The 144,179-nt window shown below is 40.4% G+C and overlaps 4 protein-coding genes, 1 long non-coding RNA gene and 1 pseudogene across 7 annotated transcripts in view; 3 read left to right on the top strand and 3 right to left on the bottom strand.

Moving 5' to 3' along the window:
* The window catches only part of LOC100619984 (zinc finger protein 252-like), a 15,094-nt gene extending 11,372 nt beyond the window's left edge, over positions 1 to 3,722 (bottom strand). For both annotated transcript variants that reach the window (XM_007488611.3, XM_056822797.1), the window contains exons 1-2: positions 3,436 to 3,722; positions 2,668 to 2,835 (exon numbers count right to left, since the gene is read on the bottom strand). In XM_007488611.3, the coding sequence (XP_007488673.1) occupies positions 2,668 to 2,835; positions 3,436 to 3,613 (346 nt within the window). In that variant the 5' untranslated portion in view covers positions 3,614 to 3,722. The remainder of the gene's footprint in view (positions 1 to 2,667; positions 2,836 to 3,435) is intronic.
* A 28,199-nt stretch (positions 3,723 to 31,921) lies between these two features.
* LOC103097345 (NADH dehydrogenase [ubiquinone] 1 beta subcomplex subunit 9-like) lies at positions 31,922 to 39,875 on the top strand (annotated as a pseudogene).
* A 6,858-nt stretch (positions 39,876 to 46,733) lies between these two features.
* On the bottom strand, positions 46,734 to 58,181 carry LOC107651912 (uncharacterized). Its single transcript, XR_008917438.1, has 3 exons — positions 51,491 to 58,181; positions 49,238 to 51,155; positions 46,734 to 48,336 (listed from the first exon to the last, which is right to left on the bottom strand). It is a non-coding gene; the product is annotated as an uncharacterized LOC107651912 (long non-coding RNA).
* A 16,985-nt stretch (positions 58,182 to 75,166) lies between these two features.
* On the top strand, positions 75,167 to 92,493 carry LOC130458072 (zinc finger protein 82 homolog). The gene is made up of 4 exons (XM_056821003.1): positions 75,167 to 75,249; positions 85,308 to 85,360; positions 85,857 to 85,973; positions 91,287 to 92,493. The coding sequence occupies exons 1-4, from the start codon at positions 75,167 to 75,169 to the stop codon at positions 91,544 to 91,546; spliced, it is 513 nt and encodes a 170-aa protein (XP_056676981.1). The 3' UTR covers positions 91,547 to 92,493.
* Positions 91,792 to 93,280, top strand: LOC107652050 (zinc finger protein 135-like). The gene is given in 3 exon segments (XM_056821002.1): positions 91,792 to 91,852; positions 92,614 to 92,936; positions 92,939 to 93,280. Coding segments are annotated over 3 exon segments (726 nt in total).
* A 12,374-nt stretch (positions 93,281 to 105,654) lies between these two features.
* Positions 105,655 to 138,226, bottom strand: COLGALT1 (collagen beta(1-O)galactosyltransferase 1). Of its 2 annotated transcripts, none has more exons than XM_001368802.5 (12): positions 137,233 to 138,226; positions 137,035 to 137,145; positions 136,693 to 136,810; positions 132,919 to 133,053; positions 132,250 to 132,454; positions 131,768 to 131,887; positions 122,788 to 122,864; positions 122,588 to 122,694; positions 121,439 to 121,571; positions 119,908 to 120,035; positions 108,666 to 108,872; positions 105,655 to 107,346 (listed from the first exon to the last, which is right to left on the bottom strand). In XM_001368802.5, the coding sequence occupies exons 1-12, from the start codon at positions 137,493 to 137,495 to the stop codon at positions 107,079 to 107,081; spliced, it is 1,872 nt and encodes a 623-aa protein (XP_001368839.2). In that variant the 5' UTR covers positions 137,496 to 138,226; the 3' UTR covers positions 105,655 to 107,078. The 2 variants fall into 2 exon arrangements, 1 of the variants encoding a protein (XP_001368839.2); XR_008917437.1 differs by lacking the exon at positions 105,655 to 107,346 and adding an exon at positions 117,887 to 118,072 and having other exon boundaries at positions 108,737 to 108,872.
* Positions 138,227 to 144,179: the final 5,953 nt, after the last annotated feature.

Below are 144,179 nucleotides of genomic sequence, written 5' to 3'. Positions count from 1 at the left end.
GCCTTCGGTCATTAAAGATAAGGATGCTTTATGGCGTACATTCAGTCATGCCAGAAATAAAGAAGCTGTAAAAAGCAATCTTCATTAACTTGTTCTGTAAAAAAAAAATCCTACTTTTGCAGAAGAACCATGGGAGGTAAATAAAACTCCTTCACTGGCAATGCATGAAATGTCTTGATTGCAAGAGTTTAGGAGATAGCCACAGGCTGGTAATGTTGGGCTCTGAATTTACTCTCTGCACCTGTTGTCATCCTTGGCCAGGACAGAATATGCCTTCTCATTTATCTTCATACCTGGAGAACCTATGGTACCCCAGAACATCTGGCCTGGGGGTATGTTACTATTTCACTATCTGGAAGGTTCTTGTGTTGAGTACTGGAATGGCCAAACCTGGGTTGTTAAGAAAGTCACCTTGGCAGTTGTGTGAACAATGGATTAGAGAAAAGAAAGAGATGTATCTGTTAGAAAACTTTAGCAAAAGCCTACGCTAAAAGTGTTGAAGACATGATAGGGAAATAGCAGGAAGCTAACCTGTCTCTCAAAGTGGTTGCCAAACTCCTCTCCCAAATTGGCCCCTAAGCCAACTGTATAGACTTCCCAGTTTGGCTCAGGACATCCCTTTTCCATCTTCCACTAATTCATAGTGTTGAAGAATTTATTAACTTAGAAGTAATAGGGAAACAGTAGCCTAGCCTGAAGCTTTGCACAGACTATTCTCCTCAACCCTTCAAGACCTAGAATGGTCTCTCCTCAACTTCACAAACTCTTGGAATCCCCACTTCCTTCAAGGATCAGCTCAGATGCCACCTCCTACAGGAGGTCTTTCTGATCTCCCTACCAATTAGTGCTCTTTACCCTTAAAAGATGATCTCTCACCTGATGGCACTGACAGACTCATAGCACCACTGCCTAAGGACATGTTACTGCTTCCTCCACTTATTCCTCCTCTTCAGAAAGAACCTCATCTCTATTACTTATCTCCAAGTGTCCAGTGGTCCTTTCCCCCTTACTCTTGTATCACCTGATTCTTTTATACACCTTCCTCACACAGGTCACAATTCTCATTTTCTCTTCAGATCCTTTTTTGTTGTTGTTTTCACACTGAAGTTTTTAAGGGAACACTTCATTACCTCTGATAATCTATAGAATGAAGAGGTGTCCTTTAAGCCCCTTTACTAATAGTATATACTCTCTCTTTGCCTTCTGTATGTTACAAACTCTGCCTCTTAAAGGAAGGGATGGAGAATAAAATGCTTACAATGGATGAATTGTTAATTCATTTACAACTACAAAAGTGTCCAAAAAAAGTGATATACTTGTGTCTGACCAGAACCTGAAGACCAGAAGTCAGTGGGATGATAATTTATCTCTGATGAGGTGTAAGTCTTCCAATACTACGTTTGTTACTAGGCCATTCTGGCAGAGAAGGGGTAACATCAAAGAGGTATTCGGGAGCTCTATTAGTCTAACTCTTAACAAGATTGGAACAAGGTTAAAACAAGTAACATCAGGACTATCATGGGACCCTCAATGAAAATAAGGAGAATAAATAGTACTGTCTTTAACTACTTGTGGGTGATCTGATATTAATTACAATTTTAGGAAATTCAGTATTTCTTGTGGGAGTATAGTAACTTAAGTGGAAGGAGATAAATTTCTCTGTGAATTCACTGGGTAACAGGAGATCATTATCTTGCTTAATGCTATAAACATGATTATGGAGACTATTGGTAGGAGGCTGAGAAAAGTAATTCTCTAGAAGCAGCTATATGGCTAAGTGGATAGCCAGGTCTAGAGATGGGAGATCCATGGTTCAAATCTGGCTTCAAATATTTCCTAGTTGTGTGACCATGGGCAAGTCACAACTCTAATTGCCTAGTTCTTACAACTCTTTTGCCTTGAAACCGATATAGATTCTAAGACAGAAGGTAAGGGTGTTTTTTTTTTAAGTGATTTTCTCATTATAATAAGACATAGGGAATCTAAAATTTGATTCAACAAACATTATCTCTTCCCTATAATCCAGAATTCAAGGACAAGTCTCTACCCATCCCCTTCAGCATGGCCCTGGTGAGCTAGTTCTCTTCTGTTTACTCCCACATTCACTGACCTCAAATTCATTCAGAAGATCAAAGAGTGGCCATGCCTAAAGAGAGGTCAGGAACCAATCCCAGTCTCACCACAGAACAGAACTATTTCCATCTTAAACTTTGTGAATTTGTTCTGTGCTGCTAAAATATGTTATTCCTATTGAGTTTCTAAGAATCATACTGTTAAAGCTGGAGGGATGTTAGAGGTCATTTGCTTGAGTCCTACCATTTCAGAGGTGAGGAAACAAGGCTCAGAGATAACTGATTTGGAAAAGGCTAATTCTCATGACTACTAAACCAGTGTTCTTTCAGTGAATCAGGTTTAGTGTCTATTGTGGTGGTTTCCCTCAGTAACAAAAACTCTAATCTATAGACCTCTCCCTTAAGCTGTGGTCAGGAATGAACGATTACTCAAGTTGGATTTCCTTAGGATCCTCCATCCTCTTCTAGGAAAGTGTTAGGGCACAGAATTTCCAGGCTCAAGGAAAAGGCATTGTTTAGAGTGGAAATGAGGGTATGCTATGAGGCATAATGAGAAGAGTACAACCCTTAGGGAGGCTGGAAAGTGTGAGAGTACCTTGATGGGGATCGTGGAGGGGGAGCAGAACCTCATGACATGGAGGTCCAGGTGGGGTCCTTGATGAGTTGTTGACTTGAGGAGTAGGTACAGAAGATAACTCAGGTCCTGTTCCGGGTGCAGCCATCTCTATCTCCTTTGAGAGTTCGTCCTTTCCTTGAGCACAGCCTGGGGCCATCAGGAACACAGAAAGTGGAAATTCAAGCAACCTCAGGACAGGAGCCACTGGAGCTGTGGCCAGGACTCAGGGTGCAACAATGGGGAGGAATAGGAGTAATAATAATAGCTAGAATTTATATTGTACTTTTAGGGTTGTGGAGCGCTTTACAAATATTTCTCATTTGTTCCATTTATCCTAATAACAATCATAGTAATAGCTAAGCACTTTAAAAATATTTCACGATAATTCTGGGAGATAGGAACTGTTATCCCCATTTAATAGGAATAGCAGTCACATTGGAAGTTTTTAAAGGGCTTTACAAAGCGTTTGCTCTGTGAGATGGAAAGTATAGGGTATAAGCCCCATTCTGCAGATGAGAGAACTGAGGTCCAGGAAAGGGCTGACCTGCCCAAGATCTCATATCAGGCCTGGATCATGATTTCAAAACAGGCCTCCTGCCTAGCACTCCGGGGCCCCCCTCTATAGTCCCCTTCTTGACAGTCCCTCCCTCCTCCAGCCTCAGTTTCCTCCACTGAAAAAGGTGACAGAGAGCAAAAGCCCCTCCGACACACACACCCCTCGCCACCCCAGGACCGGGCGGGACTCACCCTCCGCGCCGGGGTCCCCGACTACAGAGGCAAAGTCTGAACCGACCCGCAGCCCCCGAACCGCTTTCCCTCTGGGCGCCAGACCACCCGGACCGGAAGTGCCGCCCGGGCCTCCAGCGCCTAATCCGGGTCTGGGGAGCACCCAGGTCCGCTCTAGGATTCTGGGAGGACTCGCCATCTCGGTGGCGGTCCGGCTGTGACTCTGCGAAGGGTCCGGGGCTGAGGCAGCAGTCCGCCTGAGGACTGCAGGATGGAGGGCCCGTAGCTTCCCTAGGTGAAGAGCCGAGACCGCTAGGGGGCGGGGGCGGGGCAGTCATTCCAAGGTCAGAACGGCCCCGCCCACTGGCTCCGCCTCTAGGTGTGTGTGTGTGTGTGTGTGTGTGTGTGTGTGTGTGTGTGTCTGTCTGTCTGTCTGTCTGTCTCTGTGTGTGTTTCTGCGTCTGTGTGCGTTCCTTGAAGCCAGAGTCTAAATATGTTTGTTCATCAAGTTAGTAAATACTTGTGAGATTGCTAGGAGGCATGTTTGGACAGAATGCTGGACTTGTAGTCAAGACACCGTGAGTTCAAATCCTGCCTAAGACACCTGTTAACCGTGTCACAGACCTAGGCTAGCCTCTTTGCTTTTGTCAACCTTTTCTCTTCCATAAAATTCAAGTAATAATAGTATCTCTCTCACAGGGTTGTTGAGATAATAGCACAGTACCTGGCACATTGTAAGCATTTTTAAAATGCTTATTTATTATTATTATTATGTGAGCATCAAATGTGTTGGGCAAACCTTAAAACTCTACAGAAATATTAAATATGATTGGCAGTGGTATTGGGTATGAATTACTTAAATCAAGAATTTGACAGGTAGAGAGGTGCTATCTTTATTTTTATTGTATTTTTTCCAATTAGATGTAAAAACAGCTTCTAACATTTGTGTTTTAAAACTTTAAGTTTCCAGTTCTCTCCTTCTCTCTCCTGCCCTCTCATTGAGAATGCAACTTGATATAGACAATACATGTGCAGTCATGCAAAACTATTTCCATATTAGACCCCTCCAAAAAAAAAACAAGAGAAATAAAGTTTTAAAAAAGTATGCTTCCATCTACATTTAGACTACATCAGTTCTTGCTCTGTAGGTGAATAGCAGTCTTCATCATACATCCTTCAGAAATGTCTTGAATCATTGTATTGATGAGAATAACTAAATCAGTCACAGTTGATCATTGTACAATATTGCTGTTACTGTGTACAGTATTCTCCTGGTTAAGTCTTCCTAGGTTTCTCTGAAGCCATCCATCATTTCTTTTAGCATAACAGAATTCCATCATAAATTATAATACACAACTTGTTCAGTCATTCCTCAATTGATGGGCATCTCCTCACTTTCCAATTCTTTGCCACCACAAAGAGCTGCTATAAATTTTTTTGTATAGATAGGTCTTTTTTCCCTTTTCTTTGATCTCTTTGGGATATATAGTTCCAATAGTAGTGGTATTGCCAGGGCAAAGGGTATGCACACTTTTAAAGTCTTTTGGGTATTATTCTGAGAAGATTTATTTCTATTATATTGAATTATTTCTATTTCTAGGTCTTGAATTGAGGCTCAGATTTGTCCTTCAAACCTTTTCCCTTATTATTTTGTTTTTAGAAAGTTCAGGGAATGCTTTTTATATCTCCCACCCTAGAATATCTCTCATTGTAGAGCAAATAAAAAGTAAGAATGTTGATTCTTTCTTGCCTGGTAAATAAGAAGCAGCTTAGGCCAAGTATATCTGTAGGCAGCAGGACAATGTTCTTGAGTTTCACAATGTATTGTATTTCACAATGTATTTCACAAAGTATTAAACAAAGTAACTCCTAACTGGACAGAACCTGATTTCTTCTTTTAAACATAAGAATCCTACCAGACTGGAGATTTTCCATTATCACCAGGAGCTGAGGAGAGACAGAGGATATTGGACCATTTCCTCATTACCTGTTTGCCATTTGGAGATGTCTTGTGCTATCTAAGGGAAGGGCTTAATAATGAGCCTCCAAAATTGTATTATAGGATTCACAAGCTTTTTTATAGTAATGACAAACTCTGATTTTCAACATGGCTTGATGTCTGCTGGAATGACCAACCACATACATTTACTTCTCATGTACTCTCAGATGGTTTTGATCTTATCTGAATCTTTGACTTTATAGACTTTGAAGCTGGGTTTTCTCCTACTGAAACTCTGATATGTAAAAAGGTTTAAGCTTAGAGAGATACCTCTCTAGATCATCAGATCTCTGACCTTTCTTTCCTTGGGTAATTTTTTTTTCATGGATCTTTGTTATGGATCTAAAACCCCTTTCTTGGAAAAGGGATTTCTTCAGTTTTTCACCACAAGGACAGACCATTGGGGAACACCCATATTAAGGGACCATGGAATCATAGATTTAGAGTTGAAAGAAGTTATAAAGATAAACTAGGCAGCAGCTGGGTAGCTCAGTGGATTGAGAGTCAGGCCTAGAGATGGGAGGTCCTGGGTTCAAATCTTGCCTCATACACTTCCCAGCTGTGTGACCCTGGGCAAGGCACTTGACCCCCATTGCCTAGCCCTTACCACTCTTCTGCCTTGGAGCCAATACACAGTATTGACTCCAAGATGGAAGGTAAGGGTTTTAAAAAAAAAAAGATAAACTAGTCCAACCACTCTCATTTTACAGATGAAGAAACTAAAACCAAAAGGATTAAGTATCTTGTCCAAGGTTATATACATAAAGTAAGTGGCAGAATCAGGATTTGAACCAAGGTCTTTTATTTTCAATGGGGCAGCTATGCAGCCTGGTAGATAGAGTACTGGATCTGGAGTCAGGAAGATGTGGGTTCAAATCCAGCTTTAGACACTTATTAGAAGTGTAACCCTAAGCTATGTACTGTTAAAGTAGGATTTGGGGTAAGGAAAAAACAAGAGGAAAACATATTAATAAATTCTGATTTATTGATTGGAAAGGAATAAGGGTTTAGGAATATACTTATTCTTATACTTAATTTAAAAGATTAAGACTAACTAAACTATGTTACTAAACTAAAAACGTAACTTCTCAAATATCCCAATCTCATACCAGGAGTCCAAATCAAATAGAGCCAGGATCTTTTGTTTTTAGATGTCCAAGTAAGTCCAGACTGATGCTGCCAGCAGCCAGATCCAGAAAAACTCCTTCCTCCATTGATCACAGGCAAAATCCTCTTCAAGGTCTTCCAGGAGAACAGACTCTGAGAAGACAAACTGTTGGGCATAGAATCTTCACAGAACCCAAGGCTCAGGCTCCCATGGGATCCTTGGTCACATGCTACTGTCACTCATTCCCTAAGATTTGCCTTTCTCAATTTTTGCAACAGTTTTTTTTTAACCCTTACCTTCTGTCTTGGAGTCAATACTTTGTATTGGCTCCAAGGCAGAAGAGTAGTAAGGGCTAGGCAATGGGGGTCAAGTGACTTGCCCAGGGTCACACAGCTGGGAAGTGTCTGAGGCGAGATTTGAACCTAGGACCTCCCGTCTCTAGGCCTGACTCTCAATCCACTAAGCTACCCAGCTGCCCCCTTGCAACAGTTTTTCAAATTGCAAACCTTTTCATCCTTTATCACAGTGATTAACCCAGTTTGTTTCAGTTTCTCATCTGTAAAATAAACTGGAAAAGGAAATTACTTCAGTAGTGTTACTCCCATTAACCCAAGGCTTTTGCTTGATGGAATGGTTTTTATCCTCTTCTTAGAAGAAGAGGCTGGTGTTCAATGGAATGAATGGTGAGGAGAGGCAGGAGGTGGAAAGAGGCTAGAATGTCCCACCCTCTGCATCTGGGGGCAGAGCCAACCTCCCAGCCAGCCAAGCCAGGAACCTGAACATGTCCACAGATAGCCCTTTGTGTGTCATCTTTGGCATGTGTGCCATAGGTTCACCATCACAGCCCTAGATGAATTTGAGGCAACTGTTCCAGACTAATTACACCCCATGGTACTTAAACAACTTCCCCAAGTGACTATTGACTTGCTATTAATAATTTCTGAGGAATCATAGTTAACAAGACAGGTACCTCAAGATGGGAGATAGGCTCATTCTCTAATTTCCAAAAAGATGAATAATATACAAACTACAGCTTGACTTGACATTGTGGTAAAACTCCAGACACAACATTAAAGAGTAGGGAAAATTGTGGTGAGAGGACATGCCATATTCACTAATTTTTAAAAAATTAACATCATTATTAAACTTCATTTGAATTACCAAGTCCAAAGAGTACTGACTCACCAATGTTAGTCTAGAGGGAAGTCTCTTGAGCAGAGCATCACAGTTTTGTCCATGACTCTCTTCATTTCAATATTTTTTTTAGTTGTTTGGATTAACATGCATATATAGCATATCTATAAAATTTTTGGCTGTCATGGAAACAGGAATGACAGCTAATGAATTGGATTATTAGAACTGTGATCCACATGTGATAACCAGTGGAATCATGCGTCGGGCTATGGGAGAGGGAAAGGCGGGGGGGGGGGGGGGAGGAAAAGAAAATGCTCTTTGTTTCCAGTGAATAATGTATGAAAACGACCAAATAAAATAATGTTTAAAAAAAAAAAGAACTGTGATCCAAAAACATCTTGAAAAGAAGGAATGATGGATTGATTTAATAGTGGACATTCATATAAAACTTTAAGGCTTGCAGAATAAAAGCACTTTGTATGTATATGATCTCATTTGAATTGGACAATAGGCATGCTATTTTTTCACCTACATTTTACAAGTATGGAAATTGAGTCACAGAGAATTTAAGTGATTAGCCCAACTATTACACAGTCAATAAGTGCCTGGGGTGGGATTTGCACTCAGATCTTCCTAACTCCTATTTAGAATAAAATTAAATATTAAGTCCAGCACTGGCATTCAGAAAGACAATTTATATAAAGATAGGAAAGGGTAGGTGTCCTTGGGCAACAGTTCATATAAAAAAAATAGCTGGAGGTTTTGATAACCCACAAGCTTAATGTGAATTAAAAGTGAGAGATGGTTAGGCAGCTAGGTGACTCGATGGATTGAGAACTAGACCTAGAGATTGGAGGTCCTGGATTTAAATCTGACATCAGACACTTCCAAGCTGCATGACTCTGGACAAATCACTTAACTCCCATTAGCTAGCCCTTACTGCTCTTCTGCCTTGGAACCAATACACAGTATTGATTCTAATATGAAAGGTAAGAGTTAAAATAAAGAGTGAGATATGGTATACAAAAAAGTTAATGTAACATTAGCATATATTCATAGAAGAATAATGCCTAGAACTGTAACCAGAAAATCAATAAGTAATCTCTTAATCAATTCTTAGAATGTGATTTTTAGAATTGAAAAAAATGTAACTATGATTTATAGTAAGAAATTAGTCCTAGGCAAAAGTCTGTGTATGTGACCAGCTTAAGAATGTAGTCCCAAGATAATACTTGAGTTATAATTTAAAGTGTGTGCATTGTTAGAGTAGTTTTAAGTTTGTTTTTATCATCTTAATCATAAATAAGTTACTATGTTAATCATAAGTGTGACAATCCATTCTACAATGTACTCTAAGCAAGCTAGCTCATATAGGAAGTTCCAAAAAAAATTAAGGCCATCCAAGGGTCATGGAGGTCGGTGGGCCTACCAGGTCCAGAATTGGCCTCAGAGACCCAGCAGGTCTGGAAATAGTATCCAAGACTTCTTGGACACCTTTTGCTGGTGTGGGGATGGGGGGTAGGAGATAGATAAGCAATTATAGATGTATGTGTGTTTTTCAAGATGTGGTCTCAAGTTTTGGACTGAGAATAAACCTACAGACCTCTGACCCTGTGATTTCTCTGACACAGTAAAGTCAGATCTTTACTCAGAAGGGTCTCCTAGTATCTTATTTTTATAGAATTAGGGAGGCCAGAATCCTGCCATGTCTATCCTGGCCAGACTACATCTGAAGTACCTCATTAAGTTATGAGTTCCACATTTTGGGAAACCCATTGGTAAGTAAGATCATAAACATAGGAGCCAACCAGCGTGGTGAGAGGACTTGAAATTTTGCCATATGAAGATTTCTTGAAGGAACTGAGAAGATTTAGTCTCAGGAAGAAAGGACAACAATTGTTTTTTAAAATCTGGAAAGCTGTGATGTGGAAGGAAATAGACTTATTCTGCTTGGGCCCAAACAGATTTTGTGAAATCAATGGCCAAAGTGTGTGTCACTTTGCCCTTACAGATGACCTCTTTATGTGGGGAACTGATATATTAATAAATATTCCTCCAATCAATAAGAAAGGTTCCAAGGGAAATCTGAGGAACAACAAACTTGTTTCATGTCCTTGCCAGGACAACAATGGAAACAACATATACACACATACATGCACACACACACACATATAAAGTATACTCAAAGCAATTTTTTAAATTTTTTTTTCCATTTGAATAAGTTTATTTGGTCAATTTAGAACATTATTCCTTGGTTACAATAATTACCCTCCCTACCCTCCACCCACTCTTCCCACAGCCAACACTCAATTTCATTGGGTACTACTTGTGTCCTTGATCAGAACCTATTTCCATGTTGTTGGTGTTTGCATTAGGATGTTCATTTAGAGTCTACGTCCCCAGCCATATCCCCTCAACCCATGTATTTAAGCAGTTGTTTTTCTTTGGTGTTTTTACTCCCACTGTGTTTCCTCTGGATGTGGATAGTGGTTTTTCTTGTAGGTTCCTCCAAGTTGTTCAGAGTCTTTGCATTGCCACTAATGGAGAAGTTCATTACCTTTGATTGTACCACAGTGTATCAGTCTCTGTGTACAATGTTTTCCTGGTTCTGCTCCTCTCACTCTGCATCACTTCCTGGAGGTTGTTCCAGTCTCCATGGAATTCCTCCACTTTATTATTCCTTTGAGCACAATAGTATTCTATCACTAACATATACCATATATATATTTGTTCAGCCATTCCCCAATTGAAGGGCAGCCCCTCATTTTCCAATTTTTTGCCACCACAAAGAGCGCAGCTATGAATATTTTTGTACAGGTCTTTTTCCTTATTATCTCTTTGGGGTACAAACCCAGCAGTGCTATGGCTGGCTCAAAGGGCAGATAGTCTTTTAGCACCCTTTGGGCATAGTTCCAAATTGCCCTCCAGAATAGTTGGATCAATTCACAACTCCACCAGCAATGAATTAATGTCCCCACTTTGCCACACCCCCTCCAACATTCATTACTTTCCTTTGCTGTCATGTTAGCTAATCTGCTAGGTGTGAGGTGATACCTCAGAGTTGTTTTGATTTGCATTTCTCTGATTATAAGAGATTTAGAGCACTTTTTCATGTGCTCATTAATAGTTTTGATTTCTTTAACTGAAAATTGCCTATTCATGTCCCTTGCCCATTTATCAATTGGAGAATGGCTTGATTTTTTGTACAATTAATGTAGCTCTTTATAAATTTGAGTAATTAGACTTTTGTCAGAAGTTTTTGTTATGAAGATTGTTTCCCAATTTGTTGCTTTCCTTCTAATTTTGGATGCAGTCGTTTTGTTTATACAAAACTTTTTTAATTTGATGTAATCAAAATTATTGATTTTACATTTTGTGATTTTTTTCTAGCTCTTGTTTAGTTTCAAAGCAATTTTTTTAAACCCTTACCTTCCATTTTAGAATCAATATTGTGTATTGGTTCCAAGGCAGAAGAGCAGTAAGGACTAGGAATGAGGGTTAAGTGATTTGCTCAGGGTCACACATTTAGGAAGCCTCTGAGAACAGATTTGAACCTCGGACCTCCTATCTCTAGGCCTAACTCTCAACCCACCAAGCCACCCAGCTATTCCCGCAAAGTAATTTTTAAGGTGAGGTGCTAATAGCTGGTGAGGATCAGGAAGGGCCTCATGTAGAAGATGATCTGAGTCCTTAAGGAAACTAGGAATTTTAAAAGTCAGAGGTCATAAGTGAATGAATTCCTGGCAGGGTAGACAGATTATACAAAGGATAAAAGCACAGAAACAGGAAATAGAGCATTTTGTGTGATGAAAGGACAGTTTGGCAAGACTGAAGAAAACCTAAAGGCATCAGAAATCCTAACTATAATTATATCAAAGTGTCTTTTATTCTCCAGTCTTTGCCTATATCATTCTGAAGGCTTTATTTGTCTTACTTCTGATCCTCATCTATACAATCTCTCCAATCGCTGTCTCCTAACTATGAACTTTGTCTGCCAGACTCTTTCTAGTGACCAGATAAACAGACAACGGGTACTTAAGCATGTGTTTAATGACTGAAGGACTAAAGGAAAAATTCTCACTCACCTGTGATGTTGCCTCTAAAAATTTATTTCTCCTCAGTTGCCTGATCATCTAGGATCCATAGCTCTTCTTTTCACTCAAGCTGGAAAAGTTGCATCTGGTTTAGGTACTAGAAGTCCTGCTCATGGGATAGGAAACTGGACTTGGTGTTTGTACAGGATGTACAGAGCTGTTCTAATTTCAGTTCCATCCCTTTGTTAGGTGGGAGAAAACAATCTCCTTCCCCCTTATATGAAGATTAGATTTTAATGTTACCAGTAGTCTTGAGATAATCATGTAATTCTAAGATAGTTAGCATAGGTCAGGCTTTTGTGAATATTCTGCTATAAATATTAAGGTTTTGGATTAAGAAAATAGCTGCTTTTGCAAGGCTTTAGTGCCCCCCCACCCTTCAATATTGCTATATCAGGCACCCTAAATTGTGAGCCATTATATGTCAGGATGCCTGACCTTGAGTTTCATAACCAGAGATGGAACTGATCATCACCACCCATCCTTATTCAGAGTGAATGGGCCCAAGTAACATCCTTCCCCCCTTGACCACCATCAAGTGACTCTTAGGTAACAGTCAAAAGATCTATCTCAGCAAATTAGGGATATTCTCTATGACCTAACCTACAGACAAATATGGGTTGTTTCCTAGATGAACTGATCAATGAGGGTTGGTATTGGGTAACTATAACCTTTAAAGGCATGATCGATCTTGTGATAATCCTGTGTACTTGTATGGAAAAATAAGAATCTTATTCTAAGGGTATATAAGACAATTCCTTCCAGTGCTCTGGGTCATCTATACTTAGAATAGGGGTCCGGCTTTATTGGAGGACTTGGCACTCTTCCAATAAAACCTAATTACCTGGATTGGAAAATTTGACTTTAGTTATCCAAAATGATTATTCTAAAAGAAAATGTTTACCACATAGGCTAGATATGCTTATAGAGTATCTGGTTGTATAGAAGCTAAACTCATTTCAGGGGAGCAGCCCTTATCTGCTAACTATTATTAGATCAGATAGTATGCAGCCCCTGTCCTAAGACCAAGAATCAGACATTCATTTCCTCAACTTCTGGCCATGCCTTCCTGCTGTTCCAGATTTGGATAGGAACCCCTCCTGCGTGCCAAAGTGTGTGGCTGATATGTTTCCCTCTGGTGTGGCCTGACATCCAATGACTTCAATTTGTATCTTCTACTTTCCCCCTTACCATAAAATTCTAACTTTTTTCATCTGAGTAATAAGCTATCTGCTATGCCCTCTCTGGTTCCCAAGCCTATTTGAAGTTGACATTATTTCTGTCTACAAGAGACAGGTAAGAAAAAAAAGACAATTATCTATGTATGTGAAACTTCCTACCCCCTTTTATAATTATAATAGTATTAGCCTTTATGATTATTTTAATAACATAATCGTTAGTTTTGAGTTAATAGTCAAAGTGACAATTTGCTTTATAAAATTATAGGGATTCGCTAAGAAAGTTACAGTTTAGAGTAATATCAAATCTTGTTTACATATTTTGACCTTAAGCCTATAACCAAAAGTTACTACTAAGCCCACCATACCCGGGGGAGGCCTGCTTTGGGTGCAAGCTCAAAAAGGTCACACAGGAGGAGGGCCACTCTTATTTCTATAAACTGCTGACTCCTAATATTGTCAGTAAAAGTCATCAATAGTGCAAAGGTCTTTAAAAGGTCAGCAATAATAATAGACTTAAGTTACCACCCAAAATGATCTTCTTTTGCATTCACTAGCTTAATCAGCACTTGACTAAGTTACTAATTGAGAACCCTTATGTGAAAGATATGAGCATCTTTTTCTTTTTTTTTGTATCATTGTCACTATGTCATAAGATTTCACTCTATAAAAAGGGCCATCTTCTAAGGCTTGGGGTCTTTGGTTCTGATGGGATCAGGGTTCAGCTTTATTTTGAGGTGGGCCTCCTCTCAATAAACCTATTATTTATCTTGGAGTTCTATATTGGTGTGATAAATTTTCACCACATCTAGAAAAACATGGAAAGATCCAGGGACTTATTTCAAGAGTCTCAAGTCTAAGTTTCCTGCTGAGGGAGAAGGATGCTTTAAGGCTGTTGGTCCTCTGGACACAAATAACATGTTCATGTGTGTTCTTCCCACTGGGAAGGTGGAGAGTTTCTACTTATTATATCTGTGCTGTCTAGAATAGACTTTCTAGTGACCCTTGATCCATTTAGGATCAGAAAGTTGAAATGCCTCAATTTAGAGCAGAATAATATGTTAGATTTTTAAAGCTGAGCATAACCTTAAAAATAAGTAAAAATAATTTCATTTTACAGATCAAGTAAATGCTTATTTGAAATTCTGTAGCTCAGTGGTATCACACTCAAACAGAAATGGGGTCCACTACACCATACCTAAGGATCCTTGTAGGCCACATATTAACTTAGTTTTAAAATGTAATGTTATCTATGTTTTATATCATTTTTATAGTATTAAATATTTCCCAATTACATTTTAATCTAGTTCTAGCCTCACTCAAGAGTGTTGTGGGCTATATGATGTTTGACACCTCTACTGTAGCTAAAGTTCTGTAAACCTTGAAATTTCTTAGACTTGTGAATGTTGGAAATTTCACCATTGGAAAGTTTCATACTTGGAAAAAATTTCCTACTGATAGTAAGAACTCTATTGGAATGTGAACCCCCTTGGCATAGGAGGATCCTTCTCCTCCCTACTTGGGACTGCTTTAGGACAGAAACCTTTTGCTGAACAATGGAAAGGGCTTTGACCTATGCTTAAGCATAGAACAGGAAGTTCTTTGAGTCATGATTGATTTTAGAATTGATACAATAGAGATACTTGGAATGACAGAACCAGGTCTTGGAACTTCCAATCTCCACCCTACTCAGTCTAACAGGATTTAGGAAGGGCTGCAGCATAGATCAAGATTTAATTATTTGAGAATATGACCTACAACAGACATGTGCAACGCCACAGACCTCTGGGTGGTCCTGGGTTAAGCTAGAGCCACCATTGGCACAGGGGAGTCATCGACAGTAATTGGTAGATGTGAGAACTGAGGGGAGGGGACTGAGATGTTTTCCTTAAAGATAGCAGGGTCTGAGGACTGAGGGGGGTCGAGAGGTTTTGCTCTGAGAGGTGGTGCTCTGAGAAGCTTGCTCTGAAGGAGGCTGGAGGTGGAGGCCCCTGAGACTGTTTCTCCATTTTGGTCACGTGAGTGATAGGGACTGATCTCTTTTCTTTGCCTCAGCTATCTAAGGGCTTGGGCCTTTTGGCCCAGCCTAAACAGAGGGGGTATTTAAGCCCTATTCCCTTCTCTCTCTCTCTCTCTCTCTCTCTCTCTCTCTCTCTCTCTCTCTCTCTCTCTCTCTCTCTCTCTCTCTCTCTCTCTCTCTCTCTTTCTGTCTCTCTCTTTCTGTCTCTCTCTATCTCTCTCTCCTTCTGTCTCTATCTCTCTTTCTCTCTCTCTCTCTTTCTCTCTCTCTTTCTCTCTCTCTTTCTCTCTCTCTCTCTCTCTCTCTCTCTCTCTCTCTCTCTCTCTCTCATACCTTTCTTCCTCCTGTTTGTAATTAAAAACTCCATAAAAGGTTGACTGCTGACTTGAGTTTTCATTTAGGAATTACATAGCTGAATTCCTTGGCGACCTTAAATCAGTCTTTTAAAGTGATTTCCTTGTCACAGTTCCCTGGTCTTATGTGCCTTCATTCCATACCTGACACTTTGGGGTTTACCCACATAAGTGCTCTGGACCTAGACTAGAGGTCACTAATTGGCTCCCTCTCAGTCAATAAGGACACCCAATTGCTACCAAGATTCTACTAATACTCATTCCTAAATCTCTAAGAAACTTCCTCTTTCCAAGAAGAGATTGAGAAATTCTCAGAAAGATAGTATTGTACTTTCAGTTTTTATTCAGGAGAAATATAACTCTACTTAACACCTATTTCTTTCCTTTCCTTCCATCCTTTCACTATATAATGACATTCACCTCAATACACAGAGAACTTGATAGTATCTGATCTTGTTCTCAACCTCTATGTGCTATCCATGGTGCTGAAACAAAAAATATCTTGTTATGGCATTCAGTGGTATTTAAGGACTTGGCTTACTCAACCAGAATAGAGCTACTTGGCCTTACTTAAGGGTGCCTCTACAAGAAAGTGATCCTGGAGGATTATGGAAATTCGATTTCTTTAAGTAAGGCCTCTCCTTTTACAGTCAGATCAGATTTTGGGATGATTCCTAATCCTGAGGTGATAATGGTACCCCATATAAGTCTGACTACTCCTCAGATGTCACATACTCTAAAATTATTGACTTGCCATCCCCTACATCAGTCTCTCAGTTCTCTCCCTTTCTCCTAATGTGTCCTATTTTATTTAAACTGTCTATAACATATAACATTGAGGACAGGCCAGGAAAAATCTTTTGTACTTTTAATTACTTGCTCTCTAGCTCTTGTATTCATTCTATTCTTTTTTCTAATAACTAATCCATAGAAAGTATTCAATTGTGGTCTAGAGTTAATGATGGCTGGAGGTAGAAGGGAAAGAGAATAGAAAACAAGTGCCCCAATCAGACATCAAAGTACAGTTGGAGCATCAGTAGAAAGGTAATCAAAGATCAAGTGTAGCCAGTCTATAGCTTAGAAGCCAAGCAGTTCAAGAAACTAGTTCAGGGATTCCAGCAAAGGACAAACCTCACTAGAATGGTTCTGAAACCCTAAAAGTAAATAATATTGCTATGGGCAGAATCATTCCAAGAGTACATGTGTTTGTACACGAAAGTGTTTGTATGGGAGCATATATATATGTATGTATGAGTGACATGTAAGCATGTACTCAGGAGTAAATGGAAACAGGAAGACAAATCAATCACAATATTAAAGGGGAACAATACTGGAAGACTTCAGAACTCTGATCAATGCAGTGACTAACTGTAACTTCTGAGAACTGATGGAGAATCAGGCTTCCTACTTCTTGGCAGAAAGGTGATGAGCTCTAGGTGCGGAATGACACATACATCTGCAGATTTAACCAATATGTTGATCTGTTTCACTTGACTATATTTGTTGTAAGGACGGATTCTATTGGGGGGGAGTTATATTTTGAAATAGCAGTGAATTTTTTTAAAGAACACCAATAAAATATTTTTTAAAAATAAATATTTGCCAGGAGTTCATACTGAAGGGGAATGGAATAGAAAAGGAAGGCTCATTTCCAAGGCATACTCAACAGAGCTCCTCAAACTCATATCCAGCCAAAACTTCCATGGGAAAGAATATGAGCTAAGGGAGGAATGAGAAAAGCCAGAGGGAATAGATAGTTCATAAATGAATAAGGAAACAAGGAATGATGTTATTGGGCCAAGAAGCTCCCAGCCAAAAGAGACCTTGGAAAGATCAATTTACCTGGGACTTGGTTGGGAGAACCTCAGTTACCATTAGTTAGTCTCCTGGGCTTCACTCAGGGGAATAGGTAGGAATTTAGGGACATGGAATTGAGGGAAGAGAAAGGAGTATGGAGGAGATATGATTTTTTGTCATTCTCTTATTGTTTCATCCTGGAATTTCCCAGCCCAACTCCAGAAGCATTAGGGAGACTCAGGAATAGCCTCTGTTAATGGTTATTGCTGCATCAGGCTGATAACAAATTATCATCCTTTCAGGTTAAGAGCATGTGCCAGAGGCATCACAAGAGCAGAAGCAGCAAAATTCAAAAAAGTACACAATTTCAGTAGAGAATAAAAAAATAAAAGTATTTAACTTTATATGGGAATTTGTTTTGTTTGACTACTCATATGTTTTTGTTACAAGGATTTTTTTCTTTTTTTTCAATGGTGGAAGAAAAATAAATACTTGATAATTGAAGAGAAGAAAAAATAAAAAGCTATCTTTAAAAAACAATAAAAAGATTGTGCTAAAAGGAATAATAAAGTGGAGGAGTTCCATGGAGACTGGAACAACCTCCAGGAAGTGATGCAGAGTGAGAGGAGCAGAACCAGGAGAACATTGTACACAGAGACTAATACACTGTGGTATAATCCAACGTAATGGACTTCTCCATTAGTGGCGGTGTAATGTCCCTGAACAACTTGCAGGGATCCAGAAGAAAAAAACACCATTCATAAGCAAAGGATAAACTATGGGAGTGGAAACACCGAGAAAAAGCAACTGCCTGAATACAGAGGTTGAGGGGACATGACAGAGGATAGACTCTAAATGAACACTCTAATGCAAATACTATCAACAAAGCAATGGGTTCAAATCAAGAAAACATCTAATGCCCAGTGGACTTACGCGTCGGCTATGGGGGGTGGAGGGGAGGAAAAGAAAATGATCTATGTCTTTAACGAATAATGCTTGGAAATGATCAAATAAAATATATTTTTAAAAAAAACAATAAAAAGTAACAAAATATTTGGCCTCTGTACTAGCCATATCCAAGTCATTTGGAAAAACCTGCATTCACCTCTTCATTATAAACTTTTGAACACATCTTTAGTACTTTTATGATTAGTTCATACCTGGGACCCTACATAAACACACTCTTTTTTTAAAGTTTATTTATTTATTTAATTAATTTAGAATATTTTCCATGGTTACATGATTAATGTTCTTTCCCTCCCTTCATCCCAACCCCCTCCCATAGCTAACAAGCAATTCCTCTGGGTATTACATGTGCCATTGATCAAGATCTATTTCCATATTATTAATATTTGCACTAGGGTGATCATTTAAAGTCTACATCCCCAATCATATCCCCATCGAACCATGTGATCAAGTAGTTGTTTTTCTTCTGTGTTTCTACTCCCACAGTTCTTCCTCTGAATGTGGATAGCATTTTTTTTCTCATAAATCCCTCAGAATTGTCCTGGATCATTGCATTGCTGCTAGTAGAGAAGTCTATTATATTCAATTGTGCCACAGTGTATCCTCTGTGTACAATGTTCTCCTGGTTCTGCTCCTTTCACTCTGCATCAATTCCTGGAGGTCGTTCCAGTTCACATGGAATTCCTCCAGATCATTATTCCTTTTAGCACAATAGTATTCCACCACCAACTGATACCACCATTTGTTCAGCCATTCCCCAATTGGAGGGCTTCCCCTCGTTTTACAATTATTTGCCACCACAAAGAGCACGGCTATACATATTTTTGTACATGTCTTTTTCCTTATTATCTCTTTGGGGTATAGACCCAGAAGTGGTATGGCTGGATCAAAGAGCAAACAGTCATATAAAGCCCTTTAGGGATAGTTCCAAATTGCCTTCCAGAATGGTTGGATCAATTCACAATTCCACCAGCAGTGCATTAATGCCCCAATTTTGCTACATCCCCTCCAGCATTTATTACTTTTCTTTGCTGTCATATTAGTCAGTCTGGTGTTGGGTGGTACCTCAGAGTTGCCTACATAAACACTCTCTTGATCCTTCTAAAATGGGTACTCATCCCACCCAGGAAGCTCTCTTCAATGATACTAGCTGCTTACATATTTATATAACACTTTATAGTAACAAAATATATGATATAGTAACAAAAACAAAAAACATACATACCTAGAATAAATCCTAAGACCCTTGGAACTGCAATGCCCCACAAATCACCAGCCCTACCCCTGGTGGCCCTCTTCCAGGGAGTAATCCTTGTGGAGAATGAATACCCCCACTATCCATCACCAGCTGCTGAATAATTGCTACAAACAAGCAGATACAGTCAGGAGACCTGTGAAGAGCAATTCCCAGGCCACCAGTCCTGCTCCCTGCAGCCATAGTTCATAGGACTTCTGGAGATTTGACCTATTCAGCACCTCTCTAAGTACTACAGTACTTGTCTTCTCAGCAACCACAAAGCTAGCATTGATATTTAGAAGGATGGGACTCATGACTAGAACATGGGAGGGCTCTTTTTTACAAAAGAAAAAAATAGTTGAAAGTGGTGGTAGAATAACATTTGCATATTAAGAAAACATATTTTATTTATAAATGATACAAAGGAAAGTAAGCAGAATTAGAAAAACATACAATGACAACAATGCTACATTTACAAGAACTACAACAAAAAAAATTGAAACTGAATGATGTAAATGTGTAAGGCCAAGTTTGGTCCCCACGAAATGAGAAGCCATCTCTCTCTTTCTTTGCAGAGTGTAGGATTATGGGTGTGAAATATTGCATATGATGTCAGGCTTTTTCAATGCCCTAGTTCAGGGGTCCCCAAACTTTTTACACAGGGGGGCTAGTTCACTGTCCCTCAGACCGCTGGAGTATAAAAACCTACCCCTACCCCTAACCCTAACCCTAACGGGGCAGCAGTATACACAGTGTGGAATCCCCTCCCCCAGATCGTTGCTCATCATGCTGACATCTTCCATTGTGCAGCTACATAATCCTTTGCGCAGTGCCTCGTTCTAAGGTGCCACACAAAGGATTATGTCACCGGAAGTAGTACTGTACATGAGCAACACAGTGCTTTGCCGTGCCACCACATATATAGTACTCCTCTGACCACCAAAGAAAAAGGTGCCCCTTCCAGAAGTGTGGTGAGGGCCAGATACATGGCCTCAGGGGGCTTCATGTGGCCTGCAGCCCATAGTTTGGGGACCCCTGCTTAGTTTTTTTCTTTTTCTTTTTCTTCTTTATGGCTCTCTGGAAGTGATAGGGAGAAAGAGATATATTGGGGAAAAGGTAAAAATGCATAACCTGTCGAAAGAAATTTATTTTTTTAAAGAATAAACAACAAAATAAATCTATATATTTGTCTGAGCCCAAGGTATGAGAGGGACATAGCAGAGAGTACTTGAATGAGAATTGGTAAAGAGAGACACAGAATCAATGTTTTCATGGAGTATATACCACAGACCACTTGGACAGAAGGAGGAATTAAATGAAGAGTTCAAGGAATCAACAAAAGGAATTGCTATTCTCAAATTTTCAAATGAAGTAGGAGAATGTGAGTGTAGCTAATATATGGGAAGACAGTCAAGTTTATTTTTTTTAAACCCTTAACTTCTATCTTAGAATCAATGCTGTGGATTGGTTCTAAGGGCTAGGCAACGGGGGTTAAGTGACTTGCCCTGGGTCACACAGCTAGGAAGTGTCTGAGGCCAGATTTGAACCTAGGACCTTCTAAATCTAGGCCTGACTCCCAATCCATTAATCCATTACCCAGCTGCCCCTGACAGTCAAGTTTTAAAAACTGAATATAATAAAATTAAATATAACAGAGATAAATGTGAACTATATTTAGATTAAGAGCAAAGTTCAGAATGGGAGAGGAATAACTGGGCAATAGGTTCTTTGAAAAGATCTGTTTGCTCAACATGAATTAACTATGTGATATGGCAGTCAAAAAATGAATATTATTATTATTACAGACTTCTTAAAGAGAGGCATAGTGACAAGAGCATAGGAGGTACCAAACTCCAGTCAGACAACACGATATAGTATTTACTATTGGGAACCAAATTTCAAGAAGGATATAGATAAGCTAGAGCTCACCTAACAACTATAACAAGGATGGTAAGAGGACTAGAAGCCAGGTCATATATATGTTCAGATACATCAACTGGGTATGTTTAGCCTGGATATGACAGCTGTGGGAGACTTGTTCTTTTTTAGGTCTAGGGGCAATGGGTGCAAGCTGCAAAGTGGGAAATTTGGACTATATATCAGGAAAAACTTCCTAACAATTAACTTTGTCTAAAATTAGAATAGTTTGACTCAGAAGGTAATGGATTTCTCCTTCCTGGAAATCTTCAAACAAAGACTGGATGAACACCCTCCAGAAGCCTTGTAGAAGGGATTTTTATTGTGTGCAATTGGATTTGATGACCTTTGAAGGCCCTTTCAACTCTGAAATTCTGTGAAAGAGTTATTGTCATCTTTGTGGGATAGGCCCTGCTCTCATGGAGCTTCCAAATCTAATTAATGGTCCAGTGTGCAAAGGCTGGATAGAGCAAGAACACAGAAAATTATATGTTAGGCAGAGAAGTGCCAAGGGGAGATCCAAAGTGCTATAATAAATTTGAGGAAGTTCAGAACACTTTCACTTGGGGGGTGGGGCGGGAAGGTATCAGGAGAGAAGACTTCATGGAGGCTACATCTGAGTTGGTCCTTGAAAGGAAGCACTTGAAGACAGAATGGGGTTGGGATGGGAAGGGGTTATTCTAGGCATTGAAACCATAGGGAACATGAGAATTGGGACAACAGTGGGTGGGACCAGAATATAAGTCACATATAATGGAACCAATTACTACTACATTTTACAGAATTATAATTTTGGGTTGATGGGGATATGATTGGTGTAAAGGTTAAAATTATGGTTGAGACTGAATGTAATAGTTATATTTGGTTGCCAAGGATTTTATTTATAAAATCCTAGTGAAACACCCAAACCCAGCTGGAAATTTTATGGTGATTTAATTGATATAGTGGAGGAGATTAAGAAGGAGGAAGAAGGAAGGGGCTAGTACTGGGCGGGAAGATTAGGAGATCTAGAAAGTAAGGTTTTGAGTGTGAAGGAGGAAAGAATCAGACGGACCTCCAAAGGGGCTCATCTAAGATGCCTGAACCTGAATCAACTCAAGGGCAAACTCACCACCAACACTACAAGATGTCAAAACACCTAGCACACTCTCAGCCAGAGTCCCCTCTCCAGGGAAAGAGGAGAGAGGAAGTGATGTGCCTTATATAGACAGTTTTATGTCACTTTCCTGAGTCTCATCTGTACCAATGACGGCTTAGCTTGACGTAGGACAGCCCAGGGGTCTGTCCACTTTTTCTGTACATGTCTGTTGAAGGCCATTTCCTCAGATAATTAAATCTTGAGTTTGATTCAGACCTTCCTAATCTTGTTAAACTAAGAAAGGGGGAGAAAATGTGGACTTCCCAAGACCTGATTCTGTTATTCCAAGTATCTCTATTGTTATTGATCAGGAAATAGCTAAATCAAATCTTCTAAAGTACAGTCTAATTAGGATGGAGTAATTTTAAATTTCACATTGGGGATGTAGACTCTGATCACCCTGGTACAAGTATCAATAATATGGAAATAGGTCTTGATCAATGACACATGTAAAACCCAGTGCAATTGTGCCTTGCCTATGGGGGGGAGGGGAGAATATGAATCATGTAACCATTGAAAATTTTTAATTATTAATTAAAAATTTTTAAAAAGAATTATAATTTGAATAGTGTGAATTGTAATACATGGGACCCCTTCAGATTTTTTTTTTGGTACCAATCACAATATAGCTGTGGTACAGTTTGACAGATACACTGGACCATAAATTTGGGAGAAACCTTAGCTTAACTTCTTCATTTTATAGATGCCTTGAGAGTTTGTATGAAGACTGTAGAGATAAATTGAAGTGATTGTAGAAGCCTAAAATGCCAGGATGAACTATATTTTGCAGGCAATGGTAAGCTATTAAAGATTTTTGAGTTGAACAAATGACAATCAATGTAAAGTCTAATTCAGATGTTAATTTATTGATAATTTAAGGGAGGGAAAAAATGAGGCCCAGAATCCACACTGAACCCTTCTCTTTTCTAACCAGGCTACACTCTTTTGGGATTTTTCTGATATCCACCATGCCCCAGGAAGCTCATGGGGATAATCTCATCATCCTTTCTGATTAAAGGCTGGGGCTATGAACAAGAAACTTCCATTTAATGCTGTACTGGGAGTTCCCTGACATTTCACACCCACACCTCCAGTGGACCTCCCCTTCCCTATCCTAGAGATGGGTACCTTTTCCTCCCCCACCTACTCCTCGGCTTCCTTTTGGGTTCTGTCTTTCCTTCAAGGCCCAAACCGTAGGGGGTTTTTTCTCCCATATTTGTATCCCCAGTGGTTGCTACTGCGCCTGGCACATAGTAGGCGCTTAATAAATATTTCTTAATTTTACTGGCATTAGGGACCCTCCCTTCTCCGCAGCCACGCCAGATTAACCTCAACTCCAGGGTTCCTAGGGGCCACAAAGCGAAGATGATGTAAAAAGAGGGAGGGGTCCAGTCAGACTCTCTACAGAAGGATGAAGCAAGAATGCCCTAATCGGCAGAGCCTCTCAGAACTCCCAACTCCAGCCCTAGAAGGTAGCCATTCCAGCTGTGGCACGTTGGAAGTCTTTCTAGGCACCCAGGACCACTTGATGTCTCAGTCATTCCAGACGCCAGGCGATGGGGACAGGAGGGGAGGAGGGAGGAGCCTTTTTTTCCTAACTACCATTCTTTTCTTTTTTTCCCTTTTAAACATTATTTTATTTGGTCATTTTCAAACATTATTCATTGGAAAAAAAGATCATTTTCTTTTCCTCCCCCCTCTATTCCCTCCATAGCTGATGCGTATTTCCACTGGGTATCACATGTGTTCTTGATCTGAACCCATTTCCATGTTGTTGGTATTTTCATTAGGGTGTTCATTTAGAGTCTCTCCTCAATCATATCCCCTCCACCCCTGTAGTCAAACAGTTGCCTTTCCTCGGTGTTTTAACTCCCAGTTTGTCCTCTGCATTTTCTCTCATAGATCCCAGCAGATTGTTCAGGGACATTGCATTGACACAAATGGAGAAGTCCATTACATTGGATTGTACCACAACATATCAGTCTCTGTGTACAATGTTCTCCTGGCTCTGCTCCTTTCGCTCTGCATCACTTCCTGGAGGTTGTTCCAGTCTCCATGGAATTCCTCCACTTTATTATTCCTTTGAGCACAATAGTATTCCATCACCAACATATACCACAATTTGTTCAGCCATTCCCCAATAGAAGGGCATCCCCTCATTTTCCAATCTTTTGCCACCACAAAGAGCGCAGCTATGAATATTCTTGTACAGGTCTTTTTCCTTATTTTCTCTTTGGGGATACAAACCCAGCAGTGTTATGGCTGGATCAAAGGGCAGGCAGTCTTTTAGCGCCCTTTGTGCATAGTTCCAAATTGGCCTCCAGAATGGTTGGATCGATTCACAACTCCACCAGAAATGAGTTAGTGTCCCAACTTTGCCACATCCCCTCCAGCATTCATTACTTTCTTTTCTGTCATGTTAGCTAGTCTGCTGGGTGTGAGGTGATACCTCAGAGTTGTTTTGATTTGCATCTCTCTGATTATAAGAGATTTAGTGTAGCAGTCCACCCCTAGCTATGGGCAAGGGGAACAGTTGGTATATACAGATTGCCTTAGAAGAGAGCATGCTCAGTCTTGAGCATGCTCAGTATTGCACATGGCTGGGAAAGCCTCTGACCCTTGACCCCAGCTTCCCCCAGGTTAGGCGGGAACACAGGTTTCTTTGTGCTCACCTGGTTAAGAGAAACCAAACCTATACCTTGTCATTAACCAATGAGAATCATCCCTATGTACTATGTATATTTGCATATCAAAGATTATATATGGCCCAGCAAGCTCCGCCTCTAGCTCTCTCTCTTTCAGGCTAGCTGATGGCTATCCTGGCAGGAGCTTGGTAAATCTTCTCTATCTCTCTTTCATCTCTCCGACCTGTGTGGTATTAAATGTGGATCTCTGGACTGGTAAAAGCCTTCGGAAGGGTCCTTTGATCAGAGCTTAGCTGTGGTGTGACAAGGAAATCACTTTAAAAGACTGATATATATTAATTTAAGGTCGCCAAGGAATTCAGCTATGTAATTGCTAAATGAAAACTCAAGTCAGCCGTCAACCTTTTATAGAGTTTAATTACAAACAGGAGGAAGAAAGGAATTAGAGATAGAGGGAGAGAGGGAGAGAGAAAGGGGAAAGAAGGGAATAGGGCTTAAATACCCCTTCTGTTTAGGCTAGGCCAAAAGGCCCAACCCCTTAGATAGCTGGGGCAAAGAAAGGAGATCAGTCCCTATTACTCACGTGACCAAAATGGAGAAACAGTCTCAGGGGCCTCCACCTCCAACTTCCTTCAGAGCAAGCTTCTCAGAGCACCTCTCCAACCACTCAGAGCCAAAACTCTCCAACCAACCACCCCAGTCCTCATACCCCTCTATCTTTAAGGAAACCATCCAAGTTCCGTCCCCTCAGTAATCACATCTACCAATCACTGTCCATGTCTTCCCTGTGCCAATGGTGGCTCTAGCTTAACCCAGGACTGCCCAGAGGTCTGTGGCTTGGCACATGTCTGTTGAAGGTCATATTCTCAAATAATTAAATCTTTGATCCTTTGCTACAGCCCTTCCTAAATCCTGTTACCCTGAGTAGGGTAGAGATTGGAATAATTAAATTTTGATCTATGCTGCAGCCCTTCCTAAATCCTGTTAGGACTGAGTGGGGTGGAAATTGTATTTTCCAAGACCTGGTTCTGTCATTCCAAGTATCTCTATTGTATCAATTCTAAAATCAATCATGACTCAAAGAAATTCCTGTTCTGTGCTTAAGCATGGGTCAAAGCCCTTTCCATTGTTCAGCAAAAGGTTTCTGTCCTAAAGTAATCTTAAGTAGGGAGGAGAAGGAACCTCCCATGCCAATGGGGTTCACATTCCAATAGACTATCAGTAAGAAATTTTCCAAGTATGAAATTTCCCAATGGTGAAATTTCCAACATTTATAAGTCTAAGAAATTTTAAGGTTTACAGTGGCTCATGGGAAATTAATAAAGACTCATTCCTGCCACCTCATATCTCTAATTTGATTCCATCATCCCCCTCGTGGTATCTAAAACTTCTATCCTGTCTCTATCTTCCTACCTTAAAGCTTCTCTCCCCTCAGAGGAAGCTTTATTTAGAACACTTTTTCATGTGCTTATTAATAGTTTTGATTTCTTTAACTGAAAACTGCCTATTCATGTCCCTTGCTCATTTATCAAGTGGAGAATGGCTTGATTTTTTGTACAATTGATTTAGCTCTTTGTAGATTTGAGTAATTAAACCTTTATCAGAGGTTTTTGTTATGAAGATTGTTTCCCAATTTGTTGCTTCCCTTCTGATTTTAGTTATATTGGTTTTGTTTATATGAAAACCTTTTAATTTGATGTAGTCAAAATTATTTATTTTACATTTTGTGACTCTTTCGAAGTCTTGCTTGGTTTTAAAATCTTTCCCTTCCCAAAGGTCTGACATGTATACTATTCTGTGTTCACCTAATTTACTTATAGTTTCTTTCTTTATGTTCAAGTCATTCACCCATTCTGAGTTTATCTTGGTGTAGGGTGTGAGGTGTTGATCCAAACCTAATCTCTCCCACACTGTCTTCCAATTTTCCCTGCAGTTTTTATCAAATAGGGGATTTTTGTCCCAAATGCTGGGATCTTTGGGTTTGTCATAGAGTGTCTTGCTGAGGTCACTTACCCCAAGTCTATTCCACTGATCCTCCTTTCTGTCTCTTAGCCAGTACCAAATGTTTTGATGATCACTCCTTTATAATATAGTTTGAGATCTGGGACTGCAAGGCCACCTTCCTTTGTATTTTTTTTCATGATTTCCCTGGATATCCTTGATCCTTTGTTCTTCCAAATGAACTTTTTTCTGGTTTTTTCTAATTCAGTAAAAAAGTTTTTTGGAAGTCCAATGGGTATGGCACTATAAATAGATAGATAAGTTTGGGTAGGATGGTCATTTTTATTATATTAGCTCTTCCTACCCATGAGCAGTTAATGTTTTTCCAATTGCTCAAGTCTAGTTTAAGTTGTGTGGAGAGTGTTTCGTAGTTGTGTTCATATAGTTCCTCTGTTTGTCTCAGCAGATAGAGTCCTAAGTATTTTATATTGTCTAAGGTGATTTTGAATGGAATTTCTCTTTCTAATTCTTGCTGCTGAGATGTGTTGGAGATATATAGAAATGCTGATGACTTATGTGGGGTTTTTCTGTATCCTGCTACTTGCTAAAGTTGTTGATTATTTCCACTAGATTTTTGGTTGATATTCTAGGATTATTTAAGTAGACCATCATGTCATCTGCAAAGAGTGATAGCTTGGTCTCCTTCTTGCCTATTTTGATGCCTTCAATTTCTTTTTCTTCTCTAATTGCTACTGCTAGTGTTTCTAATACAATGTCAAATAATAGAGGTGATAATGGGCATCCTTGTTTCACTCCTGATCTTATTGGGAAGGCTTCTAGTTCATCCCCATTGCAGATGATATTAGCTGATGGTTTTAGATATATACTGTTTATTATTTTTAGGAACGACCCTTCTATTCCTATGCTTTCTAGTGTTTTTAATAGGAATGGGTGTTGTATTTTATCAGAGGCTTTTTCTGTATCTATTGAGAGAATCATGTGATTTTTGTTGGTTTGCTTGTTGATATTGTCAATTATGTGGATGGTTTTCCTAATATTGAACCATCCTTGCATTCTTGGTATAAATCCTACTTGATCATAGTGAATGACTCTCCTGATCACTTGCTGGAGTATTTTTGCTAGTATCCTGTTTAAGATTTTTGCATCTATGTTCATTAGGGAGATTTGTGTGTAGTTTTCTTTCTCCATTTTTGACCTGCCTAGCTTCGGAATCAGTACCATATTTGTGTCATAAAAGGAATTTGGTAGAACCACCTCTTTGCTTATTATGTAAAATAGTTTGTATAGTACTGGGATTAACTGTTCTTTGAATGCTTGATAGAATTCACTTGTGAATCCATCAGGCCCTGGGGATTTTTTCTTAGGGAGTTCTTTGATGGCCTGTTGGATTTCTTTTTCTGGTATGGGATTATTTAAGAATTCTATTTCTTCTTCTGTTTGTCTAGGCAATTTATATTTTTGTAAATATTCATCCATATTGCCTAGATTGGCATATTTATTGCCATACAATTGGGCAAAATAGTTTTTAATGATTGCCTTAATTTCCTCTTCATTGGAGGTAAGGTCCCCTTTTTCATCTATGCTAGTGTTAATTTGCTTTTCTTCTTTCCTTTTTTGAATTAGATTGACCAGTACTTTGTTTATTTTGTTTCTTTTTTTTAAAGTACCAGCTTCTAGTCTTATGTTCAATAGTTCTATCACTTTCAATTTTATTAATTTTTCCCTTAATTTTTAGGATCTCTAATTTGGTTTTCTTCTGGGGGGGGTTAATTTGCTTTCAAGTTTTTTGATTTGCATGTCCAATTCATTGATCTCTGCCCTCACTAATTTGTTAATATATGCACTCAAGGATATGAATTTTCCTCTGAGTACTGCTTTGGCTGCATCCCATAAGGTTTGAAAGGATGTCTCACCATTGTCATTTTCTTCAATGAAGTTATTAATTGTTTCTATTATTTGTTTTTTAACTAACCAATTTTGGAGTATCATATTATTTAATTTCCAAATGATTTTTAATTTGACTCTCCATGTACCCTTACTGGTCATTATTTTTATTACCTTATGATCTGAAAAGTTTGCATTTATTATTTCTGCTTTTCTGCATTTGTATGCCATGTTTTTATGACTTAGTGTATGGTTAATCTTTGTGAATGTGCCATGTGCTACTGAAAAGAAGGTGTATTCCTTTTTGTCCCTATTTATTTTTCTCCATGTATCTATTAACTCTAATTTTTCAAAGATTTCATTCACATCTTTTACCTCTTTCTTATTTATTTTTTTTATTTGATTTATCTAAAAATGATAGTGGTTGGTTCAGGTCTCCCACTAGTATAGTTTTACTATCTATTTCCTCCTTCAATTCCCCTAGTTTCTCCATTAGAAATTTGGGTGCTATACCATTTGGTGCATACATGTTGATTAGTGATATTTCCTCATTGTCTATACTCCCTTTTATCAGGATGTATTTACCTTCCCTATCCCTTTTACTCAGGTCTATTTTTACTTTGACTTTGTCAGATATCATGATTGCAACTCCTGCCTTCTTTCTGTCAGTTGAGGCCCAATAGATCTTACTCCAACCTTTAATTCTGACCTTGTGAGTATCTACCCATCTCATGTGTGTTTCTTGAAGACAACACATGATAGGGTTTTGGATTCTAATCCATTCTGCTATTCATCTACATTTTATGGGTGAATTCATCCCATTCACATTCAAAGTTATGATTGTCACTTGTGAATTCCCCAGCATTTTGATATCCTCCCCTAATTCTGACCTTTCTTCTTTTGTTATAACCTTTTAAATCAATGGTTTACTTTCAATCAGTCCCCCTTGTCCCCTCCCTTACTATGCTTCCCTTTTTGGCCCCTCCCTTTTTGTTCCCTTCTTGTTCTTTTGGGGGGGGTCTGTTAATTTCCCTCCCCCTCTCCCTCCCTCTTCCCCCCCTTAGTTTTCCCTTATCCCTTACCCTGTTGGATAAGATAGAATTCAAGATCCCAGTGGATCTAGAGGCTCTTCCCTCTCAGAGTTGATTTCACTGAGATTAAGGTTTAAGTAACACCAAATTGCATGCTCTTCCTCTCCTTCTTATAAGAGAATTCTTCCCCTCCCTTCCCGTGTATATCTTTGTGTGACAAAGATTAATCTATTTAATTTATTTCTATTTCTTCAAGTATATCTTGGTAACATTGTCAATTCCCCCCCCCCTCCCTTTTTCTTTTTTTTTCTCCAAATCATCTTAATGCCCCAATCTTTCCCTATGAGTGATTCTTCTAATTACTCTATTAATGCATACAATTTTTGAGAGTTACACATAACATTTTCCCCATATATTAATATATATAATTTGATCTAATTGTAGCCCTTATAGACGAGAGTTTGAATAAAAGAAAAAAAAACATTTTTCTCCTTTTCCCTTTCTTTCATATTTACCTTTTCGTGTTTCTCTTGCTCTTTGTGTTTGGATGTCAAACTTTCCACTGAGTTCTGGTCTTTTCTTTACAAATACTTGGAAATCTTCTATTTTGTTGAATTCCCATACTTTCCCCTGGAAGTATATAGTCAGTTTTGATGGATAGGTGATCCTTGGATGAAGACCCAGTTCTCTTGCCTTTCTGAATATCGTGTTCCAGGTCTTTCAGTCCTTCAGTGTGGCAGCTGCCAGGTTTTGTGTAATCCTGATTGGTGCTCTTTGGTTTCTAAATTGTATCTTTTGGGCTTCTTGTAGGACTTTTTCCTTAGCTTGGAAGCTTTTGAATTTGGCAATTACATTCCTGGGAATTGTCTTTTGGGGATTTAGTACAGAGGGTGTTCTATGACCCCTTTCAATTTCTATTCCCCCCCCCCCTTGTTCAAGGGCTTCAGGGCAGTTTTCTTGAAGGATTTCTCATAGTATGGTATCAAGATTTCTGTTTATTTCTGGTTCTTCTGGTAGGCCAATGATTCTCAAATTGTCTCTCCTTCCTCTGTTTTCTGGGTCTGTCACTTTGTCAGTGAGATATTTTATGTTTTTCTTATAATTCATTAGTTTTTTGGCTTTGTTTTATTACTTCTTGCTGTTTTGCAAGATCATTGTCTTCCAGTTGCTTAATTCTGGTTTTTAAAGACTGGATTTCCTTTTCAGTTTAGTCTGCCCTGCTTTTTGTGGCTTCCAGCTTTTTCTCCAATTGGGAGTTCTTGTCTCCCAGACTGCTATTCTCTCTTTGAAGTTTTTCCCATTTTTCTTGCCAGAAGGCTTCTATCTTTTGGATAAGCTCCAATTTGAATTCTTCCAGAGCTTGTGGACAATTTCCATTTTGGGGGGGAAGGTTTTGATTTTGTTTGAATTTCATCCTCTTTTTCCTCTGTAGCCTGGGTTTTCCCTCCATAAAAGTTTTCAAGAGTCACTTTTTTCCTGTTTTTCTTGGAGGGTTGGTTTTGGGTACAATGAGCCATCCCTTTGGTGGTTTTCCCTTTCCTTTTTAGTCAGAAATCTGAGTGAGATGGGCAGGTTTTCTGTGGAGTTACGTGGTGGGGCTTTTGCCTCAGGCAGGCTCTGGAATCTCCACAGCCTCCACAGTTTGCTAGAGCACCTGTGGTCTGTGCTCTCCAGTGCACAAGGATCTCCTGTGTAGCTGCTCTCAGGGGTCGATCCCTGGCAGTCCTAGTCAGATCCCAAGGACCCTGGTATGCCCCCCACTCACTACCAAGACATCCCTTGCTCACTCACTGTCTCTCATGGGCACGCTGGTCCCGACTCTGATTCCGTAGGTGAGATGGGGGAGGGTAGTTCAGATCACGTTTGGGTACGAGCTTTTTCTCCTTCTTATAGTGTGGAAATGCTCAAACCCCACATACCTTCAGTGCTGTGCGCTACTGTAGAGTCCCTCTGTTCTTTCAAATATTATTTTTTATGTTCTTTTGAGGTAGTCTATTTCATTGGGTGCTGGGGAGAGGAAGCAATTCACGTCTAGATTGCGGCCATGTTCACCCAGAAGTCCCCTAACTATCATTCTGAGGGGAAAGTGAGACCTCAAATTCTCCTCGAGGTCCCAAAGTGGAGGGTGAGTGAGGCCTGGGCCCCAGGTGAGTAGTGTAGTGTTGTTCGATGAGAGTCCAGGGGTCCATTTCACCCCTCCCACCAGCCTTCTTTCCACTCTACTGCTGTTGGAAAGACCAGGAGTACTCCCTGAGTGCACAGAAGTGCTGCGATTGTGATGATGTCAGGAACTTGCTCCCCAGTTGGTGGGGGAGGGATAGGGAAGGGGCCAACTCCACTAGTGAAAGTTCACCTCCCGTCCCACTAGTCTGAAGTGGAATCTGGGTTGCGGGTGCCCAGCATATTATGCTGGCTCCCTATATCCCTGAGAATGACAAAAATCAGACACTTCCCTATCAAAATAGAATTCTACTTTTCTTTTCTTTCTTATATTTTGGCAACTTCCTGTAGTCTTGACTGCAAATGGGTAAGTGAAATAGTACTGCATTCTGTCCTACAGACTTGTGGAATAGAAACTACTTTAAATTGGATCTATACAAAGGCCTATTTTGAATTTTTTTCCTTATGTTTTTGATTATTTTTCTCTTCTTCTGATAATTGACTCATACACCCCCATAACTCAACATTGCATCCTGAGCTGAACTGGATGTTTTTTAACACCTACTTCAGGGGGGATTGTATTTTAATTTAAAATCTAAGAATTTTGATTTTTTGTTTGAGATTGTATTTTTACATAAAATCCAAGATTTTGATTTTTGTTTGAGAAAAGATCTTCAAGGAAGAAGCTTGTTAACTCCTGAATCCAAAGAATGAACTGTTGCAGAAAGATGCTGTAAAACCCACACTACATCAAGAAGATCAAGAATGAACTTTGGATATGGTTGATTGAGCTGAAGTTTGATTGAACATTTATTGTAAATGTATACATTTATGCCAAAAGAGACTGCCCCTAATTTGGCTTTCTGGCAATGCGCCTAGAAAAACATTGGTTTTGCTTACTTTCTTTTCTCTTCCTCCCTCACTACTCTAATTTCCTCTTAGAAAATTGAATATTGTATATATCTGTAGTTAGAAGTGCATTTAGGACTACAAGATGATTATGTTGAATGATCAGTGGGGAGACTAGTCTCCCAATGATCATCAGGGGGGATTGTGAATCTTAAAATTTCTCAGACTTGTGAATGTTAAAAATTCTCAGACTCTACCTTAGAACATTTGGTTAAGATTTAAACAATGAAGGAACTTAGATCAGGAATGTGAGATCTCTACTCCACCCCTACTTAAGCCTGCTTTAGGGGAAGAAACTCCTTGCTGAACAATGAAAAATACTTAAACCCATACTTATAGTAAGACAAAAGTTCTTAAGCTGTGCCTATTTTTAGATCTAATACAAAAGGGTGTTAAGTACCTATAAAGGTCAGGCAACTTGTGAATTTATAAGGAGCAAAGAGGTGAGAAACTTGCTCAGAGGTTTTTCAGGTGTAAACTTAATCAAAAGTTCAAGTCTTCTTAGGTGTGAATTAAGAATGGTCTGTCCTTTGGAAAACATCTACTGTGATTGGTAGATGTGAGAACTTAGGGGAGGAGACATAGGAGAAAATTCCCTTTAAAAGGAGAGGAGAAACTGAGAGCAGGGACTCTCGCTGGAGCTCCCTCTGAGGAGACTCTGTCCCTCTGGAATCTCTCCCTCAGGAAAGTCAACTAGGAAAGCTGAACTGTCCAAAGCTGAACTGTGTCTCTCTGAACGCTAGAATCCTTGCTTGGACAAATCTTGTGGTGAGTGGATAAAAGACTGACTGATCTTTCTCTTGGGGCTTGGGCCTGGGTTGGCTGGGGCTGGCCTGGACCGGCCTATCTTTTTCTCGTTGTTTCCTTTTTCTCTCTCTCTCCCTTTCTTTGATTCCTCATTTGTATGAATTGAAGTCTCTATAGAGCCCAGCTGACTTGGGTGTATTTAATGATTGGGAATTTTCCCCTGGCGACCACCTTATATTTGGTTTAAAAACAAGACACTGTTTTGAAACCATATTTTCTGCGGTCTCAATTTAAGGCAACCACTCTATTATCTGCCACAATTTAAGTCTTCCACTATTTTAATCATTACACTTAACACCTTTTTGTAGTAAGATCTAAAAATAGACTTAGCTTAAAGTTCTAGCTTCACTATAAAATAAGAGCTAAGTACCTTCATCGTTCAATCAGAAAATTACAATTTCATACCATAAAGTAAGATCTAAGTAGGATGGAGTAATTTAAAGTTCACACCTCACACTTTTTAAGAATCATCTATATCCCTTATGCCATATTTCTATGATCATAAGAATTATGAGTGAACACCCTGTATCAAAAGTTTTGATTTATCTTTGTTAGAATAGAACTTGTAACCTTGTTGTGAACCATTGTAATGCTTATCACCTATGTTAGTAAGATAATGAGTTGAATTGAAAATAAAAGCTAAAGCTGGAAGCCCAAAAATGAAGAGGCAAAAGGCCTGTTCCAAAACCAATTTTTGGCTTTGTTTTTTCCTTTTGCTCTCTCCCCCATTCCATATTTAGTGTCTGCAACCTCCCCTGCAGGTTAGGAACCTAGATGCCCTTTGTGTTGTGTTGGTTGCAGCATTAGTAGATTGATATTTTATGGCTCTCATCTTGTAGCATGCCAAGCATGTCAGCATCTTGGAAGTATGATTGATGTATGGATATTGTATCCTATATATTCATTTACCAGACACATGATCAGATTACTTAATGGTCATTGTATGGAAAGGGACAGTCCAAAGGACAAGCAAAAAGGACAAGCAAATTCCTGGGCTAGGCATTGCCAGCCACAGTGTCCTGGCTCGGACTACATTCCTTTACAAAACACAGATTCGATTAATCTCCTCCTCTTTGATTTCGTCATTGTCAAGTCAACCAATGTTAAAACCTATATCATGTCATGTATTCATGAATCACTTCCCACTTCACATTCCTAAAATCTCCAATAAAAGCTGGGGTACATGTGCGAGCCTTCTCTTCTCTTACTTCTCTTGCTCTCACAGCTCTTGCTCTTGCCCTTGCTCTTTCTCTTGCTCCTTGCACCTCTTAATCATGCTATGGCCTATTATGTTCCTCATATTTGACTGATTTACACAGCGCAGATGCCCCGCATATCTCCCATTAATCTCTTGGCCACCTGCTCCATGGGGAATATCCTGGAGTTATCAACTCCCCACCTGTTCTCTTGTTTCTCATACTTATAATTTCTCCACTTGTTATCATCCTCTAGAGAGGTAATTATGGAGCTCGCTACTCCCCAAATGTTTTAACTTGTGGTCTCTGAGTCTATATTCCTGCATCTCTCCCTATAACCACATTACCTATTCATCCATATTCCTATAGCCTCCAATCTCCTTCTCAGGTCACCACCCACAGGTTCATTATATAAGAGCTGCTGGCAGTTCCTATACAACTTCCTCAGCAAAGCTAAGAATGGGGGATTGGGGGTGGCTCTTTTATAGTTTTGGGAGTACAGAAAGTAGAAAGGCTAGCATCATAGATGGGAGAAAATATGATTGGATGAAAATTTTGGAATAAGGGCTAGCAACAATCTCTTTCCCTCCTATGACTAAGAAGTATTCATTGTTTGATTTCAGCTGCATCTACAAGGACAGAGATATCAAATCAGACTTCTTTGGATAACAAACCATTCTTCAAAGATAGCTCAGTGATATAAAGATATTAGACCAGATCCCCTGGTGTCCACCTGCTTCCTTCATTTATCTATAAGCTAATTCTATAAGAATTTTAATAGTCATTATTAACAGTGCTGGAGTAATGCCACAGAAAGATTCATTATATTAAGAAAATTATAGCTTTACCTACACTGATTAGAGGAATTTGCTATGAAAAGAAAAAGCAGGAACACAATTATAATAGCATCTGGATTGGCCCTCCAGATGTAAGCCTGAGTGCAGAATTACTCAACCAACACAGGTATAATAGAATAAAGCCTCCTTAGTTGTTGTTGTTTTTTTTTTTATTTCAGAGAAGAGTCAGCCAATTGTATGACAGGATATCACAGCCAGGCTTAGAATTAAATCAGGTGGGAAAATTTCTTGTATGGGAAATTGAGTCAAGAGGATCCTACTTAGCATTTCCAAAGTCATCCCTTTTTCTTCATCTCTTCCCCAGGGAAAGATATCCACTGTTAGTAGTTCACAGATCTCACTCCCATTGAGCTGCTGGAATTTTTTTTAAGCAGCAAAGCATTGATTTAATAGCCTAAACATACCAGCAAATAAAACTTAAAAGGAAAATTCAAAATCCCCAAAGATTTTATCTTAAATAACAAATTTTCATTAATCATAGTTTAGGGCCAGATACAGTTATTATTCTAATGTTGCAATAAGTTAGTTAACAATAAAAATTTATGAGACCTCACCCACATACAAAATTTTACTCAACTTCCTTTTCTTCTTTTATTCTTTATCCTCAAGTTAAAACTCATTCTGGTTTTAAAATCTGTGAAGAGTGAATCAAACATCCTTTGTCTATCAATCAGTAACTTTTAAATTAACCAAAAACTTAAAGTAAGGGAGTTCCCAAGTCATTTTACTAAAGTGGGTGACAACCCCAGAGGTGACTGCCCTCTATCTGGTACTAGGCAAATTTAAAGATTACAATTGGTTCCCATAAAATGGAGGAAGGAACAGGAAGGGATGTGGAAAGGGGACAATAAAAAGTCCAGTCCTGAACTTCCTGTCTAGGGGGGCTTTGGCTTAAATCTTCTGTTTGGAGCTTTGGCTGGTGTGGAAAAGAAATTGTCAAGACTGACAGTTGGTGGGGGAAGGGTCAACTAGGAGTGGCAGTTGAGTCTTGTGACTAGCACTTCCTTCCTGGTGTTGGAGGTGGGAGGAATATTGGCTTCCCAGTCTGGATTCAGATTCTGAAATTGACAAAACTGGTGCAGAGGACAGGAGTGGGAGAAACCCTCCACCAGCCTGTGAGACCTGACCTTAGCTCCAAAGCTGAGGAAGACTCCAACCTTATTTAAGGACATCCCTTACCCCTCTTTCCTGATAACTCTAAAATCCAAACTGGTTATTAAACTTTATCTTTTTTGAATTCGCAGTCAGAGAAGTAGATTATCTTTTCTGGGGCATAGAGGGAGCTGAACATCAGTTCAGTCATTCAACAACAAATAGTTATTTATCAGATTCCTGCTTTTATCGGATCATTGCCTCTAATAGATCTTCTCTGGCCTTTCTTAGATAACATAGATTTTCATTATTAAATAACTCTAAGTCTGTTCCTTCCTCTGGCCATGATGTTAAATTTGGATTGTTTCTAGTTTCATCAATGAATTGTTGTTTTTCCCTTTTTGAAAATAATTCTGAGAGAAGAATTTCAGTGTCCTGGAAATCTGGATCATAAGGCCTAATTGCTCTTTTAAATTCTTTCAAACATCTCATTGATTCTGAAAACCAGGAAAGCATCCATTTTTTCAGACTTTCAAGGCCAGCTGTTGTAAATGGTTTATGTGTTTTAATATGAATTATGCTGCTATCTGGTTGTAGGCTTGTTTGTTCTCTTAGTCACAATATTGGTATTCCACCTTCAGCCCCATCTGTATTTTCTTGCTTAACTACATTGTTATTTTTAGGTTGAGAGAGTGGGACTGTCTCTGTGCATCAACTTTTCCACTTAAATCTCCTTCACGCACAAGTGTTTTTTGTGCACACTCATCTATATCACAGATGAAAGCACACAAAGACAAAGGTCATCCTTGGTTACCGAGAGACTATTACTACTACTACATTGTTATTTTTAGGTATGTCATGTTGTGTGTTAATACTTTTGCCATATTGTTTCTCCTCAGTCAGTTGCTTAATCATTTGCTTTAGTTGCATCATCTCCTCTTTTATGTCTAAAATCATCACAGCCATTTCATTGTCTTTTGACTTAGTTCTTTATAAATTTGAGAAATTAGACCTTTATCAGAGACATTTGTCATAAAATTCCCTCTCCCTCCCAATTTGTTGTTTCCCTTCTAATCTTGGTTAGTTTTGTTTATACAAAAGGCTTTTAATATAATCAAAATTATTAATTTTATATCTTATGATACTCTCTCTCTTGTTCAGTCATAAATTCTTCCCTTCTCCAAAGATATGCTAAGTAAACTATTCTATATTTCACTAATTTAGTTATGGTATCACTCTTTATATTTAAATCATATATCGATTTTGACCTTGTGAGATACTGGTATGACCTATATAGGGGAAGAATATCCAAAGGGATCAACAGTGTTGAAGGAGAGATCAAGAAGTATGAGGACAGAGGAAGAGAGCAATTTTTTTTTCAATTGAAAAATTTTATTTAATTTAGAATATTTTTCCATGGTTACATGATTCAAGTTCTTTCCTTCCCCTTCTCCCACATCCCCACCCCACCCCACCCCCCATAGCTGATGCACAATTTCACTGGGTTTTACATGTGTCATTGATCAAGACCTATTTCCTTATTATTGATATTTGCACTAGGGTGGGTGATCATTTAGAGTCTACAACCCAGTCATATCCCCATTGAATCATGTGACCAAGTAGTTGTTTTTCTTCTGCATTTCTACTCCCACAGTTCTTTCTCTGGATGTGGATAGTGTTCTTTCTCATAAGTCCCTCAGAATTGTCCTGGATCATTGCATTGCTGCTAGTAGAGAAATTCATTACATTCAATTGTACCACAGTGTATCAGTCTCTGTGTACAATGTTTTCCTGGTTCTGCTCCTTTCACTTTGCATTAATTCCTGGAGGTCATTCCAGTTCACATGGAATTCCTCCATTTCATTATTCTTTTTAGCACAATAGTATTCCATCACCATCAGATACCACAATTTGTTCAGCCATTCCCCAATCAAAGGGCATCCCCTCATTTTCCAATTTTTGGCCACCACAAAGAGCGCAGCTATGAATATTCTTGTACAAGTCTTTTTCCTTATTATCTCTTTGGGGGTACAAACCCAGCAGTGCTATAGCTGGATCAAAGGGCAGGCAGTCTTTTATCGCCCTTTGGGCATAGTTCCAAATTGCCCTCCAGAATGGTTGGATCAATTCACAGCTCCACCAGCAATACATTAATGTCCCAATTTTGCCACATCCCCACCAACATTTATTACTTTCCTTTACTGTCATGTTAGCCAATCTGCTAGGTATGAGGTGGTACCTCAGAGTTGTTTTTATTTGCATTTCTGAAAAGAGCAATTTTAGTTGAATAATGAAGTTGGAAGTCAATCACAATGTTTAGAAAAGAATTAAGAGATGAAAAAGCAGCTTGTTAGGATTCTCACAGACTTCTCCACTCAAACAGTTCACTCTTTTCTGCCACCTACTGGGCCAACCAAGGAACTGTGCCCAACACTCTTCTCTGGCCTGCTAGGATGTTTTTCAAGAGATAAATTCACCAGATCGGCAGAAGGTGCGGCGGCTCTACAGGCGGGCGCTTCGCCACCTGGACTGTTAGAAGGGAGCTTCAGAGCTTGTTTGCTGAGAGATCGGTTTGAGAGAGTCATAGGAATGAAAATGATATGATGAAGGCCACCAAAATGCTTTGGGAGGGTGAGAAAGAATTTTGGGCTAACCAACATCCTCAGCCATATATCTTCCCTGATTCCCCTGGAGGCACATCCTTTGAAAGTTATGAATGTTACAAGGTTCCTGAGTGATGCTTAGACAACTGGCACCCCTCTGAGAAGGCAATGGATCCAGATTACTTTGCTAAGAGAGAGAAATGGAAGAAATTGTGCTTGGAAAGTTGGGATCTGAGGTTCAACAATTGAAGGAGGAAACTCCACCTGATGGTCCCAAGACTGAAGCTCTGCCCCCAGCCAGAAAGGAGGGTCATTTGCCACCATTATGGTGGCATACTGTTACCAGGCCCCGAGAAGGCCCCTGAGTAACATTAGCACACACTAAGTGTGTATATTGATACTGAATTATGTAGATACATATAAATGTGCCACAATAAAATCACCAAACCATAGCATTGCCTTTTCCTTGTATGGGAAAAATAATTTCCCATGAGTTTTAGATGTAGTAGATTATAATTTATGATTTGGAGGCCAATTTTTACTACTTTTTAGCAATGAAGATTTGGTGGGAATATATATGAACTTCAGAGAATTATGAAGCTAGGCATGATCTCTAGACTTAAGTTTGCAGAACTGAAAAGTTATATTACTTATAAAAATGAAGCAATGGTATTTATAGATAAAAGGCACACTCTTAAGTTAGGAAGACCTGGGTTCAAACCCTGCCTCTAACATCATTTAAGTGACTGTGACTAAGCAAATAAGTAGAGGAAGTTCCCTGTTCCAATGGAATCACAGACCCAGAACAAAAGAAATAATTAAAAAGTGTTGACCCAATGATAATGGGCATGCTTTGAGTTCTCCTAATTGCAATGTTTTGTGCAGGCTTAGGACCTTTTAGGATGGGTGGTTATTGTCTTTGTAAAGATTATTGGCTGAATTCATCAACCTCCTCGGCAGCCTGAACGCTTATGGACCCTTTCTCAGACATTTAAAATAATTGAAGGAAATGGCAAATTTCAGTTAGAAGTTAATGAAAATAAGGACCTATTTTTTCCCCTTATCTAACTTAAACTCACAGAACCCTCAGAAATCTGTGGACCCCAAGTCAAGAATATGTTCTAAATGTTCAAGCTCAAGATCAGCTTTGTTTGCTAAAAGCAATCTCTGATGAGGCCATAAGGATCATTTGATCAACTGACATCAAAGAATTAAGTTACCATTAAACTCAAAAACATTCAACTAACAAAAAAAAAAAAAAGATAGAGAGAGATAAATTCACCAGAAATTCTCCCAACTCACAGAGGAGGCTCCTTGAACAGTTTTCCTTATTCAGGATCATTCAAAGAGTGAATCGTTAGTCCAACTGTCTTTCCCAAAGCTCCTTTGAAAAATTCTCTTCCCATCAGTCCTCTTTGAGATTCCTTTCTGACTTAAAGAAATCCAACTCACTCAACTCTCTCTAATCCATCTATCAATAAATTTTGTTAATTAACCCTACTTCCTAATTAACTAACAAATATTTTACTATAGGCAGCAACCTCAAATTATGGTGTTGACTTGAAAAACGAGAAACAAACAAACCTTTGAGTGCTGTGAATTTTAGATTTTCTATGCCCTGATTAGTTTTTAAAATCCTAACAAACAGGAATGTCTACATCCCTACTTAAGGATTAAGTGTTGAGGAGGATGGCCTATGATCAACATGTGCTAGCAAGTGACAAATCAGAAACAACTGACAGACCCCCCTGGGCTGTCCTAAGTCAAGCTTAAGCTACCAATGGTACAAGTGAGATGCAGGAAGTGATATAAAAAAGTCTATATGTTTCGCATCTCTTCCTCTCTCCAGTCTCTTTCACAGAGACATGGCTCTGGTTCTTTTGCAGGACATGGCTCTGACTCTCTCACGGAGACATGGATCTCGCTCTGTCTCTCACTTGTGGAAACATTGGTCTCTGTCGGCAACGTGGGGAGTGCTGGGCAGCGTTTGGCATCTTGGGTCTTGGTGTCTTGGCATGAGCGTGCTAGGTGAGTGAGTTTAGGCTGATTCCCTTTTCCTTTACTTTCCAAAACACTGTCCTCTTAGGAAGCCCCTAATCTTCTGAGGAGGCCTCATGGCTGAGTTCTCTGAACTTCCCTTGGCTTAGGCTAGGCCAGAGAAATCTTATACCCCTTTCTATTTCTCTTCTTCTTAATTCCTTCCCTCTATATTAATTAAATCACCATAAAGTTCCCAAACTGACTTGAATATTTTTATTGGGATTTGAATTAATCCCTGGTGACTAGTAGTATAATATATTCAGTCAACAACCCCTAAATTTACCCCTTACAGTCCAGAGATATAAATTTTACTAAGAGGCTTGGTCCTATATGGACTTTTTGATGAATAATGGATAAGCTTAAATCCAGTGATTTAGCACATTCACTGGATATTTCTCTGTGGTAAATTCCATATTTTGAGTAAAATATAAGCTTAGAAGGAAGATGTTAACTTCATTCATTCCACTCAGTTTTTCTCTAAATATTGGTTCTCTTAAGATTTATAAAGAGTTCTGATAAAAAGCTTTCCCATAATGGATGCACATACACAAGTCATCTTATGTACTGAAGGGAGATTTTCTTTATGAGTTTTGCTGTTTTTAGAGTCCATAGCTGATATCTGCTAAGATCACAGCTCTGAGTGAAGGTACATAGATAGAGGCTTTTTGGTCATTTATTTAAGGGTTACTATGTGCAAGGGATGTACTAAGCTCTGGGGATACAAAAGTTTTTAATGACCACTCTCCTTTCATTATTTTGCAGTTCCTCATCTGTGAATGTAATTCATCCTCTCACAATAATGCAAGTTCCTCACATTTTCTGTTTTTGTCTTCCTAGCACCTAGCACAGGACCTCACCAATAATAGATAGGTTTTGTTTTGTTTTTGCAAATCAGGAAGTTTTACTGTATTGATGTGCTCTCTCCTATAACAGAACAAATTTGACCCAATCCCCCTGAGATCCTACATGGAAAATGATGTTCATATAAACAAGTGTCCTGGTCTTTCTGTTAATCATTCTTGCCAAGATGTTCTAGACCAAATTCAAAATACATTTTCTTCCTGTATTCATACCATTTGACTTTCCATATATCACCAACAATAGATGCTTAACAAATACTTATTGAATTCTCTTTGCTTTGAATTCTTTGATTTTGAACCAGGGATGAATGATCACAAAATGCTTTCCTACTAGCATGTAGAAATTTCCTAAGTATGTATTTTATAATGCTGAATAGAGTATGAGCTTGCATGAAAGGTTTTCCCATCGTCATGACATTCATAGGGTTTTTCTCCAGTATGAATTCTATGATGTTGAATCAAATTTGCAAGTGCAACAAAAGCTCTCCCACATTCACTGCATTCATAGGGTTTTTTCCAGTGTGAATTCTCTGGTGTTGTATAAGATTACAATGCTGAGAGAAGACTTTACCACATTCACTACACTCATATGGTTTCTCTCCAGTGTGAATTCTCTGGTGATCAATAAAGTTTGAGACCCAAATGAAAGTTCTCCCACGGTCATTACATTCATAGAGTTTTTCTCCAGTGTGAATTCTCTGGTGTTGAATAAGGGAAGATTGTGTACTGAGGGCTTTCCCACATTCAATACATTTATAAGGTTTTTCTCCAGTGTGAATTCTTTGATATTGAATGAGGTTGGACTGCTGATAGAAGGTGTTACCACATTCACTACATTCATAGGGTTTCTTTCCAGTGTGAATTTTCTGGTGTTGGTTAAGATTAGAACTACAATTGAACATTTTCCCACATTCTTTACATTCATAGGGTTTTTCTTCTGTGTGAATTCTCTGGTGCTGAATAAGGGATGAGCTTACAGAAGAGATTTTCCCACATTCATTACATTCATAAGATTTTTGTTCATTGTGAATACTCTGATGTTCAATTAGATTTGAGTTCTGCCTGAATGTTTTCCCACATATGTTAGATTGACAATATTTCTTCCCTATTCGGACTCTCTGATTAGGTCTCTGTTGAGAACTTTGTTCTTTTTTATAATATCGATGAGGTGTTTCTCCTATAGAAATACTCTGCCGGCTAATATGCTTTGAGTACATACTGATACCTCTCCTAAATTTGCTAAATTTGGGAGGGGGACTTGTCCTGGACTAATATTCCTATGGATCACTGTCATTGGTTTGGCACTTTGTTCTCTGGAAAGCAATTTCTTGAATCTTTTCCCAGTAGCATTCCTCTGAGATCTTATTAAACTGCCTTAGATTTCAAAGGCAATATGAAACTTGGATGGCTAGATAATATTTCCTCTGAGTATTTCCAAAATTGCCCTCTTTGATTCCTCTTCTTTAAGTATTTCTTGTGCTGGAGTCAGTTCCTTTTTCATGTTCCTGGTCTCACAACCTAAAACAAAAACAAAAAAAAATCCATTCATTCTTTTATTTAACAAAAATTCATTAAAAGCCTATGTGTGCCAAAAATTCTAGGGTAGGCAAACATGTATATGCAATACATATTGCCAGCAATGACTTACCTTGACTATTCTTTGAAGGAGACTGGACATCAAAATTATCTTGGGGTATGGGGAGGTAGTACCTTTTGAGATGTAAACAAAACACCGTTTTGGGAACAAAGGACTATCAATTAACAACTATTGTCTTATCTGGGATCTTCCTGGGGAAGAGAAGGGATAGAGACCTAAAAGAAAAAAGGAATAAGTCCTGGGAATAAAAAATAAAGGACACAATGAACCCCAGAATGAAGAATTTTTAAAAGCCAGTGAAAGGAGTCCAAAATGGCAAGATCAACCTAAGTTACTTTTCAAAATCCAAGAACAGCTACTCTGATGGTTAGTTAAGCCTTCAGTTTGTTGTCCATATCTGGATTTATATCTCTCTAGTGATAAGCAGTACAAAAAAAAAAAACAGAAATCAAGAGAAGCTATTTGCTAAACTGGGAAGAGGAGAAAGAAGGAAGATAAAGAGCAAGAATTCTTGTATAGAAGTATGTCTAGGAAGAGGAGTCTAGATATAACACCAAAAGGTGGGAGTGGAGAGGGTAGTAAGGGTGTAGACAGGAAATCAAGAAGATCAAAATCTGTAGCTGATAGGAATAATGGAGCTTCTGGAAACTGACTAAAGTCCAACTATGGGTTAAATGGTAGAGGTTTGACAAAAGTAAGGAGAACAGTTTGATAAAAACACTTAGTTTAATTTGAAAAGCATAGATAGAAAATAGAAAGGAAGAGAGATTATTATTCTAATACCCTATGACTATACCTAAATTCCTATTACTAACTAAAATTTCTAAAACGTTACTTCTGCCTTCTCAGGACAGGTGCTTCTTGCTTGGCCAGACCAGGCCTATCTAACCTACACTATCTAAACTGATTCACTAACTAACTGTCTTTCTAAATATACAGACATTCACCACTCACAAACTCCCTCATTCAGTTTCTATACCCAAATGTCAGTATTTAACTGCCAGTAGCAGAGGCTGAGACAGACCTCCTGATCTCTAGAGATCCAGAGGCAAAAGACCTAACTGCCAACAGATTCCTTCCTTATATCTCCCCTCATCTCTCTGGGAATGGAATGTTCAGCTCTGGCACACAGAGTCCTGTCAGCACTGCTCCACCTAGAAATCCCCCGCTCCTGCCTCTTAAAGAGACAGAAGGAAAGATTAAGATAATCCCCCTTTAATACCTTCAAACCAACAGGGCCTCCATGGATCTTCACAGAAATAAAAAAAATAGGCCCAATACAAGGCACCTATTGTAGAATAAGTGACATGAATAGCACCAATTACAGGAATTTAATAGAGGAAGAGATCATTTCTGTTAGGGGTATCTAGTAAGCTATGTAGGAATGAGAGCTCCTGGACGGTGATTGGAGTACACTTAAGAAGATGTAAGGGAAAAAGACAATGCTGGAAGCCCTCTGAGTAGACAAGAACTGCAATAAACTATCGATGGAGCTATGAATTATTCCAACTATTCTAGAAATTAATTTGGAATTATGTGAGAAAAGTCCCTAAGTAGACCATACCTTCTGACTCAGCAATTACTGGAATGTAGCCTGTGAATAAAGAGAGATTGAAAATGGAAGAGAGAAGCAAGCTCTCAGAAGAGATAGGAGTGGATGGAACCAACCATATAATGAGCTCTGAGAAGGCAGAAACTCCTACTTATTTTTGAACTGCCTGAAAAACCTAATGCCTCAAAGAACCAACATAGGAGCCCAATAAATGTCTATTCAATCAATGAATGAAGAAAAAGTTCTTACTTACTTTAACAGTTGCCTCTCAGAATCTTTCTACTCTCAACTACCTTCATGCCCAGGACCCATGGCTCTTCACACTAGGTTTGGATACTGAAAATCCTGATCAGGAGGAAGGGGATGGGCAGAGTGGTTTTTCTTGGTTACAAAGGACCATCCTAGTTTCTGTTCTAGTTATGTGGACAGGCAAGCAAGTATGAAAAGAGAATATCTAGGGAGGCCTAGGAAGGAAGATCCAGGGAAGAGCTACACACCATGGGATGGGGCCCCAGGGTTATATTCTCCTAGGAATGAGGGGGGCCAGGAAATTTGTGATCTGGGCATAGAAGAGCAATTATCTCATGTAGCCTTTTCCCATTTGTAGAGTAGAACATGTCCACTTTTTGCGATGTTCCAATAGTGACTGAACTTTTCCTATACCTCAACAATAAGGAAGTTGGAGGAGAGGGAATATTCAGGCTCAGAGAAAGCTTGAAGGAGCTACCCATTTTCTTCTCTGCATGAATCTTATGGTCTAGGTAAAGGAAGCAAAAGCATCCAATTTCTAAGCCAAGATGAGATTAGGAATTTCTGATCCTTGAATTTGGAGCCCAAACCCAACGAGTCCCACAAGACTCTATAGTTATTTATAATATAAGAAATCATGAAGGTCAGATCTGAGTCTAAGAAAGATTCCTTGCCCAATGAGATCATGTTCCTATAGGTCTCCAGCATCACATCCCTGTAGAGAGACCTCTGAGCAGGGCCCAGGCAGGCCCACTCCTGTTGGGTGAGGTACACAGGCACATTCTCAAAAGTCACCAATGCCTAAAATGACACTTTCCTTTTGTGGCCACAAGGATTGTCCCAGGGTAGTGTGTGTTTTAAAATTAATATTCAATAACTAAATATCATATTTTATAAAGTTTTATTAATAATAAATAAAATAAAAGAACTTCCTGACTTCAGCCCAGCCACAGGTCCAAGAGAGAGGAAAAGGGAGGAATTACAGCCACTTAAATGCAATCAGGCAAAATGCAGGGATGAAGGAAATGAGAATTTGGGGAAATACTAAGGGACTTCTGGGGGATGAAATCCAAAGGCTCAAAATCTACATTTATACAGTAGGGGACATGATATTATGGAACTTATGGAAAATTATGCATATGTGTGAATACTCTCTATATCAAATGTGTGCTTTTTGGGGGCAGCTGGGTAGCTCAGTGGATTGAGAGCCAAGCCTAGAGACAGGAGGTCCTAGGTTCAAATCTGGCCTCAGCCACTTCCTAGCTGTGTGACCCTGGGCAAGTCACTTGACCCCCATTGCCTAGCCCTTACCACTCTTCTGCCTTGGAGCCAATACACAGTATTGCGTTTAAGGGTTTAAAAAAAAAAAGATAAACTAGTCCAACCACTCTCATTTTACAGATGAAGAAACTAAAACCAAAAGGATTAAGTATCTTGTCCAAGGTGATATAAAAATAAAGTGGCAGAATCAGGATTTGAACCAAAATCTTTTATTTTCAATGGGGCAGCTATGCAGCCTGGTAGATAGAGTACTGGATCTGGAGTCAAGAAGACGTGGGTTCAAATCCAGCTTTAGATGGAAGGTCAGGGTTTTAAAAAAAATGTGTGCTTTTTATTCATGTTTGAAAGCTGGAATCTGTAAACCTAAGTAATACAAGCATGTAGATATGCATGTATGTTGAGCATGAGGGTTGACCATGAATGAAACTCACTTTCTCATAAAGGAACTGAGAGACAAGCTGGACATACTTGGGAGATATAGGAGTATAATAGTACCCCCCTGTAAACCTTAAAATTTCTTAGACTTATGAATGTTGGAAATTTCCCCATTAGGAAATTTCATACTTGAAAAAATTTCCTACTGATAGTAAGAATTCTATTGGAATGTGAAACTCTTTGGCATGGGAGGATCCTTCTCCTCCCTACTTAAGACTACTTTAGGACAGAAACCTTTTGCTAAACAATGGAAAGGGCTTTGACCTATACTTAAGCATAGAACAGGAAGTTCTTTGAGTCATGATTGATTTTAGAATTGATACAATAGAGATACTTGGAATGACAGAACCAGGTCTTGGAACTTACAATCTCCACCCTTCTCAGAGTAACAGGATTTAGGAAGGGCTGCAGCATAGATCAAGATTTGATTATTTGAGAATATGACCTTCAACAGACATGTGCAAAGGGGGGCAGACCTCTGGGCGGTATTGGGTTAAGCTACAGCTACCATTGGCACAGGGGAGACATGGACAATGATTGGTAGATGTGAGAACTGAGGGGAGGGGACTTAGATGGTGTCCTTAAAGATAGCGGGGTCTGAGGTCTCTGAGGAGGTTTTGGCTCTGAGGAGGTGGATGCTCTGAAGGAGGCTGAGAGGAGAGAGGTCCTGGAGGAAAAGCTCCTGGAGAGGTCTTGAAGGAGGCAGTGGAAGGAGAACTCAGGAGGAGTCAGGAGGAGAATTCTCTGGAAACATTTCTTGAAAGGAGGCTCTCTTGAAGGTGGAGCCTGAGGTTGGCATGAGAAGCCTTACCTAGAGAGATCTTGGATGAGTGATAAAACCAACTGACTGATTTATTCATTCTTATTCCTTTCTTACTTTCTCTCTTTTTCTATTGATTAATCAGTATATTATAAATTAAATTTCTCTATAAAACCCAGTTGGCTTGGGCATATTCATAAATTGGGAATATATTCCCTGGAGACCATCTTATATTTATATAAAACCAAGACACAGTATAAAACATATTTCAGCGGTCATAATTAATATATATATCTCCCTTGCTCCCAAACATTTTAATTATCTCAGTTTATGGCTCCCACTCTCTTATCTACAACAATTTAAACCCCAAACTTATTTTAAATCTAACACCCCACAATTAATTGAGATCACTCTGTTCCAAATCCTCTTTTTTTAGGTACAATAACTTAGAGACTATCTCTACAAATACTTTGACCCAGATTTACAAACTGGGCAGGTGGGAAAAGGATAGAGTCCATACAAAATACTTCCATCATCAGCTCCTAATCCAAGCTCCTGGCAAGTGGGGCTCAAATTTATGGGAAGAAGAGACATGTTTAACAAAAGAAAAACAACTGCTTGATCACACGGGTTGATGGGGATATGATTGGGGATGTAGACTCTAAATGATCACCCTAGTGCAAACATAACAATATGGAAATGGGTTTTGATCAAGGATACATGTAAAACCCAGTGGAATTGCAAGTTGGCTAGGGGAGAGGTTGGTGGGAGGGGAGGGAAAGAACATGACTCTTGTAACCAAGGAAAAATATTCTAAATTGACTAAATAAAATAAAAATAAATAAATAAAGGGAATAAAGGAAGGAAAGAAGGAAAAAAGAAGAGATGTGTTTAGTTTAGGGAAGGAACTAAGCTTATGAGGGGGCTGTGGCAACAATTGGGTCTCACGAAGGACAACTCACCTGAGGCCTGGATGATAGGAGCTCAGCTGCCATTTCCTGGTCTTCTGGGCTCCTCTTAGGGGCATAGGCAGACTTTCCCAGAAAATTTCTAGAAGATACCACGTTTACAGACATTGCTGACAATGAAATTGTGAACTCCTGTGCTATCATTTGCATATTTTTAAAAAACGAAGATATTTGACTCAGAGCAATAGGCAACTTTCAAAGCTCTCTTGAAAATGTTTCTCACATGCATATAAAATTTTAGAAGATACAGCCATAGAAATTTATTTGTCCAGAGATCCTATGTGTATCAACATCAAGTGAGGCTAAAAATCTAAATAGAAGAGTAATTCTCTAAAAGCTTCTTTTTGCAGATGCCATTTACACTGACTCTTGGAACACTAAAAATACTCTTCAATGAGATGCAGTCATATAAAAACAATAATCTTAACCATTCAAACTATTAAAAATAAGATGGATGCAAAACATATATTGTCCAGTGGTCAATATATACAGTATATATACATATACACAACACATATATATATAAAACATACAGTTGGATGATTATTAATTACTCCATCAGTAGATATATCTTGTGTAGGTATTTCAAGTAGATGATTCAGGTCCAAGCCTGAATAGGAAGAAGTGTAAAAATTAAATTAGTATCTATAGTAATAAAAATATTATATTTATGAGGTTTATTAAGGATTATTAGAAATCAAGGATACAAAATTAAAACCACATGCCCATGGCTGATTAGCCCATTCAAAATCCCCGTGCTTAGCTTACCACTATACTTGCTACATCATTGCAATAGCAGAGAAGAGAAGAGTCTGTGGGAGGCGTTACTGTCAGTTAGATACAAATTTTTATCTCACCAACATGGAGACTCAGGTGAGATTATAGGGACTTCTGGGAAATACCAAGGACTTCTGGGGATTGAAGTCTAGGGTTCAAAATCTCCATTTTTACATCCCACCTGAGGCCCAAGGAAGATTAGTCTCTCTGATGGGTCTCGTAAACATACCAACTTTGAAATTACAATAATTTGAGAATAAAGGGAAAAGAGAACAAAACCAATAATTGCTAGGTGCATTGACAAAAAGCCAGTTAGGGGGCAGTCCCCTTTGGCATAAGAGTATACATACAAAACAAATGCATTTAAACCCCACACAGTTCAAATCATCACATCCCAAAGTTCATTCTGGATCTTCTGGTGTAGCTTGTGGTCTATGGAGGCACCTTCATGGTGACTTCTCCAAACATTCACTTTCTGGATTCAGAGAGGTTGCATGTTTCTTAACCTAAAATTACTCTCAAAAGGAATTTAAACTTTGCAAATTAAAATAATAATAATATATATACATTCCCCCCTGAAGAGGGTGATTGAAAAACACAGAAATCACTTAGGGATGCATGGCTGAGTTATGAAGTATATGAATCAATTGGCAAGAGAAATCAACATCAAAAAAAATCCAAGTAAAAAATAATTTCTGGATGAAATATAGACTATCAAAATCTTATGTGTAAAAATTCTAAGTAAAGGAAAAATAAATCTATAACAGGTCCTTGAATCAGGGCCCAATTAAAATGATTTAAGCAATGATGCATTTAACCAATCAGTAGCCAGGACTACAGAAAGTTGTCACATTATGAAAGACAGAAAAGGGACTAAATTTTTAGGAGCCAGGTAGGAGCCAAATTTGAGATACTTGGTAGAATGTGGACAAAGGAAGACTTGCCTTTAAGACTTGTTAAACAGCCACAACTTCAAACCCCAAACATGCTCAAGTCCTCTTGACATGGCTCAAAATTTTTCATCAACTCCATTGGGATCGGTTGGTCTCTTTGAACACGTGCTCAATTGGCACTATGCAGTTTAGTTTTATGATTCTGTGGCACTGTGCAATGACTCTTTTTGTCTTCTCTTGTCCTAGAATCAGACAGAATCATTAAGCAAAGTCCCATAATTTTTTAAACAATTAATGGCATCATTTTTATAGTCTCGAGCTTTTGGGGTATGCATTGACATTATAGCAAATGTATTTTAAACATATTACTGCAAAATCAAAAAAAGTTAGAGAAAATCTCAATACTGATGACATGTGCTTCAAATATAAAAAGGAGAGAAAAATAAGAAACTGAAATAGTATATTGCACATGCAAGAAGAATATAATAATAAAAGAGTTTTTAAAAATAAAAAATATAGCTTATAATCATTGACACACTGTGTCAGCTAAGGAAATGTAGAATACAAGGTTTCTCACCAAAAATGAGATCCATTTCCTCTTCAGACCTGGACATGATCCACTGTGAGTACAAGCAAATGATTTTCACAAAGTTACAGTTTCTTATAAAGAACAGTAGTACAACAAGTAATGCACATTCAAAAGGTACCAAAATCCCCAAAATTCACAATAGCCCAGTTAATTACAATAGCAAACAAACCTATTATCATATTTCACATAAGTTGCTGTATGACATTTAAAGAAAATGGGTACTTGTCACAAGTTTTTCAAGTGTAGCAATGTTTCAACCTTGGCAAATACATTTATAAATAATGTAAAACTTATTTGGATCTAGAACATCATCAAGAAATCTAGATTGTTCTGGTGGAAGTAAAATGAGCTGAAGAGTTATAAATGAGAGATGCTCCCTTTTGGGAGACATCCAAGGGTACCATGCCTTGGGATTAACTTCCCAGCTCCTTTGGTATGAGACTGTGATGTCCCATCCATTCACATTTTTATAAATATGGGAGGTGAGGATTATAATTGTATTTCACTTCAGTTACTAAAATGGACCTTACCTCCTGTTAGAGGCAGGCAAAATGATCAAAGTTGTTGAAAAAAATCTAAAAATCATGTCTAACGTCCCCTTAAAATCAATTTGAGATATTTAGCTCATTAAATTTTCCAAAGGTTGTTATGCAATTGTAACCAGTTTTTGATGAAGTCCATCCATCCTCTATGTGACAATTTACAAAGTCAAAATAGAAAAAAAGGCTGTTTTCATATATGGGCTTATTCAATAATATTTGTTCAGTATAGTTATAGGGGAAAAGCAACAGAATATAACAGTAGTTAAAACCCAGTATATTAAAATGATTCAGTGTAACAGAAAAGTATTGAATACATTAACATATGAACTTAAAACCAACAAAATTAAATCTTAAACAAAACAATCAGCAAAATGCAATAAAATACAGAGGTGTTTATAAAACATTGGCGTCTGAAAAGCCTTAAAAATATAACCTCCAGTCTCTTTTAAAGTTCATTTTTTTATCCATTGAGATTCCTTTTGTCAGTACTGTGGAATTCCCCATATTGAGGAAGAACATGGGTTTTAGGAATCTCAAATTGGGCAGGTCCAAATGGCAAAGAGTTGCAGGGAGATGAATTTCTCCCCTGAATCTCAGGTAAAATAAGTAAAAGGATCAGTGCACTCAAAAAATATCCTTTGAAATACACAATGCACTGCTCTCTCATAGAATATGCCATATTAGTAATCAACTTCCTGTTTGGAAAAGTCTCTTCCTTCTCCTCGTTCCCCACCACTGAGGTCCCCTGCCATGTGGAGGCTAATTGTTGCCTAAGGAAAGAACAACCCAGTTTTTACCAGTTGGTTTGTGATCCTGAAGACACAGGGGGAGCTACCAGCAGCCTGGGTCCTGGGGCTGGCCTGGGGCAACCTGGCTCAGAGAAGTAGAGTTGCTGGGTCTGCGGCCAGGGTGGGAGAGTGATCTGGGTCAAGCAGGTCCGGAGCAGATGGCTGGAGGCAGGCATGGATGGATGGAGACAGGAACAGGCAGCAGGAGCAAGCTGAATCAAGACAGCCTTGGCAGAAGAAACGTGGCTTTAAAAAAAATAACTAGGCTATCTTAAAAAAAAATTTGAGAAGTTCTTGTCCGATCTTGTGGTTGCCAAAAACTGTACAAATTAAATTAGTATCTATAGTAATAAAAATATTATATTTATGAGGTTTATTAAGGATTATTAGAAATCAAGGATACAAAATTAAAACCACATGCCCATGGCTGATTAGCCCATTCAAAATCCCCGCGCTTAGCTTACCACTATACTTGCTACATCATTGCAATGGCAGAGAAGAGAAGAGCCCGTGAGAGGCGATACTGCCAGTTCAATACCAATTGTGATCTCACCAACATGGAGACTCAGGTGAAATTATAGGGGCTTCTGGGAAATACCAAGGACTTCTGGGGATTGAAGTCTAGGGTTCAAAATCTCCATTTTTACAGGAGACATCAGCTAGGTTTAATTTAAATCAGTGTTTTCAATGATCCCAAGCTATTCCCTTCTCCAAAAGACCATTTTTGAGCTAGAGTTTCCTAATGTTATATAGCTCTGAATCATAGAACATCTTGATTTCTGAAAAATCAAAATTGGAGTCAACCTTGTAAACCTTAAAATTTCACAGACTTATGAATGTTAAAAATTTTACTCCACATTGAGTAATCCTCCAATTCCCTACTTGAAATAATTCCCTACCAGATAGTGAGAACTCTACTTAAATGTGAAAACTCCTTGCTATGGGAGGATCTCTACCCCATCCCTACTTGGGATTGCTTTAGGGGAGAAAACTCCTTGCTATGGGAGGACCTCTATTCCACCCATACTTAAGAATGCTTTACGGCAGAAAACTCCTTGCTAAACAATGAAAGTACTTGAAAACCATACTTATAAAGGAAAGGGGTTCTTTGAGCCATGCCTATTTTTGGAATTGATACAATGGGATGCAAAGTGCCTATAAAGGTGGGGCAACTTGTAAACTACTTAGACCTAAAAGGTGAAAACTTACTCAGAGGTTTTCTCTTAATGAAATTAGTCGACACAGCAGCATTTTTTTCTGACTTACTAAAGAGATTAATCTACTCAGCTGTGAATTCAAAATGGGTTGTCTTTTGGGAAACATCTACAGTGATTGGTAGATGGAAGAACTTAGGGGAGGTGACATAGGAGATTTTGCCCTTAAAAATAACAGCTCAGAGAAGAGCTAGGAGAATTCTGAAACATTCAGATTGAGGAGAACTCATTCTGAAACATTCAGATTGAGGAGGACTCATTTTGAGGAAGACTGATTCTGAAACATTCAGATGGAGGAGGGAGCTTGTGAAAGCAGCTGATATGATGCTGGCCTGGTGTCACTAGAATCCTTGCTTAGACAGATCTTGTGGTGAGTGTTAAAAAACTGACTGATTTTCTCTCTTAAGACTCAGGTCTAGGCCATATTGGCTTGAGGCCCTTCATACTTATTCCTTTCTTACTCTCTCTCTCTTTCTTTGATTACTCATTGTATTATTAATTAAAATTCTCTATAAAACCCAGTTGACTTGGGCATATTCATAATTGGGAATATATTCCCTGGTGACCACCTTATATTTGATTTAAAATAAGACACTGTAGTGAAACATATTTTCTGCGGTCAAATTTACTCACCCTCTCTCATATCTATCACAATTTATATCTTCCACCATTTTAACTCACTACAGTTTAAGACCTCAACCATTTTAAATCTCACAACCTCCAAAAAGGAATGAAAAGATATGCAGGAGATGTAAGTTGCAATGTCTTAACAACTTTCATATGAGAAATGAGTTGTAAGATTTCAAGAACATGCATCACTGAAAAATATACGCAAGAAAAAAGAAAAAGAATATGGGTAGCTCCTTTACTGTGATAGATAAGACAGCTCAATTGCTTCCCTGGTATACAAAAACTATTTCAAGAACCAAAGAGTCCTCCAGTGCCCTGGGCATATCCCCTAGAGAGAAATTAGGAAAAGACATGGACACGAATCATACCAATTAAAAAAGTATGGGAAGGCTAACTAAAAATCTCTATCAACCTCTCTGGGCTTGTTTCTTCCTCTATAAAATGAAGACACTAGACTAAAGCATCTTCAAGCTCTTTATTCTAATGATTCACCTGGATGTTCCATAAGCAACTCAAACTCAAAACCAAATTCTTCCTCTATTAAACTACTGCATCTGATGTGATTAGTAGCATAGTGGAAGAGCCCTGGGTTTGGAGACAAAGGTCCCAGTTGGCTCATTCAACTGAAATCTCTAGAACTCAGCTTCTGAGGTCCCATCCAGCTCTTTATCCATGTTTGTTGAATGGCCCTCACAAACTACTCTTTTTCTTTTTCCTCCTCCTCATTCTCTTCTCTTCCCATCACTGAGTCACTCTGGATTCCAGGGAGCCTCTCGAACCTATAGCAATGATGGCCTTTGCCCCTTTCCTCAAGTGGTGTCCTGACAACTGGCTCCGCCCCTCAAAGCCCAAAGGTGAGGCGGTTTGTCACGGAAGACACGCGTGCTCTGTCTGCTAGAGCCCGAGTTCACACTCGCAGGCTTTTCAACTGGGACTCAGTGGTTTTCCCTCAGCTCCAAGTACCTAAGTAACTCAGGATGTCTGATGAACAAGGTGGAAATGGAGGATGGTGGGAGAAGGAATGTATCCTGCTCCTCCTTCGGTCTTCCCCGCCCCCGGGGGCCGGCCCGGGACTCACCCCTCCACAATGGGGCAGGCCAAATGTCTACAACGGAGCCAGACCATCCTGGGCGGAAGTTCCGCCCCACGATAACGGGCCCAGACTGGGAAGTGCGGTCCAGACTCTCCTTTCCGCTATACAATATAACAGTGGAGTAAACCGTAGAGATGAGGAGTCCTCCTTGCCTAGAGTGGTCCCTACTGATTGCCTGAACTAGAGCGTTCTCTTTCAGATCAGATTAAAGACATCAAACGGGATAATTTTTTAATGCTTTCTTAAATTTTTTGAAAGATGGAGCAAGGGGAGGCTTCATCTGCTTCCACACTCCGATATTTATCATTCTTTATCAATTAGCCAGTTTTAATTAGCTCTTACTTAGGTCAAGAGTTCTTAAACTCTTTTTGTCGTGGACCTCTGTTAATGAAACTTATGGACCTTTACTCAGAGTAATGTTTTAAACGCATAAAGTAACATATATAGAATAGCAAAGGAAACCAGTTATAATAATTAGCAGTTGTATATATAAAATACATGTAAAGTGCTTTGTAAACCTAAAAGCACTATATAAATGCTAGCTATTATTATTAAACCAATTATAATAAAATAATTATTGAAATTTTTTTTAAACCCTTACCTTCCATCTTAGAATCAATACTGTGTGTTGGTTCCAAGGCAGAAGAGTGGTAAGGGCTAGGCAATAGGGGTCAAGTGACTTGCCCAGGGTCACACAGCTGGGAAGTGTCTAAGGTCACATTTGAACCCAGGACCTCCTGTCTCTAGGCCTGGCTCTCAATCTACTGAGCTACCCAGCTGCCCTCAGTTATTGCAATATTTAAAGAACAAATTCATATACCCCAAATTAATAATCCTGAGTTATGTTTTCCAAGGCAGTATAATAACAGCAATGGTAGCTATCATGTTGTTCTTTGAGATTTGCAAATCATTTTACAAATATTTTATCCTGGGAGGTAGGTGCTATTATTTTCATCCCCTTTTTACAGATGATAAAATTGAGACATAGGCTAAGTGACTTGCCAGAGTCATGAAGCCAGTATCTAGCAGATTAAATTTGAATTCAGATCTTCCTGATTCAAAGTCAAGGGCTCTAAGCACTGCACTACCTAAGTAAGAAAAACTGATTTTTAAAATCTGCAAATTTGTGGCACTCTCCCACCAATATATAGAGATCAGGGTAAAGTAGGCTCAAACTTGGAGCATATGTGGCAAACTCATATCTCAGTTGTGAAAGTCCTTTTGTTGGAGTCAAGATGTTCCCTTTAAGTAGATATGGTTTATCTTTTCTGATGGGCTCCTTTCAGATCCTTGAATTTGCTTCAGAGTCCAGTCTGTCCTCAACTTCCCAATGCAGACACTGCCATCAGCTGTTTTTCAGAGGATGCTAGGAGGCCAATGAGAAGTCCAAGAAGTCAAAAATTTCTTAGAACCTTTGAACTCACAAGGTTCTTCTCTGTCAAAGGAAGGGATGTGGGAGGAAACCTGTATAGAGACTGTGGCTTCTTCCCTCTCTATTCCCCCCCCCCTAACTTCCAATGATTCCATATTAGGTGCTTGGTTAGAAGGGTATCACTACTTAAACTATAATCTTAATTCTAACCCATCCAGAAACAAACCTTCATTTGATCCAACCATTCACACTAGCTATCTCTTCCTTTATCTCTTTTCTCCATTTTGTGACTAAATTCCTTGAGTAAGCTATTTACAATCTATGCCTGCTTCCTCTCTTCCCATTCATTTTCTAAGTCCTCAGTAAGCTGGCTTCTGACTTCATTACTCATTTGAAATTGCACTTTCCAAAGTTAACAATGTTTTCTTAATCAACAAATTTAGTGGCATTTTCTCAGTCTTAATCTTCTTTGTCCTTTCAGTAGTATTTGACATGTGTAATCTCCATCACTTTCTGATTAATCTTTCCTCTCTAGGTTTTCATGATACTGCTCTCTCCACCAGTCTGTCCTACTGCTTCTCAGTCTCTTTTGCTGGTTCTTCATACATGTCACTCTCTCTAATTATATATTGAGTCTTCTTCTCTTTTTTGTAGTATACTATCTGATTTTATGATCTCACCTCCCATCGGTGTACTTATATTCCCTATTCATTGATTCCCAAATCTGTGCATCTCTGCCACTCATACATTTCCAACTGCCTCTTTGATAGTTTAAATTGTATGTTCCATAGGTCTCTCAAACTCAACATGTTCAAAACAGAAGTCATTATTTCCCCCCAAATCCTCTCTACTTCCAAACTTTTCTATCACTGTCAAGGGCACCACCATTCTACCTAGGCCTGCAAACCAAGTATCATCCACCAATCTTTACTCTCACTTCGCATACCCAACCCATCACCAAACCTTGCCATTTGAGGCTACCCACAATCTGGTGTCACAAAGCCTTTTTTTGCCTTATACTTTCCTTTATATAACCTAATCTATAATCAAGCTTTGTTATCTGCTGTCACTCATACACATTCAGGACTCTCCTTAGAGACAATCTAGGCTAACCTCCTCATTTCACAGGTAAGAAGATTGGTTACTGGATCAGACTCTTACATTTAGAGTATCAGCAGACTTTTTATGGTGGCAAAGAAGTGGAAACTAAAAGAATGTCCATCAATGGCTGAACAAATTGTGGTATATGATGGTGATGGAATTTTATTGTGCTATAAGAAATGATGAACAAAGTGATTTCAGAAAGAGCTGAAAGACCTACATGAACTGATGCAGAGTGAAATAAGCATGACCAGGATAACATTGTACACAGTAATAGCAATATTGTGTAATGATCAACCGTGGTGGACTGCACTACTCTCAGTAATACAATGATCCAGGACAGTTCTGAAGGATATATGACAAAGAATGCTATCCACCTCCAGAGAAAGAACTGTTAAAGTAGGAATGCAGATGAAAGCATACAATTTTCCACTTTTTAAATTTGGATATGTTTTGGGGTTTGGACTTTATAAGATTAGTCACTCACAAAAATGAACAATATGGAAATATGTTTTGCATGATAATACATACGTAACCCAGATTGAATTGCTTGCCAGCTCCAGGAATGGGGAGACAATTTGGATCATATAACTTCAGAAAACTTATTTCGTTTGGAAATTTGTTATTACATTTAATTGGTTTAAAAAAAAGTAGAAAAATAGAGTGCCAGCAGTCAAGTTGATATTTATTGATGATCTATAAGTGATGTGATTCTTAGCACTCTCTTCCTCCTTTCCTCTCACTTTGTCACCATTATCTTAGAAGGGATCTGCACAGAATTGAGGGACATTTTGCATTTTTATTAATTCATGTATTGTCATGGCTAAAGAATTCATCACCACACACTTGGTCTCCTGGATTTGAGCCTCTGTACTTAGCAATGCAAGCCCTCAGAAAACAGATTATGTCTCTTGTAACCTATTCAACATGGCAGAACCTGCCAGAGTTTGCTTTCCACTGGCACAGACTAGAAGAACACAGGGTCCCATGGGGCCAGAGAGAAAGGTTAGGCTCTGGAGAGAGAATGATCAAGCAGGCAAGAAAGTTTAGGGGTCAGGATCGGAAAGAGTCGACCAAAGAGATGATGAATCCTTCCATTGGTCTAGAGCGGCACTAAGCAATGCTTCTGCCCGATTGGGCGGGGCCGAGAGGAGAGGCGGGACTTCCTGTGTAGGACGGGCTGCTCTCCACCTCTCCCCGCCCCCTTGCTGCAAGAGCAGAGCAGTGAGTCCCAGTGGAGATGAGGGAGGGGAGAGCGGAAGTGGGGCGAAGTCTGCGGAGGGCCTGGGGAAGGGGAAACAAATCTAAGTGGGAAGTCTTTTTGCGGGTGCTGAAGGCAGATCCTGGACCCCTACTCTGGGTACCTAGGGAGTGTTGGGTGGGGGGAGGGCCGCTCCCGCCAGCCTTCTTGGAGCTGGCCTTGGTCCTGATCGCTGGTACTACTGGAGCCCTGCCCTGAGGGCTGTACCTCTAACTTCCACTGCTGTGCTGGGCCTTGTGGTCCCAGCCACTCCTAGTGGAGTGGAGAGTGAGCCCGGGAGCGAAGGTATCCCGGGGGGAAGGGGGCCTCAAGAAAGCCATCTGGGCCTCAGTTTCTTCATCTGTCAAATGTGAGGAAGGAGGAGACAAATGGACTGGATGTTCTATAACATCCTTTCCAGTTCTAACTCTTATGATCCTATCCTGGCAGCCCCCTGCCTACCTTGGCCCTGGAATGCCTGCCTTTTTTAGGTCTTAATTTCTTCCTTTTTTTTCTGTAGGATCTGGACCTAGATCTGGGTAGAATACAGTCAGAATATATCAAAACAGAGGATAGAAATGCTAAGTCCAGGCCTACTTCCTCTGACTTTTCCTTGTCCAGTGCAAAAAAGAAAAAGAGAGACAGAATATTATAGTTTTGAAAAAGCCCGGGGTGGGGGGTCAGAATGGAGGAATTAATTAACATTACTAATGCTAAATAAAGTCTGAATAGGTTGAGGACTGAAAAAATTTGTCAATCACTGGGACAATTATGAAGAGCTATTTGCTTCTCAGCACTGGTCCTTCCAAACTAAGAAAACCCAGTTCATTTAGTAGGCTTGGCGTATAGGAAAGACCTATGTTCATATCCTGCCTCAGACACTTAACTATGTGACCTAGGGAAAGCTTCAATTTCCCCATTTCTAAAATGGAGTTAATAGCAACTATAGCACAAGATTTGCAACCCTTAAGATGTTATATAATTATGAACTGTTGTTATTATTAATATCTATTCTTCTAGTTATTTAGCTAGCCCAAAGTATACTTAAGGAGTGTTTTTATATATATTAGGATAAGAACCATTATCTGAGACATTATTGCTTCTTTTTTTTTTTAATATATTTTATTTGATCATTTCCAAGCATTATTCGTTAAAGACATAGATCATTTTCTTTTCCTCCCCCCCACCCCCCATAGCCGACGGGTAAGTCCACTGGGCATTAGATGTTTTCTTGATTTGAACCCATTGCTTTGTTGATAGTATTTGCATTAGTGTGTTCATTTAGAGTCTATCCTCTGTCATGTCCCCTCAACCTCTGTATTCAGGCAGTTGCTTTTTCTCGGTGTTTCCACTCCCATAGTTTATCCTTTGCTTATGAATGGTGTTTTTTTCTCTTGGATCCCTGCAAGTTGTTCAGGGACATTACACCGCCACTAATGGAGAAGTCCATTACGTTCGATTATACCACAGTGTATTAGTCTCTGTGTACAATGTTCTCCTGGTTCTGCTCCTTTCGCTCTGCACCACTTCCTGGAGGTTGTTCCAGTCTCCATGGAACTTCTCCACTTTATTATTCCTTTTAGCACAATAGTACTCCATCACCAACATATACCACAGTATGTTCAGCCATTCCCCAATTGATGGGCATCCCCTCATTTTCCAGTTTTGGGCCACCACAAAGAGCGCAGCTATGAATATTTTTGTACAAGTCTTTGTGTCCATTATCTCTTTGGGGTATAGACCCAGCAGTGCTATGGCTGGGTCAAAGGGTAGATATTCTTTTGTCGCCCTTTGGGCATAGTTCCAAATTGCCCTCCAGAATGGTTGGATCAATTCACAACTCCACCAGCAATGAATTAATGTCCCTACTTTGCCACATCCCCTCCAGCATTCATTACTTTCCTTTGCTGTTATGTTAGCCAATCTGCTAGGTGTGAGGTGATACCTCAGAGTTGTTTTGATTTGCATCTCTCTGATTATAAGAGATGTAGAGCACTTCTTCATGTGCTTGTTAATAGTTTTGATTTCTTTATCTGAGAACTGCCTATCCATTTCCCTTGCCCATTTATCAATTGGAGAATGGCTTGATTTTTTGTACAATTGATTTAGCTCATTATAAATATGAGTAATTAAACCTTTGTCAGAGGTTTCTATGAAGATTCTTTCCCAATTTGTTGTTTCCCTTCTGATTTTAGTTATATTGGTTTTGTTTGTACAAAAGCTTTTTAGTTTGATGTAGTCAAAATTATTTATTTTACATTTTGTGATTCTTTCTATATCTTGCTTGGTTTTAAAGCCTTTCCCCTCCCAAAGGTCTGACATGTATACTATTCTGTGTTTACCCAATTTACTTATGGTTTCCTTCTTTATGTTTAATTCACTCACCCATTTTGAATTTATCTTGGTGTAGGGTGTGAGGTGTTGATCTATTCCTAGTCTCTCCCACACTGTCTTCCAATTTTCCCAGCAGTTTTTATCGAATAGTGGATTTTTGTCCCAAAAACTGGGATTTTGGGGTTTATCGTATACTGTCTTGCTGAGGTCGCTTTCCCCCAGTCTATTCCACTGATCTTCCTTTCTGTTTCTTAGCCAGTACCAAATTGTTTTGATGACTGCTGCTTTGTAATATAGTTTTAGGTCAGGGACTGCAAGGCCCCCATCGTATGTGTTTTTTTCATTATTTCCCTGGATATCCTTGATCTTTTGTTCTTCCAAATGAACTTTGTTATGGTTTTTTCTAAATCAGTGAAGAAGTATTTTGGTAGTTCAATGGGTATGGCACTAAATAGATAAATAAGTTTGGGTAGGATGGTCATTTTTATTATATTGGCTCATCCTATCCATGAGCAGTTAATGTTTTTCCATTTGTTCAGGTCTAGTTTTAGTTGTGTGGCGAGTGTTTTGTAGTTGTGTTCATATAGTTCCTATGTTTGTCTTGGGAGATAGATTCCTAGGTATTTTATTTTGTCTAAGGTGATTTTGAATGGGATTTCTCTTTCTAGTTCTTGCTGCTGAGCTGTGTTGGAGATATATAGAAAAGCTGATGATTTATGTGGGTTTATTTTGTATCCTGCAACTTTGCTAAAGTTGTTAATTATTTCAATTAGCTTTTTGGTTGAATCTCTAGGATTCTTTAAGTAGACCATCATGTCATCCGCAAAGAGTGATAACTTGGTCTCCTCCTTGACTATTTTGATGCCTTCAATTTCTTTTTCTTCTCTAATTGCTACTGCTAGTGTTTCTAGTACAATATCAAATAGTAGAGGTGATAATGGGCATCCTTGTTTCACTCCTGATCTTATTGGGAATGCATCTAGTTTATCCCCATTGCAGATGATATTAGCTGTTGGTTTTAGATATATACTGTTTATTATTTTTAGGAATGACCCTTCTATTCCTATGCTTTCTAGTGTTTTTAATAGGAATGGGTGTTGTATTTTATCAAAGGCTTTTTCTGCATCTATTGAGATAATCATGTGGTTCTTGCTAGTTTGCTTGTTGATGTGGTCAATTATGTGGATGGTTTTCCTAATGTTGAACCAGCCCTGCATCCCTGGTATGAATCCTACTTGATCATGGTGAATGATCCTTCTGATCACTTGCTGGAGTCTTTTTGCTAGTATCCTATTTAAGATTTTTGCATCTATATTCATTAGGGAGATTGGCCTATAGTTTTCTTTCTCTGTTTTTGACCTGCCTGGTTTTGGAATCAGTACCATGTTTGTGTCGTAAAAGGAGTTTGGTAGAACTCCCTCTTTGCTTATTATGTCAAATAGTTTGTATAGTATTGGGATTAACTGTTCTCTGAATGTTTGATAGAATTCACAGGTGAATCCATCAGGCCTTGGGGATTTTTTCTTAGGAAGTTCTTTGATGGCTTGATGGATTTCAATTTCTGATATGGGATTATTTAAGAATTCTATTTCCTCTTCTGTTAGTCTAGGCAGTTTGTATTTTTGTATATATTCATCCATTTCTCCTAAATTGGTGTATTTATTGCCATATAATTGGGCAAAGTAATTTCTAATGATTGCCTTAATTTCCTCCTCATTGGAGGTGCTGTCCCCCTTTTCATCTTTAATGCTGTGAATTTGCTTTTCTTCCTTCCTTTTTTTAATTAGATTGACCAGTACTTTGTCTATTTTGTTTGTTTTTTCAAAGTACCAGCTTCTTGTCTTATTTATTAAATCAATAGTTCTATCACTTTCGATTTTATTAATTTCTCCCTTAATTTTTAGGATTTCTAGTTTGGTTTTCTGCTGGGGGTTTTTAATTTGTTCGCTTTCGAGTTTTTTCAATTGCATTTCCAATTGATTGATCTCTGCTCTCCCTTGTTTGTTAATATAAGCTTTCAGGGATATGAATTTTCCTCTGAGTACTGCTTTGGCTGCATCCCAAAAGGTTTGAAAGGATGTTTCGCCATTGTCATTTTCCTTGATGAAATTATTAATTGTTTCTATGATTTCTTCTTTAACTAAACGGTTTTGGAGTATCATATTGTTTAATTTCCAATTGGTTTTAGATTTGGTTTTCCATGTACCATTACTAATCATTATTTTTATTGCCTTGTGATCTGAGAAGGCTGCATTCATTATTTCTGCTTTTTTGCATTTGTGTGCTATGTTTCTGTGACCTAATGTATGGTCAATTTTTGTGAATGTGCCATGTGGTGCTGAGAAGAAGGTGTATTCCTTTTTATCCCTATTTATTTTTCTCCATATGTCTATTAATTCTAATTTTTCTAAGATTTCATTCACTTCTTTTACCTCTTTCTTATTTATTTTTTTATTTGATTTATCTAAATTTGATAATGGTTGGTTTAAGTCTCCCACTAGTATGGCTTGACTGTCTATTTCTTCCTTCAATTCTCCTAGTTTCTCCATTAGAAATTTGGGTGCTATATTATTTGGTGCATACATGTTGATTAGTGATATTTCCTCATTATCTAAAGTCCCTTTTAACAAAATATATTTACCTTCCCTATCCCTTTTGATCAGGTCTATTTTTGCTTTGGCTTTATCAGATATCATGATTGCCACTCCTGCCTTCTTTCTGTCAGTTGAGGTCCAGAAGGTCTTACTCCATCCTTTAATTCTGACCTTGTGGGTGTCAACCCGCCTCATGTGTGTTTCTTGAAGACAACATATGGTAGGGTTTTGGATTCTAATCCATTCTGCTATTCGTCTACGTTTTATGGGTGAGTTCATCCCATTCACATTCAAAGTTATGATTGTCATTTGTGGACTCCCTGGCATTTTGATTGCCTTCCCTAATTCTAACCTTTTCTTCTTCGGCTCTACCTTTTAGTCCAGTGATTTACTTTGAATCAGTGCCCCTTGTCCCCTCCCTTGATGTTTCCCTTTTTAGTCCCTCCCTTTTTCTTCCCTCCCCCTCCCCCCTCTCTTTCCCTCCCTTTTTGTTCTCCCTCTCCCCCTCCCCCCTTGGTTTTCCCTTCTCCTTACCCTTGTTGGGTAAGATAGAATTCAAGATCCCAATGGATCTGGATGTTTTTCCCTCTCAGAGTTGATTTCCCTGAGATTGAGGTTTAAGTAAACCCCCCCCCTCTTCCTCTCCTTCTTATAGGAGTTTTCTTCCCCTCCCCTTCCCATGTGAATCTTTGTGTGAGAACCATTATTCTATTTGGTCTTTCTTTACCCCCTATTTATACATTACATTTTCCCCACATGTTAGTATACATAGATTGATATAAATGTAGTCCTTATAGAAGAGAGTTTGAGTAAAAGAAGAAGATAACATTTTTCCCCTTTCCTTAATATTTACCTTTTTCAGGTATTCCTTGCTCTTTGATTTTCGGTATCAAACTTTCCACAGAGCTCTGGTCTTTTCTTTGCAAAAAGTTGGAAGTCTTCTATTTTGTTGAATGCCCATACTTTCCCTTGGAAGTATATAGTCAGTTTTGCTGGGTAGCTGATTCTTGGTTGGAGACCCAGCTCTCTTGCCTTTCTGAAGATCATGTTCCATGCCTTACGATCATTCAGAGTAGAACTTGCAAGGTCTTGTGTGACCCTGATTGGTATTCCTTTATATCTAAATTGTCTTTTTCTGGCTTCCTGTAGGATTTTTTCTTTTGTTTGATAGCTTTGGAATTTGGCAATTACATTCCTGGGAGTTGTCTTTTGGGGGTTTAGTGTAGAAGGTGTTCTGTGAGCTCTGTCAGTGGCTGTATTGCCCCCTTGTTCTAGAATCTCTGGGCAATTTTCTTTGATTATATCTTGTATCACCATGTCCAGTTTGGTGTTTATTTCTGGCTTTTCTGGGAGTCCAATTATTCTTAAATTTTCTCTTCTCCCTCTATTTTCCAGATCTATCACCTTGTCGGTGAGATATTTTATGTTCTCTTCTAATTTCTTGGTGTTTTGGCTTTGCTTTATTAGTTCTTGCTTTAAAGCCTGGTTTTCTTTTACAGTTTGGTCAAACTGGTTTTGTAGATGCATGAATTTCTTTTGCATTATTTCCCACTTTTCCTCCCAGAGGGCTTCCATCTTTTTGGTCATTTCTGATTCAAATTCTTCATGGGTTTGTGGAGAGTTTCTATTTCCTTTGGAAGATTTTGGAGAATTTTCTTGTATATCTTCTTCTATCTGCTCTGTATTTTGTATTTTGGCTCCATAGAATGTGTCCAAAGTCGCCCCTTTCTTCTTATTTTTCTTGGTATTTTGGGGCTTCTGTGCTTCTGTGGAGTTTGTCATCTCTGAATGTGGAGGATTAGCTTTTCTTATCTCTGTCTGGTGATCGGAGGCTTTAGTCCTGGGCAGATGTTGGTTCTATGAGCTTTCCCTGGGTTAAACTGAATATGCCTCACTGGAACTGGAATGGAAGGGTCGGACCACGAGGCCACACTCTCCCCCCTGGCTCGCTTTCCGGAAGTTGCCTTCAGAATCGCTGGCCGTGAGGCTGTTTCGTCCGCCTGCGGGGGGGATGGGCTGCAGCTTCCCCAAGCAAGGACTTTCACTGAGACTTGGATAGCAGGATCCAGCCCGTGAGGCTGTCTTGCCCGCCCTGAGGGTTGCTGTTGTTTCGACCAGCTCTCTGCAGCGGAAGCCCCAGGCAGTAACTTTCACCGGGACTCGGGTAGAAGGCCCTGAGGGTTGTTGTTCTGAGGACCCTGCTCTCTGAGCCCGGCCAGGCTGCGGCTTCCGGGAGCCTTGGACTCTGCGCTCCTACCCCTGAGGTCCAAGTGATCTCGGGTTCTGGCTTTTGAGGGGAGCCGTACCTTTTGAACCGGGTCCAGGTCCAGGAGGAGGGTTCCCAGGGTCTGTGCTGTTGATCCTTTTGAATTTCGGCGCCTTAGGAGCTTATCGTTTGAGATCGATCGGGAAGGGTTTTCCGGAGATCTGAACTTTAGCTTTCTCTAAGCCGCCATCTTAACCGGAAGTCGACATTATTGCTTCTTAAGTGACATTCAGGTGGTTTGGTTTGTTTTACTTAAGTAAAATAATCATATATATATATATATATATTCTAGGTTCATTTTTTTAGCACAGCAGATCTATTTAGAAGCAATGAACTTACTTCCATGTTTGTTGTCCACTAACATTTTATCTTTAAATTCTAGAGGCATATAGGTAGTAGAGTGGATACTGGACTGTACTTGTTGGGTAAGAAGACCTGAGTCAAAATTCTGCCTAAGCATTTAATAGCTGTGTGTCCCTGGGCAAGTCACTTAACCTTTCTCAGTCTTGGTCTCCTCATTTGTAAAATGGAGCTAAAGAACCAGGAAAACATTGGATGCAATAACAGCAATATTGTGGAATGATCAACTCTGATAGATTGATCTAGTCTCTGCAGTTCAATGATCTAGGAAAATTCTGAGGGACTTATGACAAAGAATGCTATCCATCTCCAGAGAAAGAACCATTAGATTCAGAAAGCAGATCAAAGCATATGATTTTTCACTTTATTTGCATTTTTATTTTGGGGTTTGGGTTTTATAAAACTTTTATAAAAATGAACAATATAGAGATATATTTTGCATCATAATACATACACGTATAACCCAGATTGAATTGCTTGCCACCTCTGGGAAGAGGGAGGGAAGGGATACAATTTGTTTTTTTTTTCTTTTTAACATAATTTAATTCTTTCCCCAAAGTTACATGATTCATGTTGTCTCCTTCCTCTCTTCCCTCCCTCCTCCCAAAGTTGACAAGCAATTCCACTGGGTATACATTTTTTATTACTCAAAACATATTTCTAAATCATTCATTTTTATAAGAGAATAATCTTATAAAACCAAACCCCAAATCATATTCCCAAATAAACAAGTGATAAATCATATGTTTTCAACTGCTTTTCTACTTCCACAGTTCCTTTTATAGAGGAGGAGAGCATTCTTTTTCATAATTGTCCTGTATCATTGTATTGCTGTTAGTATCAAAGTCTATCACATTTGATCATCCCACAATGTTTCAGTTACTGTGTATAATGTTCTCCTGGCTCTGCTTATTTCACTCTGCATCAGTTCATACAGGTCTTTCCAGCTCTTTCTGAAATCATCTTGTTCATCGTTCCTTAGAGTACAAGAGTATTTCATCACCATCATATACTACAGTTTGTTCATCTCTTTCCAATTTTTTGCCGCCACAAAAAGCACAGCTATAAATATTTTTGTACAAACAAGTCTCTTTCTCATTTTAAAAAATCTTTTTGGAATACAGACCTAGTATTGCTGAATCAAAAGATATGCATTCTTTTAAAGCCCTTTGGGCATAATTCAAGGAGACAATCTGGATCATATAATTTTGAAAAACTTTGTGGAAATTTGTTATTACAAAAGGTTCTTTAGTTCCATTTTACAAATGAGGAGACCAAGACTGAGAAAGGTTAAATGACTTGCCCAGGGACACACAGCTATTAAATGTCTAGGCAGAATTTTAATGCAGGGCTTGCTTACCTGACAAGTCCAATAATTGATAAATTGGTAAAATATCTATAATTTAAAAAAAAAGTAAAATAGAGCTAATATTAGCACTTACCTCTCAAAGTTAGAGTATCAAATGAGTTAACGCATATGTAAAAGCATTTAGCAAGTCTTAAAGTTCTAGGTAAATGCTTTATTATTATTATTATGCTCATTTTCTTGAAATGACCCCAATTATTTTGTCAATACTTAATGGGATATTCAGGTCTAAGGAGAAACTCTTTGGAGACAATGTATTTTCTTTAACTTTCTTATATCATTTATATAGCATAACCACTGACAGTTCCTGTAACGGTCATACAATAATCCATTTTGATTTATTTGTAACAATTCTAAAAAGGTTACATGAATTCAAATTGAAAAACATGTATTAAGTAGCTTTGCTCAAAGTCCTATCCTTAAGTCATCATTGGAGATACAGAAGAAGATAGAGCCTGTTGATAAGGAATTTATAATCTAATAGGTTGTCTGAACTTTTTGTTCTATCCTGAAATTCAACACACCCCTCTCCCACTGTTGTCTTCACACCCTCAAAACTTTTGGGTGTCCCATAGAAGAGAGAGAAGCCATTTCTTCTTTTCTCAGAACCAGTCAGATACCAGACTTCCCTGTTTTCATAATAAGAAGGGAAAGGAACAAGCATTTATTAAATTACTTCAATCTCATTTGATATCACTTTATATGCTTTCATTCATTGCTCATAGCCACCTACTCTGATAAATGCAAGAGTCTGACATGCATACAATAGGTATTAATAATTGCTGATAAGTTTTCTGTGTAGATAAGCAGTGTTCATATTTCTTTGTCAACTATGTTCTTTCAATTAAAAAATGTATATATATAATTAACAGGTTTGTTTAGCTAAAGGGAAGAGAAAAGGCATAACTTCTAACCCAAAAAAGAGATTATAACCCTTATAACTACTTATAACGATTCTAAACTAACTCCTTAAATTATTAATTAATATTAGGGAGAGTTTGGGGGACAAGAATAAGACCAAAGTAGATCTCTCACAACTGGAGTCCTCTTGGGTTAAGCAGCAGTCCCAGTAGGAAGTCACCATCAACTCTGCTGAGCATCTACTCCTCTGCAGCAGCAGGGATGGGCAGAGTCTTTAGAAAGCCCACAGGAGAGGGACTCACTGGCTCTCTGGGTCCACCCCAAAATAACCAGACTGAAAACCCTCTGGGCTCTCTCCTGACTCTAAGGGAAAAGCAACAGCCTCTCACTCCTCCAGAGAAGACCACTAACTGCTCTTAGAAACTGTCTGTGTGTTCAGTTCCTCAGCTCCTGAGAATTCCGGAATGTTGGTCTTGCAAGACCCCCCTACTTTAGCTTTGTAGCAAGGAGCTAATCTTTACAACAGGGTTAAATGACTTGCCCAGGGTCACACAGATAGGAAGTGTCTGAGGTCAGATTTGAACTCAGGACCTTCCATCTCTGGGCCTGACTCTGAATCCACTGAGCCACCTAGGTGCCCCCCTACTTTTTCCCTTTTTTCAGCACTGCCTACATCCCAGTTTCCTGCCCTATCCCTTGAGGAAAACTCTAGAGATAAGACTGTGATAACCCAATCACTATCATCCAAGATCAAGGTGAGCTATCCTTTCTGAAAATCTATCTCTGCTATGGTCCCAGGATGGCCTCAAATCTGTCTTGTGAATTTCAAAACTACTCAACCCTGTTCAAACCATTCTTTAGAGGATGGGATTTGGCTATTTCCTGATCAATAACAATAGAGATATTTGGAATGACAGAATCAGGTCTTGGAAACTACAATCTCCACCCTACTCAGGGTAACAGGATTAAGGAAGGGCTGCAGCAAAGCTCAAGATTTAATTATTTGAGAATATGGCCTTCAACAGACATGTGCAAAGGGGACAGCTCTCTGGGTGGTCCTGGGTGAAGCTAGAGCCACCATTGGCACAGCTGTGTGAGACACAGGAAGTGAGGTAGAGGACAGCTGAGGAGTTCTGGGGACTTCCTGTGTGAAGGAGAAGAGGTTGTTGGAGCCTGGTGCTTGGAGTGGAGGCCCTCAGACTGTTTCTCCATTTTGGTCACGTGAGTGATAGGGATTGATCTCTTTTCTTTGCCTTGGCTATCCAAGGCCTTGGGCCTTTGGCCCAGCCTAAGCAGAGTGAGTATTTAAGCCCTATTCCCTTCTCTCCCCTTTCTCTCTCTCTCTCTCTAATACCTTTCTTCCTACTGTTTGTAATTAAAAACTCCATAAAAGGTTGACTGCTGACTTGAGTTTTCATTTAGGAATTACATAGCTGAATTCCTTGGCGACCTTAAATTAATATATATCAGTCTTTTAACGTGATTTCCATATCACAGTCTGTTAGTCAATAACTTACCTATGTAGTAGTTTTCCCTTCTCCTGATCAAGAGACCTAAATTATAATTCCTGTCTCAGAAACCTGAACACTAATGTTCCCTCCTCAACTCTAGAATCTTAGGATAATCATAGGGATAAAGAATTTAATGTAGGTTGTGACCTGATTAACTGACTATGAACTGTTCCTCCTCCCTTCTACTACCTTCTATATTCACCAACACATAAGTGTTTGTGTACAAGGGACCATGTGACCTTCCTTTTTTCATTATTATTATTTTTCTTAACCCTTTACCTTTCATCTTGGAATCAATACTAAGTATTGGTTCCAAGGCAGAAGAAGTAAGGGCTAGGCAATGGGGGTCAAGTGACTTGCCCAGGGTCACACAGCCAGGAAGTATCTGAGACCAGATTTGAACCCAGGACCTCCCATCTCTAGCCCTGACTCTCAGTCCACTGAACCACCTAGCTGCCTCCCTTCCCTTTGAATTACTGGGCAGAAAAGGAGTTTTCTATAGTGTACATTGTTGAACTCTATTTAAGCTTCCCAGGGTTCTAGGAGTTACTTTACTAACAACTCTATCTCCTGAACCTGCACTGGTATACTTCTCACAAAGAAATTAGCTAGTTCACTCTGTTAATTATTGTTGGGGCCTTTTTGAGGGTGTTTGTATCTTCACTCTGAAGGATTCATGTTTCTCTGCTTTGGCACATGTCTTTGGGAGTTGTACAACTGGGATTCTCCTGAAGAGACTGCTAGAATCAGTGTGGGGGAGTGTGGAGACAGGTCAAGACCTCCCCTCTAGCCTCCAGCTCCAGGCTTCTGGGGGAAAGAATCAGGATAGTTTTGCTGCAGAACTCCAATGTGTTGTGGGACACTGTTAGTACATGTAGTCATCTCATGATATAGAGTATTCTTATGACTTTTCTGTAAAACATGTTTCAGTGGCTCTATGACTTTATTAAAGCTGACACTTTTTCCTCTGATGCAGATTGCATACATCCATGCCTCCTCCTCCTGTGCAATTCTTGCCAATGCTTTTTCATAAATCTCTGGCATCATGGGAAGAGAGAGTATTGAGGAGGAGTAGCCAGAATTGTTCAAAGTTACAGAGAAGTCTAGAAAGATGAAGACTGAAAAAAGACCATTTAATTTGTTTATTTTCATTATCAACCTTTAGGAGAGGTTTCAGTAGGGGCAAAAGCCAGATTGAAAGAAGCAAGTGAGTTATAAGTATTGATTACTTAGAGGCAGCAAGTATACGCATCTTATTTTAGAATCCTCAGAAGGATGGCTGCTACAACCACGCCTAGTGTTCTAGGAATAATTTTCCTAATACGCTATCTCTTGAGCCCACACTGTAGTATTTCTCATGAAAATAATCAGCTAACTCACTCTGTTAACTCTTAACAAAAGCATTTAATCGAAAGTCAGTTAGAACAATAATTAAACAGTGTTATATCCATAAACCTGAATACACTCCTCTACCAACTCATCATTTGTGGACACACAAATTCTTATAAATTTGACTTCAGTCTCTATATATTTGAGAAATGAGACCTTTATCAGGGAAATCTGCTGTAAAATTTTTTCCCAATTTGTTGTTTCCCTTCTAATCTTGGTGACATTGGTTTTGTTTGTACAAAACCTTTTAAACTTAACATAATCAGAGCCTATTCATTTTACTTACTATAATGTTTTCTACCTCTTGTTTGGTCATAATTTCTTCAATAGACATTTCTTTAATGCACCCACAGTGTGCAAGCATTGCTTATTACTAAGTATTTAAGTTTTAGAAAGGGGGAATAAGTTACTTTATTGAAAAAACAGGTTGAAGGGACTGGGGATGGTTACAGAGTTAGGATTTATAAGAGTTACCATCAAGTATGTGTGGTGCTAGAGGAGAGATTACACTGGGGATTTGCCCAAGGGGTTACTACTCTGGGACCAATACACAGATATCACAGAAACCTGATTTCTGTTCACTATAAAGAACTATGCAATAATGGAATGGACTGTTGGATTGAGATGTTACTGAAAGTACTCAGGTAGCTGCTGTTTGACATTCCCCTCTCTCAATATTGTAGAGTACAATTACAACATTGGGTAGGGAGCTGGACTAGACTGCAACTAGATTTTCTTCTAACTTTAAGATTCTATGATTCTACATTCTTTGGACATCTCCTTAAGACCCCAGCACTACATTAGATATAATCTGAACATCTGTTTATACTCATCTTAATCAGTTTCAAGAATAGCCTTCTTCAAAAACCACTTTCAATTGTCATTTTTCTTTTCAAATACCAAAGAGGCTTGATAAGGCCTCTTTACATTACAGTAATATCTTTACTAGACTAGTAGTGCTCATAATTGTGTCTGATATTGTGGTACAAATGCAGATGAATAAGACAGTTTTTTCTTTTTTCTTTCCTCCCTTCCTTCCTTCCTTCCTTCCTTCCTTCCTTCCTTCCTTCCTTCCTTCCTTCCTTCCTTCCTTCCTTCCTTCCTTCCTTCCTTCCTTCCTTTCTTTTTCTCTTTACTTTCTCTTTGCTCTCTCTGCCCAATAAAGGCCATCATAAGGGTTGCACAGCTAAGAAGTATCTGGGGCCAAATTTGAACCCAAGACCTCCTATCTCCAGACCTGGCTGGCTATCCATTGAGCCACCTCACTGACCCAACCCAGTTTATTTTTGCTTTTGGCACTAAGAATTACAGGGAGATTTGTGTTGACCTTTTAACAGTTATTTGTCTTGGACCCTATGGAATCATTTTGGAAGGGAAAAAACTGAACTCCTAACCAGGAGGAGACCCAACCCTCTATAGTCACAATATAAAGGACCAACAAAGCAGATAACTCTTGTGTGTGAACTGGAAGGGGGAGCAAGGCTCCTGTAAATAGTTCAGTATCCTGGAATGTCAGAGGGGAAAGGGAACAGAAATCATGGACTCCAGCTTTCACAGATACATTGCTCATACCTTAAAGATTTGTTAAGATGGTTCTTCCACTTAAAGGAACATGTAAGGACAATGTCTGCCATTTGCCTCTACATCCTATTGAAACAGAAGTACTTGAGGTGTGGGAATATAGAACCAATTCTATTTCTTTGAGATTTATAAGAATATCACTACAACCAAACTATATATCACATTTCTCTGGATTTCAAATAAATACCAAACAAACTGAATTTCTAGTCTTCTATTATAAGGATGACCTAAATTGATACAAATTCTATAAGACACCAAAATGGCTTTCCAAACATGTCCAACAGTATATCTTGATAGTCAAAGAAACCATTTTCCTTTATGTGAGTCATATTCTTAAGAATCAGGGCAGAGGGAGCAGGTGTGTGTTTATGCACTTATATAGTGGCAAGGAGGCTTTGGAAGAGAAGATGGAGTGAAGTTATACATAACTGGGGTTTCAGGACAGAATTCCTCTAGGGCCTGGCCTTTGGTATGGGTAGTGAAGCTGAGTAGTGGTGGGACTCTGAGCAGATGTGAAAACATAGTATGGTGTAAGTAAGAGGCAGGAAGAGGTGCAAAGATGTTCATGTGTAGGGCCTTGAGCAATCTGTGGGCATAAATCTCTCATTATTTATGAACATTCAGATGTGGATTTCTGTAGGGTTCAGTTAGTCTGCTATGGGGAACCTTGATTTTGTAAATATGGGAGAATAATAATAGACACTGAGAGGAGAAAAGCATTCCCAACTTGCTCATCTTGTTAAGTGTGATATCAAGTGTTCTCTAGTTGGAAAAATGGATAGAAAGGGCAAACTGGGGTCAGGAAGACCTGAGTTTGTATAATAGCCTCAGATACTTATTAGGTATGTGAGCCTGGACAAGTCACTTAAGTGCTGTCTGCTTCTGTTTCCTCATTTGCAAAATAGCGTTAATAATAGCACCAACTTCACAGGGTTGCTATGAAGATCCAATAATATACGGATAATATATGTAAGATAATGTATGTAAAGCATTTTGCGTACCTTAAAGAAGAGAGCAGAAATTGAAATCAATAAAATTGCAAATGAGTAAGGTGAAATCACAGCAAAATCAGAAAAAATGAAAAGAATAATCAAAACATATTATGTCCAGTGCTAACAAAACTGAGAATACAAAAGAAATAAAAGAATATATTAAAAATATAAAATCCCCAAGCTCTCAGAAGTTCAGATAGAGATCTTAAATAACTGAATCTCAGAAAAGGAAATAGGTCTAGTTGTAAGGAAACTACCAAAATTTAAACAATAATAACCAAAAAAAACCCTGGCCCTAATGGATTCATAACAGAATTATATCAAATTTTTAAAGAAGTTAGTACTTATACTTCACAAATTACTCTCTAAAACTGAGAATGAAAACACTATATCTGAATCCTCTTATGAGAAATACTGAAGGAATCAGAGAATGACGTATCCTGAGGATTATGAAAATATGGTCAAAGTTGATCCCAATAAACAATGGTTGCGGGACAGTGAAAGCAAGATATGGTTGCAAAAGCAATTTTCTTGTTATGGCTTTATTTAATAATTCACAAGATTGATTTTAACTGGACCCTTCAATCAAAGAATTGATTTGGGACTGAAGTATCAAGGCAGGAAACTAAGTTTATTTTAACTTTCTACAAAGAGGCACATCCTCTCAGCCAACATCTGAGCAAGCAGATTGCTTTCCCAGAGTCACGTAGGTAGCAATTATCGCTCATATGTGATAACAGGAAAGGGTTCCTATAGATAAGCTTTATTACTAAGAAGATTAATAAATTAGGTACAAATTCATAAACTGCAGGAAACAGATTTGCATACTGTATGTCATCTTAGAATCAGCAAATGTAGACATGAATGGAAATCCTTTCCCAAGAATCTTGAATTATCCTGGTGAAAACAGATGTATTTACTTTCATCTATTGTATTGTGAATTGCTCGACTCATTATCAAGAGTAAAAGACTCAAGAAAACACACATACAACAAGGTAAGATAGAAGGTGCTGGAAGCCACTTCTCCTTCCTTCCAAAGCCACTGTGGCTCTTGCTTTCTCCCTGCTCTATGTTTTTCATGTCAGTGGTTCCCTTCACAGATTAACAAACCCACATCCGTTTGTGTTGTGCTGGATACAACAAATACAGGCCTAACCTAAATCAGGGAAAGACAGAAAACAGAAAGAAAACTATAAGCCAATATCATTAATGAACATTGACTCACTTTTTTTTTAATCCTAACAGACTACAGTGATTTATCCAAGAAATAATTCATTATGACCAAATGACACTTATGCTAGAAATGCAAGGATGGCTCAACATTAAGAAAACAACATAGTCATATTAAAAACCCAAATCCCCAAAACCACATTATCATTTTAATAAATGCAGAAAAAGCCTTTGACAAAGTACAGAACTCTTGTATGCTAAAATCTCTACAATATTTTTAAACAACCTTTTTTAATATCATAAAAAGCTTTTATCTAAAACAAAAGGGAAGTATCCTATTTAATGGAGATACTCTAGAACCTTTTTTGATAAATATAAAAATGAATCAAGGATGCCCATTTGATGTAGCTAGCAACAGCAATAAGACAAGAGAAAGAAATGAAAGGAATAAAACAAATCAAGAGGAGGTAAAACTATTCTTATTTGCTGATGGTACAATGGTTTCCTTGGAAAAATCTTTTAAAAATCAGCAAAAATACCAAGTGAGACAATAGCATAAGCAAAGATGCATGCTACAAAATAAATCAAAAACATAAGAAATAACATGAAATCTCATTATATGAGATGTGGCTGAAGGAAGAGATAGTGGCAGAAGGTTTCTTGAGTGATATGAGATGAAAAGGAAGAGAAAAGAGGGAACTAATGACAAATGGTCTAAATTGTTTTCTGTAAAATGAGGCAAGGTTCTTCGCTAAAAGGGTAGGGGGAGGAGGACTATGAGGTTCTTAAGGATGAAAAAATTTGGAAAACTCACAGTGGAGAGTGGAAAATGAGTTGATGAGGGAAGTGCAAAAGGATTTCTTAGCAATAACAAGGGCACTGAAACAGGATTTTTAGTCACTATTTGTGTACCCCCCCCCATATATAAAGCAAGGAGTTGCAGTAAATTTTTAACTGATTTGGGGAGGGGGTGAATGGACTTGCAACATGTTTTTAAGTTAAATATGCAGTTTTAACATTTCCCCCATCATTTTCTGAAGCCAGTAAACCACTCCCAGATTTGTAGAATTTGCCGATTTCTGAGGTGTAAATGCTCACATTGAAAATTTAAGAATTGGCTCCCAAGCTGGTTTAGACTGGCTCTAACATATTTTAAGTGACACACACCTTTTTGCAAGCCAGGCTGTTCCTTTTCCCTTTTGACAATAACTTTACTTCTAGCCATTCCCTCTACCTCTCCACTCTGGAAATGACTTTCTCCTCAAAACAAACTCAGGAAGATGGTAGAGAATCTATCTCAGTACCAGTCCAGTTAGTTGCAGTAGCCACTGCTGCTGACTTATTGCTTAGAGGAATGCTTGTGTTAATATTCTCTGTGCAACTAAGGAAATTGTAAAGATTAATCAATATTTGCATTTCTCAAATTATCACTAATTTGGGGCACTTTTTCATACAACTATAGGTAGTCTGAGTTTCTTCTCTTGAAAACCACCTGTTCATATCCAGAGACCTAAAACCCACCTCATACCAGAAAAATGATAGACTAATATACAGAATAGAAATGCATTTTGGGGTGTGACATGGGAATTTGTTTTACTTGACTTATGTGATACAGGGGTTCTCCCCTTCCCCCCCCCAATGGATAGGGAGAAGTGGAAAGGAGAAAAAAGAATGCTTGATAATGGAAAAAAATATAATAATTTAAAATGAGTCAATAACTCTCTACTACAGTTGAGTCTCCAGCCAAAAAAATGAAGCAATGGAATAGGGAGGTATGGTTATACAGGTTTTCATATTAAAAATGGACATTTTATGTGCTGCAAACTCCATGTGACATTTAAGTTAAAATAAACTGCAAAAAAAATCTGCTATATTTTTCAGTTCTATTAAGAGAGAATAAATACATTACCCTATCTTCTATTGATTCTGTGGCTCCAGGATTTGTTTTGAGGTGTTTTTGTTTTTTGTAGCTGTCTGGAAATGGATTAGGTGAGCTCTGAGCATTTCTTACTCTGCCATCTTGGCTCCCAGAAGTGGAAGGCTGAACAAATTGTGGTATATGATTGTAATGGAATACACTTGTTCCATAAGAAATGATCAACAAGATGATTAGGAAAAAACCTGGGAGGAGGGGGGCAGCTGGGTAGCTCAGTGGATTGAGAGCCAGGCCTAGAGATGGGAGGTCCTAGGTTAAAATCTGGCTTCATACACTTCCCAGCTGTGTGACCCTGGGCAAGTCACTTAATCCCCATTGCCTAGCCCTTACCACTCTTCTGCTTTGGAATCAATACACAATATTGACTTCAAGACTGAAGGGAAGTGTTTTAAAAATAAATAAACAAATTATGTAAGAAAATAAATATTGTATCTACATGTAATGGGGGGGGATTAAGCAGAGAAAGAGAGAGAATACATAGTGTCTAGGATTAATGAGGTGATAACTTTAAAAAGGAATTCTTTATTCTTTTTTTAATTTAACAGAGACCTGGAGGTCCTCTTACCATAGAGATGTATAGGGATTAACCAGCCCACAGTGATAGGAAGTAGATACCATAGAGACAGGAAGGAGGAATCATAGAGACAGGAAGTGAGGTAGAAAAAGGGTATAAAAAGGGCCAGCATCAGTAGGTGGGTCTGTCAATTGCTGGCAGTTAGGTACTGGCAGTTGCGGACAAATTGGCTACTGGGAGTGTTTTGGGTTGGTGGTTGGAGTTTAGTTGCTGGAATATAAAAGGTGAGCCTGAGCTTACTGAGAGGGCTTTTGGCTTTAGCCTTTAGAGGGTTTGGGCTGTTAGGTTTTTTCTTTCTTGAACTTTTTTTTTGGATGTGGTTGGTCTTCATTGACAGACTTAATTGGGATTGGATTAAACACTGATTGGATTGGTTTTGATTGGGGTGGATTGGGTTGGAACTTTGTGGGGGTGATTGCTATTAGTGGTAGTTAATAGGCAGTTATAGGTAGACAGACAGTTTTAGGTAGTAATTATAGGTAGTTATAGGATAACTAGTATAGACATTGGGAAATTTTCTTTCTTTACCTCTTTCCTATATTTCCCTCCTTTACTATATTCTTTTCTATCTCTATTTTAATAAAACTAAATTGTTCATTGTTAAAAGTTGCTCTTTTATTTTTGTCAAACCCCTATTCTAACCCTTACATAACCTTGCTGTCACCTTGATGGCTATCTTTGTTTTTCTTTATTTAAAAAAAATCTTTATCTTTTGTCTTAGAATCAATACTGTGTATTGGTTCCAAGGCAAAAGAGTGGTAAGAGCTAGGCATTAGGGGTTAAGTGACTTGCCCATGGTCACACAGTTAGTAAGTATCTGAGGCCACATTTGAACCCAGGACATCCCATCTCTAGGCCTGGCTCCCAATCCACTGAACCACCTAGCTGCCCCCACTCTAAAGCATTGTATCTGATTTGGGACACCATATTTTATGGAGAACATTGAAAAAAGGGAGAATGTTGAGAGGAGGGCATCCAGTCAGCCAATCAACAACTAGGATAATAAGTGATCTTGAGTTCTGTCAGAGGAAAAAAACCCTCATATGAGGATTAGATTTTAATATTAGCAGTAGCATTAATTTAATTATAAACTAATTCTAAGATAGGTAACTAATGTTAGCATAAATGATGATCTTGGTAGGCCTTTTAGGATTATTTTAGTATAAGTTTTAAAGTAAGGTAACTACTTGAATATAATTAATCATTGTAAACATAGACCTCAGTTTTAGCTATATTGCTATATCATACACCCTCCCTCAGCAGTCATGGTCTTGAACTTGTGACTGGGTTTTCATTAGCATAGAGGCTTTTGCCTTATTTAGAAGCCTGGTGATACCCCTTCACCTTTGTTTATACCCCTTACACATCATCAGGCTTTTGTCCCACTTTTAGGCCTGGCACCTCCTCCTTACCCTAGTTATCTTAGTATACATCATCCTTGACATCATCAGGCTTAGAAAGTAGGGTTCAGGCTCCTCCGTTTCCCTCTTGTCTACCAAGTGACTTTCAAGTCATCACCAAGTGATTTCTTTTGCAAATGAGAAGTATTTCCTGACTACTTCAACCAGTCCACATTTCTCTATTATTATCACTGCTTTGGATTATTTCATAAGTTTTTATATTCTTTGGGGAATAAAAGAAGTCCTCTCACAAGACTGGGGGTCTTTTGGTCTTGACCAGAAGTCCAGCTTTGTTGTAGGACTGACCCTGTTACAATAAACCTATTTTGTTATGGCTTGGAGACTTTATCATTTGCATACCTGTGGTTAAAAATTACACAACAGTTCAAACTATATGAGAACTGGTTAGCTGTTCTAGAAATGTTTAGCCTAGAGAAGAGAAAACTTGGGGAGATATGAGAGCTGTCCTCCAGTATCTAAAGGGCTGTCATGTGGACAATCAATTAGACTTGCCTGAAAGGGCAGAATAAGGAGAAAAATCACTGATTTTCAGAGTTGGAAGAAATTTCAGTAGTCACCTAGTCCAACATGAAAGGGATTCACTCTATGACAATAACTCAACATCTGGCCTCTGCTTGAAGACTTCAAGGAGGGGAAACCCAGCAACTCTAAGGCAGCCTATTCTACTTTGGGATAGTTTTGTTAGGAAGTTTTCCTAACCTCAAGCCTAAAATTGCCTCTTTGACTTGTTTTCTTTGGCTCTAGAGGGCAGAACCAGAAGCAATGGGTAGAAGAAATTGCAATGTCTTTCTCCACATGACAGCCCTTCGTATACGTGAATATAGATATCAGATCTCTCCAGTCTCTGTTTCTCCAGCTTAAACATTCCCAGAATTTTCCAGCAATCCTCATGTGATATAGACTCAGGGGACATCACTGTCCTGATCACTCTCCTCTGGCCATTCTCCTCCTATCAATGACTTTCTAACACTATGATGCTTAGAAGTGAACACAGTACATACTCAGGAGGAGGTCTGACAAAGCTGTATCCAGGATGATTCTTACTTCCCTCCTGCTAGGAACTATGCCTCTCTAAATGCAGCCCAAGATTTCATTGGGTCAATCAGGTGGAGGAGGAGGAAAGGGTGGGAGAAGAGGAGGAATGGAGAAGAAGGAGGGAGATGGGTTCCCTGTCAGCCCTACCAGCTTTTATACTAAGATGGTCCAGAGAATCAAAAGGAGACTTGAGACTGAACTACAGAGATGGTGAAGCCTCCTTGCAGCCTAGAGAGATGCCTGGAGAGTCCTCGGGCTCTGATTGGGCAGCTCCTTAGCCATGGGTGGGAGTAAGAGGAGAACTTCCTGTTTGAATGGTAGGGTTCCTTGGAACAAGTTCTGGTCCAATGATTCCAGCTGTTTGCTGTCTCCCTTTCACCTAGTCAGCCCCCAGCTGTCCCAGGCGTGCAGGGTGAGTCTGGGTCCAAGGTAGGGGTAGGGACTGGGGCGCCTTCCCCTTTCCTCTCCACCCGAGGTTCCCTTCTTTTCTTCTCTGGCTTGGAGCATCCTTCAAGATTCAGACAGGACACACGCAGGAGACAGAGAGACAGAGGACAACCACAGCCTCTGGTGTCACAGGTTGGTGGGAGGGTGCAGAGGGAGTGAGGACAGCCCCAAATGATATGGGACAGGCAGAGGGGACAGGGCATAATCCTAGGTGATACTGGACAGGTCGAGGGGACATATAGGGCACAGCCCCAAGTGACACAGGGCAGACAGAAGTGACAGAGAAAGGCTTGGGTCATATCTTCCTGTGGTCTCAAGCACAGTGTAGTTGTAGAGATAAGCGATAATCACAAGCAAAGAGTGACTTCACTCAAATGGTGTAGAAAATAATGAGATTCTGAGAGGAGCTGCCAGTGTAAGGGAGGTGGGGGGGTGGGGAAAAGATGATTGTTTGGAAGGAGGAAGGATTTTCTATGTGGAATTTCTTAGTCAGGGATTCTGGCTTCCTCTGTTGGAATGGCCTCTTCTGTTTAGCTGACAAGGTTCACAGTCTTTTGCTCTTCACAGTTGGTGGCACTCTTGAACCATTCATGCCAATAGTTTGTGGGGCACACCATCTATCATGAGAGCCATCAGTCCTAAAAGTGTATTACCATTTTGCCACATAAATAACCCCTGTTCTCTGTTCTGTGGCAGCAATAAAGCAAGGTAAAGTAGAAGCAGAGGTTCTGGTTCCTCCCTGAAGCCTTATCTATTTTTTGTTTTTTTTGTCTGGCTTGTTCTACAGTTAATGGGCAAACTCTTCTTAGTCATGACGTTTGTTCTGCTCTTGGCTTCCTTTGACCATAACTAGTTATCTTCCCAGACAATATTCTTCACAGAAACTAATAATAGTAACTCATATGTATATTGCAAAGTACAGTCCCCAAAACAATCTTGTAAAATAGATCATGTGAGCACTCTTATCCCCATTTTACATGGGAATCTGGAAATAGGGATGACAGAAATGAGACTCAGAGAAAAGTGATTTACTCACTTCCCTAAGAAATAGTGGAGATGGGTTTTGAAATCAAGTCTGCCTGGCCATGAGTCCAGTATTTTTTCTGTGGTCTCCCCAGAGCATAGCAGGTAATTAGACTCACAGTTGGGGTTAGAGGGAATTCTTCCAGTGCCCTCCAGTTGTACTTATGGCAAGGGTCAAGAAATCTCAGGATGAACAAATGAGAGAGCCTTGGGATACAGGTAGTCTTCTCAATTCCTTTCTCCCCCCTCAGCTTTGCTGGTTCCTCAAGTTCCTGCTGACTGCCCAAGATGAGCCCAGGAGACCAAGTGATGGTGGTCAACCCCCTGATACCTGGATCCCAGGTGAGATGTCCTTTCTGAGACTCTGTCAGGGCTGTGGTCCCAGTTTGAATTCAACTTGTTTCCTCAGCTTTTTGGCTCAGTGACCTCCCCATACAAATGTCAGAGCCCCAGTTCAAAGGAGACACATTATGATAAGGTGGAAAGAAGACCACACAGGAAATGAGGAGGCCTGGTCTGTGGTATTCACTGCCACTGATTAGCTACCTGACCTTGGACAAGTCTCTTCTTGGACAAGCCCACTTCTCTGGCTTTCCATTTCCTTATCTACAATTAGAGAACCATGTCAATGATCTTCCAGCTCTCATGCTATGACATCTTTCTCTGAGCTCCCTACACCCTCCAGGTCTGATAGGGTTTGTAGAAACAGACTCTGTGTTCTCGATCCTTGTTTTGGGGGGGTGAAGGGAAGGTCACTTTTCAGTCTCCTTCCCTCCTGGCCCCAAGACCAGTCCATATCCCTGGCAGTCTGCTTCCAGCTGAGCAAAGTTTCCTCTGTCTAGTCTGGAATAGTCAGAGTCCCTTAGAGATCTATGTACTACTTACTATCAATGACGGCAACAATGATGGCTTTTATGTAGCACTTTGAGGTTTGCAAAACACTTTTTGTATATCTCATTTGATATATATTATTTCATTGAGGGAGAGAGAAAGGTGTGGTTAGAACCATTACTCCTTCAAATAAGCAGAACCAGGAGAACACTGTACACAATAACTGCAATATCTGGAAGGATCAACTGTGATAGGCTTAGCTACTCTCAGCAACACAATGATCCAGGACAATTCTGAGGGACTTATGACAAGTGTGAAAGAGAATTTAAAACTCTCTTTGTTTATTTTAAGTTAATCAATCAAGAGTACTCCTCCTTTCAACCTGCCACAAGCACCTGCTCCCTGGGTAGTGCCAGGCAAATTGGGAGGCTAGGATTGGTCCCTGTGAAGTGAGAGAGAGGCAGGAAGTGACATGGAGAAGCTGCTTATAAAAAGCCAGCCCAAGGACTCCTGAGGAGGCATATTAGGAGGAATTCAGCTGAAGAGGAGGCTTTTTCTGCAATTCATTCTGCAAGACACTTTAGGAGGATACATTAGGCATTGGTGAGTCAGGCTGAAGAAGCATTCTGTGCTTCACAGATTTGGCATTGTGACTTGAACTGAAGGAAGAGGTTTACACTTGTGAGACCCTGTTGAAGAGGCTACCAGACTTCCATGTGGAAATGTGGAGATCAGAACTTTGTCAGGGAGTGAGCTGAATTTCTTTAGATAGGAGTTCTAGGGTGGTAGACTAGGAAATATTTTCTACTTCCCAAATACATTTCTCTCCTTTTACTATATTTATATTACATTAAATAATTAAGAACTACTAACAACATTTTGACTTAAGAAGTTAATTTTATATATGGCGACCACAATTCTTTGTTTAAACATTATTATTTCTGTCAAACCAAATTTTTAATGATTACATTTGGCAACCAAACCAATTTTAATTATTACATAAAAAATGCTGTCCACCTCCAGAGAAAGAACTGCTGGAGTTGGAATGCAGATGAAAGCATACGATTTTTCAGTTGTTTATTTGAGTTTATGTATTGTGGTTTTGGTTTTATAAGATTAATCACTTATAGAATTGAACAATATGGACATTTTCCCCATATGTTTTGCATGATAATACATGTATAATCCAGACTGAATTGCCTACCAGCATTGGGAGGGGGAAGGGATGGTAAGTGGAAGATAAGTTTGATCATGTAACTTCAGAAAATATATGTGGAAATTTGTCATTACATGTAATTAGTTAAAAATAACTGTATGGGGGCAGTTAGGTGGTTCAGTGGCTTGAGAATCAGGTCTAGAGATGGAAGGTTCTAGATTCAAATCTGGCCTCAGACACTTCCTAACCATGTGACCCTAGGCAAGTCACTTAATCCCCATTGCCCAGCCCTTACCACTCTTCTGCCGTAGAACCAATAAACAGTATTGATTCTAAGACAGAAAGGAAGGGTTTAAAAAAAAATAACTGTCGACTTTTAAAAAAGAACTATTAATCTTTCAGATTCTCAAAACCAGAAAGCTCTTTTCTGGAAATGGAGCTTAGGAAAGTTTAACCTAGAGCAGCATTGGTGAAATATTGGCACCCTTGCAGAGCTGGCAAGGGGAGCTGCTTCATTCCCCCTCTTCCCAGCACCTGAGCACATTTTTGCATGCCCCACCCCTCTGTCCAGGCCCCCAAAACAAGCACTTCCTTCCTCTACCCTTTGGGGTAATGCTGGGGGCTCACAGGCAGTTTGAAACTGTTGTCTGGCTAGGTGAACTTGAAAACCTTTGCCAACACTGACCTAAGGAATATAGGCACACACATACATATATACCAAGAGCCTTTATGCACACAAATTCTCACATGGTCTTTCAGGCTCAACTATACACCCTTACACATATACTTAGACCATTTACACCTTCCTTCCCCATAAACTGCTGTGCCCATCCCCTCCCATTTTCTTGAGGCAGAGCCCTGGGAATTCATCTAGGCCTGCAGCAAGCTTTCGTTGTTGTTTCAGGTGTCTGTGATATTTGATGATGTGGCTGTGTACCTCACCCAGGAGGAATGAGGTTGCCTGGGTCCTGTTCAAAGGGGTCTCTATAAGGATGTGATGCTGGAAAATTATGGAAACCTAGTCTCACTCGGTAAAGTCTCTCCCTTCCCCTGCTCACCTAGGACCTTATACCCAAGCTTCTCAACTTTCTTCCTTGTGAATAGTCATGGAATATGAAGGGTTTATTTGGGTTTGGCTCAGAATTTAAGGATCAGATATTCCTAATCTCATCCAGGCTCAGAGACAGGGATTTTGAGTCTGAATCTTCCCTCTTCTTGATGCCTGAGACCTAGGACTCTCCCCCAGGATTCAGTATAGATGTGTCCAGTTGGTGGGCGTGTTGTACCTTTATAGTGGATCAAGAACATTTGACGTAATTACTTTTCTCCAGCAAAATCACCAACTGTTCTGCCCAGGATAGTACAATTATGATACCTTTCCAAAAGGTACATAGGCTTTCTTTGAACTTTCTAGTCATGGACTCTCTAAATATTTCCTTTTTTCTTCCTGCTTCCTACAGACCCAGGGAGGTAGGACAATTTCATGTACCCAGCATAAACCACCAGATCTGGTTTCCTTCTCAGCAGGATTTCCAATATCCAAACCTGATATGATCTCCCAGCTGGAGCAAGGGGAAGAACCATGGGTTCTGAACTCTCGACAGAGGGTAGAAGAGACAGATATTTTGAGAGGCAACTGTTCAGGTGAGTAAGTGAGGGTCTTTGGCCTGTTGGTCACAGGATATCATAGTAAAAAAAATGCATTATGGGATGATTGTCTTCATTGGAGTCACTCCTTAATCATTCTGGGGTCTCTTAAGAGCCTGCTATTCTCTGTAATGGTGTCTGGATATCTTATTGAACTAAAAACTCACTGAGTCACCAGTGGCCATATTGGCCAGAGAATTGGCCAGAGCTCCTAGGCTCTCTGGCTGCCCTGGTAGAGACCTAGAATCCAGAACATGGGAGAAGATAGTACTGCTGGGCTGTTCCTTTGGCAGACTACACCTATAGTACAGGACTCTGTGCAGAGTGTCTGGAAACAGGAACTCCTTGAAGAAATGGTGAATGTTGATCTGGAGCTAGTTAAGGGGGTCCTCATAGCTGGCCACGAGTATTTGAAAGGAAAGCCGTCAGGTACAAGAGAATTAAGTGTCTCTTGTTTGGCCTCAAAGGGCATAAGTAAGAACAATGGGTGGAAGTTTTGGAGATGAAGATTTAAGCTAGAGAAATGTCACCAAAACACCTCCATCATTAACACTGTCTAGAAATAAAATGGCCTGCCTTAGTGCAGGTTACCTTTCACTAAATGACTTGAGCAAAGATTGGATAAGCTTTTGTCAGAGATGTCATCGAGGAGGTTCTCAGTCAGATTTCAGATGGCTTCCCAGGCTCCTTCTTCTGTCAGAACAGTTTTTCATGAGCAATCCTTGGCCTACCCCTTCCATTTGCAGTTTCTAGCTGTCATGAGCAAATCATCAAATTTAAAGGCAAATCTATTATCACTATGGACTTTGTTAAACTCTTTCCCTGGCCAGGAGTTCTCATTCTTGAATCTAAATGCATAGTTCAGACATCCAAATATTCTTAGACATCCTTCTTAACCAGTGTCTACTTCTCTTATTCCATTCCCTTCTTATGTTCCTTACCTTCAGACTGCAGCATCCAGGAAAACCTCTGTGCTCCTAAGGTCTACCAGTTCTTAGCTAGAACTTCACGATCAATCCCTGGTAATTTGCTTGATGTAGAAAGAACCTTAGAATTGGAGTCATAACCTGTGTTCAAATCCTGCCTCTGCTATTTACAACTTCTGGTACCCTGGGCAAGTCACCTTGACCTTTTAGAGCCAGGCAAACTAACAGGTTTCTGATGTCTCTTTCAACTCCAACTTTAGGAAATCATAGCTCTTTCTAGGTTCCTTTGGGTAGTATTATTTGTACCCACAAGAATCATCAGAAGTAGTTCTGTTTGACAGTTCTTGAGAGAAATGCCCTAGGCTACTTGCCCTGCGGAGACAGTGTACCTCCCTGTGCTTATTACAAGTTGGCATCTGGCTGACTCAATGTGCCTTCCTCTTCCTGTGACTTCTGATGAGTGTTCTCCGAACTGGAAGTACCTGGAAGTCCTCTCTGGCTCTGAGGGGCCCCTCTGTGGGAAGAACTGCAAACTATTATACAACTGACCCTTTCTCTTTGCCTTCTTCTTCTGTGACACCTTCTTCTACACTTCAGCTTCCAGACACAGATCTGAATTCTAGGTCTGTTTCTTAATTTGTTTTCTACTTGAAGCACTTTTCCAAGTAACCCTCTATTCTCTTTCAATAGCTAGAGCCTGGAGACATGGTTTTCTGAAGCAAGTATCAAATATGTGGCCCACAAGTGCTGCGCATCATTTTCACAACATTTCCTGTGCAACATGCATTAGATTAGAATGTAACTGGGAACTATTTCACAAAATTAATTAATTAAAAATTTAAAAATATAAAAACAGGATGACCAAGTGGCTTACTGGATTAAGAACGAGGCCTTGAGATGGGAGGTCCTGGGTTCAAATGTGGCCTCAGACTCTTCCTAGTTGTGTGACCCTAGGCAAGTCACTTGACTACACCTGCCTAGTCCTTACCCTTCCTTCTGCCTTGGATCTGATACTTAGTATTGATTCTAAGAGAAAAAGTTAAGTTTTTTAAAAAGTATATACATATATATATAAACATGTGTGATTTTCTAAGTTAACATGTGGCCCATTGTGACAGTTTGGGGGGTACAATTTAGTGGCCTTTTTCTGTTTGAGTTTGACACCTCTGTTTAAAGGGGTTGGCACATTATGGCCTCAGGCCAAATCTCACCTACTTCCTGTTTTCCTGTGGCTAATGGGCTCAGAATGGTTTTTACATCACCTTCTCTGGAAGGGATACCAGCTTGCCTTTGGTACACTTTTTAAGGAACTCTGAAGGAAATGTAATTGTAGCCCAATCTCTGCAGGCTACTAAAATGTATCCTTTTCCTTCTCTTCCTGCTGAAACTGAGATCCCCTTGTTACTAACTCTCGCTGTCAACTGCTTATAATTTGCTGCTTGAGGAAGTCCCTGGGATCCAGTTTTTTATCTGCTCTTATTGGTCCAAGTACTTCTGATCTGCACTTAGTATATTCCAAAATCCTTATGCAAAAAACAGTCAGCTTTACTATAACTTGCCAGTTCTGCAAAAATCCAAATATATTCAGCTAAAAAACTGTGGGAGCAGAAACACAGAAGAAAAACAACTGCTTGATTACATGGGTCGAGGGGATATGGTTGGGGATGTTGACTCTAAATGAACATCCTAATGCAAACACCAACAACATGGAAATGGGTTCTGATCAAGGACACAAGTAATACCCAGTGGAATTGCACGTCAGCTATGGGAGGGAGAGAAGGGAGAGAAGGAATATGATTCTTGTAACCAAGGAATAATGTTCTAAATTGACTAAATAAAGTTTAAAAATATATATTCAGCTAATTTTGTTTTGTCTGAACAGTCAGGTTTCTCTCTTCTCCTTATGTTTGTGTCAGGTGTTGGTTGCTCACTTCTGGCTTCTTTGCTGTGCCAGTCTTACCTTATGGGGATCCCAGAACTGAGTCTAACAAAGAGATCATCCAGCAAGCCATTGCAGGAGTCCAGGTGTGAAGTGATGAGGGCCTGCCCCAGCATAGTGGCAGTGGCAGAAGAGGGAAAGGGCACATGTGTATACACATTTGAGAATGCACCTGAAATCTCTCCCATTTCTTTGCCTGTGCTCATGCCTAGAATGAACTCCCCAATCCTCTTGTTTCCATTAAGGTCTCTCTTTTCCTCCAAGACTGAACTCTGTGCAGCCTTCTCCCAAATGAAAAGGATCTCTCCCTCTTCACCTTTTTCAGAAGACTTGCTTGAACTTACCTCCTCACTTTTCTTGTAATTTTTGCATTTATTATGTTCTCACTTTTATCATATTTATTTGTATACACTTGTTTTCTTCCACTATGTATAAGTTTTTTATAAAAGAATTCCTACCATACTTAGCTTGGTATCCCTCTCACCTCCTGCATAATGCCTCGAATATTTTCATGAGGCCCAGTAAATAGAGCATCTAGTCCTGGAGTCATAAAGACTTGAGCTGATTCCTGCCTCTGACTCTTAATAGCTGTGTGACCCTGGCCAAATCTCTTAGTCACCATATACCTCAGTTTCCTCATCTGTAAAATGAGGATAATAATAGCTCCTACTTCCCAAGGTTTGTTATAAGGATAAAATGAGATAATATTTGTAAATTTGTCAGTTTTGTAGACCTTAAAGTGCTGTATACATGCTAATTACTGTTATTATATGCTTTATAATTTTCATAAAATCCAAGATGTAAAATTTTTTTAGAGAAATTTCAGAAAAAGAAGCTTGCTAATTTCTTGAATCAAGAAAGTGAACTGTTTGGAGAAAGTGTCATAAAGAAACCTATACTACATCAGAAGATCCAGAATGAACTTTGGTTTGCAAATGATTGAACTGAAAGGGGTTGAACATATCATTGATTCTGAATGTAAACTCTTATGCCAAAAGGGACTGCCCTCTAATTGGCTTTTTGTCAATGCACCTAGCAAACATTGGTTTTTCCGTCTCTCTCTTCTATTTCCCTCTTAATTCCAATTATTGTAGTTTCCTCTTAGAAAATACAATATTGTATGTACCTTTAGCTAGAAGATCTTTAGAGGTATATGCTGGTTATGTTAAATGATTCATTGGGGAGATGTAAAAATTAAAATTATATCTCAAATAATAAAAATATATTTTAGAAGGTTTATTAAAATGATCATCAGAAATCAAGGAATAAAGAGGATACAAAATAAAAACCACATGCCCATGGCTGGTTAGCCATTTTCATAATCCCCACCTTACCACCATCACCACTGATGCTACATCATGCCAAATAGCAGGAAGAGCCTCAACACCCACTCCCTTTATCCTCTGTCTACAGGAAGTACATAATGACAGGAAGTCAGTGCACTCTCAGGATATGCAGTTCTTTTTTAGGGTAACAAATTTTCAATTATACATCCCCCCCCCCCGAAAGCTGAGGAAGACTAGTCTCTCCAGTGGGTCTTGTAAACATCACAACTTTGAAATTACAATAATTTGAGGATAAGGGGAAAAGAGAACAAAACCAATAATTGCTAGGTGCATTGACAAAAAGCCAGTTAGAGGCAGTCCCCTTTAGCATAAGAGTGTACATACAAAACAAATGCATTCAACCCCACACAGTCCAAATCACCACATCCCAAAGTTCACTCTGGATCTTCTGGTGCAGCCTATGGTCTGTGGAGGCATCTTCATAGTGCCTTCTCCAAACAGTTCACTTTCTGGATTCAAAGATGTAGCATGTTTCTTAACCTAAATTTACTCTCAAAAAAGAGTTTAAACTTTGCAATTTAAAAGTTCTATGCCTTTTCCCCATACTACTGTTTTTCATGTTCATATCCTTTGTATACTAATGATGGATAATTGAGGCTTTCAAGAGTGCAAAGATTCATTTGTCTGAGGAAATTCTAGGCTGCTAATCTATACTTTAATATCTTACTTTACATCTTAAATTTATCATTCATCCACTTAAATTCTCATTCTATGGACTCTCCTCAATCTGTGAGATCACTTTTGTTCTCTGTGACCACCATTTCTTTTTTTTCCTTGATTTTTAAAAATTTTTAAATATTTTTCCATGTTGGCCACCATTTCTACCATTACTTTGCTTATTTTGTGCCTCTCACCTCTTATTTTTCAGCTCCTTCCACCCCAAGCTCACTTCATTTTCTGGGGTTACCTTTTACTTTGAGGTTAATGAATTGTATCTCTGTACCCCTTGCTCTCTTCCCCAACTGAGACTGATCCCAGAATATCTCAATAGCATATATTCCTAGGAAATACAATTTTAATGTAGATTTTCCTATTCTTAGCCCAATAGTTTTCTTTATCCTAGAATAAAAAATAGGTGACATTTACCTTTTCATTTCAGATTGTGTAACCAGGATTCAGAACATAGAACTATCTCTAAAGAAAGAAATTTCAGAAGAAATGGAATCTCAGTGGCTGAGAGAAGAAAAACTCATAAAGGATATTTCCAAAGGACTATGTCTTGGAGAAACCTGGGAAAGTCAGGCCATATTATGGAAAAATGAAAGTCTTACCATGGAGAGATTGAAGAAATCACCTTCTAAGGAGAACAGTTTCAGGCCAATGTTAATCAATCACCCAGGAGAAAATCTCCATAGCTGAGGAAGGGCAGAAATATGACAGATGTGGAAGAAACTGGAATCTGAATTCAAACACTGTTTCATGCCAAGGATTTTCTATAAGAGAGGAACTCCATAAATGTGATGCACGTGATCAAAACTTCAAACATAATTCACATGTTAATAATATATCTAAAAAGCCATGTAAATATAATGAATCAGGAAACTTCGTTCATTGGAGTTCAGCCCTTAAAGTACATCAGAAAATTCATTTTGGAGGAAAACCTCATGAATGTAATGAATGTGGGAAAGCCTTCAAAGGGAATACAGACCTTGTTAGACATCAGAGGTATAACACTGTTGAGAAGCCCTATGAGTGTAGTGAATGTGAGAAAGCTTTCATTCAGATCTCTAACCTTATACAGCATCAGAGAATTTATACTGGAGAGAAACCCTACAAATGTAGTCAATGTGGGAAAGCTTTCATTCAGAGTTCTAACCTGATTCAACATTGCAGAAAATGCCATGGAGAAAAACCCTATGAATGTACTTGTGAATTTTAAAATCTCCATCTTGGTCTAGCACCCAAAATTGTGCACACCCACACTACATGGGCATGTGCTAGTCAATGACAAATCAGAAATAACTAACTGGCCACCTGGGCTGTCCTAAGCCAAGCTTGAGCCATCATTGGCACTTGTGAGGCACAGGAAGTGACGGAGAGAGCAGCCTCGGGAATTCGCTCACTTCCTGTGGACAGGGCAAGACGGCGGTTCATGTTAGAAGCTTGAACAGGGAGGAGGCCCACAGACAGCTTCCCTTCAGATCGGTCACATGAGTCAAGGACTGATTCCTTCCACCTTGGCCCTTTGGGCCTAAACTCCCTCTGCCTTGGTAAGAGGTTGAGTAACCCCTTTCCCTTTTCTCCTCTCTCCTTCTCTCCCTCACCTTTTCCCTACTCCCATTGTGATTAAACCTCCATAAACTCCATTCTGACTTGAGTGTTTCATTTTAGGAATTTCATAAGTAAATTCCTTGGTGGCCATAGTTCAATATTATAACAATCTTAAAAGGTGAAATTTTCACTACAACATATTGAATGTGGGAAAGCCTTCAGTGAATGCTCAATTCTTATTGAACATCATAGAATTCATACTGGAGAAAAACCCTATGTATGCAATGAATGTGGGAGAGCCTTTGTCCAGAGCTCAAACCTTAGTCAACATCAGAGAATTCATACTGGAGAAAAACCCTATGTATGTAGCCAATGTGGAAAAGCCTTCAGGCAAAGCACTAATCTTATTCAACATCAGAGAACACATAATAAAGAGAAACCCTATGAATGTAGTGAATGTGGGAAAGCTTTCAGACAAAGTTCACATCTTGGTCAACATCAGAAAACACATAACTTTCAACACCAGATAATACATAATAGGAGAAACCTTATAAATGTAATGAATGTGGAAGAGCCTTCAGTCAAAATGCACACCTCATTCAACACCAGAGAATTTACACTGGAGAGAAACCCTATGAATGCAGGGAATGTGGCAAAGTCTTCAGTGCACAATCCACACTTATTCAACATCATAGAATTCACACTGGAGAGAAACCTTATGAATATAATGAATGTGGGAAAGCCTTCAGGCAGAGAACACAACTTACTGAACATCAGCGAATTCATACTGGGGAAAAACCATATGAATGTAGTGAATGTGGAAAAGCTTTTAGTCATAGCTCTAATCTTATTCACCATCAGAGAATCCACACAAAAGCATAGTTTTATGGGTGGGATCTTTCAAAAATTATTCTTAAAAATTATTCTATCCACATCGTGCCTCCATACACTGTTGTAACTCAGAAGCTAGCCTAGGACCCCAGTTTAATTTTTGAGTTTGTGTATAGATGAGTGAGGATAATATATTCAATTATTGCTAATTTTTTGCTGTATTATGTATGACTAGAGAAAGAGAAAGGAGCAACTAAGGCAAGAGGGCTTCTATTGCACTGATCCTCATAATTTAGTACATCTCTTTTCCCCCTTACCTATGCTCTACCACAGTCAATATTCACTTGGAAATATGGACCAGGAATTGGGGCAAGTTCCTGTATCCTGGGGATGAAGGATAATGTCATCTGAGAAGTGGCTTCTTTTTTCCTTTTCTGTTTTCCTCAGAGGACCCAAAGATCTAAGTGGTCTATAGGGGAACAGGTAGAAGCCCAGGGAAGGAGAAGAACAGGAGTATATGGAGTGATTATCAATCAGTCTTAGAACTGAATTAGTCATCTTCCCTTGTGGTTTTCTTTCTTAGCTTCCTCATATAAATTACACCAACATTCTCCCGGTTACTTGAATTCAAAACCTCAGGGTCATTTTTACTGTTTTCCTCTTTTTCATGACTTAGTCAATGGCATTTATTGAGCCCCTACAAAGCACCATATGAGGCATCTCAAGGGAAAGAAAGACATATGTCCCTGCCATCAAGGATCTCAGACACATAGATGTACAGATTCTATGAGGGGTACAGGGCAAGTGCCTGACCATATCTTTATCAATGCTTTCAAACCCAGGGCAGCACACTGGTGTGTTGGTCTGAAAAATATTAAGGGAAATTAAGTAGTACATAGTTGTATCAGGATTTAGAATAAGAAAGAATGTTGGGGGGGGGGCAGCTGGGTGGCTTAGTGGATTGAGAACCAGACCTAGAGACAGGAAGTCCAGGGCACCTCAGAAGCATCCTGATTCTAGGGAGAGAGGGTCATCAGGAGGCCTTAACTATTTTGGGAATGGACTGGCCCCAAGGAGAGGAGTCAACAAGGTCATCATTAAGAAGAGACACTAACTAGCCTTCTTGGAGGTGTCCTAGTCCTGGGGAGAGGGGTCAGGAATTAAAGATCAGTACTAAGGGAGCATCTAGGTGGCTCAGTGGATTGAGAGCCAGGCCCAGAGAGGTCCAGGGCACTTCAGAAGCATCCTGATTCTAGGAAGAGAGGGTCATCAGGAGGCCTTAACTATTTTGGGAATGGACTGGCCCCAGGGAGAGGAGTCAACAAGGTCATCTGCTGGAGGCCATCATACCCCCAACTGGCTGACAAGGTCACAGTCTGAGGAAAGGAGGTCTGCAAAGCAGATGCCAGAATGAGGGCCCCCTGCTGATACCCTCTGTGACTTATCTCCCCAAATTTTCCACACTAATGGACTTGTTATGATTATTATTCTCCCCAATACAGGAGAAATAATGAGAACAAATACTTATAGGATTAATAAATATATATACCCTACTTTAAGCCCCCTAGGTTATTACACCAAAAGATTGCAATTACAGAATTAAAGCCCAAAGATGACCCCTCCTTTCTCAAGCACAAGACACTCCAAGGCCCTATAATAAATGCCAGCCAAAAGCTTGAGTACTATAATAAATCTTTTCCTACAGTTACCACACTCCAATGAATTTGTTGAAACAGAAGCCAAGCAGCATTGCTAGGTACTTCAAAGTAACACAAGAAAAACAAAACTTGTAAATTGAGGATAACCCCAAAGCTGGTCTGCTTTAAGTCCTCACACATAGATATGAAGGTTTTTTGTTGTGCATCTCCAAAGCAATTATGATTGATAATTAAAGCTGACCAAAAGCACAATGATCCTCTCAGCAGCTCAAGAAGTACTAACCCACAAATGGCTCTATTCATATTAATCAAATCTATCACAGAGAGTTGTAGAAACCTAATAAATGATCACAGAATTCTTTATTGTAGTAACATCACAAGCCTGTTGTTTAGGTGATTTGATAATATCCAATCAAATTGTAGACTGCCACATACATAGAAGACTGATTGACTGCATAACAGTTATCTATAGCTAGGTTCTACCCTACATCTAGCCCAAGATGAATTGAAATCACTCCAATTTTAAAAAAAGGGGGGGGATGCCAGGAGCCATCAAAGACCACGCTGTTTGACATGGTCCACATGGAAACTGAGGACTGCAAAGCATCCCCTAGGAGGGATGGAAACATCCACCGAAACCACCCTAAGTGACTTTCATCATTAACATCCCCTTATTATTGGAATTGCCATGATTATTATTCTTACTTAGCTCCAGGAAAAATAGATGAGAGCAACATGTTTGCAGGGTTAATATAGATGTCCCACTCTGTCCCCCCAGGATATTACCAGGAGAGCCCACTTAAAAAATTAAACCTAAAGATTCTTATATACCCACTTAGATAGGACCCTCTTGTCTAGGCATAAAAACTTCTGGCAAATCTGTGCTCTGAATTCCCTACCTATATCTGGGTCATGTTGATTATACCCTCTGATCCTGCACTTAGCAACAATGTTTCATTGACTATCTTCCTGTCTGTTGTTAGGTTCCATGGAAACATATATGTTGAGAATGAAACTGTGTGCCAAGTAGATGTGTGATCATGAGGGTATAAAATAAATCCAGGCCTCAGCCAAAGTGGAGCAGTTTATCCTGATACCTGTGCTATGGGTTGAATGCAAAAGCTGTATCCCATCCATCATTTTGCCAACACCGTCCCACCTCCAAGACCCCATCCCCTGTGGGAGGCTGGCCCACCCCACAGCAGTCATCATTAAGAAGAGACACTAGGCTTCTTAGAGGTATTCTAGTCAGCAATTAAAGAGCAGTACTAAGGGAGAAGCTGGGTGGCTCAGTGGATTGGGAGCCAGGCCTAGAGATGGGAGGTCCTAGGTTCAAGTCTGGCCTCATATACTTCCTAGCTGTGTGACCCTGGGCAAGTCACTTAACCCCCATTGCCTAGCCTTTATAGCTCTCCTGTCTTGGCACCAATACACAGTATTGATTGTAAGATGGAAGGTAAGAGTTTTTAAAAAGTTGATGAATGTCAAAGATTGATAACTTGGAGCCCATCTAAGATAAAGATCTGAGTGCCCTCTGTCAAGAGGTTGAGAACTCAGAGTCTGTCTGAGAATGAGCCCAAGTGCCCTCTCCCTTCCCTTCTTTAGGCCTCTCATAGTAATATATGTCTATTGCTGGCAAAGACATGTTGTTGCTGACCATTCCATGAACCCCAGATGGTGCTTGAATCATTATCTTACCCCAGGTGCCTATCTATATTTCTTGGAACTATTCTCCTGCCCTAATTCCTGGAACTATCATCTCACCATAATTCCTGGAATCCTTATCCTACACCAGGTGTCATATCTACCATCCTTGTTGCACTTTCCCTAGGACTGTCTCAGCACTTTCCAAAGTGCTGTCTTAAAGCACAAAGTGTCTCAAAGGAATGCTTTCATTCTTTGTGATCTGTATCTTTAAAAGTTGTTAACAGCATGCAATAAACTGTATTTGCCTGCCAACAGCAAGGTGAAACACTTCCGACTCCACACGGTGTTATCTTTTGATTCTTATCTTTTCCCTTGTCCTTACCTATAGGCAAGGTCTTTATAATTTCCACCTTTGTATTCCTCTATTATTTTTTTCCTCATTCTTACCTGGGGAACTCTGGTCCCAGTCCTGCCCCACTTTGGGCTTCTACAGATGAAGAGTTTGCCTATTATGGCTCTAACCCACCAGCCCCAGCTCCCATAGAGGATGATGGGGTAGTCACATACCTAGCAGGATTAGGCTTATCTACTAATCTGGTTTTATTGAGGGTTAACATTCCTTGGAGTTCATTAAAACAAAGGTAATATAAAAGTCAACTGACTGGTTGGAGACTCTTTAATCCAGGACCCTGATATTGGAATAATACAGTATATAAAAATTTTTCACATTCCAAATTGTGCCCATTTATGCACCCTATGTTTTAACCTAACTGGAATCTTGCCATTCTTCAAACTTCAAATTCCATCTCCCACCTCCATCTTAGCACAAACAATCCCACCCAATTAGAATATACACCCTCCTTGCCACTTCCTACTAGAATTTTAAGCTTCCTTCAAGTCTCAACTTAGCCATTGTTTCTGAAACTTTCCCTGACTTACCCATTCAGTTGTCTCTCCCTCCTCAAATTATATTTATCTGTGTACATATGATATATCCCCTCCACCAGTAGAATTTAAGTACCTTGAAAACAAGAACAATTTCATCTTTGTTCTTATAGCCCAAGCTCCTAGCACAGTACTTTGTATAAATTATTTTATTATATATATATATATATATATATATAAATTATATATAAATAAAACTATTTATTGAATGAATGAATCCATAGCTTCAAAGTTCAGTTTAATTAAATCCCATATCTTCCATAAAATTTCCCAAAGTACTCCAAGCAAAAATTGTTTCCCCTTCCCTCTGAACACCTACGATGTTATTATTAGTGTGACTTATTTGACTTAACTATGTACTTCCTTGCAATTTCCATTTTCATGTTACTTAACTTCTTGTGTATTTTAGAACATTTCATCTCCCGTGCAAGATTGAAAACTCCAGAATGGCAGAGACCATGTTCCATATATCTTGGTATAGTGGAAAGCATCAAATGAGTCAGGAAGAACTGGGTTTAAATCCTGAATCTTCCACTTACTAGTTAAGTGACCTTGAGCAAGTCACTCTTTTGGCCTCAGTTTCCCCATTGAAAAAGGCAGGTGCCACTTGCACTATTCACCACTACAGCAGTGAAGAAAACATCATAGACTATAATGCGAGTTGTCTCATATTTTTTGAATGAATCATAGTTCAATTTAATAGAAGTTTTTTGACTTAGAGAAGTGGTGGTGAATCTTTTAGAGATCAAGTACCCAAACTACGACCCTAACATGCTGCATGTGAGCCCTCCACCTTACCCGAGACAGGAAAGAAAGGAAGCGCTCCCACTGGGTTACTGGGTAGGGGAGTGACTGATGTGAGAAATGTCTTCAGGTGTGGGTAGAGAGGGGGAGGGAATTAGCCCCCTCCAGCAGGAGTGCCATAGGTTTGTCAACAAGGATCTAGGGTGTGTATGTGTGTGTGTGTTTGTTGTATATGTTTATGTGTATGAATACCTGACCTCTAGAATTGGATCATAACATGTGAAACAAACAATAGGCAGTATATAGGCACTTTGGTGGCTGAAGTATGGGACACATAAATGCTACACTTCAGAGGGAAGATTTGGCATGCTAGAGTAAACTAACTAAGTAAACTAACTAAGAATTGTAACTCAAGAATAAGGCTTCAGAGAGATAGTTTTGAGCAAATTAAAACAAAACTGAAAGTCAAACATTAATTATAATAGTCAAATAGTCCAGGAGGAAAGAAGCATCAAAATACTCATGCCAGCACTTTTTTGTGATAGCAAAAAAATTGGAATCAAAGTGAGTGTTAATCAATGGGGGTAAAGTTAAACAAATTGGGATGTGTGAATTTAATGTCTTAATAAATGACAAATAGGGATTCAGAGAAATACAGGAAGACAGAAACTGATGCAGAGCAAAACAACACATACTATAATAATGTAAACAACACTAAAAGACAGTTGAACTTAGATTAACCACAATGACAAATATGTCATGTGAATGTGTGTGTGAGAAAGGGAGAAAGATGAGAGTGAGGAGTTGAGAATGGCAATTTAATTTCATGACATAATAGGAAAGTTAAGATGTGGGACTTGGAGAGACAGATGCATTCTGTTTTGAACATGTTGGATTTAAGATATCTACAAATCATCCAATTTGAGATGTTCTATAGATAGCTGAAGAAGTAAGATTAAAGGCTGTGTGAAAAGTTAGGGTAGGATAAATAAATCTAGGGATCATTAGTACAGAGACAGAACTAAATCTGAGGGAGCTGATGAGATCACCAGCAAAATATTACAAAGGGGGGAAAGGGCACAGCCTAGAACAGTGATGGAGAACCTATGGCACAGGTGCCAAAGATGGCATGCAGAGCATTCTCTGTGAGCATATGGCCACCTTCCCTAACACCACCACTGGAGTTTGTTAATAGAAAGGCAGAGGGACTCAAGTGGATCTGCTGCCCTCCCTCTCTCCACCATGCCTGACAACAGTTTTTCACATCATCCACCCCTCTGCCCAGCAGCCCAATGGGAGTGCACAGGGGGTAAGGGTGTGCAGCTCACAGGAGGCAGAGCTGGAGGGGAGTAGAGCACTCAGGCCACTCCCCTCCCCCCTCTCTATACTCACTGAGGACATTCCTCACCTTACCCACCACTCTGCCCAGCAGCCCAATGGGAGCACTGTTTCCTTTCCCTGTGGGGTAAGGGAGGGGCAGGGCACCCCCAGCACTTGATGGTGGGGAGGGGCATGGCACTCTGGCTCTAAAAGGTTCACCATCACCAGCCTAGGGTCTTATTTAGGAAATAGCACATGCTGCTATAAACAGTCACTAACTCTAAGACTATTATCAGGATGGTCCTAATTTACCTGAGTATGAACTCTGGTCTGGGAATGAAGGATCTTTCACCAGGAATGGAGGACAGAGGATTCCTAGTTGTCATCAGGCAGGCACTGTCCTACAACTAACATAGAGATCATATAGCCTAGGGCAGCATTGGCAAAGACATGGCCTGTGTACAGAGCCAGCACTCAGGGAGGTGCTCTATTCCCCCTCTTCCAAGCACCTAAGTACATTTTTTGCATGTCCCACCCCTCTGTCCAGGCACCCAAAGTAAGCACTTCCTCCCTCAACTCTCTCCCTTAATATGGGGGCTCACAGACAGCCTGAATTTGCCCTTTGGGCATTCAAACTTGAGAAACCAACACTAGAGGGGAACCCTCACCTTGTCACTAAAATTACCACTGATTTGGGGGGAGAAGTGGGGACTGTAGGCAGAGGGGAGACATCTCACAGTGACCCCCATCTGAAATTCTCTGAAAATTCACATCATCCCTCCCACTGAATGCCTTGGAAGCTTACATTGACCCTCCTCTCTCAACTGGACTCTGAGGTAGGGCCACACCAACTATATTAGCTTCTTAATCTTGGAAGGATCCACTTAGAGAACCCATATCCCACCATTCCCTTTCTGAGGCAAAGGTACTTCCCTGCCTTCCTCAAAGTTCTTTCAAGGGGAAGGGACATGTTCATTGTCTTCTCAAAGTTCTCTGAATAGGACTTTAAATGATCTTCCTCTTCCCTAAATATGTCTAGGGCAGGATCACATCCTCATTTCCTCTGTTAGTCAAAGCTCTTGGAGGACAGGGGTGCTCATACTAGTCTACCCCAAACTCTCTTAGCATTCTTAGATTTAGAGGAGATAAAGCTTTGGGGGCAAAGGGCTTCACCTTCTCCTTTGACCTCCACTTTCTCCTTTACTCAGATGATAGTGATGCTGAGATTTCTTCTTTTCACCCTCCCCATGACTGTCACTACTGAGAATAGTGGTAATGCCTTCCCCTCCCCACCCCTCGGATGCCTCTACAATTCATTCTTCCTGCTACTGATTCAATCTCACTCCTTTGAATGTCCTTAATATGTGATTTCTCTCATGTCTGACCAGCCTCTCAGAACTGATACCTATCCCTGGCCTTCATCTCTGATCCCTGATCCTAATGTTAGGGGTAAATTTAGGGGTTTTTGACATATATTATACTGATGGTCACCAAGGATTAATTCAAATCCCAATAAAAATACTCAAGTCAGTTTGGGAATTTTATGGTGGTTTAATTAATATAGAGGGAAGGAATTAAAAAGAGAAAGGGGTATAAGATTTCTCTGGCCTAGCCTAAGCCAAGGGGAATTCAGAGACCTCAGCCACGAGGCCTCCTTGAGATGAGGGACCTCCTAGGAGGATAGAGTTTTAGGAAAGGGAAAAGGGGAAAAAAAGGAATCAGCCTAAACTCCAAGAGAGCTCAGGAAAGACACCTCACCTAATCCACGATATTGAGTTTCTCCCAGTCACCACACCAAGGATGTTCACCGCCAAACTGTAAAAATGGAGACTTGAATACAGGACTTCAATCCCCAGAAGTCCTTACTCCACTTCCCCAGAATGCTTTGTAATCTCACTGAATTCTCACCTGGGCCGAGATCAAATTATTATTTAAAGGAGTTCTCCGCCTACTGAGGGTCTTTTTTCTACTTCTGCTTCAGAGCAGACACGTCTCTCATGATGTGAGTGAAATTGAATTGGGCCTTTCGGCCCACCTAGCACATGCCTTTCTTACTTGTATTTTCTTAAATTCTCAATCTTCAATAAACCTCTAAAATTTAATACACCTTGCAGAGAGAAACTAATTTCTACCTGCCTCAGTTTTCCCCCAATTTTAACTCTTACAAAAGCCAGACATGAGCTGCAGCCATGCCAAGACACCAAGATGCCAAGATGCCCAGCACGCTACCACCAGCCACACCATTGCCAAACCCAAGTCTCCAAGAGAGAGACCCAGAGCTCAATGCCTTTACAGCCAAAAAGAGAATGGCAAGAGGAAGTGACGCGAATATATAGACTTTTTTTTACATCACTTCCTGTGTCTCACATGTACCAATGGTAGCTTAATCTTGACTTAGGACAGCCCAGGGGGTCTGCCAGTTGTTTCTGATTTGTCATTTGCTAGCATATGTCGTTCATATGAGACATCCTCCCCAACACTTAATCCTTAAGTAGGGGTGTAGACATTCCTGTTTGTTAGGATTTTAAAGATTTATTTAAGGCGGAGAAAATCTAAAATTCACACTAACCTCTTAGTACTGATCTCATTGCTGACCCCCATTCTTTTTAAACCATTACCTTCTGTCTTAGAATCAATACTGTGTATTGGTTCCAAGGCAGAAAAGATGTAAGGGTTAGGCAATGAGGCTTAAGTGACTTGCCCAGGGTCACACAGCTGGGAAATGTCTGAGGTCAGATTTGAACCCAGGACCTCCTATCTCTAGGCCTGGCTCTCCATTCACTGAGCCACCCAGCTGCCCCCAGAGCCCCATTCTTGTCACCATCAATCCCTTCCTGAGGGCAGTGATGTTTGTATGCAATGAAGAATTAATGCTCACATCCAGTCTGATCAATCATTCACATTACAATGTAAATTAGTTCACGGTGTAGAGAATTCCTATTTTTGAATGATCTGTAAAGATTTATTCTCTGATGGATTGCTATTGGCATCCTCATTGTTCTTCACACGGGGCATACCATCTCCCAACTCTGTGGCTTTCCTCCCTCCTCTCCTCCACCCTGTGACTTCCTTCAAGACTCAGCTCAGATCCTACCTTCTGCAGGTCTGTCCTTGTCCCCCTCAATCCCTTCCCCCTGAGATAGCCTCCCATTTACGCTGTGCATATCTTGTCTGTAATACACATTTTTGCAGTTTGTTCACTAGTTGAGAGCTTTTTGAGGGCAGGGACTATCTGGCTTTCCTTATATCCCCAGAACTTAGTGCAATCCTTGAACATTCCTAAGCATTTAATAAATACTTATTGACTTGCAAAAGTATGAAGACAGGATATGAATGAGATGCCATATATGCGTAATGGCTCATAGACAGTTTGCCTAGATTAGAACCTAGAATCTACAAAATTGAGTGGTGTGAAATGTGGTCCAAAAGGTAGGCCAGTGTTCACTTGTCAAGAGCCAAGCAGTATTTTATCTTGGGGGAAGAGGGAGCCTCTGGAGCTTCTTGAGCAGGGGAGGGACTTTAGGCCTATCAATTTGGTAGCTATATGGAGAATAGACTGGAAAGAGGGAGAGACTGGAGGCAAGGAGGTCAATTAGGAGGCGAAAGAACTTCTCTGAGCTGGAAGGAATGAAGGTCTGGACAAAAGTGGTCTTGGAAACAGAGAGAGAGATTTTATCTTGCTTTTTAACTTATCAGGTTTTTTTTTTTTTTAGTGTACATGATTCCTAGAATTAAAGTACCTCGATTTAGAGCTAAAAGATATTTTTAGAGGTCATTTAGTTCCAACCCCTTCCATTTGTAGACCAGGAAATGGAGACCTGACAGGCTTAAACAGTTTGCCCAAAGTCCCACAAATAATATTTGTCAGAATTGGTAGACCTGAGTCAACCCCAAGGAAGGTGGTTCCAAACCCAGCTCTCCTTTCAGATTATTTAATCTTCCCCCATTTTGCAGCTGAAGAAACTGAGGCCAAACAAAGTTAAATGATTTGCCTAAAACCAGGATTAAGGTTTTCCCAAGTTTTCCCAAGTCCCAGAAAAGAAACAATTCCACGTCAGAAGCTTCCCAACCTCACACCTATGAGGGTTCATGCAGAGTATCTCCACCTACTGGTCACACATGGAAACACAATGGTGCGTTTCTGGCAGGCAGCGTTAATATAGCAAGAGACGTGTTTGTGCTGCCACCTAGTGGCCACTCCCCAGTGTTTGGAACCAATGAGTTCTGGGCCTGAGGTTTCAAGCTGCCGAGGGGCCCTAGATGAATGAAACCTAAGCACATCCCTCTCTTTGGTCCATGGCGCTCTGGATCCTGGGATCGGTCCCTTTCCAACAGGAAAATGTGTTTAGAAGAAGAGGTTATGTGCCCAAAGGACCTGCTGGAAGGTAGAATTAGTGACCCACGAAGACTTGGGAGTGGAGAAGGAAAGAAGACTGAGAGCAGGAAACTGCAGCACCAAGAAGAAGAGTTTGCCTTCATCTAGCATGGGAAAGAGCTCTGGAATGACCTGGACCGTCCTTGCCAGAGAAATTCAAACAGCAGGTCCTGGACATCAAAGAATGAGCTGACTTTCTGCTAGGAATACTGCATGTACAGATAAGTTAATGCTATGTGAACAGTCATCTCCAACAGAACGAACTCCTAACCAGCAGGCACACCAGGAAAGGCAGGTTTAAGAAGCAGCACTTCATCTGGACTTCAACAAAAACTAGAGTCTGCGAGGTTGAGAGGAGAAAGGATTCCAGGCGTGGAGGGCACGAGATGCAGGATCATCTCCAGGGAAACATCCTGGGCAGCCTGATGGACAGGCAAATGGTATTAGAGTAATAAAAAGTTAAATGGGGGGAGGGGGGCAACTATGTAATAGAATAATTTGTTTGTAATAATGTAATAAGTCAATTGTAAGAATTAAAATAGGAAAGGTAGAGTTCTGTAGTGGAGAGGTTTGACTGTCACGCTGTTTCGATTTTAATCTAGAAAGGATAGGAAGCTGGTGAAGATTTTTGAATATTGGAATGACATGGTCAGATGAGTGTTTGGAGAATGTCAATTTGGCAGTTCTGTGGAAGGTGAATCGGAAAGTACAGTCTACTGCAATGGCTCAAGCAAGAAGCAACAAAGAAATAGGGTAGAGGATGTCTAGGGGGAGCTTCAGCCTTTCCTTATGGGTGTGATGATAGAAACCACTCCCCAAGTCCATCTCTTTCTCTCTTTTCTGTTCTCTGTCTCTCCTGCTCTGTCTCTGTCTCTCCAGCTCTCTGTCTTTCCTCCTCTCTCTCTCTCTCTCAGCACTCAAGGGCTTTGCAGCTTAATCAGTTTGGCAGGCTTTAGATTTCAGCTTAGAGTATTTTTCTAGATAGGTGAGATTTTCTGTCCCCTTCCTTCATTTCCCTTTTTTCATATATTTCCATTTTTTAAATTAAAATTACATTATTGAGAGCTGACAGACTCCTGATTTGAGAGTTGATTTTATAATGGCGACCACAGTATTTTATTAATATTACATTCAGTCATTTGACTTTCATTTATTGCATGGGGTAGGTGGGAGTAGGGTCTTTATTCTGTAAATGGCTTCTCTTCAGTTCTCCCTGCTTCAAGCTTGTGTCCCCAAATGAAATAACCTGACTACTTGCTCTTTTCTCTCAAATCTTTTCCCACTGGACTAAGCAGTCATCTCTAATCTCATCCCCACCACCACGATCACTCCCTCGATCAAAATGACCATTAGCCTCTTCTCAATACCATGACTCCCTGCCCCTCCACCTGGGGAAGTGGCCACTTTCCAACCCTTACTTTCTGTCTTAGAATCAATACTAAATATCAGTTCTAAGGCAGAAGAGCAATAAAGGTTAGACAACTGGGGGTGTGACTTGCTCTGGGTCACAACTGGGAAGTGTCTAAGGTGACATTTGAACTGGCTCTGCCCCACTCTAGGCCTGGAGCTCTATCCACCGAGTCACCTAACTGCCCCCATTTTCTTTCTCTGTCTAGAGCTTGGTACAGTACCTGGTATATGGTAGGTGCTTAATATTTATTGACTGCTGCTTTTTATTTCTTCTCCATAAGCCTAGCCCTAGACAATCCCACCTAATAAAATTCCTTAAGCAAACATTTATTCCAAGAAAAGAAGACAGCAAGAAAGCAATTTATTTCTTTTAACTTTACAGAAACAATGAAACATTTATAAAAATACTGTACAAAAAAAGAATCACTTGCAAGAAAAGCAAGCAATCCCCAGTCTAACACTGTTTCATTCATCTGGGCTGACAGGGAGACAAGGTGGGAGTGGGAGTGGGGGTTTGTGGAAAGGCACACCAGGTGCCTCAAAAAGAAGGGCCATACACTCAAAAGGCCAGAGAGAACATCACCCTCCAAATTTCTGGTGACTGATAGGTTAAGCAAGTAACAGAGAAGTGAAGAAACAGGCAAAAAAAAAATAGAGAGACCATTCCCCTCTAAGATCTTAGAAACCAGTAGATGAACGAAGCCTCTGCTCGGATCACCTTGTTCCGCTGAGCTGGCTGAGAGCAGAGAGAAGAGGGTGGGCAGCCCCCAGAAAAGAAAAAATGAGCCAGTTCTACAAGTAAGGAGGGTAAAGGAAACCGAGGCTCATAGGACCGAAAGTTACAAAGGATCTCAGACATTGGCAATGATAAGACCAATTTTTTCTCATAGAGCAGAAATTCAATTTTAGTTGAAGATGGTTTTGGTCACAAGCTAACAATGTCACCATAAATCCATGAGGGCAGAGGGGGTGGGAAGGTGCCACTGCCCAAAGCTCTCCCCCAGAGGGGTCCCCTTCAGCCATGCTGCCAGCTGCAAGGCCTGCTGGACAACTCCCTCATATCAGAGCAACCCAGTCATCCTCCAATAAGCATCTATATTATACCTGAGCCAGACCAAAAGGGTCACCTGAGTAATGGTGAATGCCAGGGCGGAAAATCAGGCTGACAGGCCAGCATCCTGCTGGTCCTCCAGGGGTCAAAGCCTGGCTGAAAAAAAGGAGGCTTTCTGACCTTCAGAAAAGCTCCAGGACTAGAAGAACCCATGGCAGACTTTGGTGGAAATGTGTTTTGCTGCAAGCTGGAGAAGGCCCTGTTCCCCCTGACTGCTCAGAGGCTAAATGGTCTCTGCAGGGTTTTTTCCTGGTGTGAGAAACCTCAAAAAGATTGATTTTTTTTAAATACACCAAACCTCTTCACAGGCATCCTCTTCCAGGTTCTCAGATCCCAAGATCATGAAGCAAAGGAAGATGAGAACATTCTCCAGGAGGGCACACTGCAGGATCAATCTGTTACATCCTTATTAAGCTCCCACTATGCGCCCATGCCACCATGCTTCCCTCTTCCTATAATCTTGGGAGGCGTCTCCCCAGAACCTGAGGTGCCAGTGGGGTGCCATCCCGGTGCCAGGTTCTCCTTTCCCGTGGCCTGGGCTCCATTCCAGATCCCTTTCTCCCTCCCTCCCTGCTGTGCCCACCCCAGCTTCCAATAGTTGCCAGACCCTCAGGGCTTCTGGAACCCAGCTTGGTGGGATCACAGCTCATCTCGGGCTGTGCTGTCAAGAGGGGACTGTAAAACATCTGAGTTCTTGGCCTCCTTGCTCAGTTCCTGCTGCTCCTTCATCTTCTGGGACTTCGCTCGATCCCAGTCTGTCTTCACCTTTTCATTATTCCACACCACAGAGGTCTCCGTGTCACTGATGTAGCCGTCGTCTCCCGTGTAATGGGTGGGATACACGAGGAGGGGCTCCACTGAGAAGGCCAGCAGGTCTCGCTTCTCAAAGTGTTCTTTGTAGTCAGAGCTACAGAAAATATGTCTCTTTAAAGGCCGAGCCAGCACCTCCCCTGAACTGCCCCCCACTCCTTTCCTCCTCCTGCCTCCCCTGAGGGTTCACTGTATTCAGAGCTCCATCAGCCCTGAGTCACTACTCTTGTCCCAACTTTGCCCATCTTCTCGCCTCCCTATATTGTATTTTCCTCCAGCCTGATTACCAAGGGGAAACTGAGCCCCTTCCTTCTGTCCTAGATACTCCAGATCTACAGTGGCCCCTTCCTTGATCCCAGTGGATTATTTAGAATGTATGCCCCGAACTACATTTCCCACAATTCCCTTATCCCTTTCCCTGTACTGCATCATTGGTTAATTTCTTATTCAGTTTCAGTTTTGGCCCCACTGACTCTCCGAGAAGCTCTCTCTGGCTGGACCAGCATGGAGGAAGGGAATAGCTGACTAGGTTTCTCTAGATTTTACTTTCCCTTTGTTCTAAGTTGATTTTAATAAATAATATTAAATATAATAGTTGGAGTACTGGATATATTAATTTTAATCTTTACACCTGAGACAGGAACCCTGCAAGATGGTAGCACCAGTCCCCAGGGAAGGGCAAACCCCAGCTTGGGTAATCAGGAATCAAGTTAAATGATATACTTGAACAAAAACCAACAACAACAACAACAAAACAACCCTTACCTTCTGTCTGTTTTAAAATCAGGGCTAGGCATGGGGGATAAGTGATTTGCCCAGGTTGGATTTGAACCCAGGACCTCCCATTTCCCGGTCTCATTCTCTATCCACTGAGCCCTCATCTGAGCTGCCCTCAAATGATATACTCTTATCAGACACATCCTTGTGGGAAAACTCAGGGCTGAAGAACTGCAGGGCCAGCCAGCCAGCCATCCCAGTCTGCCCTAAGAAACCTCTGTAGTAGCACAGAAGGTTATCCTAGGATTGGGCTCTGATTGAGATAAAATATCCCAACTAGTCAGGTATCTCCCAAGTTCTTGGGGGACCCCGTCCTCTTCCAAGCCTCTCACTTTACTGAAATAACCTTGGAAGTCAGGCTATCTCCTCCAGCAGGGAGACCCTACTTTTCCCTACCAAGAAAGTCATGGCCCCATCTCCCCAGAGACAATCCTCCCACCCCTTTGCCCCCCCACACAAAGAAAAGAACTAGGGAAATGCACAGCCCCGTCCTCCCAGCCTGGCAGAAACCCCCAGAACAAAAGTACCCCATAGAGATGTCCAGCAAAGTCAAGTTTGCTCCACCTCTCGTGCTCCTTCATGAGGGAGCTGAAACCCAAGAATAAGGACCATTACAGCCCCTTCTGCCCCAACACTTACACGGGGTGTTTGTCAAACATCACCGGCAGGAACTCGTCCACAGGCAGCATCTTGGAGAGAGGCTGGGCAGCCAGCAGCTTCTGCGCTCCCTGGAGGGAGAGGACATAGGCCAGGGTCCAGTAGGAATAGTCAGCCTCTACCAAGTTCCGAACATGCGGTACCGCCTTCTCAGGGTGCTCCACTTGCATCCGCTTCCTGCCCACATAGCTGGAGAGAGACAAGTGGCCCCATCCCGGAGCCAGGAAAGCATTTAAGTCCCTGGCAGGAACCAAGAAAGCTGAAACTGTTCAGAGTGAACTCTCAGTCATCGCCTGGAGAAGGGAGCCTCTTGGACCTCCGGAGAGCACAGGTGTGAACCTGCCTGAGTAACTGAAACCAAATCCTGGCAGTGGAATTCTGCAGGGAGAGAGAATTGGGTAGAGCGCTCCCAAATCCTCCCACCTCTCATTCCATCTCCCTCTTTTAAGAGGATGAAGATGTTCCCGATTCCTTCCAGCTCAGAGCTTTTACAAAGTACTTTGGGACTAGACAGTGCAACCAAAACAGCCAACACAGTAACTGTATCTGACAGCCACATTCGGCTGCCTTCCAAGAAGACAGGTCTGTGTCATTATCTTCTCCAAGCTTGGCTCCATTTATTATTTATCCATTATTATTGGTTTCCATGTTATCCATTATTATTATATAATTAATATAGTGATGGGCAGTATGTTATCCTGGAGAGAAAGCAAGGGAGCTGGTCTTGGAATGAAGAAGACCTGAATTCAAATTCTGCCTCTAACAGGAGACAGATTGTATGCCTGAGACCAGGTCTTTTAATGAATCATGAATCATGTAACCATGGAAAAATATTCTAAATGAATTAATTAAATAAAAAAAATTTTAATTAAGATTAAAAAATATATCTCAGTATCCCAGACACCTTTCTGAGACTTCAAGTCACAAAGCAATTGCCAGTTTGACTTCGGAAAGGGAGTTTTTTCCATCTAGAAAATTGTAGGTCCCCAAATAATTATAATAACAACAGTAGGTATATGCTTTAAACACATTAACTCATATAAGCCTCACAAGAACTCGGTGGTACTATAGCTACTATTAAACATATTTTATAGATGAGGAAACTGAGGGTTCGAGATCTGAAACTAAATCTTCTTTCTTTTTTTTTTTAAACCCTTAACTTCCATCTTGGAGTCAATATTGATTCCAAGGCAGAAGAGTGGGAAGGGCTAGACAATGGGGGTCAAATGACTTACCCAGGGTCACACAGCTAGAAAGTGTCTGAGGCCACATTTGAACCCAGGACCTCCCATCTCTAGGTCTGACTCTCAATCCACTGAGCCACCCAGCTGCCACCTGAAACTAAATCTTCCTAAGTCAAAAAATCAGTGCTCCAGTTCACCATGGCAGGCTGCCTTCTGGACTGAACTGGTTCTCCTAAGATAACATTTTCAAAAAAATTTTGATTCTGTTTATACTTCTCCCAAAACAACCACTGGATCGTATTTATAAATCTGGCCTAGAGCCCAGAACACCGGACTTGGGAGTCTGGACTGGCACATGAGTAAACAATCTCCCACTTACCTGGGTTTTCTAGAGACTCCAAGATTTACCCCCATACATAGGTCTTCTTCTGGGTATAAGAATGTGGCTTTGCTTTTTAGGGTTTTACAAGTACTCTAAGCATTCTCCTTTCTCATGCCAAGGGAAATAAATGAGTCCATCTTGCTTGCTACAGTATATATATATATATATATGTGTGTGTGTGTGTGTGTGTGGTGTGTGAGTGTGTGTGTGTATACATTTATGCACAGCTATATTAATAATATTTATTAGAATCTGCATGTGTGCTGCTGGGCAAGTTCATTAGTTTCTGTTTGCCTCAGATTCTTTATCTGTAAAATGGGGATAGTAATAGCCTTTCCCTCCTAGGGTTGTTGTGAAGATCAAACGCAGTAATAACTGTAAAATGCTTAGTTTAGCATAATGCGCAACACCCAGTGAAAAGTTAACTCTTATTATCCATTTAGTTTTAAATTCATTAAGGAAAGGGACTCTCTTTTACCTCTTTTTGCACCCCCAGCACTCAGCATAGCGGCTAGTACATAGTAAGCATCATATAAATGTTAGCTAGAATGATTAAAATTAGAATACCAAAGCAGGAAAAGAAGCCATAAGCACGTGCATAAAATCCTTTGATTTCTCACTCCAAGAGAACAACCCAAAACCATTCTCCTGGCACTAATCAGGCCATTCAAGAGGAAGATATATAGCCTTCCCCAAGCATTCATTGTTCCTTTCTTTTTACCTTTATCTCTAAAGTCAGCAAAGAAGGTCTCTTCCTCTTTTCCAATAAGATCTTCCTAAGTGAGCTCTTTACACCCTCCATATCTCCTATTAGCTAATTGAGTAAATCAGAGAATATTCCAATCTTCTATGTGCTCAAAGACCCCAGAGTATTAAGCTGGGAGCAGAAGGAGCTGATAATGCCCTCCCTTTGCCTGTCACCATCCTGGCATGTGAAAAAGGAGAGAGCATGTCTGTGCATCGGAGACAGAATTCTTCCCATGTAACGAGAGAAGCTAGGAAGACATCTTTAGCACTACTGCTCCATAACTCTAATTTGGATGTCTATTTAGGGAACTACAGCATCTCTGGTCCTTCTGAGGTCTTGGATGGCTGGATAGAATATCTTCTAATAAATCCTTTAGTCTTTTGCCCTCTCCTTTTATATCTCTAGTGCAAATGTGGAGTGGCCTTGTTTGAAGAAGCCTTAGTTGCCAAATTCAGGAACTCACAGAGAGAGCACTTAGTGGCACCAAGCAACCTTCATTTAAAGTACCAACCCTCAAAAGTCCTGGGATTTTGTCCCTGCATTTACATCCTTCATGGATGCAGATTTTTGGATACCTTTAAGATAAGCTAGAGCCATCAAAAAGGTATTATCAGTTCTGAGGGACTTAGGAGAAAGAACACTATACACATCCAGAGGAATAACTGTGGGAGTAGAAATGCAGAAGAAAAACAACTGCTTGATCACATGGTTCAATGGGGATATGATTGGGGATGTAGACTCTAAATGATCACCCTAGTGCAATTATCAATAATATGAAAATAAGTTTTCAACAATGATATACGTAAAACCCAGAGGAATTGCTTATTGGCTCCAGGAGGGGGTGGTGGTGGGAAAGAACATGAATAATGTAACCATGGGAAAATATTCTAATTTAATTAATTAAATAATAAAAATTTTAAAATAAAAATAAAAAATAAATTCTTGTAATATAAATACAAAAAAGATATTGTCATTCAAACCTTTACTTTTTTTTTCAATAAGCATTTCTTTTTTTAACCCTTACCTTCTGTCTTAAAATCAATACTAAGTATTAGTTCCAAGGCAGAAGCGTGGGATAAGGGCTAGGCAATTGGGGTGAAGTGACTTGCCCTGGGTTAGCTGAAAAGTGTGTAAGGCCATGAGGTATTAGGAAAGAGTCAAAGTTTACAATAAGGCCCAGTCCTTGCCCTCATGGAGCTTAAATAACAGCAGGGAAATTAGACAAATATAGATGCTTATATTACACATGATAATTGCCAGTGTTTTCAACAGAATCTCAGAATCTGAGAGTTGGAAAGGCCATTTAATTGGTTCTGAATCCACTTAATTGTATTACTATCTCATCTACATAACTGTCTTCTCCATAAGAATGAGTTTGTTAACTGCCATAAAAAGGAAGTAAGGTCATTCCATCATAGCCTGCCTTTGAGAAAGTCATCATCACAGCATCTCTTTCTAGATATTCACCAATTATCCCTTTATGATCTTTTCTAGAATTTTTCTAGGAGTTGGCATCAAGATCACTGGCCTCTAGATTATAGGCTCTATTTTCTTCCCTTTTTGGGGGAGTGCAAAGTGGTGTATGAGGTCCAAAGAGTACAATCATTACCAATCAGGTGGATCAGGAAAGGGCTGCAAGGGCATGTCAAAATATAAATAAAAATATATAAAATATAAATATATTATAAATATAAATATAAAAAATAAAGAAAGTATAAATAAGAAAGGGAAAGGAGGGGAGCAAGGGTATTGCAAGAATAGGGCAAGGAAGAAAGGGATGAACAAGAATGATATTATGGAGCTGACTTGGTAAGTGACTGCATGGGAAAAGTAAGAGAGAGCAAAGAGTCCAATGTAACTCCAAGATTACAAACATGGGAAGGCAGGGTAAATGACAGGTCATGAATAGAAATACTAAAGTCAGAAGGAAAAACAAATTTAGGAGAAATTGAAGGAATTCAGTTTGGGATATGCTGAGCTTGAGATGCCAGTGGGATGCAAAACTTTTTAACAATTAACAGAATGACAAGGTGCTTAAAAGTAGATAATAGTCATAATCACACAGTATAAGAGACTAAGTCTCCAAAAAAATAAAAGATTTTAAAAAATACAATATGATAGTGGTTAAAGGACTGAATATTCTGGTTGAACTAGAAGAGGGTAAAAAAAGACAAACAAAAGGGTAAAAAAGGTTGAAAAGATCTTTGAATTGTATTTAGTTTTGTTAAGCTTGGTTTGGTGAAAGAAACAATCATAACTTATGACTACAGAACTACAGTTCACATTCCCATAACAATTGTAGCTACAAATACAGACAGTAAGTCAAATCTAACCATTGTTGCATAAAACAGAAAAAGACTGAATTCTCCATGAAAAACTGGAAACTTCAGGAATAACTGAACAAGTTATGGTATATGACCTGATAGAATATTATTATGGGGGGCAGCTGGGTAGCTCAGTGGATTGAAAGCCAGGCCTAGAGATGGGAGGTCCTAGGTTCAAATCTGACCCCAGACACTTCCCAGCTGTGTGACCCTGGGCAAGTCATTTGACCCCCATTGCCTAGCCCTTACCACTCTTCTGCCTTGGAACAATACACAGTAGTGATTCCAAGATGGAAGGTAAGGGTTTAAAAAAATATATTATTATGCCATAAGAAATAATTGAAGGGACCTTTTTAGAGAAACCTAGGAAGATATGTATAAGCTGATTTAGAGTGAAGTGGAGAGAACCAGAAGAACAATTTATGTAAGTATTAAGTTTGAGACAAACAATATTAAAAGACTTAAAATGCCAAACAATGGAGTGGCCAACCATGATTCTATTGGTGAAGGACTCAAGATGTAGAATATGTGTGTGTGTGTGCTCTGCATATATAATTTATATATGTGTGTGCATATAAAATAATATATGCACACATGCTCAAATATATACATATATGTAGATACACAAATATACATTTGAACTTTGCCAAGTGGGAATTTGTTCTACTTAAGTTTGCATATTTGTTACAGAGTTTTGCTTTTTTTTTTCCCCAGTGAGAGAAAGGTGAAAGAGAAAAATAAATGCTTATTAAGTGAAAAAAAAATGTTAAAAGGCAGAGATATAATGAGGGTGAGTAGGCTGAAACACGACACCCTTGATAATAGTACTAGACAAGTGGCATAAAATAAATTGTGGAGGATATGTAAAACTGATATTAAAAAATATCCCAGAACTGGGCATATATCTCCAAGGAAGTAAAAGACAGAAACAAAGGATTGAGATATATATATATCCATAGCATCACTTTTGTACTAACAAAGAGATGAAAACAAAATGGGTGCCCAACAATTGAAAAAATAATATAAAGAATGTAATAGTGGTAAGAAATGGTAAATATGAAGGATATAGAAAAATATAGGAAGATCTGCAAGAACTGATGTAGGGTGAAATATGCAAAACCAAAAGAACAAAATATTCAATGACTATTAACTGAAAATGAAAAGATCAATCTGAAGAAACCAAAATCAAAGAAAAATCAGTGATAGCACTGGAGAGTAGATAATGAAATATACCTTCTCCCCACCTCACCCCAGCAGAGAAGACAGATTACTAGGATAGAATATTGTATATATTCCATCAGATATGGTCTATGTATTATACATTTTATTTAATAATTTTTCCTTATCACAGGGAAGGTTTAATAGGCAGTGGGGCAAGGGTTGAAATTTGTGTGATGCCTCTAGACATATTACTCCAATGACATCACTGTCAAAATGAAAGACCCTATTTATATACACCAAAATATTTATAGTAGCTCTTTTTGTGGGACAAAGCAAATGCCCATCAATTGGGATTGGCTAAAATGGTTGTGGAATAGAATATAATGGCATATTACTATAATATAAGAAATTATGAATATGATGAATACAAAGGAATTTGGGAAGACATATGGATTGATGAAAAAAGAAGTAAGCAAAATCACCAAAACAACATATATAATCTCTTCAATAAGGTAAATGGAAAGAACAACAAAATAATTGAAACCAAATGTTGTAGGATTAGAATATCCAAGCTGGGACTCAATAAAGGGGTAGTAGAAGACTTTTCCCTCCACTTCCTTGCAGAGATGGAGGACCATGGATGGGGAACTTTGCACATAATGATGGACTTTTACCATATATTGGTTAGTTGGGAGGAACTTTTTTTCTTCATTATTATAAGAGATGGCTTTCTAGGAGAAGATGGACAAAGTGATACATTGGGAAATGTAGGCGAGGTAAAATAAAAAAAGTTGCAATAAAAATTATTTTTAATTTGAAAAAATTATCAAGATGTAAAAACAAAAGGCACGAAAATATTTCTTTGAAAATACCAAAAATGAGGTGGGTCTAGATAAGAGACAACATCTAGACAGACCAGACATTAGCATCTCCAAGATACAAAAGGAACTAGAGGAAAATCTCCACCATGTATAGTAGTCTTCAGGAAGCATTCATGAAAAGTATAATTTTTTGGTCATTTTGTAAACTCAGTCAAAATTACAAAGCATGAGAAGTTGTGGAAGGCTATAATCTATATCAGTGAAGGAAGTATCCTTATCAAGGAGATCATGGATACACCCAAGTGTATACACATACATACATACACACACACCCCTCAAATTAATTTTTTAGACTCATAATATCAAATAAAATGCTAATGGGTTACTTTATAGAAATGGAAAAAGCAGTAAAGAAATTGATGCAGAAAAATAAACTGGTGAAAATATAAATTAGAACAATGAAAAAAAGTTGATGAAGGATGATTTCAAAATATACCACAAAAGGTTTATGTTGGTGATGGAATACTATTGTGCTCAAAGGAACAATGAACTGGAGGAATTCCTTGTGAACTGGAACAACCCCCAGGAATGGATGCATAGTGAAAGGAACAGAACCAGGAGAACATTGTACACAGAGACTGATACACTGTGTTATAATCAAATGTAATGGACTTCTCCATTAGTGGTAATGCAGTGATCCTGAACAACTCAGAGGGATTTATGAGAAAGAACACTATCCACATTCAGAGGAAGAACTGTGGGAGTAGAAACACAGAAGAAAAACAACTGCTTGATAACATGGGTTGATGGGGATATGACTGGGGATATATACTCTAAATGATCATCCTAGTGCAAACATCAATAATATAGAAATAGGTTCTGATCAAAGACACATGTAAAACCCAGGGGAATTGCTAGTTGGCTGTGGGAAGGGTTGAGGGAGAGGAGGAAAAGAATATGATTCTTGTAACTAAGGAATAATGTTCTGGGTTGACTAATTAAATAAAATTTTCAAAAAAAAATATACCACAAAAAAATAATTACTCTGAAAATCATAGGAAATGGGAAATAGGGATAGTTGAATGGAACAGAGCAAAGATTTAATAAAGCTAATTATCTAATGAATATTTTAAAAACAAATCCAAGAATACTAAACATTGGAGAAAGTAATCATTATTCAATAAATATTGTTGGCAAAATTAGATTATAGGTGAGTGAAACATGAATGTAGCTCTACACATCACATCATACACTAAATTCCAAATAAATCATGAGTAAATTTTTTTAAATCATTAAAAAGTTAGTAAACTTTTTCACTTTTCAATTTCTATAACATTCCTTGTTTTATAAGATGGCTTTCTTATAATAGAAAGGGAAAGGATACTGGGAGAAATTTAAGTGATAACAAAACAAAATATATCCATAAATTTTTTAAAGTTGGGGTAATAGTAAAAACCAATACTAAATTAGAAAAAAAAGGATAAAGATGAGAAGACAACATTAAATGCAATTAGAGTAACTCTAACCAAGATTTTTTTTAACCAATATTTTTAAACATGTTGTCAATTTGAATGGGAAATAGACCAAAGTAAAGATGAAGACTCTATTGCTATTTGAGATACATTCAAAATGATGCAAAGCAGTCCCCACAACAAGGAGGCTAAAAGAATTCAGATACTTCAGCCAAAAGATATACTTGATTTCCCTGCCAATCAGAGAGATAGAGCAGACAAGGATATGACGAGACAAATGCACAAACTTATTTGCAAAACAGCATGGAAGAGCATGATTTTGAGTTCAAAACAACTGCAAAAAGAGGGAAAGTCGAGCCTACAGCAAGTTTGACATGAAATTCAGTGAAATTGCAACATCCTACTGACATTTATAAATGGAACTAGAGGGAGAAAAACAAATAGATGGGGAGATCTGCAAGTATCTCTATAGTGATCTATTCTTTGTAATTAAAAAATAACCAGCACATTTAGACTTCACCACCTCAGTACACCATTGATTCATGGAAATAACAATGGCACCTACAACGATGAAGTTTGAAAATAAGTCCAAGACCAGACCAAATGCTAGATGTGACACAATTATTACAAATGCTAGAGGAATCACTTTTTAAAGATTTCTTAAAGAGGAAAAGTTCTAGAAGAATGGTGGTGCTATAGATAGTACTAATATCAAAAGAAGGAAGCAAGAAGAGATCAACAACTACTTGTCTACTTTCTTATGAGAACAGAATAAAAATATATCCATGGCATAACTGATGAGAAGAAAATAGATAGCGTCCCTAATTATTTTCTATACTAGATCACATCTTTACAGTCATGTGCATTACAGGAATAGGGAATATAGTATTATACTGTATTTATTGCTTATTGATTTTTTTTTAATTTTAATTTGAGCAAACTGAGGCCTTAAAGGCTCTCCTTTTACAAGCTGTCTCCCTTGCATATGTTACAATATTATATGAGATATTCTATTACCTCTATGAAAAATGAGACCATAGAGATAATTTGTCTAGGGACCTAAGTATCAACATCAACTAACGCATAAAATAGGGAGACTAAAGGTGTTCACCTGTGTCACAGAGGATGTCCTGTGCAAAGCCCAAGTAGAAGAGGGATTCCTTATTGATAGAGAAGCTCTCCCGATGCTCCTGTTTGTGGATGATATCATGATGAATTCATCGAGCCCTGGAACACTCCAGTGCCTCCTCAACGAGATCCACAGCCACTCAAAAAAGGATTAGTCTAGCAATCCACACTATGAAAACAAAGTGGATGAAGAATGCATACTGTCCAGATGGAGGTGGTTCATCAATTCATATATCTTGAGCATATACTGCAGATGAACAGAGGTGGGTCCAGAAATGAATTGTAAATGATTGGGTTACACTGCATTTGAGAAGTCACCCGGCTCTTTAAATACCAGTGTTCTCTTGATTATAGTTATATGGCTAGGAATACATAAATCACAACTACAGGTGATCGCAAGAGCTATGAAAGAACACATGGGTGAATATAAATGGCATGTTACCAATAATGACCAGCTTGGAAGAAGTGGCATAAGAGACAGCATCAAGAACATATATGACTCAAAAAGAAAACAGGTTGGGATGATAGATGGACAGTGCATAAATGGAAAGAGGCTAGCCACATCATCACAGTGAAGACGGGCTACTCGAGTGTTTCCGTGGTATCCATGAAGGAAAATAACCAAAGAAAAGCCTCTAGCAGCATGAGCTGGATGCTTGGGAGGATCTGCTGAAAAACAATATCTGAGGTGAAAAGGTACAGGTGGATTAGAAAATGGACCAGTCACAAAGTCAGAAATCTACATAAGTACTAAAATAATGAAAGACTTTAAGAAGGTGGGGGGGGGGAAGCCATGGGGGGAAACAAAGCAGAACCAGAAAGAGAGCATGGATAAAGGACAAAATAAACTGATTATGAATACAGACTTCAAAACAAAGTTGGGAAGGAGACCCACAAGGGAATACATTGTTACTGTCCTCATCTAAAATGACTATTTATTGTGGTGTTTTTTGGTTTTTAAGTTTCTGTTTGTGTTTGTTAGGAGTGCTGCTGAATTGCTGGATTCCATAGGAAGATAGAAGAGCCTCCTCTCTGTGCATGACCCTGTGGCTGCCCACCAAAGGGTCTTTCTAGCTGATTCCTGGGCTCTTATCTATATTCCCCAAGTTGCTGGATAACACAAACCCCAATGTCCCTTTGCAACATCTACCCATTGTTCCTAACTCTGCCCTCCAGGGTCAGACAGAAGAAGTCTAGTCTCTACCTTCCCATGGCAAACAGCCTTTCAAATACTTAAAGACTATCCTATCACCCGCCGCCCCCATTTCTTCATTTCTTCTCTTCGTAAAGCTCAACATCCCCAGCATCCTCTGTTAACACACACACAACAAACTCAAGACCCTTCACTATCTTGAGGTCCAGCCATGAATCCCTTATTCTAGATGGAGTCCAAAGAGGTCACACTACAGAAGGATGAATCGGGAGCAGCTGGGTGGCTCAGTGGATAAAGATCCAAGCCTAGAGAAAGAAGGTCCCAGGTTCAAATTTGACCTCAGACACTTCCTAGCTGTGTGACCCTAGACAAATCACTTAACCCCCATTGCCTAGCCCTTACCACTCTTCTGCCTTGGAATCACTATGTAGTCTTGATTCTAAAGCAGAAGGTAAGGATTTAAAAAAAATTTTTTTTAATAAAAATTAAGTCTATTACTTTATAACTCAGACATGCAAAGAAGAGTTTCCAAGTTTGGGGGACAGTTCCTAAGCCCAGACTGCCATCCTCCTAAGCAGAGAGAGGGAACCTGCTCCTCCCCCAAAGTCCTAGAGGAGAAGAGCCAAGAGGATCTCCTTTGAGTGGTTCTTCCTTGCAGAAGAACCCAGAACCTTGTCCATGCAACCTTGTGATGTTTACTGGCATCCCCTGCCCAGTCACAAGGCCTTCCTACGAGAAGGTGAGCAAGTAGCCCATCTGCTCTCCGGAGCCACCAGAGAGGCTTGGGTTGGGAGACTGGAAGCTCGAGACCCTGAGCCTTGTCCGCTGGGAGCTCCAGCCCTGGTACTCACATCAAGTCCCACTCCAGACCTTCTTCCTCGATGTCATACATCAGATTCATCAGGCGCCTTTTGAAGAAAATCTCAAAGCGGAGGTCGTCCTCAAACACAAGAGATTTCTCCAGGCCTCGCTCCACAACCTGACAATGAAACCAGGCGGCCTCCATGAGGAGGGAGAATGGGAAGCCTGAATCCCCAAGTGCCCAGCACAAGAGAACCTCAGAGCCTTTTGGTGGTCACCCCCAGGAAGGTGCTGTGCTCCAACCTGCTTCCCCCACAAGCACCCATGCTGCCTCCTAACTCTGCATGCAGCAGAAATGCTCAAATTTTTTTAAATTTAATTTAATTGATTAATTAAGAGAATTTTCCCATGGTTACATGATTGATGTTCTTTCCTTCCCTTCCGCCCACCCCCCTCCCATAGCCAATGCGCAATTCCACTGGGTTTAAATGTGTCATTGATCAAGACCTAAGAAATGCTCAGATTTGGAGATAAAGAATGGGGCACACGAGTCCATGCACATGCCTACGCTCTCCAGGATAAACTTAAGCTACAGACAAACCCAGAGAGGTACCATCACACACAGGCTTTGGTATCAGTCTGGCAAACAGAAATAGAGCTGGCCACAGATACAGACAATTCCTGTCTCTTTCACCCCAAAATCTAATGGTCCAAGAGGCAGCTGAGATTGTGAGGGATCTAATTAGCTGGCTCACCTTCCCCCCAGTCCCCAAAGAGAAGGTAGAGTCATTCCTACTAATCCCAGAGGCCCTTAACCTCCACTTAACTTATTCTAGACACCATTCTAATGATCATTCTCCTGGTCCTTCCCCACCACTGACCCTCTTCTGTTTCCCAAGGCCAGTGTTCAATCACTTCTCAGGAGTTTGACTGATGGATCCCACCAGGGAGAAAAGCAGCCAGCCAAGAGCCTCAGCTTTGAGAGGAGCTCCGGCCCTGACCTGGGCCCAGCCAGCACCACCTAGTCACTCTGGCCAAGGATAGAAGGTCTGTACACATACCCAAGACCTGCTGCTATTTGGTGCCCTTCTTCCTCCTTCTTGGCTCAGGTCACTCACCCTGCCGTCTCTCAAATAACCACAAACACCTCCTAGACTTTGGAAGCTCAGAAGCAGGCAGCTCTTATAGATAAATAACATCCTTCGCCTGCAAGTCAAAGCCTGCCACAAGGGGGAACTTCCTCCCTCCCCACGTCGCCCACTCCAGCATAGGACAGCTCTGGTTGTTGGGAAGTACATCCTGACATCATACTTCAATTGGACCCTTTCCAACTTCCACTCATTGTTCCCAGTTGCGTCCTCTGAGGCCAGACCCAGCAAGTTTAGTCCTTCTTCCACAGGACAAGTCCTTGAAGTCCTCTGAGAAAGTGATCCCATTCCCCTATTTCTCCACCCTGGTCTAGAGGCCAAAAACACCCTGTCATGCCTGGTGGGGCTGTGGAAACCCTCGTGCCATCTGGCCAAACTCTCATTCGAGATGCTGTGGCATGAGGCGGGGAGAGCCCTTTCCACTGGCACTCACCTCCTTCCAGATCTGATGGTGACTGAGGAAGCAGCCCAGTTCTCCCTTGGTGAGTGGGCGGCCGTGGTAGGGGTCCTGATAACCTGGCAGCATCCGAATCCCCAGGGCTTCCACTTGGCTCGTGTTCATGGCTCTGGAAAGAAAATGGACAGAACCACTATCTAAGTCATTCGAGGCTACGTTGGTGACTGAGCCAGCCGCAGATAGTCCATGGGAAAAAGGGGACAGAAATAAGCGATTTTTTTAATTTGAAATTTTTTATTTAATTAATTTAGAATATTTTCCCATGGTTACGTGATTCATGTTCTTTCCCTCCCCTCCTCTCCCCTACCTCCTCCCCTAGCCAATGAGCAGTTCTGCTGGGTTTTACATGTGTCATTGATCAAGACCTAAGAAATAAGCTATTTTTTTAAACCCACCAGAATTCCTGATACTACATATCAGCTCCAAGGCAGAAGAGTGGTAAGGGCTTAAGTGACTTCCCTAGGATCATACAGATTTGATTTGAACCCAGGACCTCTCAACTCCAAGCCTGGCTCTCTATCCATTGAGCTACCTAGCTGCCCCAGGAATAAGTTTTTATATAGTGATAGACACTTTACAAATATCATCCCATTTGATACTCACAACAACCTTCCAAGGTAGGTGCTGTTATTATCTCTGTTTTTACAGTTGAGGAAACTAAGGCAAATGGAGGTTAAATGACTTGTCCAGGGTCACACAGCTAGCAAGTAACTAAGGCTAGATTTGAACTCCAATCTTCCTGACTCCAGGCCTAGCACTCTAAGCTACTAGCTACTCCTGTGAACCCACCAGAAGCTGCCCAGAATTTCCCTTTTGTGCATCTGCCCAGTAAGGAGGACGATTGAACATAAATCCCCTCCCACAGAATTAGTACAGGATGTGTCGAGCATACTCTACACCACAAAGTAAGACTTGGGATTCCTGTGGAAGGGTATCCTGGTAGAATTTGCCCCACATACAAAATGCCAGGGCTGAGGAATTCTGTATGGTGCTTTAGAGAGAGTATTCATCACAAGATGAGCCCATCACAGCGATATCCTATATTCCTAGAACCACTCTGGTCTTTGGTCCCCGCTCTGACCCAGGGTTCCCCAGGTCCCCTGGATGCTCAAGACTGGAACTCACCTTCCATCTATTGCATCCACAATTTTGCATTCAATCTCCTGCTCATGGAGAGTCCTTAGCATACGCTCACGTCTGTCCAGTCGCCGCTTGAGATTAATCATGAAGACCTACAAGGCCAAACACAAGCCAAGGTCAAATCCTGAAGCCCCCTCCTACCTTCTCCCTGCCCTCCTCCTCCCAAGCCCAGCAACCATTCTCACCTCATCAAAGCCCATCTTATCAGGTACCTTGGCCTGGACAGAGGTAAAATGTGATGGTTCCACTGGGGGGTACTTTACTACAGAAAAATAAAAGATAAAAGATGTGTGTGGCATCTTTTGTAGTATCAAAGAATTGGAAACAAAGTAGATGCCCATCACCAACACACCCAAGAAACTTCATCATCCTCAAGACTACATCATCCTTGATACTCATCAGGACCATCAGTTACCGAACAGCTCTCAATGGGTGTTAGAGCAGAGAATTGTTTCTTCATTTCATTCCCTACCCTTTACTCCTTAGGACATCATGCTCCCCAGCTGAGTACCCTTCCTTCCTTCCATCCTCCACTTTTCAGTTTCCTCTCGTATATTATTTTCCTTCATCAGATTGTAAGCTCCTTGAGGACAGGAATTTTCTTGTATCTGTAACCCCATTTCTTAGCAAAATGCCTGGCTCATTGTACATGTTTAATAAATGTTTATTGACTGTCTGACCTGGGGAATGGCTAAATAAATTGTGGTCCATGAACTCAATAAACTATTACTATGCTCTAAGAAGCAGCAAATGAAAAATAGTAGAAAGGAAGGGAATGTTGTATGAACTGATAACAGATCAAAATAAAAAGAACCAGGTAAACAACACACAGTGTATTATGAAGGGAGAAAAGAGAACAATAATGACCCATCTTGGCCCCAAAGAAAAGATGAGCAAAAGTACCTCCTTCCCCTCTTTGCAGGAATGGTGACAATGGGTACAGAACACTGCATAGACATTGATATGTTAGTTGGATTTGGTGAGCAGACTTTTCCCCCTTCTTTTTCTCTTTTTAAATTCTTATCTTCTGTCTTAGAATTGATATGTTGATTCTAAGACCAAAGGAATGATAAGGGTTAGGCAATTGGGGTTAAGTAACTTGCCCAGGGTCACACAACTAAGAAGTATCTGAGGCCAGATTTATTCCCCATTCTTTTAGAAATCTTTTATAAAAATAAATTTATAAAATAAAAATAAGTAAATAAAAACAAAGGATGGCTCTTGGGCTAGAGAAGGAGAGAATACTATATTTGGAAAGGAAAGTGATTAAGTAATATATAAAAAATGTTTTTATAACCTTTACCTTAGAATCAATATGGTGTATTGGTTCCAAGGCAGAAGAGTTGCAAGGGCTAGGCAATGGGGGTCAAGTGACTTGCCCAGGGTCACACAGCTGGGAAGTGTCTAAGGCCAGATTTGAACCCAGGACCCCCCATCTCTGGATCTGGCTCTCAATCCAATGAACCACCCAGCTGTCCTCCAATAATTTTTTAAGAGGCATATATGATAGCCCCAGGCTCAGACTGTCAGGAATAGGATTCAAAGCCAACAACCACAAACTCCCACACTGATAATTTCTGCCTTCAAGGACTCCCTTTCCAAAACACATATGGATATCTCATACCACATCAGCACAAACAAGGGAAATGGATCCACGTGCACAGGAGACCACACAAGAGACGTCCATAAGAACAATGGAATGGAAAAAGCAGTTCACAGGGGAAATCATTTGGGGTGCATGCTATAGGGATATTGGAGAGAAAAGGAAAGGGCTATCATGATCAGGTTAGGTCAGCCTGGGGAATCTCCACGGAGGAGGAGAACAGAAGGGAGCAGAGGTGAGCAAAGGGGCAGCCAAGAGGATGAGAAGCAAACTGGCTGGGGCAGAAAAGCCAAGGTGGAGCGCTATATGGAGGGGAGCCTGGGGCCCCCAAGCCACTGCCTTCCTCACAAAAAATGCCCAGGGACAGGAGCCCAGTCTTTTGAAAGCTGAGCTGACTTCCGCCAATCGCCATGTGCCTGGAGTCAGGACAAAGGCATAGTGTGAACCTTTCCCAAGGAATGTGAGGAGGAGAACAGACATTGGCCTGTGCTATGGACTGGACTCTAGCCAGAACAGGAAGACATCTATAGGAACCAGCAGCAGGAGCCAAACTACTACACACCTCCAACGAAGGGTCTGCCCTCTGGGCTCGTATGCCCTCGGCTTCCTTCATCTCTCCTCAGCCTCTGCAGTCCAATTCCTTTCTGCTCAAAGGATGCTTCCTTCCAGGTGATCCACTGCCCTCTTCTCCATCCTCATTCTCCCTGACCTCTCTATGGTAGTTGATACTATTAAGAGTCAGTATGGGAGGGGGCAGCTGGGTAGCTCAGTGGATTGAGAGCCAGGCCTAGAGATGGGAGGTCCTAGGTTCAAATCTGGCCTCAGACACTTCCTAGCTGTGTGACCCTGGGCAAGTCACTTGACCCCCATTGCCTAGCCCTTACCACTCTTCTGCCTTAGAACCAATACACTGTATTGATTCCAGGACGGAAGGTAAGGGTTTAAAAAAAAAAAGTCAGTGTGGGGGAATATTTTTCCATGGTTACAAGGTTCATGTTCTTTCCCTCCCCCCAACCCCCATAGCCAATGAGCAATTCCACTGGGTTTTACAAGTGTCACTGGTCAAGATCTACTTCCATATTATTGATATTTGCACCAAGGTGATCTATATCCCAATCATATCCCCATCGATAGCATTAAATTTTTTACCTATTGCACCACCTAGTTGCCTCCTCAATGTCTTTTCTTTTTTTAAACCCTCACCTTCTGCATTAGAATCAATGCTAAATATTGGTTTCAAGGCAGAAGAGCAGTACAGTACAGGTTAAGCAGTTGGGGTTAAGTGACATATCCAAGGACACACAGCTAGGAAGTGTCTAAATCCTGATTTGAACCCAAGATCTCCCATCTCCAGGCCTGGCACTCTACTGAGCCACTTCCATGCTTTTTCATAAATTGTCCTCCATGCCTGGTATGTATTCTCTCTTCTCACATAGAAGCCATACCACCTTCTATATGAAAATTTTCCACATCCCCCAGCTGCTAGTGTGTTGCCTTCAAAACTACCTTATATGCAAGTTCCTACAAGGCATGGAGCATGTTTAGTTTTTGTCTTTGCATCCCGAACACCTAGCAGAGTATCTGGTACACAGCAGGAGTTAATAAATACTTGTTGATTGATTCTTGACTTTGCAAATTACTGAGCTTGGGCAAGTCATTTAATCTCTCTGGGCCTCGGTTTCCTCATCTGTAAAGTGGGACTAGACGTTGCCTAGGACCGCTTGCAGTTCTCATTCTGTGGTCATACAACCCCTTTCTCCCTTGACACAACTCCCCAGGGCTCTTTCCTCTCCTCCGTCTTCCTTTTCCTCCCACTCCCAAAGAAGGATATTCTCCAAGTGAATTTAGCAAAAGCTCATGAAACATCCCATTTTGTGGTTGCTCTGCTAGGCCCTGGAGATCCCAAGACAAATGAGAGGCAAGTCTGAGCTCTCCCCTCATTACACTCAGAGAAGCATTCTAATGGCCTCCATTACTCTGCTGTTCCTCCGAAAGAAGGTACTATAGACTCTAAAGGATCACCTGGTGCAATTATCAATAATATGGAAATAGATCTTGATCAATAACACATATAAAACCCAGTGGAATTGGCATTGGCTACTGGGGGGAGGGGAGGGAAATAATATGAATCTTGTAACCATGGAAAAATATTCTAAATTAATTAATTAATTATATTAAATTTTTTTAAAAAGAAAGAGGTACTATGATCACTCCCATTTTTCAAATGAGGAAACTGAGATGAAGACAGAAGGTTAAGTGCCTTCCCCAGGGTCACACAGCTGAAAAATGTCTGAGGCAAGACTTGCCCTTGGATTCCCTTTCTCTACATCTAGAACTCTCTTCCACTATACCAAATAGCAGTCATTCTTCTGGTTCAAAACACTTGGCCACTTGTTCATCTGTGCATTCATTCATATAGTAAACACCATCCAGTCCCTATCTATGCTGTGCCAGGTGCTATGCCTTAGTATTGGAGATATAAAGGGAGAAAGTAAACATTTATACTCATTTCATCTGAATTGACCAAGAAGGCTAAACTTACATTCTCTGAAACCTTTTTGTTGTTCAGTAGTTTCAGGCATATCCAATTCATTGTGACCCCATTTGGAGTTTTCTTGGCAGAGATACTGGAGTGGTTTGCCATTTCCTTCTCCGGCTCATTTTACAAATGAGGAAACTGAGGCAAACAGGATTAGTGACTTGCTGAGGGTCACAAGGCTAGTTTCTTTCTGACTTCTAGGCTAGTACTCTACCCATGGTACCTCATAGCTGCGGTATTTTTTTTTCCTCTAGGACAGCTAAAATCTCTCCATCTTTTCACCACATCCTTCCCTTTCACACATAATGTGATCTTCAGCTCACCCAGTATGAACTTTAGATTTACTCCACCCTGCTTAGTCTAATAAAACAAGAATGTCTACACCCCTACTTAAGGGTTAAGTATTTAGGAGGATGGCCTATGACAGACATGTGCTAGCAAATGACAAATCAGAAACAACTGACAGACCCCTGGGCTGTCCTAAGTCAAGCTTAAGCTACCATTGGTACTGATGAGACGTAGGAAAGTGATGTAAAAACAGTCTATATATTTCGCGTCACTTCCTCTCTCAGCTTCTTTGCACGGAGAGGTGGCTGGCCTGGCGGCAGCATGCTAAGCATCTTAGCATCTTGGCATGGTGGCAGCTATTGTCCAGGTTTGGTGGGGAGTGTCCTTGATACACTACTGGGGGAAGCCTAGTAACCTAATTCAGGTGAGGCATCTTCCCTGAGCTCTCTCAGAGTTTAGGCTGATTCCTTTCTCCTTTACCTTTCAAAACACTATCCTCTTAGGAAGTGTCTAATCTTCTGAAAAGACCTCGTAGCAGAGGTCTTTGAACTCCCCCTGGCTCAGGCTAGGCGGGAGAAATCCTATACCCTTTCCCTCTCTCTTCTTCCTAATTCATTCCCTCTATATTAATTAAACGACCATAAAATTTCCAAACTGACTTGGGTATTTTATTTGGGATATTCTCTGGTGACCAATTAAATTTAGATTGTCACAACCCTAAAATTCCCCTTACACTGGCCAATCAGGTCCTTTCTCACTCCCTCGCTCAGCACTTACAGAGGCCCTCATCCCCATCTCCATCACATTGTTTCTTCTAGAACAATATTTGTATACAGCAAGAACACAGGATCATAGTTCTGAAGCTGAAAAGGCCCTCAGAAGTTGTCTAGTCCAGTCCTCTTGTTTTTATAAATGAAGGTGAGCGACTTGCCCAAAGTCACACAGGTGATAAATTGAAGAAATCCCAACTGAATCCAGGTCCTGTGACTCCAAATCCAACCCTCTTCCCACTGCATAACAGGCCTCTTATGTCTCCACCTTAGTTTACCTTTCAATTTCCCTGTCTCCAAACTAGGCTGAACATCCCCCAAATCAACCATCTTTGAAGGAATGAATTTTGCCTTCTTGGATTACTGCAAGTAGATTAGCCTCCCAATCTCCCTGACATTAGTCTCTCCTCTTCCTTACGCAATACATGAAGATTTTTTTTTTGCTAATTAGTTCCATCAGATCATTACCTCTGCTCAATAACATTTGGTGCTTCCTGCTGCTGAAAATCCTGGCTTCTGAACTTGGCATTCAAAGTCTCCAACAGCTTTAGCTTTTCACTGTTTCCCAGTATAAACCGCCTTTTCTAGCCAGTCTAGAGTCTTTACTGTCCCTTAAATATTCCAATACTATTATTTATTAGCTATGTGACCTTTAGTAAGGCAATTAACCTCTCTCCTAAGTAAAATGAGAGTGTTATATTATAAGATCCTTCAGGGTTTTTCAAGCTTTAAATCTTAACATTATCCCAAAAGAGTATTAAAAATGTTAGCAATTACAATGAGGAAAAAAAAAGAATGAATTAAAGGTAAAAATATTGGCAGAGATCTGATAAGATCATATCTCAAAGAGACATAATGAGTTATTTAGAAAACCCCAGAGAACCAGGAAAGAAAGTAACTGAAATAATTAATTGCTTTGGAAAGTAGTTGACACGGAAGGAAGGAAAGGAAGGAAGGAAGAAGGGAGGGAGGGAAGGAAGGAGGGAGGGAAGAGGAAGGAAGGAAAGAAAGAAGGAAAACTATATATCTGTGCTGTCAAACCTATGGTATGTGTGTCAAAAGAGGCACTCAAAGCCTTCTCTGTGAGCATGCACACCATGAACAGAGTTTGCCAGAGTTCGTTACTAGAAAGCCAGAGGGATGCAGGGCTGGGCTGCTTTCCTTCCCCTCTCCATGCACACTTGAGGACATTTCTCACATCACCCACCCCTCTAAAAGGTTTGCCCTCACTACCATATACCATAATAAGTTCCAAAAAGAATAACTGACATAAACATAAAAGGTCACCTCATGAAAAAGTAGAGGAGAAGGGAAAGAGAATCCATGATCAAAGGATCAAGGAGAATAAAAAAGACCAAATCAACAATTTTGGTTACATAAAAATTTTGAAGGTCTAAAAAATCAGTTTTACTAGAATAAAAAGAAAAACTAAGAAGCAGGGGCAAGTCTTTGCATCAGTTATTTTTGCCATCCAAGACAGATAGGGAAAAGAAGCAAATATATAAACCATTACTGAAGAGATACGTGGTTCAAAAGATATAAACAAGGGGACAGCTGGGTAGCTCAGTGGATTAAGAGCCAGGCCTACAGATGGAAGGTCCTAGGTTCAAATCTGGCTTTAGACACTTCCTAAGTGTGTAACCCTGGGAAAGTCACTTGACCCCCACTGCCTAGTCCTTACCACTCTTCTGCCTTGGAACCAATACACAGTACTGATTTTAAGATGGAAGGTAAGGGTTTTTAAAAAAAAGATATAAACAGTTTTCAAAAGTAGGGCAAGTGATGATGGGAAAAAATGTTCCAAATCACTAATAATAAGAGAAATGTACATTAAAAAAAATTCTGAGGATAAATAAGTATGAGGTAAGACCTCAGAATTTTTTTATATGCTAATATTCTAATAAAATATGCTAAAAGACTGAATAATCCATGAATTTTGGAAGGGCTACAGCTTCCCACAAGCACACTATGAACTGGTCTAACCAACCATTCTGGAAAACAATGTAAAATTATGCAAAAGTAGTCACTAAATTGCTTTTGCCCTTTGATTCACTAATCATACTACTAAACATAGACACTAAGTAGGACAAGAGAAGAAAGATCCACATATAAGATGATATTTATCACTGTGCTTTTTAGATAGCAAAAAAAAAAAGGAAAGAAGGAAGGAAGAAAGAGAAGAAGGGAGGGAGGAAGGGAAGAAGAGGGAGAGATGGAGGGAAAGAAAATAGAGAAAAAGAGAAGAAACATGATAGGTAAATGGCTAAACAGATTGTGACTCCTGCAGTTGATGGTGCATTCCTGCACTGCAAAAAAAAAAAAAAGGAAGAATATGAGGAATTCAGAGAAATATAGTAAGGTTTGCATAAACTTGCATAAACCAATATACACAACCACTATGATCACTCAAAAGAAAAAAAAACACACTAAAAAGCAGCCAAGTTCTCACTAAACAAAAAGTTCAATTATGATTTCAAATAAGTGATATTAAAACATATTTCTGGGGCAACTAGATGGCTCAGTGGATAGAGAGATAGAGAGATAGAAAGATAGAGAGAGAGAGAGAGAGAGAGAGAGAGAGAGAGATAGATAGATAGATAGATAGATAGATAGATAGATAGATAGATGAGCAGGATAGACAATCAGATAGATATATAGATAGATAATAGATTAGACAATTAGACAGACAGACAAATAGAGAGAGAGAGAGAGATGATAGATTGGATGGACAGTTAGATAGATAGGCAGACATAGATAGATAGATAGATAGATAGATAGATAGATAGATAGATAGATAGATAGATAGATAGAATGAGCCAGGCCTAGAGATAGGAGATCCTGGGTTCTAATTTGGACTCAGATACTTCCTAGCTGTGTGACCCTGAGCAAGTCATTTAACCCCCCATTGCCTACCCCTTACTGGTCTTCTTGCCTTAGAATTAATACTTAGTAATGATTCTCAGATGGAAGGTAAAGGTTTAAAAATACATATTTTCTTCCTCTCAGTGAAGAGGTAGGGAACTACAGGTACAAAATATTGCACATACCACCAGACATGAACACTCTGGGGGTTAATTTTGTTTAAATTGCTTTTCTTCATTACAAAGGAGGGTTCTGATGGGGGGTGGGGGTATAAATTAGGAAATGGCTGTCAGCGAGGTAGTATAATAGAAAAAGCACAGTATTCTAGAATGAGAATTCAAATTCATCCTAAGATATTAACTAGCTGTGTAACCCCAAGCAAGTCACTTATCCTCTGCCTCAGTTTCCCTACTTGTCATATTGGGATATTAATAGCACCTACCTCTCAGGAGTATTATGAGGATTAAATGAGATAATATTTGTAAAGTGCTTTGCAAACTCAGAAGGGCTATAGAAATGCTAGTAATAGTTATTCTATTCATGATAACTTTTAAAAAATTTTTACTTCCATGCTTTGTCCTCAGCCAATCCAAACCCTACACCCTATGTCGTATACCCACACCATTCCAGCACACCAGGACCTCTTCATCCTTTGCATTCCTGCACACTATCTATAACACTCATCCACATCAGTCTTCTGGAATGAGAGCTTCAGCTCCTAATAACCAAACGTGCCATTCCTGTACTCACAAGAGGCTTAGCACTAGACTAGGTTCTGCCCTTGAGAAAGATGTCATTTTCTCATTCCAGGCTGCCCAGTTTAGTCTGGGGAGAAGGGAATGGCTGTGGTCCAGGGGAGCTGCTCTCTTGGGACTTCTCAAAGAATGCAGAGAGTTCCAAAATAGAGTGTGAAGCGGAAAGAGAGGAAGAAGCACTCATTTCCAGAGAGAGCTTCGGCGGAGCATCAGCTAGGATCAGACTTACCCATGACCTCGAGCTGGGCATGCATGAAGTTCTCAGCCTCATCTCGAAGCGGAAAGAGAGGAAGAAGCACTCATTTCCAGAGAGAGCTTCGGCGGAGCATCAGCTAGGATCAGACTTACCCATGACCTCGAGCTGGGCATGCATGAAGCTCTCAGCCTCATCTCGAAGGCTGCTGTGGGCCCTCAGCGGCACTGGGAGGAAGCCATAGACCTCCTTGTTGCAGACAAACATCTGTACCTCTGAAAGTAACAAAGATTAGGAAAAAGATCAAGTTCTTGTTATGCTGAAACAACACCACTCAGATTCCAAGATGATTAAAAGATCATGGTAGAGGGAACTGGGTGGCTCAGTGCCTACAGAGCCAGGCCTGGGGTTGAGAAGTCCTAGGTTCAAATCTGACCTCAGGCACTTTCTAGCTGGGTGACCCTGGGCAAGTCACTTAACCCCAGTTGCCCCAATTGCCCAGCCCTTACTACTCTTCTGTCTTAGAGCCATTCTAAGACAGGTTATAAAGAAAAAAAAAAGACCATAGTAGGTGGATATGGAGGGAGTGGGAGGGGAGAGATACTCCTGAGTCTGTAAGGAGTCAGAAACCACTCACCTGCTTGCTTACAGGAGAAAGCAAAGACAATGATGTCATCGAAGGACCAGGTATAATCAGGGTGTGGGGGATAGAAGGCGAGCTCCCGAGAGGCCTCTTTCCGTAGGTCTATCAGAAAGGTGGAATGTACCATGGGAACAGCAAAGCAGCCCCGGCGATCCCGCCTCCTGATGGGTATGTACGCAGGGGTTCGTTTGTAATAGCCCTGGGAGGAAAGACAAGTCCCAGAGTAGAAGGGGAAAACCCAGGGAGCTCCCAAAGGAGATGGAGAGCCTTACAAGATGAGATCAAGGGGACAAGGATCCACAGAATAAAAAACTGCCTGTGTGCACTTACAAAAAAGTATAAATGCAGAAAAAGCAGGAACTTGGGGTAATCAAGCGACACAAATTTATAAATGGCTTTATTAATATGTCAGGCATTATACTAAATACAAAGAAAGGCAAAAACAGTCCCTCCCCTCAAGGAGCTTCCATTTCAGTGAGAAGCACAGGACAAAATTGCCTGGGCTTTTGGAAGGCAAAGGTAGGGCAGACGATTCCTGATATTTTTTTAAATAACCAATTCCGAAGCCAACAGAATCAAAGTCACCAAAATCCAGGATACAGGTCCAGTGGGGAACCTTTACACTCCCCAAAGTGAGTGGTATGGAAATTGTGGCCTCCCTACCTGAGAAGTCATCCCACACCAGAAATTGGAATAGGCAGCTCTGGAGTCCAGCATGGGAGCCACGACTGTCTTGTTCTCTGCGATCAGCAGGGACAGAGTGTCTGGGTTTATCAGGAGATTATCTGCATCCAGAAACTAAAAAGCAGAAGAAGCGAACAAGAGCAGAATTCACATCATATGACCAAGGACATAACCGGTTATCTTCCTCCTACCTGCCAGCCTCTCTTACAACTAGTCAGGAAAGCAGTCTTGAAGTTCCAATCAATCCAGATGCTTTTTCACATGGCAACTTTTTTAAAAATCACATTTTATGGGAAGGGGTGGGGGAGGTGAGGGAAAGAATATGATTCTTGTAACCAAGGAATAATGTTCTAAATTGACTAATTAAGTAAAATTTTCCAAAAAAAATCACATTTTACTGATAGCTTGTGTTCTTACGTCATCTTCGTTTTCAAACAGAACCCTTTCCCCTCCCTTCCCTATCCACTGAGCCATCCCTTGTATCAAAAGATTTTGAAAGAAAGAAGGAAAGCAACCCCAAAAATGAATACCCCAACAGGTTCTAACAATCTATGCGATGTCATTGATAAAAAAAAAAAGCGTTAACCAGCATAAGGTCAAAGACCTCCTTCCAAGTGGGCATCAAACCCTTAATGAGAACACCTTGAATTTGACCAACCATAGGATTACTGACCAACCATACTATTATACTGACCAAGCACATGGTTATTAACTGACCATACTATCATCTAACCTACATCTCTCCATCTTCTGCACAAGAGTATGGGAATCTCTGGCAAATACTTCACTAAAATCAAGGCAAACTGTATCTCAAGGATATTAATCTACCAGTAGAATAATCCTGTCAAAAAAGATGAGGTTGGTCAGGCACGACTTGTTCTTGTTAGCTCTTTGTGATCCCTCTTCTCCTCTTCCCCATTAGGTTTTGGGGTTTTTTTTATATAGAGACATTTATCCTCTAGTCCTGACCAAGAAATCACTAGCTGCCCTGCTTTGGGCTAAGAAAGAATGTCAGCAGATACCCAGAAAATTGAAGTCTCTCATCACTTTTATATCATGACAGGGCTGTGATCTGTTTCCCAAACTCCCAAAGAACAAACCAGAACCATAAAGTTATTCGTATTTTTGGGGGGTCTGGAAAGAGAAATGTATACAAAGACATTCCAAGTTGTGCCATTCAAAACTGAACTACTGCCAACATTTCCCTCATCCCCCTGAATAGAGTGTTGTATAATCAGTGACATGATGGTAGCAGGGTGATGGAGCGAGAAGAGCATGGACTGAATGTCTGACTCCAACACCAACTCACTAAGCTGTGTGAGTGTGGACAAGTCCTCCATCTCTCTGAGTCTCAGTTTCCTCATCTGTAAAATGATGTTAATAATCCTTGTACTACTGACCTCAAAGGGATCTGCAAACCTTGAAAGAGTATAGAAATGGAAACTATTATTATTATTGTGATTATGTAGCAGTGAAAAGGTACATAGGGCCACTAATGAGATAGAATGTGTCTAAGAAGTGTTACTAAGTGTAAAAAGTATTCTGCTATATCCTTCCAGTATCTTTAAAAGACTTGAAAGAGAATTGAGTATAGACTTGAATATTTTTATTTAAAATATTTTTTAATTTTAATTTTTTTTGTTTGGGATAGTTTTTCAATTTCATATTTTTTAAAAAGACAATTAGAGATCATTATAAAAATCAACCAAGGTAGATAAAAATCAGATGTTTCAACCTAATTTTTAGGGGTCACAAAATATCAAAACTAACAGGGACCTGAGGGAAAATCTAGACCAACTCCCTCATTTTACAGAGGAGTAAAATGATACTCATATGAGTAACATGGCTTATTGGGCACATGCCTAGTCAGTGGTAGAGGCTGAACTCTCAAGCTCAAGCTCAAATTTAGGCTGAAATAATGTCCTCAAAGAGGCAGCTAGGTGGCTCAGTGGATGGAGTGCTGGGCCTAGAATCAGGAAGATATGAGTTCAAATTTGGTCTCAGCTATTTCCTGGCTGTGTGCCCCTAGACAAAATCACTTAGCCTCTGTTTGCTTTAATCCACTGGAGAAGGAAATGGTAGATAACTACTCCTGTATCTTGGGCCAACTAGGTGGCACAGTGAACTGGGCTAGGAGTTAAGAAGACATCTTTCTGAATACAAATCCAGCCTCAGACCTTGTTTGCCTCGGTTTCCTCATCTGTAAACTGGGCTGAAGAAGGAAATGGTAAAGCACTCCATATTTGCCAAGAAAACACCAAATTGGGTCATGAAGAGTCAGACAAGTCTGCACAAACAACAATGTCCTCAAAAAGTCTCTACTGGATGTTGACACTGACCACTCCAGGCAAGAGTGCTTTTTTATTTACATTTGCAGGCACTGCAAAAACTAGGAAAGTTTACTATTTAAAGGAACCTTAGGATGAGGATGGTGGCAAGCCTTTTGCAAAAAGGGACTAATTTACCTGTTTTGTGAATCTAAATGATCACATGCCAAGTTTGTGTCTAGCAAAAAATACTTGTGATGCCAGCTATTTCTGGTTTCTGCAGTTTCTTCTCTTGTCTGTAATACTTGTAAATCTCAGCCAAAAGGGAGAGAGGGGCCACATACTTTTTTTTTAACTCTTACCTTCTGTCTTAGTAACCATTCTAAGACAGAAGGGCAAGGACTAAGCAACTGGGGTTAAATGACTTGCCCAGGGTCCACATCTAGGAAGTGTCTGAGATCAAATTTGAATCCAGGTCCTTCTGACTCCAAATCCAATGCATTGAGCCCCATAGCTGCCCCTTGGGTCTATACTCCTAACCTATTCTTTGGTGCTTCTGTCACTCTAACCCACAAAGGGCCAGAGAAACCCTGGCACATCTGTCAACTCCTCTATAATACCAGGATCACCAACTTCCAGGTCTCTCTGCATGCTTAGTCAAAGCAGGTTTGGCTGCACATGGCAAAGCTGGGGCCTTTCTGATGATAATGATAATGATTTGTGGAGAGAGGCACAGGGGATAGAAGAGCATCCTCAGAGTCAAGAAGACCAGGGGTTCAAGTACAGCCTCTGATGTATCCTGGCTGAGTAGCCCTGGGCAAGTCACTTTATTTCTTGGTGTTCCAGTCAATTCTCTTAAGACTATAAAAGGCAAAGTCAAGAACTGAGCAACAGTGAACGCGGAATGCGGAACAGCACTGGAACAGGAGTTTCTTCTTCTATGAGTTCTTTACACCAGTGAAATCACAGGTCTAGTCCAAAACAAACAAACAAAACCTGTGACCTTTATATATCACTTCCTGAGACTACGTGGCACAGAGTGAATGAAGAGATGGCCTCAGAGTCAACAAGACCAAGGATTCAAGTAGAGCCTCTGAAGCTACTGGATTGAACAAATCTTCTCAGCCTCTGAGTTAATTCTCTAAGGCTCTCTACGTCTCCAACCAAAGAAATCACAGGGCTCAAGGCAAAAACACTCTAAGGTTTGTAAAGCATATATTAATTCATATAATATTATTATTTTCACTTTACAAAGGAGAAAACTGTGGTTTAGAGACTTGGCCAAAGTTTCACAATATGTATCTGAGGTGGAATCTGAACTCACACTCTTGCTGTTCTCTTAAGTCAGCATCAACTTAGTTCCCCACTTGTGAAAAGCAACTTCCTCTTCCCTCATAAACCCATGGGAATGGAAGGGTAATATGGGGGGGGGGGGGCAGGGGAGGGAGGACAAGGGGAAGGATGGGAAGCTGTCTGGGGCTCTTACCAGGATGTAGTCTGCCCACATATCCCGGGCTGATTTCAGGGCTGCCTGTCTGAGCTTCATCACATGCTCATAGCGAGAGTTGGACCAGTGTTTGGGGCCCTCCTCATCAGGGTAGGACCTGTAGGAGACCATGATAGCTTGAAAAGTTAGTGCCGGGGCCAGGTTGGACCCCCACACCCTCAGCTCCATCTGCGGGCTGCCTTCACCAGAGACCTTTCTTGTCCCTAGCCCCATGGGTGTTCTGGCCCCCAGCAGCCCTTGCAGGCTGGCTGACAGCTCAAGCCAGCCCAAGCCACCCTAGCCAGCTTCCCGCCTTCTGCGCGCTCCCTGCCCACCCCTCACCTGGGCTCTTCCATGGGCCGCCACTCCACGTAGTGGTACAGGCTCTTTACGCCCACCAGCCACTCCCGCAGCACAGCCGAAGTGTTGTCCACATTATGGTCCGTAGCCACCCTGCAAAAAGCACGTAGCGCTCAGGGCTAAAGCCGGGCTGGGGAAGGGCCAGGGAGAAGGAGAGAGGGCAAGGCTGGGGGCCCTCACCACAGAGCGGTCCGGTCCCGCGGGTGCCGCAGCCTCTCCAGAGCGCCCAGAGTAGAGGGCAGCGCGTGGGCCGCATTCCGGGCGATGAGCGCGATGAGGACCCGCGGCGCCTGCAATGAAGACTCGGGGCTCCAACGCTCCTCCGGGAAGTAGGCGGCTGCGCGGCCCGGGCCCCGCAGGAGCAGCGCTGCGGCCGCGCACAGCGCCAGGCCCAGCAGGCGCGGGATCCCGGGGCTAGAACTGCGGCCCCAGGCTGTGCCCATGACGACCGATCCCTGCCCCTGCCCCTGCCCACTGCTGCCCGCCACCGGCCTTTAAACCGCCTGTCCGCCCAGAGACCTCAGCGCTCGGCAGACAGCCCGGCCACGCCAGGCCAGGCCGGCCCAACCCAACCCAGGCCAGTCCGACTAGCCCGGCCGTGGCGATTCCCGGGAGGATCTAGGCCCACTCCGCGGGAACCTAGCGCCCGGATCCGGCCTTAGCGGTATGGGCCTTGAGCCCCAATCCCCCACCCAAGACCCCGCCCCGCCTCAGCACCGGTCTCTGGCCTAAAAGGGGTGGGCCCTCCTTCCCAGACCTGCCCCTTCCCCCACCGACACCGCCCGGCCACGGAGCCCAGCCTCGTAGGGAACCGCCCCTTCAGCCCAGACCGGGCAGCGTGGTAAGAGCCTCAAGGTGTGTCCAAGCAAGAGCCCAGGGAAGACTCGGGTCGCGTCCCCTAAAGTTCTGGGCCCGTCATGGCCGGACCTCACCCCAGCCAGATTGCTGGGACACCAGCCTTAAAAGGACAGGACTACCGGTCCTTAGAGGCCCTGTACCCAGGCGCCCTGCAGCACAGAACGGTTGAGTCCAGCCACACATTCGGGTGCTAGAGTTATGCCTCTCCATCCGAAATTACTTTTTAGTGGGGTATTTCATTCATTCTGGAGTCACAGCCCCAGAAGTGAGGAAGGACAGCCCTTCTACTCTAAGCACGGAGCAGCAGAGCCTCTCTCAGGTGGGGGATCCTGCTGACGCGTCCCCTCTCCTCCCCTTACCATCTATGGAGCCTGGAGGGTTGGGCTCTAGCCCCACCTCCTCTCGGGGACCCTAGAACTCTCTGCCACGTGGAGGGAGGCCCTAGCCTGGAGAGTGCTCCAATTTCCCCTAACTGCCTGAGCTGAAGAGAGCTGGAGGGACCATCTGGTGCAAGCCCATTAGTTTACAGCTGAGAAAGCAGGGACCCGGGGAGACTTGCATAATATAATAACATTCCTATAAGGCTCTTATGTTTGCAAAACAAATTACATGTGTTATCTGATTTGATCTTCATAATTACCCTACAGGTAGGTGCAATTGTTACCCCTGTTTTGTTGCTTATCCTTCATTTTGAAGAGGATCAATGACATCGCGGGGTGACATCTTGACTGGAGTGTGAAATTTAAGTGAAGCAGTTATTTGTTGTGTGAGAGTTGCACAGAGTGGACAGCCTGGCTCTTCCAGAGTTATTGAAGTCCACCAGCAAGACCCAAAGATGCAGTGGATGCCCTTGGGGTCTTCTGTGTCCAACCAAACCCTAAGGACTCCAACAGCACCAGCTTCTGCCACCTTCATGGCCCTGGAACATATTGTTCTCATCTGCCCATTCTGCCTGCAGAAGTCACCACATGCTTAGGTACTCATCTCCCTAATTCACCAAAAGCCTGTTGGTTCCCCTCAAACTGGTTTAGCCCATCTGCAGAGATGGTTTCCAGTGGGTGGCCACTGTGCATACTATGGCTTGTTGGAGCCACAGTGAGAGTTGGGAGAAAGGTAGATGCCAAAGGTAAGTAAACAGGGGCAGGTTGGTGGTTCATTGGATAAAGAGTGAAGTCCATACACAGGAGGGTTCAAATCTGGCCTCAGACACTTCCTATCTGTGTGACCCTGCACAAGTCATTTTATCCCAATTGCCTAGCCTGTACACCTTGGAACTGATATTTAGTATTGATTCCAAGACAGAAAGTACAAGTTAAAAAAAAAAAGTGGCTATGCATCCCTGAAAAGGGCACAGCAAGCCCACACACTAAAGGGAGACAAGTTTAGTGACTTGCTCAGATTTATACTATAGGGACCGGCCTACCGTTCCTATATAATTTATCTGTGGGTGGGTGACCTGAGAAGGAGAATGGAGGCTAGAGGAATATGGATGTGAGAGAGATTAGGCAGTCAGGGCAAGAGATGCAGGAATAAAGACTCAGAGACCATAAGTTAAAACACCTGGGGAGTTGCAAGCTCCGTAATTACCTCTCTAGAAAGAGAAAGCAAGTGGAGAAATTATAAGTATGAGGACCAAGAGAACCTGCGTGGAGCTGAGAACTCTGGGACATCCCCCATGGGCCACACGGCCACGAGATTAATGGGAGATGTGCGGGGCAGGTGCTCTGCGTCAGTCAGTCAGACCCAAGGAACATAATAGGCCACAGCAAGATCAAGATTGTAAGAGGCCAGAGGGAGAGCAAACCCTGTGAGAGTAAGAGGTGTAAGAGAAGAAAGAAGAGGAGGCTCGCACATGTTCCCCAGCCTTTATTGGGGACCTCAGGAATGTCAAGTGGGAGGTGATTAATGAATATGTGACATGATATAGGTTTTCACATTGGTAGCATTGACAATGATGGAATCACAGAGGAGGAGATTAATCCAACCCACTGCTTTGTAAATGAATGTAGTCCAAGCCAGGACACTGTGTCTGTCAACACCCAGCCCAAGAATTTGCTAGTCCTTTGGACTGTCCCTTTCCATACAATGAACATTAAGTGATCTGACCATGTGTCTGGTAAATGAATATTCAGGATACAATATCAGTACATTAACCATACTTCCAAGATGCTAAAATGCCTGGTATACTACATATACAATTAGTAAATATAACTTGCTTGAGGTCACACAGGTAATAATCGGTGCCAACGCTCCATAATGATTGGCAGTCCAGGACCAGGACTTCAGGTTACAGATCCATGTAGGATCATCAGTCAATTGAGACTTTTCCTATCCAGTGACTAGAAAATTCTTACTGCCTCCTCCTTTTATACCTATAATCCAGAGTAGCCATCTGCTAAAGTGAAAATCTTACCCTGCTATCAAGCCCTGTTCTTTCAGGCCTATCGAGTTCTTGCCAACTTTTCCCAATTCCTCATCCTCTGCTGTCTTTTTGTGCCCTCCAATAACCCTGTTTGATGACTAACACATTATCTTTTGTCTAAGACCTCTTCTTCTTTTCAACCTTCTATGTGGTGGCAATTGTATCAAATGCTGTATGCTCCTCTCATCCCTGCCCCTTCCCCCAAATCACTGGGCCAAAAAAAGTGTGTGTCCTACTCCTTGCTCTTCACTGCCACTTCCGAACCATCCCTCTGCTTCCATCACTCTGCAACCTCTCCTCTTTAGAGGTTCACTCCATCTGTATGACCCTAGTCAGATTCTATCATCCTCTAGCCTTTAGGGTACTCCACTCCCTTCTTCTTCAAGGATTTATGCATAACTGAGTCACAGTCTTCTTCATTCCAGCCTCTGCCCTACTACTTGGAGACTTTAGCAAAGATTTTTACATTCTCTCATACATCCTGGCCTCTCATTTTATCAGCCCTAAGACTCATATATGTCTTTTACTCCATGCCAGTCATTCATAGAGATAGTCATACCTGGGGTTTCATTACTACGCCACAACTCCATGAAACTCTAAATCTCTCTGTGTTCATAACCCTGACTTTCCATATCCCCTTCCATACTTTTAAATCTATTGAGAGAATAGGTTCTTCTAATCCATCACCCTTGCTTTGTCCTGACTTTACTACCTAAAACTGACCAGTTCAATTCCACACTGCCCTTTGACACCTTCATCTGTCACCACCCATGCATTGCCTCAATGCCAATCCTGGCATCTCCCCACAATCTGCTTTCTTTGCCCCTACTCACATCCTGCTTTATGCCACTGGAGGGAGTTACTTAACCATGCTAACTGGATCTTCCTCCTTGCCAAACCAATCTCTGTACATGTGCCCTTGATCCCCTTGCATTTCCCTTCCTCTGGTAAAAGCTTCCTCCTTTGCTTGTGAGCCTCCCCTCTCTTACCTTCAGTCACTATTCAGCTACTGTCTCCTATACATGGCCAGGACTCCCTTAGTCTTAACTAATCTTCCTTTGCCCTACTATGCTCTCATATTATTGCTCTTCACTCCCTTTCAAACAAAGTCCTAGAAAAAGTCTTCTATTTCTTAGCTTCCTTGCCATCTGGCTTCCATCTCCATCAACTCTAAAACTCTTCCTTCCAAAGTCATCAGTGATCTCTTACCTACCAAGTTGATTGGGCTTTTCTCACCCCTCATCCTACTTGGTTTCTCTACAGCTTTCATCTTCTCATCCACCCACTCCCATAGTTTCAAGATACTTCTTTCTTCAGCTTCTACACTTGTCTAAAACTCTCTCTCAGACTCCTTTCCTGGATCATCATTAACTCCCCCTACTCCACCACTCCACTCCCCAACTCAGAATATTTCCCATAGTTTTGTCCTAGGACTCTTCTTTCCTCTCTCAACTTTCCATTCCTTAATTTCACCGGCTCTGAAAGGAGCAGAACTAGGAAAACATTGTACACAGAGACTGAAATACTGTGGTACAATCGAACATAATGGACTTCTCCATTAGTGTCAATGCAATGTCCCTGAACAATCTGCAGGGATCAAGGAGAAAAAACACTATCCACAAGCAGAAGACAAATTGTGGGAGTAAAAACACAGAGGAAAAGCAACTGCTTGACTACAGGGGTTAAGGGGACATGACAGAGGAGAGACTCTAAATGAACACCCTAATGCAAATACCAACAACATGGAAATGGGTTTGAATCAAGGACACATGTGATACCCAGTGGAATCCCATGTCGGCTATGGGAGTGGTGGTGGGAGGGGGGGAGGGGAAAGAAAATGATCTTTGTTTCCAATGAATAATGTTTGAAAATGACCAAATAAAATAATGTTTAAAAGGAAAAAAAAAATTTCACCGGCTCTCATAGATGTATCATCTATAGGCAGCTATACATCTATAAATCTGCTCTAATCTACTGAATTTCTAGTTTTATATTGCCAAACATTCAGCAAACCTCTCTAGCTGTGTGTCCCATTAATATCTCAAGGTCAACATGTCCAAAACAGAATTCGTTATCTTAAACCCAAGCCACCATTATTCTAGACACTAAGATTTAAAACCTTGCAATTATCCCTGATGCTTCTCTTGCTTTGACACCTCATCTCCAACCAGTTGCCGAGTCCTATATGTTATACCTCCACAACATCCCTTGCATCCATCTCTCTATTATTAATCTCATTATTACTCTAGCTCTGGCCTTAATCACCTCTCCCCAGCACTAACAACATAAAAGGTAATAACAAACCTCTGATTAGTTTGCTTGTTTCCAATCTCTCCCCTCTCACTTGCTACCAAAATAATCTTCCTAAGACATAGAGCTAACTTTGTTACTGGCTTTTAAATGGGGGGAGGGAGGGGCCTCAGTGGCTCAGTGAAAGGAGAGCCAAGCCTAAAGATGAGATCCTGGGTTCAAATCCAATTTCAGACACTTCCTAGCACTGTGACCCTGGGTGAGTCACTTAACCCCAATTGCTTAGCCCTTACCACTCTTCTGCCTTAGAACCAAAATTTGGTAAACATTCTAAAACAGAAGGCAAGGGTTTTTGGTTTTTTTTAAATCATCTGCGGTTCTCTTTTTGTTTTTAGGATAAAATGCTAACTCCTCAGCCTACCCTTTCCCAACCTGGTATGAGACTTCCTTTCTAAACTTGTTTCATGAACTCCACATTCCAGCCAAATAGTCCTAATAGTAGTTTCCTGAACTTGACATTCCATTTCTTGTTCTTAGGCACAAGTTGTCCTCAATTCCTGGAATGCATTCCTTCCTTACCTCCACCTCATAGATCTTTATTCTGTATCCTCTTATGCAAAGCCTTTACTGATCTCCCAGTTGTTATTGTGCATCCCTCCCCCTCAAATTACTTCCTATTTATTCATCCATCTGTGCATTTCCCCAGTGGATCCTAAATTCCAGGAGAACCAGACTTTCCCTTGCCTTCTGAATCCCTACTGTGGTCACTGGACTGTGGCAGGGCTTAATAATGGCTTGCTGACCTTGCCCCAGCAGAGTGGGGCAATTTCCTGAAGGATAGTCCTGTATCGTGTGTAGGAAGATGGAATTCTTGGTTGGCACTGATACATGGGAGAAACTTCTGTGGAGAGAAGGGGCCAATCTGGATTGGCTGGTAATAGGAGCCTCGGGAGTCACAGACGGGTGGGCAAAGCCAGCCCTCCTCCAACATGTACCTGGATTCCCAGCACTTACACCCCCAGAGACTACTAACAGCGGATTTTTCTGCTGAGATCATTGTTTCTTTGGGCCAACTGAGATTTTATCTCATTACTGAATTGAAGAGCCTGTTTATTCTTGTGTATTCGAATGTCTTCCCTTATCTATATACACTGTACAGATTTCTGTTTGACTGCTTACTTGGATAAATATGTTTGCTAGCTATCCCAGATTGTCATTTGTTTAACAAGTGTTCGGTAGGAGAGAACTAAACTGGCTGTTATCTTCCCAGTCTGGAGCAAGATTGTCTTCTAGGGAGACACTGGCCCAAAGTTCCTAGCCCTGAAGGATTCCATGTTGACCCTTAATTGGAATTTCCTTAAAGTTTAGAGAGGGGTGTAGCTGGGTGACTCAGTGGATAGAAAGCCAGGCCTAGAGACAGAAGGTCCTGGGTTCAAATTTGGCCTCAGACACTTCCTAGCTATGTGACCCTGGGCAAGTCACTTAACCCACATTGCCTAGCCCTTACCACTCATCTGCCTTAGAACCAATACACAGTACTGATTCTAAATGAGAAGGTAAGGGTTAAAAAAAAAGTTTAGAGAGGCCACCAGGGCCA

This window comes from Monodelphis domestica, chromosome 3 (genome assembly GCF_027887165.1).
Source record: "Monodelphis domestica isolate mMonDom1 chromosome 3, mMonDom1.pri, whole genome shotgun sequence".
Taxonomy (NCBI): Eukaryota; Metazoa; Chordata; class Mammalia; order Didelphimorphia; family Didelphidae; genus Monodelphis; species Monodelphis domestica.
Note: the sequence above shows the minus strand (reverse complement) of the source record. Positions and strands in the feature narration are given on the sequence as shown.

Bases quoted from the DNA above. Each gene is read 5' to 3' on its own strand.
- LOC130458072 (XM_056821003.1), top strand. From the start codon at position 75,167: ATGACGTATCCTGAGGATTATGAAAATATGGTCAAAGTTGATCCCAAT. The intron at 75,250-85,307 runs GTTGCAAAAGCA...TCCTGTTCAAAG, and splicing joins GACAGTGAAAGCAAGATATG to GGGTCTCTATAAGGATGTGA. The intron at 85,361-85,856 runs GTAAAGTCTCTC...CCTTCTCAGCAG, and splicing joins TGGAAACCTAGTCTCACTCG to GATTTCCAATATCCAAACCT.
- COLGALT1 (XM_001368802.5), bottom strand. From the start codon at position 137,495: ATGGGCACAGCCTGGGGCCGCAGTTCTAGCCCCGGGATCCCGCGCCTG. The intron at 137,146-137,232 runs GTGAGGGCCCCC...TGCTTTTTGCAG, and splicing joins CGGGACCGGACCGCTCTGTG to GGTGGCTACGGACCATAATG. The intron at 121,572-122,587 runs GTGAGTTCCAGT...TTTTCTTTCCAG, and splicing joins GTGGATGCAATAGATGGAAG to AGCCATGAACACGAGCCAAG.